Source organism: Pollachius pollachius (genome assembly GCF_949987615.1).
Source record: "Pollachius pollachius genome assembly, chromosome: 10".
Taxonomy (NCBI): Eukaryota; Metazoa; Chordata; class Actinopteri; order Gadiformes; family Gadidae; genus Pollachius; species Pollachius pollachius.
Genome location: NC_136943.1, coordinates 9,513,981 through 9,628,980, shown reverse-complemented (window position 1 = coordinate 9,628,980; position 115,000 = coordinate 9,513,981). Strand labels below are relative to the sequence as shown.

Genomic DNA, 115,000 nt, shown 5'->3' with positions numbered 1-115,000 from the left:
CTCCCTCTGTCCTGCTCTCCCTCTCTCCCTCCACCACCAGTGGATCCCAGGGACCCCTTCGCGCCCCATGTGGCTGATCCTGTCCCCTTAGTGTCACCGGGCTTCGGCCCGCCAACGGTCGGGGCCACTTCTCCCCCTCCAACCCTCCCCCGCTCCCTTCCCTCCTGTCTTCTGAATCTCCCCCTCCTTTCCTTCCCCCCCTTCTGCTCTCCCTCCTATCCTCGCCCTCTTCCTCCCATCCTCTCCTTCTCTCCTCTTCCTTTTCTCCTGTCCCTCCTCTATCCCCTTCCTCTCCCTGTTCCTCTCCCTCCTCTCCCACCCCTCTCTCCTCTCATCTGCTCCTCCTCTCCCCCTCTCCTCTCCCTCCTCTCCCTCTTTGGACTCCTCTCCCCCTCTCCCTCCTTCCTCTTCCTCCTCTCTTCTCCTTCCCCGTCTCCTCCTCTCCCTGTTATCCCCTTTCCTCCCCTCCTCCTCTCCCCAGTTCCCCCTCTCCTCCTCTCCCTCATCTGACTCCTTTGGCTCCTCTCCCTCCTACATTAGTCCACTCAGTCACGCTGCTTAAGACGAAGACACATGCACACACACACACACACACACACACACAAACACACACACACACACACACACACACACACACACACACACACACACACACACACAAAAACACACACATACACACACATACACACACACACACACAGACACACACAGACACATACAGACACACACACATACACACATAATGATAATAATAATAATAATAATAATTTAGTTTTTATAGCGCTTTCCTAAATACACAAATACACACACACACACACACACACACACACACACACACACACACACAAACAAACACATACATAAAAACAAACATTATTTCTTCCATTGAATAAATATAGTAGAAATTGAACTGAAATAAAGTGGTTTGGGTAAAATATTTGAAAGGTTTAGGGTAAATTAGTGCTGAGAATATTCTTTGCATTGTAGCCTAGCAAATATTGTATTTTAAACAATGCATCGATAGTGTAGGAAGGTTCGATTTTAACATACCGGCAAGGGAATATATGAGCATGCACAGTTCAGCAGTTAAAAAATAATTGATCTATCAATTAAACGACTCATTAAGATTACCAGGTTAGGTGTGTTAACAACACACACACAGCGTGAGTACCCAAAAAAAGGCTCTAAGCACGACACCTAATAGTCTCGGGCCCTTCTTCGCTTAATCATATAAACATTTGTCTAACACTCCCGCCACAAAGAGCCTGCTCGCTGGCGATCGCGCAACGCGAGGATTCATTTGAAATTGTAAACAGGTTCTTTTTTTTCCAACGTTCATAGGTGTCACAAACACCTCCGCACATGAATAGGGACATGGCGAGGCCTCGGTAGGTACCACAGAGGCCCCCAGGGGTCAACCTGGGCCCTGTCTCTCTCTCTCTACACTGCATGTACAGTATCAATGCCAGCAGCTGGGGGATTGTTTGTACACAGATTCAGGGGCACTTGATGATAATTGCCTCGCAGCTGTTCCGTTGCAATGGAGTGGTGTGTGTGTGCGTGTGTGTGTGTGTGTGTGTGTGTGTGTGTGTGTGTGTGTGTGTGTGTGTGCGGTGTGTTGGTTTTTGTTTTGTATCCCTCAGAATCTCCTATCTTGTGCACGTGTGTGTGTGTGTATGGATGTGTGTATGTGTGTGTGGGTACGTACATGTGTGTGTGCATGTATGTGTGCATGTACATGTGTGTGTGTGTGTGTGTGTGTGTGTGTGTGTGTGTGTGTGCGGTGTGTTGGTTTTTGTTTTGTATCCCTCAGAAACTCCTATCTTGTGCAAGTGTGTGTGTGTGTATGGATGTGTGTATGTGTGTGTGGGTACGTACATGTGTGTGTGCATGTATGTGTGCATGTACATGTGTGTGTGTGTGTGTGTGTGGTTGTGTCTGTGTGTGTGTGTGTGCGTGTGCGTGCGTGTGCGTGTGCGTGTGTGTGTGTGTGTGTGTGTGTGTGTGTGTGTGTGTGAAGCGTTCCTGATCGCTCCTGAACAGGAATGTGGAAAACAGCCATAATTAAAGTATTCAGTAACCCAATTAATGATTCCGCCCCTACCACCACCACCTCCACCCCCCAGCACCACCCCTCTGCGCCCCCCCCCACACCTTGGCTGCTACCTTACACCTATCACCTATCACCTTTCCCCAGCCAGCAGGTAGCGAGGGCCCCACCCCAGAACCCTGCACCACCACACCCCTCCAGCCGTCGGCCCCTACACCACACCAGGGCGGAGAGCGTTAATCTCATACCTGGGACTGCAGCGGGGAGGGAGAAGGGGGTTGGGGGTGGTGGGGGTGAAAAATGAGACGGGAGTCATATTAGGCACATATTAGGTGTGCGGTAAAAGGTTGTTGACGCAGAACAGATGGAGAATCACCGCTCTGTAGGGGAGCTGTGAACCTGGCCGGCACTCCGAGGTGAACCGACTCAGTCCAGAGCAAGTCGTCATTTTTCATAGGCTGTTATCGACTCGGCGTGCAGAGATGATGGATGGGTGACTATTATACCCGTGAAAAGTTCATATTGCCTCTCCGGGAGGAAGAGGACAATTTTGGTCCATGTTTGTTTAGCAGGTTAATTCCTCCCCAAAAGGTATGCTTTTAGTACCTTTTAGAGTTTATTATATTTGCGGTTCTTTTGTGTTAACATTTTATGTAAATAAAATGATGTTTCTGTTTTTTTTTATGTGGTTGCCGGGCAGTTTATCTCAGCCCCTTGAACAATGACAGGCAACGATGAAGCTGCTCAATTAACTGTATAACACTGTCATCAATTAAGACATAAATTACTAAATTGATTGATGAGGCCAAATGATCCAATTCATTTTATCCACCCAGCGTAAAGAATTGGGAGCAGCAAACTGAAAGATTCAATTGATGAATGGTTGGACCCAGTGCAAAGTTTCTTTAACCTCCGTAATGTTGGCAATTCAACATGATTGGCAATTCACATTCACCCAAAACAATATATACATTTAAACAGTGTTTTTATGTATTAGCATCGTCATTTTTTTTTTACATTTGAAAGGGAGATGCAGGGGGTTTCATCAAAAGCATATTTTTTAACACATGCATATGTTGGTTATTGTTATTTCAGCTGTAATGGAATAATATATCTTAAGAGCCTAATGCTATTCAACCACTTCTATTGACATTGATGATGTTGCTCAGCCCCCTTTGACAATAGCCCGACCAATGTTTAAGAAACGTCCTGCAACCAGCCTGGGCCACCATTTTACTTTTTATTCTCTCCATGTTGTCCATGTGTAGAGGAATAATTGAAGTGATCCTTGACTATAGGATCTATTTATACAGGGCATAATTCCCTCTGTATTCAGGCTTTATCATGGTGTCAGCACAGGCACAATGGCACAATAAGGTCAATATAATGAAACTTCAAAACAATATGGTGTCGTTCGTACAAAAAAAAGCGAGACACTGGCAATTGTTTGCCCCCTCGTATAATAGTTGTTATATTGAGGCGATTGCAAAGGGTTGATAATCATATGTTAAATATATTGTTAACTATATGTTGTTAAACATAAACAGCTTTTTAGTATTGGTTAAGAATGGTGGAATTTATTTTCGTGAAAAATAATAATATATATCTATACAGATGCATAATTTTTTTTAGATTGTCTGGTTACGGGAATTCAGATTTCATAATTTGAAAATACTATATATATATGTATATATATATATAGCATAATGCCTTTTTTTGCAATAATTGTCTTATCTTTTTCTAAATTATAATTTGCATTATTATTTTATATTGGTATTCATAATTGGTAGTTTTAGGCTACAAATTAGGCCTAAATGTAGGCTTAAAGAAACCGATATGTTATGTTATATAGCCTATAAGAACATCTTAAAGGTTAATTTAATACTTTTTTTAAATAGCCCTTCATTGCTCAATGTTTTTAGTCTGCTGTGTTCCACAGAAACACTCATGGGGCTAAAGTGACATCAGTGACAACACTTTTTCCCATTAGCAATTTGACAAACACCCCCTTTATTACCGACCCCATATCATTCTGCCTGACTTTCCCCTAGAGCCTGAATTCAGTTATTGATTGTCTGTTCACTTTCACTTGGAAAAGGTTGATAAAAGGAGGGTTTTCACTTTCTCAATTGGATGTGACAGCTCCCCAACAGGAATAATGGAAACGCGGCCATTCACAGGCAAATCAAGCTAATCCGGCGTGCCTCTCAGCGCTCAATGGAGAAGTCAGAGCCCTCCACGGCCCATTCCATCACCGGGAGCTCACCACAGACCTTCAAAGTTAGTGGAGCTCCTCCAACTGACAATATTGCTCTTTGAAGGCCTCTCTCATTCACCATTAAATGGATAAATAGATTGATAAATGTACACACAAAGTCAAGGGAGAAACAAAATGGAAGCATATAATCAGTTTGTTTTATGTGCAATCCGCTTTTACTTGCCTTATTTACTGGATCCTCTTCTTTCTGTCGCTGTCCACGCTTGACGGAAAGGTATCTTTAAGGAACCTGAACCTGTTCACGATAAGGGGATTTAAAAAGTTATAAAAAGTGTTATATTAGGCCTACCTATTTGAAGTAGTTTATTTTGTATTTGTATCTGTTTTAAATGTATGTGTAATTTTCTGTTTATTAGTCAAATAAAGTGAAATTAAGTATGAACCCTCTACTGAATACAAACCAGGTGGCAATGAAATGGTAGGTGAGCGTGTGTGTGTATTTGGTGTCCCTGTGTGCGAGGGTAAACTGAAATTCAATAATTCGCCCTAAAGGCAGAGTACCTTTGAATAAGGTCATGGGCAACACTCCGTGTTAAAACACAAACCCACACACAAATACACGCACAAACACACACACAGACACAGGCACAGACACAGACACACACACACACACACACACACACACACACACACACACACACACACAACTGAGTGTGGTTACATAGGTAAACTTAGCCGGCTGTGTTTCTAAAAGCTAAGCGAAAGTACAGAAAGTTGTAATACAAAAATGCCTTATTGCACCACACCGACTACAGGGCACTAGTCGGAAGGTGATTCATTGGAAAGATCCATTGAAGACACACTAACTTGTAGGCAGATGACTTTAAATGTTGAGAAAACATTACTAAACACTGTTTAATTGTTGACGCTGACACTTTGTTTTGTAGTTCAAAGAATGGCGCAACTTGCCTTATGTCTGTCGACAATCAGGCGTATAGAAGCGTATAGAAGGTTGACATCAGCACATTAAACAGTGACTGGGAGAGAGTTTAGGGAAAGGGCCATTGAAGTGCCGCAGGTTTACATCCATTCTGCTTTTAGATGGGAGAAAAGAGGGATTAACATCATTTCACTTTACCCAACACATGCAGGCCTCAAAACCATAAAACACAACCCGAAGGCCTCCGCTACCACTCTCAATGTACACTTGTTCTTACTCTCAATTCGCCCTTTCAGCCCCTTCTAAGGAGACAAGGCCCAATCACAATATTGTCAAGGCTCTGTTGGTTTTCTGGTTCAAATCCTTGTTCACGCTGTTTGCTGAGTACTCATCTGCTGTGACAGCCTTCAGACAAACAGAGAGCGCTGAAAGAGGGCTTCCACAACCAGATCTTTCCTGCTGGGCGGAGGCTGAAGCGATCCTTTCTCTCTCCATCAAGTGGAACCCGGGCTATTGAGTCGGCCCCTGGGATCCCTCTATTGAGGCAGGCCATGGGCCAGTGATTCGCCTCTCCGAGGCCTGGGCCACCCTCATTCTCCCAGGACACCTGTACCCCCCTAAGCCCCATCGTGGGAACCTCCTCTCGGGGGCCACCTGAGCTAGCCACCGTGCCAGCGGGGACCACATCTGACGGGGGGGACGGTTGGGGACGGTGGGAGGGGCGGGGGGAGGAAGGGAATGGAGGGTCCGAGCACAAACAGACTTGGGCAGCGGTAGGTGGTGGTAGGGACAGAGTGCCAGAACAATTTCCTGAGAGCTTTTTTTGCGTGCCAGCGTGACTTGTTTGCTTTTCATTTTACGAGAAGCGTCGTGTAATCTCCTTAAAGTTTGTTTATTTATCGAACCTGCATCGGATTTTGTGATTGAGCGGCCATTTGCGATTTGCATATCTACACAAGCGCTCCATACAAAGCGTGCCTGCGCGCCCATGCGCTCACACACGTACACACGCACACACACACACATACACACACAGACAAACACATACACATTCACAAAACTCCCTGACACACACAAACACACCCCATACACAAACAACCGGACACACAGATACACACAGACAAACGCACACATACACATAAGCACACAAACACACACATGCATAAGCACACATACATTCAAGAACACCCCAACACGCAAGAAAAACACATAAATACACCAACACACACATCTCAACACACACACACACACACACACACACACAGAAAGGCACGCATGCATGCAAACACACACATACACACACACACTCACAGACACACATACATACACACACACACACACACACACACACATACACATGCACAAACACCCTAACAAACATAAACACGTAAACAAACACACACACACACACACACACACACACACACACACACACACACACACACACACAAACACACACACTTATTCACTCTAAATCACCATGGCACACTGCAGAAAAATGGCATCAATTAATCAACATTCATGAAGCGTTTATTTAAGCTCCCCTTTGTGCGGAGCAGGGCCTCATCCAGACAGAGACCGGGCTGTTCTGCAGCACTGCAGACTGCAGCACTCCACCCTTTGTGGGGAGTCGGAGAAACCCATCAACTGGTGTTTCAGGCAAATGTCTTCCCCCACCGAGTGCTTCGCCTGACTCTCTCCCTCCCCCTCTCTCCATCTCTCTCACCCTCTTCCTGTTGTGTGCCCTCTCGGCACTCAGGGCAGGAAGCTTCATCCCTTACAGGAGGCCATCAATCCATCTTCTACCACCCCACCCACCCCACCCACCCCACCCGACCCCATCCAAACCAATTCACACACACATACATGTATGAAGACATCTGTCCATATTTGATCAGATATTCCATTTGCTGTAAATGATCCTCTCACCCCTGCCACCCCTTCAACACCCGCTACCTCCTCCTCTCACACACGCACACACACACACACACACACACACACACACGCACACACACACACGCACACACACACACACACACACACACGCAGCCCATCCCCACCAGTAAAGATGGCAGCTTTTTAGATTCCCTGCGTAATTCCTTGCCAATTCTTTGCCTTGCAGAAGAAGCAAGTTAATTGGGCCATGCATTTAGAGCTCTTCTACAATTACACAATTACGACAGGGCTGCATTTCTGCATGTTATGATGTTTGCCCCAATTTGCTGCACTTTTCATACAGTTTAACTCTAGTTTCCTTTTCACATGATGCAAATCTGCCTCATTTGACTTCAAATGAAGCATAATTGCTCATATTGAAATGTACACCTTTCTTCGAGAGGTTTCCTGCCAGTTAGTTCGCATTAAACCTAGCGAGAACAAAAAATTCCCCAATTACATTCGCGAAACACGTGCCATCTGTATCATCTTGTGTTAAAAGCAAAGGAAATTGGCAACGAAATGGATGCTGAGTGCATCGTTTAAAACAAAAAAATCAGTTTTCCCGGTTGAGGCAATGTCAGATAAAACTGTTTTTGTTCTGTTTTCGCTATCCTAACCTTTTCCACGACTAGTGTTGATTTGAAATTCAGTTGTTCGTATGGATATTTATTTATTTTTTAATTTACGAAAACGTTTATTTTGATCGAAATATCATCTTTGTATGAGCGATGATCCCCTCTTATATAAGATCTGTTTTTGGTCGTGTTTCTATCAAGAAACAGCATTCAGCCCAGCCCTCTTCTAATTGCTTCAGGCTGATCCCCTCTACTACATCCAAGACAAAACTGAGTGGTGTGTCTACACCAACAAGTGATCACCATCAAAGTGATTTCCTCTCCTTACTTCCATCTCCTTTATTACACCGTCCTGAAAGTTATAGAAAATAACCCCCCCTCTTCACTTTTCTTGTGTCCGAGAGACTCTCGTACTACTGAATTGGGGGGCCTGAGCGAAACCTCAAACATTGGCCGACAAGACACTGTTTAAATTCATATCCGCCCGGCCTTTCTTCGGTGGCTCACAACACACCGCTGACCCACCGATACACAATTAAAAGTGATGCGGCAGTTAGGCCTACAAGCAACTCTGTTTAACAGTCTGTCTTCCTACCCTCCTAGCCAGTGAATAAATATAATGGTCCAATGAGAGTAAGACACTGAGGTGCACTGAAAAGGGGAGCCGTGGAAGATTTTTAAGCCACAGATAAGTAGTTAAAGACCTTTATAGAGTATAACGCCATTATCCCCGCTGAATAAAAATAGGATTTAGTGTTTTTTCCACTTAATTTAAATCAAAAGAGTCCCCACCTTACATATTGCACTAGTAATGTAATGAAGAGAGACCCACAAAAAGGGCTTTGTGGCTTTGACACCTCCTATAGTGGGACTGTGTTGTCCCATGAGCAAAAGGGAGAGAAAGCTTTTCTCTCTCTCTCGCTGCCTTGCTATCTGCTCACACATTCTAATTGATGCTGTGGCATTCCTCCACTAGATGCATTCAGTGAATAACGAGCGGCCGACTGAATGCCCATGAATTGGTCCCCACCAAGCAAAGCAGTAAAGCTCCCACACCCACCCACACCACCCACCCACCCACACACCCCCCCCATCAGCCATCAGAACGAACTACCAACCACCACCGCCTCCACCACAACCACCGCTGCGACCCTTACCCCCGCAACCCTCCCCAAATCTCCGCTCTAGCTTTACCGCCCATTAAAGCGCCACCATTGTCTAGTGATGCGGTCCACAAAAGCTGTCAATCTTCTCCTGGCTCCTCCAAAGCATGGACTCACACAGACTGGAGTGACAGACACCCCCCCCCCCCCCCCCCCTAAAACTGCACCAACGCGACAACCCCCTCCACCCCTGCTTTACCCCAAGAAATCTTCACCCTAAAAACTTCTCATCTAACTATTTCGACCCCGACACCCACCCTACTTCTCTCTCTCTCTCTCTCTCTCTCTCGTTCTCTCTCTTACTTCTCCTTCTCTTTCTCTCTCTCTCTTACTTTTCGTTCTCGTTCTCTCTCTATCTTTTTGTCTCTAACTTATCCTTCTGATACTCTCTCTCTCTATTTTTCTCTCTATTTCTCTCTTTAACTTTCTCTCTCCCTCTCTCTTTCTCTCTCTCTCTCTCTCTCCCTCTCTCTCTCTCCCTCTCTCTCTCTCTCTCTCTCTCTCTCTCTCTCTCTCTCTCCCTCTCTTCTCTTGCCTCATCGCACAAAGCATCAATCTGTCTTCGGTCCCAGCACCCTTGGCCCTTTGTCCCGTCTGCAGGTGCCTGTGAAAGCACCCACGGCCAACCCAGCCTCTGTATACGCCACGCCTAGTCCAGCCAGAGGAACTGCTGACAAAGAGCCAGTGTGGGAATGAGGGATGTGTGTGGAGAGAGAGAGAGAGAGAGAGAGAGAGAGAGAGAGAGAGAGAGAGAGAGAGAGAGAGAGAGAGAGAGAGAGAGAGAGAGATAGGGGGAGGGAGAGAGGGGGATAGAGAGATAGTGGGACAGAGAGAGGGAGATAGAGAGAGATAAAGGGACAGAGAGAGAGAGAGAGAGAGAGAGAGAGAGAGAGAGAGCAAGGGAGAGAGGGGGGGGGGGGGGGGATGTGTGTGTGTGTAGGGGGGGGGTGGTCCGGGACAGATGGCTGGGGAAGGATCCCAGCTCTGCCATGGTTCCTCCACGGGGACTGTCAGTTTGAATTCGCAGGAACGGATGAGACGCGCAGGGGAGGAATCAAGTGAAGGAATGCCATCTGAACTCTGGGGCTTGGAGGGGCCCTTTGTCACTCTACTGTACCCTTCACTGTGGATAACCACACAGGGGCTAATAGATGATGCTCAGCAGGCACCACATGCAGCTTTCCACTGCAGTTCTTTATAGTTATCAGGCCTGCATAGGCTTGAGGACTTGTTGAAGAAATGTTGCTGATTTGAATTGGAGATTAATTACATGGATAATTGTTTTCTCCATGTCATTTCAAATGTGACAATACAATATCACTGAAACAACAAAAAGGATACAATAAACAATGAATAACAGTTTCAAATAGGAGTGTACTGCAGCAAAAAGCCTCAATAAAGATTTGAAATCCTAAATGCAGCCTACATGCAACCCTTATATGACACACATTATAAGCCTACAATTAGACCAACCGTAATGTATAATTTCTAGCCTTTATTTTCTCAGAACAATTCTTAAAAATAACTTACTAGCTGAATAGTGTAGCCTGACAAACACATTTAAATCTGTACTATTAAGATTTAAAAGTTGTATTAAGGCTTGAATTTAAATTACATGTACTGTGCATGCAAATGCATGTGTTGCTTGTTTTTTATTTTGGAATTAAACATAAATTTCTTTCATATTTGATAATAGCAGTAGTCCATCGTTCCTTAGAATGCTACCTGCGAAGTCAGAAATACCATTGCATAAAGAAGCTTTCAGATGGTTAACAGATCTGCTCATCTCTACACCGTGACCCACATCATATACTGCGTTGGTGAATCCCTCCCCATCCCCCCTCCTGTCCCCGTTTTCACTCCTCTTTTCTATCGCTTGTCTCATCCCTCGTCTCCGGCTCAACAAGTCACTTCGTTGGCATCATTTTGCTGCCACCATGCGGAAATACATGTAATTACATCTTTGTGAATGGATTAATTCGTTTATATAGTTTTTTTATTTATTTACGCAAATTATTTTGGCAAATATACTGATCGTGATGCTGATGACAAACATTGGTCTGGTTACTAAAAGAAAAGCAAAAAAATATGAAAAGTAGGCTACATAATCTACATTGTGGCGAGCAGCACGAGAATATGAACGTTTAAAATAGCTGTGTCTATATACGTGATGTCCAGTTTTAAATGGCTCATTATTGTAGGCCTATTAATCACACTAATTTAAAAAGCACTGCTGTTTAAATAAGGCTATTGATGAACCAGTTTTTACTGATTTTGGGGAATTTACGAGAACACCAATCACACCCGCTGAAATCATCGTCCAAAATACCTTTGGCGTAATTACTTCTTAAAACCACTAGATGGCGTGCCACAACCAGTTTACTTGATTCTCGAAGCAAAGATTTTGGAGATGTTTTTTTCGAGACATCATAAGAATTATTACATTCGTTTATGGATCAAAATAGATCAATATTAAGAATAACACAGACCTATATATTAATATATCAACCATATTCAGAGGATGGATTTGATTAAATGTTTTTGCACCCAAGAACCATGCAAAACAAATGTGTAATCCCTTCATCAATCATCCCTTAATTATTCTTTTGGAAGAGCTATGTTCCCTTACCAAAAGATAATTGAGGGATGATTGAATAGCTTCGTCCTTGGTATAAATGGTTCCTTCCTATAGTTCATGTTAACATGTCGACGGTACATCCGTGCATGGCTTCCTGGTTCAAACGCTCCATTAATGATCATGCAAACAGTAGCCTACATTCTCGCCTATTCAACATCGTACAAACTAAGTATAGGCCTCTCAGTTCTTTGATTAGTCTGACCATCTTTAAGAAATACAATTTCCGAGGTTATTCGTCTTTTACAAATAAATACATATATAGGCCTATTAATGAAATAATAATTTTCATGTCATTTCAAATAAAACACTTTGTATTTTTCCTCGATGCCGTGGTCGTGACATGGTCGATGTTTGTGCTTCTTTGAAATCTCTTAGAGAGGATTATGATTTGCAATTGTTAAACCACATTTCTATGAAAAAACGTGTGGGAACGTAGAGGCCTGACTAGTCCTACAACATCCACAGTCAAGCATTTCTTCGCATAAAATATAGATATTAGAAATATTGAAACATTAGGGCTATTTGTTTTAGGTCTATGGTAATATGTCGATGCACCAAAGGTCGACGAGCACGATACATTGACACCTTCCATAATTGATCGTCAAGAGTTCCAGGGGGAATAAAGTTTCGTGTAGCTGCTGAACCAATACTGTTAAAATGACTACTCCTTCATAAATATCCATGTGAACAATAAGGTCAACGCCTACATTATTTTGTAAACATGCTATTTATATGCGGATCTCCAATATCTTCTTCCACCGTTTTCCTATCAAAACAACGATAGATACAGGGGACGGCGCGCAGACATTACATTAAGACCACAGTACCCATAATACATTGTGAGGGAAAAACTCGCCGCGCCTTCGACGGGTGGAGCCTGTAACCGTGGGACTGAGCTTGAGGGCTGCAGCTTGATAGAGTGAAAATTGTTTGACAGAGAGGACGAGCTACCTGTGCCCATTGATTGCCGACACAAGTTCATTTTCGTCTATTGGTCGCTGTTTCGGGTGACGGCTCAGACGGTTTAGATGCGACCAATGATTCTGACGAGTGACAGCAACAGGGCATTGAACACAATGTCTCGGAATACCTCTTCCTTGAGATAGGGAAGCGGCGAGACTCGTCGCCCGCAACGCGGAAAAATATTCAGCGGGGAGAGAGAATGCGAATGGTCCGAAGAGCTCGAAATCAAACAAAATGGAAACGATGTAGCCTGGATGCGGTGCCTCATATAGCTAGACGTCACGTTAGAGTAGAAACTAGGTAGCCAAGGGAAGCCGCAACTTCACTCATGTGCATGTAAAGTTATCCCACGGGGGGAGCCGTCACATAGCCTGTAGGTGTCTGCCACATAGAAGAGTTCACCAGATCGCAGCGGTCGTCCACGGAAGATAAGAAACGAGGAAAGATGCTCTGCAGAAGACTGAACCGTTGGGTATGTGTTCCCGGGCATTGACACCACACACACACACACACACACACACACACACACACACACACACACACACACACACACACACACACACACACACACACACACACACACACACACACACACACACACACACACACATGTCATAGCTAGCTTCTTTATCATCATATCATCATCCCTCGACCAAATGCGGCAGTGATATTCGAGACATTATGGGGTGTTCCATAGATATATGTAACGTTAGTACATGTCTGAGGGCTCGCTGCTGTGGACGCTAGAGCGTTCGTGGTTTCGTGACGTGCGAGTCCTTGTCGTTGGTTCTTCCGAACTTACGGGTAGCAACTGTCATTTCGTGAAACCTGAGGTTTCCTGTCGTTGGCGAACTTCAAGAGCTAATCCAAAAGCTACCAGACGAGTTGTTCCCTCAAACAAAACGTGAAGTTTTCCAGTGGCTCTGTGTGTAGAACAGAGGTCTGGCTAGCTATGTTGATGACTTGCAAAGTATCAGGTCACTTTGCAATTTAAATTCGGGGAATATTTGAAGACGGAAGAAGATAATGGCGAAAGAGCGTTTGAATGACGCACAGCCCCCCACATCACCCACCTGTACGTCAGGTAGTGTCATGCTCGCCGGCTAAATGATACCAATGTGGTGTTTGCAACTATGTACACATACCTAGACATTTGAAAGACTTTCACATTTGCATCGGCCAAGGGGTGGGTTTTTATTTCATGGAAGATTTGACATATAATGACATTTTTACCGGCAGGATATAATGACATTTTTACCGGCAGGATTTGTGCAGTGTATGAAGTAGTGTCTAGAAACGTCTGCAGGAGCATTATTCATAATTCATCAGTTTCATTGGCCCTCTTTTTATTTAAATGCGGTGACCTTTTTCATCAGTTTTATAGTTCCGATGTAATAGGTGCCTGATCGTGAAGCCGCTGGGAAAGCGGTGGGCCCTCACTCTCAAATGGGAAACTATCTTTACTGGCCTATTTATCTCCCTCCTATGCTCCAATAACCTGTTGTCAATCGTTGGTCTAAGTCTCAGCATTCAACGTGAGCAGTATAGATACCGACAGTGAATAGGGAGAAGGGGCCATGCCATAATAATTATAAAACCTGACCCTCTTCCTTTCCCCTCTTTAAAGGTTGACAGGTCAGCAGATTTTCCTGCCGCTTCCTTTCCTCCTCGCAATTTCTAGTAGGTGTGAGCTGTAAATAATATTTTGTGCGGAGGCGCCAGCCACACTGGCAGTGATGCATGCTGTGCCGTTATCTGGTCCCTGGCTTGCTGCCTTCCAATTCACATCAGCCGTGCTTAGCCAAGGGGAGGTGTGTGTGTGTGTGTGGGTGTGGGGGTGTGGGGGTGTGTGTGTGTGTGTGTGTGTGTGTGTGTGTGTGTGTGTGTGTGTGTGTGTGTGTGTGTGTGTGTGTGTGTGTGTGTGTGTGTGTGTCGGGTGGGGTGTGTACCAATATCAATCTGAGGAGTAGGCTCAGTGAGTGTTATTTGGCTCCCCCCCCCCCCCCCCCCCCCACACACACACACACTATATGATGCACTGTGCTTCTAAGCCCAGAGAGAGCAAGTGTCTTGGGGATAGGGGGTAGCCATTAAAGATGGCAGGGTTGGAATGAGCAAGGTTGGGTCTTTTTCTATTCCACGGTGGGAGAGTGGTAGGGAGAGCGGGAGAAGGGGGGGAGGTGAGGAGCTCCAGAGGTTGTGCTGGCTCTGACACAATTTCAAAATTGCACAAAACAGTTGCCTTTGATCTTCTTCGGAGGCCTTGCAGGCAGGAAACTGGAAGTGTTTACAGTAGGAGCGTGTGTCTTGTAGCATGTTCGGTGCATTTTCCTTCACCATGGTAACCTGTAAGCCTATGGAGTCTAGTCACTGGATAGCTAGACACAGCAACGTTAAAACCACCCCATTTGAGCTCACAGCTTGTACCACATCATTTATCACATATTTCAGGTATTAAAGCGCTGCGGGTGTTTGTAATAAGTGAAATAAAACTTTGTTAATTTACAGATTTGTTTAAAAAGGCGGTGTTCCGTTGATGTGGTGGAGAATATGTGGAATATTTTCAATTTGAATGAAAGGAGTTATGATTATTGGAAACTTTTTTTACTATCAATATATTCAAAAGCTCTTTTTATTAACCAGTAAGAATTTTACATCATAGATATGGCCATAATTCAAAGTTACGCAGGAAAGGCTACATTTTGTGACAAAAAGTAACTCAGCATGATGATCTTTATACAGACCGAAGGTTTCCCACTCTGGTTTCATTTCCTTCTCCATACTGTAACCCTCATAGTTTCCTCCTTCATCTCACAGCCTCAAAATATATGCCGGGGGGATAAAGGAACATGATGTCCATTTCTTGCTCCCAATGTTGTGCGACAAGCGCAACAGAGTTTTTGACGAGTCAGCAGATAGTGTGTAGAGACGCTGACACCCGCTCTGATTTGGTGAGCTACATGGTCAATTTGCTCGTCAACATGTTCTCTTGGGACAGAACCGTGGCGATTATGCCAAAAAAGCTCACATCTCTGACTGGTGCCTCATTTCCGCCCTGTTTTAATGTCATTTATTTATTTTTATTCAAGCCAGAAGACAATGTCACCGCATGGTTGAACTGCTCTCTGTCTCGTCACTTCTCGGCGCCTTTGTCCTTCGCTAGTTGACACACTGCCTCTCTCACCAAGCTGCCCCCCCACTCCGCTAATGGCCAGGGTATCGCCCCAGACACTGTATCCTATCAGGTCCTCACTGTGTGTGTGTGTGTGTGTGTGTGTGTGTGTGTGTTCAACAGAGTGTATTTAGTCTCTGGTGAACCTGTTTCTCTGGTTAGCTGCCTGCATGGCTAAGGGTATAAATGCATAAATGTATGAACCACAGACTCAAACCCCCTATTAACGCTGGCACGATTTGTAAATAACTTGAGTAATGGTGACTGAATATTGGCTGATTTCATATATTAATAGTTAATGACGGCAGCTATTGGTGTTTTTTTGCCATTATAAATAAAGTATACGATTATTCTTTTGCAACTAGTTCCATTAATAATTAATAACTATTGCAGTCCCAAAGTGAACGCTTCTTTTTTTTTTAAAGGGGAGCTAAAATCGTCAGCTGTGCATTTACATATTGTGTTTACAAGGCAGTGGGCCTTGGTGAGTTGGCAGGCTCAGATGTTTTACTTGGAATTGATGTCAAGTCATTTGAATATTTTTTGCTTTCTTCATTGCGCAAAACAGGATTTGTCGCTTGCAAAATGTTAACATCCGTTATTTGTGGACTGGTCCTGCGAAGCACAGTTTGAAGAGATGCATGGACTGAACACGGCCATGCCAGGAGTTCTCGATTTCCTATCAGAGTCCGGCCATGGTTAGAAAGTGTGCACTCATAGTTTCATAAGATGGCACCACATGGCATATATTTATTTAATTTTCGATCCTTCAGTGATGAAAAGCAAACGGGGAATATGTTTTGCTGCCTTCTGACAGGGCAGTGTCTCTCTATTCTGGTGCACTGTTTAAAACTCCCATCATGTCTCGCCCCAGCTTGTGGATGCTTGGCGTGTCTCTGTGTTATGACCCGACACCCCCCCCTGTGGAATTAACCAGCCATCGCCCTCAGCACAGCCCCCGTACAACCCCCTTCCCTGCCACCTGTTAGGAGCAAGAGGGGCTCTTAATCAGGTGAGAATCTTGTTTTCTGCAGAGAGTAACCCAAATGGGATGGAGTGGTGTTGGTGCTGGGGGTGGGCGTTGGGGTAGGGGCTCGGGGTGGTGTGTTTGCTTTCAGATAGCATGTGGGACTTGTAGCTCTCTTTGATTTGTCGTTCCCCGGTTCATCAGGAGAGCAGTGTATTGATCAGAGATTTACAACCATCCGTGCAAGGACTATGCAACAGACGAGAGTGCTACTACCAGTGTGGAGATTGTACATGCGCAAGGGCACCACCAACCCAAATCTGCTTATTGCTGTGTTGGACCATGACATTTATTTTATTTGCGTTATGGATGAAGCATAATTTTTATTTTTATTTTTTATATTGCTTAAATATTTACTGGATATCACAAAATTGAACTACCAAGTTTAATTGCTACTATGCTGCAGACAGAATGGCTGTAGTGTTTTTAGTTTGAGGGTTAACAAAAAGTACAACACAGTTATGATATTAATGGTTTGTTACGCTACGATGTATATGGGGAGGGGGTTAACCTAACAATTGTTAGTGCTTGGCACTTGGTTCCATACAGCCTTACTGTACCGACAGCAATATATTATTCCTTTCTTCTGACAAATGTACTTATTGTAAGTCGCTTTGGATATAAGCAGATATCCTTGGCTTCCACCGAAGCACTTCAATCTGGCGAAGCTGGATTTGGAGAAACCGTCTTCTCCGTCGTCTTCGTGAGAGATTGGGAGCCAGCATCTTTTTATCTTGCATAGATGGGTGCTTGTGTGTTTATACATTTTTTACCTGCCAGTCTTTATACGCACGTTTGGGCTGGATCCAGGCTAATTTTTTGGGGTGTTACATTAGCTGGTTAGCGAGGGCTGGGGGAAGCCCGAAACAGGAAGCAAAAGACAAACAAGCACAATAGAAATCATGGTTAGCACTTCTGTAGACGATGCTTGATGTGTTGTGTGAGTGATCACACAGCCATCGAGCATCAGGCTGGATCTATAGCGTAGGAAATGCTCTAACAGAATGGAGGAAAGGGAAGAACCGTCTTTCAGCAACCTCTCTGCACCTCCTACTCCTCATGGCTCGGTTGACTAACCTGGGTCAGAGATCCACTTTCAGGCTAGCTGCGTGAGGGGACAGTTGGAGCGTGGCTGCTGAGACTGGACCTGAGACCGGGCCACAACTAGAAACCATGCTACACCAACCCTCTCTTCCTCTTGATTTATTTAGTGTATTTTTTAATGCAATTTTTCTATTTCCATCTGAAAGCTATGTTGAATTCTCAGTTTGTAGCGCTAAATATTTCAGCCAGCTTCATTTATTTTGGATTCACTGCGACTCCACAAACGGGGCTCTTCAGCCGGGCGACGTATATCTCAGCCGGGGGGGGGTTGGCGGCACTTAAGGAGCATTCTTTGTCATCCATATATTTATAACGGTCCGACCAGAGGATCTCTCCCTCTCTGTGGCACAGGGCTCTCCCACTCTCCACGTCTCCTCCCCCCGGGTCTCCTCTGAGCACCTTCGCAGTGAGATGTGGGGAGAATGCTGCCGAGGTGTCTGTGTGAACGAGTGTTTGCGAGTGTGAGCGAGTTCAGTCTGTGTGTCTGCGTCAGAGAGGAGAGAGAGACGGACGGAGGGAGGGGAGACGAGAGGGAAACCTCTTCGGCATTCCATACATTTTCAGCGCTCCGTAGTAGTGTGCGTGTGTGTTCGACACACACGTAAAATAAAGAAACCCAAAACGGGGACATTGCCCGCTACAGACCCATCAATTCCACCCACTCCACACACCACCCCCCACACCCACACACTCCAGATCATCAAAGGCATACGGCTTGCACTCTTGAGCTCGCCAGGCAGCATCGCTCATCCAAAAGGAGAAAAATTAGTCCTTTAACTGTGGACACGATTGACTGGAGGGAGAGTCAGGCACGTGGGGAAGAACTGCCCAAACCAAGCATGTCCTCAGCATGCTAGTAAGAGCAAGGGAAAAGGGAAAGAGAGAAAGACCCGCATTGATTTTAGTCATTAGAGCCCGTTCCTCTCCATGCTACTTCTCAGGATAATTAACTGAATTGCAATTACAGCCAGTGTAGCTTGGGTACATTATAAAAGATAATGTCATCAGAAGGGACTGCAGCTCAAATGCAGATTTTCTCCCTAGCTCTTTCCTGCTCAGCACTATCTGGAAGTCTCTTTTTCTCTACTTGCCAGACATGATGCGATGGGATAAAAGCCCTATCTGGTTGTCGGGCTGGAGATTAGTTTTGTCTAAGGCCCATGTGATTCACACAGGCCAGGAGACCCACAGTACCCAGTAGAAGCATCATGATCTTCTGCTCCCCCCCCTCCCCCCCCCCCCCCCTTTGTTTGTGTGTGCATATGTACCAACCCCCAGCCGCAACATCCATAGATGTTTGGTCCTGCTCTTAATCACCTTGAATTATAGATTAAAATGTTCGTCTGGTTCCTCGACACAAATAGAGGAACGCGCAAACACTCACTTTTCACGGTCTTTAAATATAAAGTGTCTGGATTTTCTCTCCAAGACTTAGGAAATAATTAATCCTCGCTGTGTAGTGTGTAGGGTGCCAGCTGGCAGAGCAAGAAGCGCTTCCTTGGGACTTAAGATCAACCTATACGCTGTGTATATATTTATATATATAGTACATTCAACATATGCCAATTGTACATCCTTACCCAAGAAAATTCATCTGTTGGAAATGTACCAACCCCCAGCCGCAACATCCATAGATGTATATATAAATTTATATATAACAAATTGGTATTTTGATAATACACATGGTTTTCCATACGTGCTAGGCAGTGGAGAGAGAAAAAAAGCCACTAACTTTATTGTTGCGACGACATACCCTTGTCAGCATTGTGTGATTTGCTGAGACATTTCCTGTTTTAGTAATGTGATTATTGGCCACAACTCTAGCATCTCTAGTCCTCCATGTGCCTTTTTCTTTAAGTCAATGCCTCAGGCACACATGGCCTGTTTTCAGCTCTACCTCAAATAGTTGTGTAAATCTACTTATGTGTACATATTTGCACCCAATGCAGACTGATTATCACAGAGATATCTATATTTATTCAGGGGAAAAGAACTTGTTGCAACAGGCCACCTGTTATTCCCTCCACATTCGCCAATAATAGAGTAAACTGGTGGGAACGTCGACGGCGTCATCAGCAGCGTCTGTCAGTGGTCTTATTTGAGCAAGCCACATGATTGAAGTGGCAGAACCCTCCCAGTGTGGGGTCCCTCGATGAGGCTTTGTCTTATTTTTTTTAATCCTTGCCTCCCCAGTGTCAAGAGACCCGGTGATATGTAGGCCAGTACCGGCACCGTGGTACAGAGCATTCTGTGTCTCGCACAGCTGCACGGAAGCTTCTGGAAACAATAAGCCTTTGCCTTTGACAACAGCTCCTCGAGATCAGTCCTTGAGGCGCTCCCCAGGGACACTTTATTTGGCGAATGAGTAGGGGGACAGTAGGCGTTTGGGGGTGATCTGAGGATGGAGGTAACACACCTGATGTGGTTTTCATCACGAGAGTTCTAGTTAAACTTGTGACATGGCTTCATATTCATTCTTTCATCTTTTTTTTGACATTGACTATGTATTTGAAACTTTGTGGATTGTGTAACAACAATCTGTTGTGATAGCAGCCATCATTGTTCCTTCTGTGGGAGGCCTTCCGTAAAAGCCGGACACTTTTTGAAGTTTTTTGAGAGTTTGTAGCAACGTTTACTCTTGTTTCATCATAATACAATGCTGGTAGCACACACACACAAGCTATAAGCAGCAGCAATTGTTAACAGCGGCTCAACCCGCATGTAGCAGTAAGTGCCGTATCAAAAGCGTTTGATAATACTTCACAGGCCCCTAAATTATAAGCATAAATAAAGTTCTAAGCACCCATGCATGCATGAGATTTTTGTTGGAATCTTTTATTTAATGCAAATGAAGCCATGCAATTTAGCTTTTGACATTAATAGAATCAACTTCACGGAAACCATATGGCTGATTTATTTTCCTATAGTGCAACTATAGTATATTGGATTATATTGTAAGCTATTTAGTCGCTCTTCTGTGAATTTATTGCTGCATGACATGATAACTAAATATAGAGCTTGTGCAGAATTCTTTCAGAACAAGGTGCAGAACAGAATACTCAAATATCATGATCTAACCACCTGTTACCAGTTTTGTCTGGAAATAACCACTCATAGAAAACACATGTTATAACTTCAACATATTTGTGAAAATCATGAATTAATAACTGTTGGAATCTTTGGAGTTGGCTTGAGTGGATTGACCTAAAGGGTATAATCCTTTTGAACTCAGAATATTTTGAATAATCAGAGACAACCTTGCTTGTTGTGAAATCCTTTTACCCTAATACAATTGAAGGATCTAAAAAAAACTTAAAATAACCATTGCATAACACAGAGGGATGTGTCTACCTCACACCTGTTGAACATCTTGTATGGAGAATGTCAGGGAATATTAAGATACAATGCAAAGTCAGCTGATATCATTTTTGGAAGGACCCTACATGGATTGTAGGGGTTTGGTCTTAATCCCTGTTTCGTTTAGTTTGTACTTACTTAGAATTCCTTAGCTTCAAGCTGCTGCACTGTTGTAAATTCATAGCTAAAAATTGGGCTCGGGCACAAATGAAGTACTACAGTAACGCCTATCTGGGCTAGGTCCAGAGCTAGCATGTTGTTAAGCCAAACTCTCTTTGGTGGTATAGATCCAATGTACACCTCATCTGTTACAATGCAGCAAAGCTGACCTAAACTGTGAAACAACAAGGGAGGGCTAGATGGTGGACTGTGGCAGTGACAAACTACATTGTCTCACAGCCTTGCCTCTTGTGCCCGAGTATTCATCCCTCAGCTGCTCCCGCCTATTCTTCATAGTAATACGATAACAGGTAGGCTGTCATACTATACCAATAGAAAGTCTGTTGTTCAGAGTTTTTTTTTTCCTTTTGCTGATGTCAGCGTTTTTCTGATTTTGGTTTCAGAAGTTGTGATCTTGGCTGTACCTTGGCATTCATTTCTCCTTAATGCCGTAGAACTTACTAGTTGGTATATTTTCTTGTTGAAGATGTTAATGTTCCTTATCTTGGGGCATGTTTGAGTAATGGCTTTCTGGTTCATTTTAGGAACGTTGTATATTTGACTTTTATTACTTTAGATCCTCTTTACGGGGGCCTTGCGCCTTTTAGTTTTTCATGACTGTATACACAGCGGGGAAATGAGCCAGCAGCAGACAAAAAGCAGTCAAACTCCCCAGCTGAAGGTCGACTTGAACAGCGCCTGCTTTATAGCTTAACCCTGGCAGGGACTGTGTGAAGGTTGAGGAAGACCGGCCAGCAGGGGTTCACTGGGTTGCAGGAAGCAGTAAAATAGTTACCTATTGATATAGACATTCATTCACCTGCATGAAAACATTCTCTCTCTCGCTCTCGTTCTCTTGCGCTCTTTCTGAGACACCCCTCCAAACAATGCTGAATGCTACTGTTTTTCCTGCCACTTTAGACAAACGTTGGAGAACAAACATTGTAAAAGTTCAGAGGGTAAATATTGCTGCGCTTTCACATCCTGCCTTTGTGGTCATCAGCAGGTGTTATTTGCTCCACCCTCAGTCCATACCATACCCTCCTCCCACACACACTCTTGCATCTCATGAAGTGTGACTGATAGATAAGTAGATTAGTGTTTTGTTTTTTTTCACACTCGAGTTACAAAAGCCTAAAAGAAAGGACCCTATTCATTTTTTTTAAGCCTTAACTTAAACATATTCTCTTAGGATTGTCGACCCTGGATGTCTGACACATTTGCTGAAAGAGTCGCTTGTTCAACCACTAAATCTATTTGTGTCAGGCGGGATAAGGCTCAACTGTGCCGCTGTAGCCACAAGGCCGTTTGTTTGTGATACATGGTGTAATGCCATGTCATTCTTTGCCCCTTTTCCCCAAGACACTCTTGTCGAAGCCAGTCACCTGTCCCCAATACCAGGCGTCCTATCAGCCCCGACTCATTGATACTTCTGCCACACTTCAGCATCTACCTCCATGCTCCTTGACAGAACATTAAAAAAAAAAAAGTTTTATTTTGCCCAACGAAACAGAGAGTCAACACAATTTTAGTTTTCACACTAAACGTCTACAGGCCATTTTGTACTCGTGTTTTGAGTAAGCTTGTAACTTTCCCAACGGTTTTATTTTTTCCTCCTATGTTCCTCCATTAGCCATGGTCACGCTCACTTTAACTCAATTCTCTTCAAGTGCAGCTGAAAGGATATAGGAACCAGGCTATTTCTATAAGCATTACCGTCCAACACTTCTTCCTCATTGAAGTTGATGGTATTGCCTTCAGATCGGCCTTCGTATCTCTACAGGGGGGAGATAGACGTCATAAAGTACTGCAGATTAAGTGGGTTATCCAAACAGTGGTATTATCTGCAGACGGTTATCAACCACTCAATGTTGACCCAACTCAATCACTAATAGTCTGTGTTTACAGTCAGACTACAGTGTCCTGTGGAGCAGTGGGGATACTGGTGTCTAGTTAACCATGCGTTTTGAGACAAGGTTATCCCCTTGGTCTTGGTGAACAAGGTGTGATTCAAGGAAAAACAAGCTGTTTAGCATTTCGGGAATTCATGGGAGATTCTGCTGATCTATTTGGGTCCTGGTTTTGTTAGATGCTCTGTCTGCGGTGTGAAGTTAATACAATGCAATAATTATTCTAAAGTAGTGGTACTGCTTGATGGTTTTGAGAATGTTTCTCCCCACGTGTATAACTGTTGAACTTTTTTTTTACGTCACACTTAAAACTCAAATCAAAGTGAACAACTGCCATGAGTAATTACTAGTTCCTATATGATTCTGGCCCTGGTGTCTTTAAGTCGGCGTAGACAGAACCTAGATTACTCATCGTGATGGAGTGGGGCATGAAACGACAAAGCGTTGTTTCTTTACTCTGTAGACGAGTGAAGACGACAGGCTGCGACGATGTGTGACCCGCTGGTGGTGGTGAGATGGTGTGACCGGACTGTGTCACTGGACCAAAGTCATCCATCAAGGGTCTGGCAGTGGCTGAATGCGGCTTTATGCACCCTGCCCTGCTGCACAATGCCTTGTACAACCCCAACCCCACACTCCCCTGACTCAGTATGGGGCTCGGTTTACAGTGTGTGCATAATTTCATTTACAGTGTAATTTAATGTAAAGTTTCAGGCTCCGTCATTCCTCTAATGCACCGTTTATTACTGACGGAGCACTTGCGTTCCGGCTCAATTAAACATTGGATGTTTACCTTATTGATCTCCCACCTACGTCCTGTGGCTAATACATTACCTCCTAGCAAATCTAGTGTTAAAGATTACCGGTGGCACCTGGCTCCAGAGCGCTTTTACTTGACCATTTAGCGTCGTTGGCTTTGAGCTGCATCGTCTGACCTTTTGACAATGAGGCAAAGATAATGCAATCAGTTCTTCTTCCGCCTTACACAAGCATTTCTTGTTGCCCGGCCCCCGATGGCGCTGTCTGAATAGATGAATATCGTGATCAAGTTACGGTTCAGAAATGAATTGTGGGCCTGTGGTCTGACCCTTATTATTTGACAGTGAATTCTGCATTTAAATCAATAGACCTTCAAGAGTGCCGTGCTTATCCCTTGGCAACCCTAGACCATGAGCACCTTCAAAAAGTGTTTTTTAATTTTCTCCATATCAGTCAACAACTAACAATATTTGTTGAACTGTGTTAAAGGTAGCAGCTTTTGAAGAGGTTTCGGCTGTATGAACTGGAGCTTTTGGCCGTATGAACTTCTGTGTTTTTATGTACCTAGAGCCTTACTTTTGGCTCATTGCAATAACGTAGCTCGTAGCCAACAGCTGGAGGTGTGTAAATATTAGTTGCAACATTATCACAAGAGAGCTCGCCCTCTCATGAAGAAACTCTTCCAAGTCTCGTTGCTGGTGCCTCATTTGTTTAGGAAATCATTCTTCATTTGCATAGGGAATGCACATGTAAAAGAAATAAAGTCAACGCCCTTTCTGGCATGCTTGTCATTCAAAGAATGTGAGATATATATCTTCCTGATTGCCCAACAGTGCAGAGTTAAACTGGCGCTGGTGATGCTATCTTTATGTGAGGCCTCGTCGGCATACCTGCAGATCTGCATACCTGCCAAAACCAGCAGCAGTTTGACAAAGGGAGTCGGCGACACTGCTGTTGACTTGGGTCTCAACCTGGGGCCTGCTTTGATATGGAAATCCTGCATGTGTTCGTCTCCTTCCATCCTGTTGTATTCCCCCCAGCTTCCCCCCCCCCCCCCCCCCCGATCACCACCACCAGAACCACCCGTGCCTTTGTGCGCTTGCAGGCTGGGTGGCCGTCCAGACGTCTCTGCTGGTTGCGACGGTGGGGGTGGCTGTAGTTGCGTGGGTCGCGGGGTGCCAGATTTGACGCCACACTGAGGTGTGAGCGCTGGTGTTTGCGCAGGACGGCGCGTTATGTAAGATTAACCAACTCTCGGCGTTCCCTCTGGGAATGGATCGGAGAGTGAGAAATGAAGGCGAGGAAGATAATGCTAAAGCCTTGTTTTGGTATTTGTTGGTTAATGAGAAGCGGAGGAAGGCGTGAGCTTCCCGGTTATTCAGTTCCAGCGCCACATTAACCTGAGTCCAACCTGCATGGGTCTGAGTCCAGCTGGCCTTTTTTTTACACCTTCTTTTGGCACTCGTCCAGCTCTGGGCTGTCCGCAGAGTCTTCAAACGGCTTTTTGGGCCTCTACGTGAGACGACTCTGGCCCGTTGAATGAGATGTAACAGATTCTCTTCCCACTACGACTTAATAATTCACAGGCACAGTAATGGCCTGTACAAGCCGTACTTTACGGGAGCATACCGCTGCATTTAGGCACTGTGGCAAAAGGGGGAGGGCAGGGGGGGGGGGGGTCTCACTTGAATGGGAGATGAGACTTCAGAACATTTACAGACCTCAAGAGACACGAGTAGCGTAGTAGAATTCACAAGTCCGTCCCGATTGTGTGTAGGACTGATCATTTAAAAACAAAGTAATGTACGATGTTTATGCCTTTGTTTATGTCTCCATGTTCGAGAGATTGGATGGAGGATTTGGCTGGTTAAGACCCTCAGGTTAATTGTTAAAGTTGTCTATGTAAAGATGTGAAACTGTTCCACTGTTTGTTCAACTCACGGCCCTCTCGCAGTATAGGCGCCTTCCGAAACTTGGCAGTTTACGAACATATCAACTATATCCTAAACAAGTGTTGAGCAGCTCCCATAGCTGTTGTGTTGTGTGGGGGGCGTGGATTAGCGTCTATAACTGGGGGTGGGGGGGCACATAGGTAGCTGTAGGGGGAGAGCATCATAATGAAAGAGGATGTAAATACTGATGTCTCTCTCTTACAGTGAGGTCGGGTGCTGCTTCACGGTCGGAATTCCCTTTTTGAGTGTATACTCTGAACATGTGTGTTTTGTAGCTGAGGCCGATCCGTGGAAGTTGGCCACTCAGGGTCCCCTCCACCGCTTAATAAAAGCCTATACGCCATCTCTGTGTGCTTCCTTTGAGTCCCTGTTTGGGCGCCACTATGACAATGCCTATCACTACTCAGAAATAGTTTGATGCTTCTGCATCAAACCGTTTCGGAAGCACACAGGAAGCCGGCTACAATCACACACGTTCAAAGTATACAAAAAAAGGACGAGATCGATTGTTGCCATGACCGCGAAGCAGGACCATACCTCAATGTAAGAGAGAGAGAGAACAACACCACATTGTATTTATATCCTCTATCGTCATTACGCTCACATCCTACAGCTGCGTCTTCTCCCCCTGTTGAGACAGCCCGCTTCCCCGTCTGAGGCCGACTCCCCACACAGCTGTATCGTGGGTCACCCAACATGAGTATGCCCACACGAACTTCCTTGTCTAGGTAGTTTAGTTTCGGTGTTAACTCGTTATGTGCATGCTCAAGGACTTGGAGGCTGAGGCGAGTAGTTAGTTCGAATTCTGTGGGAAGACTGTGGCTGTGTTTATATGCAGTGTGATGATTCTGAATTCTGAGTGCAGAGCAACTGCTCTTGAAAGCTGCTAGTGCATCTCGTATGAGCAGTGTGGGGTGGATTTTCATGTGCAACATTGCTCATTATAGCGCTCGTGTACAGCGATGCCACCAGCTTAAGGAAAAGCGATCCCCGAGTTGCCATTGGTTGCAACATGGGCATCCCACTCGTTCTTCGAGTCCTTGGCCCCACACGATTTTTTTTTTAATCATCTCATAGTGTTCAAATCCAAGTAGAATGCAGCGGTTTCACCCGCACTGTAATCACATGTATTCACTGTGAGTAACAAAAAAAAAAAGGAACATCCAAACAACTTCATAACAAATAGGATGATCCCAGTGGAAGGCGACGGAGGACCGTTGAACTGTTGCCCGGCCGGTCCGTGGGAGTTGAAGGAGTTTTGCCTCTGAGGAGGAGGACAGGGCGGGACGGAAGGGGGAGACGGTAGCAGCTGGTGGCCCATCAGGGGGGGAGGTTGTCTTGGCTCCTTTCACGGTGCCGGCCCTGTGGCTGTCCGGCCAGAACAACCCTGCTCCTTCTGTGTGCGCCGGCCGCACTCAGGAAGGAAACCCAAAGGGCCACGGAGGGCACTCTGTGCTCTCCGGAAGAGTGTGTGTGTGTGTGTGTGTGTGCAGTGTGCTGTGTGTGTGTGTGTGTGTGAATTCAGCGATTTTAAATTGATATCAGATTGACCCCATGTGAAGGATCCCTGATAAATTCTACTCAGCATTTCCACCAGGGTAGGAGCAGCAGGCGCCTGTTCTCTCTCCCCTTGTTTGGACCATGGTGTCCGTTTCTACCGGGGGATTAGGGACGTGTCGGCTGCTGCCTGGGGACACGACGAGTACAACAGACCGCGTGTCCTCTTAGCTCGTCCCTCTGGCTTCACCCTGCCTGCCTTTTAAGGGTGAGGAATGTCCTGGCTACCTCACTCGGAGGAGAAAACCCCCAACGGGGCCTGTGACATCTCCCCAGGTTGATATTTTAATAGATCTGTTTATTTATTCCCCCACTCCCCCATCTCCAGAGTGATCGGTTAAGTCCTTTTGGGGCGAGGGATTGCAAGCGCTCTCCTCGGGTCTGTGTCGAAACATGTGTCCGTTAACCTGCTCGTCGTTTGTAGACTATCTGATCCACCTCCGAGGTGACGATGGACTGAAGGCTCCACTCTTCTCTTGCTGACCCCCCCCATCAACGCATGCAAACTATTGCGGCTGCTGAACATTTTTTAACTTGAGTGCCACAGCTTTGAAGGCGTATTAATCATCCTCAGCCCAGTGAATATCCTCACAGTTTAGGACACACACATACCCATACACACACATGCACACAAGCTGTGTCCCCTCCTCCATTGACAGACTTCAGGCCTCATTAAGTGGATTTCTTTTTTGTAGAGCCTGCGCAACAGATTTCCCGATCATCAGATTCAGTGAGCCCTGCCATAACAACGGCTCTATTCTTCCTTTGGTTTATCCAGCAGATCCCTGTGTGCCTCAGATGTTGGGTCAAATATTCACTTAGCTTTAAGTTATGCTTGAGGTTTCTGTTATGCATGTGAGGCACATTTTCCCTGTTTCTTCATTATTTTCTGCAGGATCATGATATTCCTCCAGTCTATTATGAGCCCATCTCTAACCTCCGCTGTGGTTTGTAGGAAAAGTGCCGAAAAACGATTTAGGCTAATAATAATCGTACCCGCTCTTTCCTCCTCTTTCCCTCTCTCTGGTCCTTTCCCTGTGTTAATCTCCCCGTCTTTCTCTCTCCCCCTCGATGTCCCTTCTTGTTCCCCCAGCTTGGAGGTGACGAGAGCAGAGTAGACAGCAGGACCATCTATGTTGGCCATCGGCCGTCGACCACTGAGGCCTTCATCCCGCCCAAGTTCTGCGACAATAGGATTGTGTCCTCCAAGGTAAGAACACACACTCTCTCACTCACTTACCCACTCTCTCTCTGTTAGAACTCCTCTTCATCTCTCCTTCTCCCCCCGTCCCATTCCAACACTCTCGTCAAATCCTTTATTTGAACTCCTCTGTGGTTTTGCAGCCAGCCTCACAATCTGCTCAGTGTGTTCCACCTGTTTGCCCCCCCCCCCCCCCCCGCTCACACCGATGGCCATTATTTGTTTTGCGCGTCAGCACTCTGCACATGGCATTAAAACAAGAACCATGAATGCGCAGGCAATTCCATATTTCACCCACTTGCGCTCGTTATTCTCCCTCTCTCTTCCAACCCCCCCCTGCAAAGCCTCGTCATGTCTGCATGGGGGGGAGAGAGGGCGGGCGGGATGGAGGGAGGGAGGGAGGGAGGGAGCGGTGGCTGGGAGGAGCCCTGTGTCTGATCCGGGCTGTGGAAGGTGAAGGTGATGCGGGGCGCGGGCGACGAACGCCAGGCAGACGGGAGGCAGCGGGGGGGAGGGGATTATAGTGGTATAGGGGGAGCCCAGCGAGGCCAGGCCCAATCTATTGGCTCCCTGCAGTGTGTCAGTGTAAACAGCCTTTAATTACCCTGGCCGGAGTGTTTATGCTCCCGCATGCTCTCGCACCTTCCATCATCCTGCTGCCCCGGCTCACGCCAACCACCACTCTCTCTCTGTTGCCTCGCTGCGGCACCGCCGTACACGTGCACCAGCGTACGCCGCTCCCTGCTCCGCCCTCCCGTTCTTGGATAACTCCCCTGCAAGAATAATCTTTATTTGTCGTTGTGTGCACATGCATGCACATGTCATGCACAAGAAAATTAGATCACTGCATTTGACCCATCACTCGCTGCAGCACTAGCAGCATTTGACCCATCACTCGCTGCAGCACAGTGGGCAGCTGCAGTACAGTGCCCAGGGACCAACTCCAGGTCTCCTGCTGGTGCATTGGTCAAGGCCACATCGTGACCATTAGCAAACCTTTTGTTTGTCTATTGGGAGTTGCCTACACTGCAGTGTTCCACTGTTTGTGATGCATGCGTATATCAGAAGTTTGTTATGTCACTTTATTTAGTAATTCAGAGTATCACCATTTCTCAATTATTATTAAGAATGTGAGAAAGTCAAATTGGGGGGGGGGGGGGAGACTCCAAGATTTAAACGTTTTTGTTTCCAACATGATAATGTAATCTTCACTCCATCGGGGGCTCGTTAAATCAGTCAGATAAGTCGCTAATCCGAATCAATGGGCTACCTGCCGTTACCCTACGGTTTGACTGGATTTCTGAGCCAATAGGCAGCCAGCTTTGAAGTTGTCCCCCCCCCCCCACCTCCCCTCCTTCACACAGCCTTCCCTCTAGAGAGGACTAGCCACGTGCAAAGTCGTGGTGCATATTGAACGCCGCTAATCCCTCTCCCCTTGAATTTCCTCTCCTCTAACCTTTCCTACCTTGAAACGAGGTCGGGGAGACACCGATCTGAAATGAGCACTGCGATGAGGCGTGTGCATGTATTTCAAACCACACACACACACACACACACACACACACACACACACACACACACACACACACACACACACACACACACACACACACACACACACACACACACACACACACACACACACACACACACACACACACACACACTGTCTGGTGGAGACGTACTCCTGCTGCATTAATCTTGCACTCTTTAACTCTCCTAACTCTCTCTCTCTCCCGCCGCAGTACACAGTGTGGAACTTCCTGCCAAAGAACCTGTTTGAACAGTTCAGACGGATTGCAAATTTCTACTTCCTTATCATCTTCCTGGTGCAGGTAAGTGTGTGTGTGTGTGTGTGTGTGTGTGTGTGTGTGTGTGTGTGTGTGTGTGTGTGTGTGTGTGTTGTCTGTACGTGTGTCCGTGCATCCACAGGTGCCCGGACCCCCTCACCTGCTCCACAGGTGAGTTTGTGTGAGCATGAATTGATGTAAGTGTGACGATTGCAAATGGGGCATTTGCATGTGGTAGGAGCCTAGTGGCGGAGGCTGTGGCCGGACAGGTGCACGGTGGCACAGTGGACAGGTGTGTTTCATTCCCCAGTTAATTTGTGTTGCAGCCTGCATCCTGCTTGCATTGAGGCCTGTGTAGAAAAAACGACTTTTACTACTATTACTATTTCCACGTAGCTTTGAATTATTTTGTCTGTTTAACTTCCCTCGTCGTCGTTTTTGTTCACCCTCATGTAGTTGTTCAACAAAGGGTTTTCATCCAAGGAGCGTCCCCCTGGAGCAGCCCAGCCCATACAGTATCCTGCCCCTTCATTAATCACATACCAATAGAAAGGTCACCACGCGCTGCATAGCTGTCCATTCTCTATTCTTTAAATATTCCCTTGTCATATAGCTCCTCTGTTCCCCTTGTCTCCAGCGTGTTCTTGAAACAAAAAAAGAAGCGTTTGCGTGTCTCCTCCTTTATGAGCGTGTGAATAATAGATGGGCAACGTTGAAAGAGGGGTGGCAGGTATCTGCGCTAACGGAGCCCGCCAACAGGCATTTGATGGAAGGATCAGTGGAACGCACACAGGTGCACTCTCCTCTCTACTGTTCCCCCGCTATCCCTCTCCTCTCTCTCCCGTCTTTCCTCCTTTCTCCACTGCTCTCTTCTCGCCCTCCATCCCCTCCTCTCCCCATCCTCCCCTGGGAATGCGGCTGGCACTGATGGAGAGGGAGACTGCAAAACAGGTTCCTGTGCCCGCATCCATCCTCGCTTTCCCATTCTCTTCGTGATCTCCCTCTCGCTGTTGTTCGCTCTCTCTGTGGCTTGCTCAATGTCCCTCCCTCTGGCTCTCTCTCTCTCCCTCACCTGCTCCAGCTCTCTCACTCTAGCGCTTTCTAGTTACCTCGCTCTCTTTCTCCCACTCTCGTTAGTGCGCTCTCTCTCTTTCTCTCTCCCCCTCGCTCTTTCTCTCTCCTTCTTACCTAAACAGTCCAGTGTCCAGTATAAACAGGTGCTCCCCTCAGGAGCGGTAGCCGTGCCACCGTTTGCATTCAGACCCAAATGGGTCCCTGCAGAGAGACTGTGGCTTAGCCGTGTACTAAATTAAGCAGTGGTGTAGTGTTACGAGATGTTCAAGTCATTAGGGGCTTGATTAGTGGGGATCTTAGTCTTTTATCCTCCGTATTTGTATTTGACCAAAGCTGTTCATGGAATTTAATTTTGGCTATTGTGTCTGTGTCTGTCTGTTCCACATGAGTTTTCAATGTGGTCTTTGGTAACTGTTTGGGGGGAATAGGGGGTTACATTCAGTGGAACACATACCAGGGAACATCAGTGTGTGTGTGTGTGTGTGTGTGTGTAATGTTTGCCACATGGTTTTCGGTAACTATGCTTGCGGTGGATGGATCCCAATTTCCAGTAGAAGTGGAATACATTGGCACTCATCACATTCAATTCCTTTATCCACACATGACTCAGAAGTGATGGCGTGTGTTTCCCTGGGTTCACACCAAGAGGTTTATACTATGCGGTTAATCCAACACAACACCCACGAATACTGCCTTCTTCAAACACTACCTTCCTTACGCAATAACTGTGCCACCCTGTATGCATGCAGATGTAATGTGTTTGCTCAGTGTGTGTGTGTGTGTGTGTGTGTGTGTGTTTGTGTGTGTGTGTGTGTGTGTGTGACAGTGTTTACCCTGGCTGCCACGTGGTTGGCATTTCTCCACTAATCCAGTGTCCCTAGAGGGGTCTTCTTATCCTAACCACTGCCCCCACCCTCAAGCTACCCCTCCACCATTATATCACAGAGGGTGGGAGAGAGGGGTGGAGAAGGGAGGAAGGGAGGAAGAGAGAGAGGGGGACACGCGCAATAGAGCGCTACACAGTCTGCTTTCACATCACACGGACAGAAATAGATCCATTCTCTTCCCCGTGTGGCTTCTCTGTGACGTTTCTGCCATCCCCCGAACCTTTGCACGCTCCCTTAACCCTCTCAACCTCTTTCACTCTCTCCTCTATACCTCCGTTTTTTATTCTCTCTCTCACTCTCGCTCTGTCTCCAAAATTCTCTTACTCCATGCCCCCTGTTTTTCTCTCTTTACATTTGTCCCCCTCCCTCTAATTTCCTCCCTCACTCCCTCCTGCTCTGGCTCCCTCTCTCTCCATCCCTCTGCAGCGCTGCACCGCTGACGTCAGCAGCCAGGAAGCCCTCTGTACTTCACAGCGCCACAAATAGACACAGGGCTGGTGTATAAAAAGCACCACTCTCCTATTAATAGCCCTGCATGCCTATGCTGGGCCCCGATTGAATGGGAGCGGAGCTCAGGGGTGAGACTAGGAAAGATTAGTCCAAAAAAAGGAGGTGGTTTGATGAGAGAGAGAGGGAGGGAGAGAGAGAGAGAGCACCCTGCCTTACAGGACAGAAGCGAGGATGCTAGAGCAGCCAGTTCTGCGGTTGGACCTGAGGGAACAGCTGTCTGTCGCTCACTCTCTCTGACATGCTTCCCTGCTCCGATGTAGGGCTCCGCTCTGTTGTAGCACACCTCTCGGTTCCTCCTGTGTACCTGCCTGCGCCCGATCATCCTACCCGCTCATCAGTAACACACAGCTGACTCCCGGCTGTCATTTCGGACGTTTTCCTGTTTTGGTGCAGAGGAGGTGAAGATGTGTGGGTGTATAGGCGGGATGTTGGGGGTGTATTGTGGGTAGCGGGTGGGGGGGGGGTTTGATTGAACGTGTGGATGATGTGAGAGGAAGTAGGTGCAGGACCGAAATACAGGATTCCAAATCCAAACAAGTGGGGCAACGTGAAGGTATAGTGCGGGACGTACATTTTACTGCAGTATTTTACAACGATGACGCACCAATCGCCCTTCGGCCGAAAAAAAACCAACTAAAACCCACCATTCACTACAGCTGGTCTTTGCGAAATACTGTGTCACCAAAGTAAAGTATCGGAAAGAATATGACTTTGCAGCAACCGTTTCGAAAACGCCGTTATGTGGGGGAGTTTGGCACCACCATCACCCACCCCGGGGGGCTCCGCCGTTCATTTGCAGATGCAGCTTCAAGTCACTTCCACCTCTCCGCCCCCTTAACTTCATTTTTATTCATTTCAACTTAAATGGCATGGGCATCAATCACTCTCAAAGCATCACTCCTTCTGGAGTAGGCTCTCTGCAGTGCAGCCCCCCCCCCCCCCCTGCAGAGCTTGGCAGTGTGGGCAGTGTATCCCGGGGACAAGCTGTCCTCAATACAGTCGCTCGTTAACACTCGCCCAATTTCTGAACTCGACCAGCAAGTTTTACAGCAGCGCGTGTTTTGTGTGTGTCTGTTTATGTGAGTGTGTATGCTTGTTTGTATCGTTTATGTGAGTGTGTATGCGTGTGTGTGTGTGTGTGTGTGTGTGTGTGTGTGTGTGTGTGTGTCTAAAGCTTCATCCACCTGCTCCCCTTGCAGGGCGCCCTCCTATAGACCCGCCAGCTATGGTATAAGTATATTTTTATTAGTCGACGATATATAGGCTATCACCATCTAGTAGCGGTTAAATATTCCCCAGCTGATGCGTCCCGCGGGCTGCGTTCCCGGTGTAATGGGGCTTTAACAAGTGGGAGGTGGAGGCTCTTAGATTGCCGGGTAACAGGCTGGTTCTCCTAGTGAACCGTCCTGGTGCGTCGGAGCCCCACGTCCCACACAGTCCCACACACTGCTGCAGCAAAGCTATTATTTCTGCTCCTGCCCTGACAGGATTGGTCGGCTGCTACTACTACTACAGATACAATGCAGGCTTTCCTCGCTCCTCCTCCTTGCTGCTGCTCCTCCTCCTCTTCCACACCCTGTTTCTGCATTCCTCCTAATGGTTCGCTGTGCACTAGTCCAGCACTGCCTTCTAATTGATTTATCCCCCAGTTAATTGTAATCACAGCAAAAGCTCGGATAGGCTACTAGATTGCACCGTTTCCTTCGCCGTGTGTGTGTGTGTGTGTGCGTGTGTGTGTGTGTTTACTCCTATAGGCCGAGTTTGTGTAATTGAGTTGTGTGCGTTGTGTGCGCAGGCATTGTTTCTGTAGACGCGATTGTGTCTGAGTGTGTTTCTGTAGAAGTGAGGGTGTGTCTCTGTGATTGAGTTTCTTGAAGACGAGTGTGTGTGCTTCTGTGTGTGTGTGTGTGTAATTGAGTGGTGTGGTGTGTGTGTGTGTGTCTATGGATATGCTGTGTGTGCTGATTCGTGCCGTTTGAGTACAGCGGGAGTGTAGCGACTTTCTCATTCTCAGTCAGAGCACAGGTGAGGGAAAACACCAGGCCGTATCTGAACGTCCCCTGCTCCTGGTGGAGTCGATGTCTATCTGACAGTTAGCTGCACTCGTGGACAGAAAGACAACTAGGTGTGTGTGTGTTCTTCAGTGTGTTAGTGTGTGGTAATGTCGGGACATTATAAAAGACATGCTGCAACATGCATATCACCCTTTACCTTTACAAACACGCACACATGCACAAACACAAGGGCACACGCAAGGGCAGTGTGAAGCCTTCTCGCAGGGTTATCAAAAGATGCGATGCAATACAAGTTATGTTTAGCATCAACACAACTCGCTGATGTAGGCAATAGGCTATGCTTTATGCCACGTCCACACTAATACGTTATATTTTTTAAATGCATAACTTATGCTATTTTTACCCCTAAAGTCCACACTAGTCAGGCATTTTGGAACCCCTCACCTTTTTAGGGGTTTTCGAAGTTCAGAAAATGTATCTTTCCCAGATTCATTTGTTTTCACACAATCAGTCAGCAAACGCATCTCGAAATAACACAAGATCATTGGTACGTTCTTCTTCTGTGCTTGCCAGCCAAAGACCCTGCCCTATTACAATACCCTTATCTGGAAGAAAACAAACCACATCACCAACTACGACCAAGTAGTCGTCGGTCCAAGCAAATAAATATCAGGTCTTATTTTGAACTTCCTTATTTGTAGTTTTTTCTGCCATTAAGTCAGCAACCACAGCCTAGACAATCTCTTTCCTGTTTACATCAGGAGGCACATGCCGAGGGTACCTGAATGATCACGTGATGTGTGAAATATAGTGTAATGTTCTTGTGGATTTAGCCTTCATTTGCCAGAAGGTATCATAATAACTAATGGTGGTAAAGTTGGCTCTCATAAAAATCGACTTGTATAAGCTTGCAATTTATCACACACACACACACGAACACACTCACACTCTGTTGGTATGTGTTTTTTCATTTTTGGGGGAACATTGTTCCCACACTTTGTTCGTTAGTAATGTTACACAAATTAGGGTTGGGCATTTTTCAAACTGGTTATATAATAAGCCAAACACTGAATCGAAGTGGGATTACGATCTTTACCACATAGCACACTCACGGCCAAGACACAGCTCTTGACAAGAAGGATATAACGAGTTGCATCTATACGCCCGTAGAAAGTCTGCTGCTGCACAAACAATGAACAAGGCCATTGAGCAACGCAATTGTTCCTCTTTCTGAATATCCAAGTTTTAACCTCAAAATAATAGATAACATAAGAGTCGGACGTCATGCTGGTATTTCAAAGTGTCCACTATAAATAAATTATTCACTAACAAATGAGGATGGAATAAAGTGGTAGCCTACGCGCAGGGTTATCAAAGATGCGACGCAATACAAGTTATGTTTAGCATCAACACAGCTCGCTGATGTAGGCAATAGGCTACGCTTTATGCCACGTCCACACTTGTATGATTTATTTTTAAAATGCATAACTTATGCACTTATTTTTTTTCCATATTTACCCTAAACATCCACGCTAGTCAGGCATTTTGAACCCCATAAACATTTTTGGGGGTTTTAGGGGTTCTAAAATGGAAGCGTTAACTTTTGAATATGTTGCCGTTTTGTTGGGAAAACTCTTGGAGTGGTGACGCTGACACCCTCGTTCACTCCCCGATTCGATCTTATCAGTCAAGACGTGTTGTTCCCGGATTCACCACATTCCTATCAGAGTTTTTCCTAGCCTTTTGAGAGTGACTCAGATGACTGAAATCGCTCCGAGTACATTAAAGTCAAGGAGTCAGTGATACCTAATTTGACAAATCTTCAATGATGATTTGTGTTCTGCCTACCCATTTATTAAAGAAAATATTCATTTGTGATAGCTCCTCGTGAGTAATTGTTTAAAAACCAAAGATCCTTGAAGATATTTCCTGAGACTGTCAGCAGGTCTGTGAGGTAGGAGGGTTCTATGAAGTTAACTGTGCAACTAGCGGAACATGGGACTTTGAGTTTCGTGTAATGCCCACTGATAATGGTCTGCCTATGTAAAAAAATCTATGATCCAATGTTACAGCCGATTAAACGTTCGTACAACCCGTTTGTTTCCTTCCTTAAACTAAACAGGGCGTTAAATTTGTTTTAATCAGCCAGACAGATTATTACACTGAGTTTGACAATTTCTGACCTTTTGTATTTTGAATATTTGTTCTCGTTTGCATAGGCTACTCTTGCCCTGCCGTGCACCTTCAGTATTTAAAACGATGTACGCTAATGTGTTATTGAACAATAGGAGTGAAAGCGCTATCATTTATTACAGATTGAAAGAATCACATTGATGCACAAGACAAGCAAAGTCACATTTAAAAGTTTCATTGCTGGAGCAGTTTCAAAAGAATAATAATCATGTAGTCAACGTGTTTCTTTTTATTTTGCAATGAAACTATAAAGTCAAAATAACCTAATAAGTAGGCTGATCTAAATGACTGCTGAGGGCTTTTCTCATTAACGTTGCAAGAGAATAGAGGCACACTACTGAGAATCCTTGTATTGTTAATTATGTGTTTATAGCTTCGGTTTCCACATTGCCTAGTTTGTTGGGAAAATTTTGATGTTTGTATGTTGTGTGTTTTTTTTTTTTTACGTCCTTTAAAATTAAAGTAGGTTGTAGTTCAGGCTTTGTGATATTTCACTTGTGTGCAAAAAGGAAAACAGAGCCACTTGTTTTCTCACCACCAGTCGTCTCCGCAGTACCATACCGACTGGTCCATTGATTGTATACAAACTGTTGGGTCCTGTGTGGAAATGACATTACATCAACCGCAGAGTAGACATCAATGTACATCAGCATGCGCATACCCAGTCCACGTGAATGGTCACCTGATATGTGTTCCCAGGCCTGAAATATGTTGTATTATTAGTGTGGATTCAGCCCTTATTTGCCTGAACGTATTGGTAACACAGGAAATCGTACAACGTTCACGGAGAGACAGACCGACAGACAGACAGACCGACAGACAGACAGACAGACAGACAGAGCACTGTTGGTGCATGTTTGAGTTTATTCATGTTTCATATTTTTCAGACCCTTTTCCCTTCCCGGATCACATTTTCAGATGATCCGATACTCAGCCAATCCACCATTGGCACATCCGCCTTGATACAGTTCTAGCAAAACTACATGGAAGGAAGATAAACTCACTCACACACTCGACACGCTCACCTACAGACTACACCCAGTAGTTAAGGGACAGGCCAGCTTGTGGTAGACATAACTATCAAGTGCTCGCTCTGAAATTCCTCCCAGTCACGTTGCGGTCACATGCCCTAGTTATTTGCTGCATGCATAGAACTGCACCAAAGAGAAAGTGGCTCTCGTCTGCATTGGCCACGATTGTATTCTATTGCTCATGGATATTCATAATAAAACATGCAATGTTGTTGTTTTTCTTTCTTTTTCTACCTCTCGATAGGTGATAGTGGACACGCCCACCAGCCCAGTCACCAGTGGCCTGCCTTTATTTTTTGTCATCACCGTCACAGCCATCAAGCAGGTAAGCTCTGCAGGGTCTTCTCGTGTAAACGGGAATCTAAAAGAAGCGTTGACAGACTTCGGATCAAAAAGACCGCTGCACTCTTGCCTCTTGTCCTCACGTGCTCCCTTGCTCTTTTAGAATTCCCCAATTCTTCAACCTCAACCCCCCCCCAGGCTTCCCACCCTCCCTCCATGGCTGCCTTGCCCCGAGGTTATGAGGGTAGTCAGCGAACTCATGGTCTCTCGGGCCGGGCCTAAATGCTTTCCGTCTGTGAATTCTGATTCAGGGAGTAAACCACAGGGATACCAAGTGCATGTAATGAGTCTAGCATGCAAATATAAATTAAATCAAGGGGAGTGTCTCTTCCCCTTGTTATCCTGCAGCGCGACCCCGGCTTTTGATGCATTATTTTAGCACCACCTATTTGTTTTCTTATTTTGCCCCCTGCAGGGCCTTTAAAAGACACAATAGACGTGCAGTGCGCCTACCGTTCAACAATGCATAGGCTACAGCGCTAGCGGGACACTTCCTCTAGCTGGGCTTTAATGTGAGACAGCAGGGGGGTGCCTTTGCTCGGGTCTATTGTAGCTACGCCAAGATCAGCTTAAACTCTGATTGAATTAAACCTCACGGACGTGGTCCTCCACGCCCCACTTGTCAGCTGTTTTTAACCCCGCCCTCTCGTGTTTTCTCCCCGTGTTGCATCGCAACTGGTGCGGCGGTTTCATCTCGTCACCCCAAGAGGTGGCACCCTGTGTCACCAGTGTAACCCGGGGTTACACAGCCCCTCTCATCGCCCCCCCCCCCCCCCCCCCCCCCCAACCGGCGTATGAATGCAGCCTTTTGTCGTTCTAGTTGGGTCATAATTGTCCTCCCACCCTCCTCCACAGCTGCTAACACCGTACCATGGCCCGCTGCCAGAACTAATCGGCTAAGATTCACGGACAATCTACTGATTGTTTTCCACACAATTACTAGTGCCGTGTCCGCACGTAAGAATGTGCGGTCTGAGGCCCTGCTATTGTACTTTATGTGTGTCAACTGTCAACATTCGTTTTTATTAGATTACCGTGCACATTTTTTGTGCCTGCAGCAATATTGCAGAAGTAGTCCGACCAATGTATTTATGTTTTATGGGCTTTGAAAGAGAGGGGGACAGACACCGCCAGGTTTGATTGGCACCCGATCCTACAAGGTGCATTGACTACTACACTGTATACATATCATTCAATGTTCTTAAGCCTACGGCGGTTGCGATGTCTTCACCCTCAGGGTTATGAGGACTGGTTGCGGCACAAGGCAGACAATGAGGTGAACAAGTACCCGGTGACGGTGCTGGAAAATGGCCGCAGAATGGGCACGGAGAGCGAGAAAATCAAGGTACGCCTCGGCATCTTGACATATGGATTTGGAATAAGTGGTCCCAATAAACAAATATAAATATATGTCCTGTTAGAGATGCATAGAAACCAATGCACAGCCACCATTGAATGTTGTACGTCCTGGCACTTGTACATTGCACTTATTCAAGGTACTTAATTGTGTAGCATTTACAGTAGCTGCTATCGTTGCTTTACACGGGGAATGGGTTAGCCTAGCGATTGTAATACTTGCACTTGGTTCTATGAACATCTTTACTGTACCGACAGCGATATATTGTTTAACTTCTTATGACAAATGTACTTATTGTAACAAATGCACTTATTGTAAGTCGCTTTGGATAAAACCGTCTGCTAAATGTAAATGTTGTGTGATGTTCAAATGATTCGAAAGTGCACAGCTTTCACACTCGAACTGTGAGTGTGAAAGTTCTCTGGGTTCTCTTTTGACAGTTGCTATTTGTCTTCACAATGGGATGTTTGCAAATCTCCTCTTTGTTCTTTTGAATGATCTTTGCATGTTAATGTAATGCCAGGGTGGAGACATAGCCGAAACATCTTCAAGGCCCTCGCGTGTCAACCCAATTGTGTTGATTCATTCTGGTCCACTCGACCTAGGCATAATCACAAACAGACCCAGATAAAGTGTTTCTGCAAAGTGCCATTTTGCGTACGAACGCTGCTGAGCGACTAATATACACAAGCGTACCTGTGACTTACTGGCTGACGTTGGAGCAGGTGGGAGACGTGGTGGAGGTGAATGAGGACGAGACCTTTCCCTGTGACCTGATCCTGCTGCAGTCTACCAGGGACGACGACACCTGCTTCGTCACCACAGCTAGCCTCGATGGAGAGTCCAACCACAAGGTAGCGCTTTAAAGGACTGGGTTCATAAACAAACCAACAGCAAACATCCACCACCACCGAGGAAGAATCTGGTTTTTTTTTGTTTACTGGGGATCTTGTGGGTGTGTGCGCTCGACAGTAAACAAAACCAACTTGTTTGAGTAACACGTCCAACTCTTCCTTTTTGCTCGTAGAACTCTGGGCTGCACTCCAAAGTTTGTGTCTGTGTGTGTGTGTGTGTGTGTGTGTGTGTGTGTGTGTGTGTTTTCACACTGATGTGTGACTCACAGTTTTGGGCTTTTTACTGTTCTCCAAGAACGATAAACTGGCGATGCAGAAGACCACCTGACCTCAGACTCTCTCTCTCTCTCCCCCCTCCCTTCATCTCTCTCTTTCTTTGCCCCTCTCTCGTTGTCTCTCTCTCTGTCTCTCCATGTCCCTCTCTGTCTCTCTCTGTCTCTCCTTGTCTCTCTCTCTCTCTCCAGACACATTACACAGTGCCAGACACGGAGAAGGATCTGGACTCTCTCAGTGCCACCATCGAGTGTGAGCAGCCCCAGCCTGACCTCTACAAGTAGGCACTCGTCGCTCCCACCACAGGGGATACACACTGACGGCGTTGTGCGATGCCTATGCTCCGTAGGGCCGCAGTGCTCCGATCCACCAGCCAATTTTCAATTTGCTAATGGATAACAGTGTCAACACCATGATTTTAAAATATAACAAAATATAAACTGTTTTTTTTTTTCTAAATTGTGAGGCCACTGAAAAGTGTTCCAGGTTTATGTTTGGGATAATGCATGCCTGGGAGGTTTAATAGCCCGCTAAGAGGACGCTCAATAGGTCAGGGTGACCTGTCCAACTCCTTAAGCGATTCTTCATTTAAAGGTGACATAGGTTCTCGGTCAGCGAAGGCTTGCAGCTCCTCCTATGGGTGGGACAGGGGAACCACAGCGCCATTTAGCAAGACATCACACTGGGGTTTTAGGCGTGATAAGGAAGTCCCGGTGCCAGATGCTGACTATTCAGAGTCAATAAAAACAACAGGCCCACTGGCAGCAGACCGCTGGCCAACCCCCAGTAATTAGGGTAGCTTCCTTGCCCCGTGTCTCCCCTCCAGTGAATTCTCTGTGATGGGCAGACGGAGGCCCTGAGAGGCCCTTCATTTAGACACTACGATGCGATGATGAGCTCTCGCTGGTTTAAAACAGCGATGAAGATGCCAACACTCAGTCACAGCCACGTGCAAGAGGACTTAATTGGCAGGGAGATATCCGCTAATGTATCAGCTGGTGTTTCTGGTTAAACGGTGTTGCTGGGGCCTGGCTGCATGTGGATATTTTTGCAATGTTCCTATCAATTCCTATTTGCTTCTTAAGGTCACGTGTGTAAAATTCACTGTGTGTGAATGACCACTTATAGTTATATAATAATAATAAATAATTGTTCTAAATAAAAAGTGTACACTTTGTTTTTGTTCCAGGTTTGTTGGCCGTATGCACATATACAAAACTGATCGGGAGCCTGAAATAAGGTGAGCCGTTTTTTCCTATGCTGACCTGTGACTGGTTTAAGAAAAGAAGATCCGGGGGCAATTCAATTGGCTCAAGGAACTTCTTTTAATTATTGGCTTTCCCATCAAATCATTATTTTATGGGTCCATAACTCTGAATAAAAACATTCCATTTAAAGCATACTGGCACAGTATTATCGACCCCATCCCAAGTTTCTTTAGAAGGCATTCATCATTACCTGCTTCTTGAGGGCCAAAACAAAAATGTCCTTGTGTCCTTCACAATAACGTCAAGACTGAAAAAAAGAAAACACCCCCACAAGACTGCATTCAACTCTTGGGCAACTGGGCGTCTCTATATGCCAAGTGGTTTCCCATGCCAATAGGCCTGCCAGTAATCCGGTTGAAGCAAAGGCGGCATTGGGGTGGGTCCATATCTTGTAGCGTATGGATTTGCTGACATTATTTGTTTGATGGTGTGATTGTCCAGGTCTCTGGGTCCAGAAAACCTTCTCTTGAAAGGGGCCACTCTGAAGAACACCCAGAGGATCTGTGGTGAGTCATGGCGTTCGCCTAAGTGACTTTAAGTAATGAGTAATGCTTTCGGGGGTTTGTTGTTTCTTTCTTTCTTTTATTTTTTGTATGAACCGATATTTCAAAAAGTGAAGTCCTTGAATCCCCAACTCCCCCGTAATATCTTTCTCCCTACCCATTCTAGGAGTGGCTGTTTACACTGGCATGGAGACAAAAATGGCCCTCAACTACCAAGGCAAATCACAAAAGCGCTCTGCGGTAGAAAAGTATGTTCAGACCGGAGTCCGTACCAAAGACATGATAAAGGAAAGGCTTGTATCCGTTCAGGCGATGACTTGTGTTATGGCTTTAACCTAGGTCCATCAATGCCTTCCTGCTGGTGTACCTGTGCATCCTGGTGAGCAAGGCCCTGGTATGCACCACGCTCAAGTACGTGTGGCAGAGTAAGCCGGGCCAGGACGAGCCCTGGTACAACCAGAAAACCCAGAGAGAGAAGGAGACAAACCTGGTGAGTCAACGCCGTGCCCCTCTCCTCTCCCTCTCCTAGTGGTGGCATAACAGGAAAGGGATGTTCAGAGAAGGTCAGGAGCCCAGGCTCTCTGAGGAATCTGGTTGAAAGCATTCTAACTGGGGGCTGGGCGATTTTTATTGGTTGTAACGCTGTAAATGACAGGAAATCATTTTTACAATGGCTTTTTGAAAACACTCCCCAACTATAAAATGAAGAATAACTAAGAAAGAGTAAACAGATAAAATCGAATGGAGAAATTAGTAAAAACGTTTGTAAGAGGACAATTACCGAACATATGCGCTTTTGGACGAAAAACGTTCAAATATTATCCCTTTCTCTACAGCGGTATATAGATTGAAGCAGCACCTTAACACACATGTACAAAGTTAATACAAGTTATATAGTGATATACAGATTAAAGGGCCACTTTAATTAGAGCAAAATTCTCCAAAAATACAATTGAAAGGTTCTAGAGTTATTTAACGGTATGAAAATTAAAGTGGAACTCTTGGTTAAATGTAAAAGTGACCTCACTCCTTTTTTGTTTTGATCCTCAGTACCTGAAGATGTTCACAGACTTCCTGTCCTTCATGGTGCTCTTCAACTTCATCATCCCCGTCTCCATGTACGTCACCGTGGAGATGCAGAAGTTCCTGGGCTCGTTCTTCATCACCTGGGACCGGGACTTCTACGACCCGGAGATCCAGGAGGGGGCGCTGGTCAACACCTCTGACCTCAACGAGGAGCTGGGCCAGGTCAGGGGAGAGGGCGCCCGTCAACCGTTTCCTACCATTTGTCGTGTGGTGTAAACAACGTTGTGTCGTCTGATTGATAGCAGATGATTTATTATCCAGGAGGCTGATATATTTTTCTTTTTCATCCTGGTAATATCCCGTAATACTTGTCGGTGGACAGTTGTCACTCGACCGTTGTGGGTTAGACAATGTCACTCGCTTGTAAATAGAGATAGCTGTTAGATGTGTTGTTCCTGTTTGAGGACCTTGGTCTAAAATAATGCAACAACAATCTCTCAGGTCGCAGCCCCTTCTTAAATAAACACATTGGGTTGGTGCCTTTCCGTGAGTGTTTTTCCCTGCATCAAAACAGCGTAGACGTCGATTGGCAACACTCGTTTGCAAGGCCGCTACATTTAAGCAAAGATTACTCTTTTGATGAAACGTCCACAATTCAATCTCTTGTTGTTGAGGCTTCTTCATTCCGCGAGTGTTTTTTCTGTGTGCTATTAGTCTGCTGTTATCATTTCCTCTTTTATTACTGGGATCATGCCGTGAACATGTCGTTGTCCCTTCTCGCCTGCAGGTGGAGTACGTGTTCACGGACAAGACCGGCACGCTCACCCAGAACAACATGGAGTTCATCGAGTGCTGCATCGACGGCTTCCAGTACAAATACAGAGACGCGGTGTCGGAGCTGGACGGGTTCAGCGCTACCGACGGACCCGTGAGCAAGCTGCAAGAGAAGGCTGGCAAGGTATGAGGTGGTGACCCTCCAGATGGTGGGAAAGTATTTGCACACTCACAGTCACACTCTCACACACTCACACTGACACTCACCCTAACACACACACACAGACTGATCGGCGTCGCTTTGCCTTGCAACACGATCCCTTTTAATTCAGGTGAACCTTCTTCTTAAACCAATTTATTTTGTGTAATTCTGTTACGTAATTGCCTTTCGTTGAAATGTTGTTGAATGTGCAAACGTGTCTTTTGGTAAGTGTGCTATTATTTTGTACACTTACACCTAGCGCTGTGCGTAGGCTGGCAAGGTGTGGTGTTGTTGGGTCCCTCCATCTGGTGTGAAACTATTTATGTACACACACACACACGTACACATGCATAAAGACACGTACATACAAATACACACACATGGGTGTTATAGAGACCCACTGCTGGGGAAGGCCTCCCTTGCTTTATTCTCTGCTCTTCGAATACATGCACTGACTGTGTGTGTGTATATCTATATGTCTGTATATATGGATTGTGCCACTTTATTCTCTTGTTTGTTCTCTCTCTCTCTTTCTCTCGCTGTCTCTCTGTCGGGAATGCCATTAATATCTGCTGGTATTACTGATAAGGTTTTACAAGCTGTTAAACATTAATGGATTGCTCTGATAAGACCTTGCTTGAGATAAACGCCCCAACACGTTTATCTCCACACTAGCTACCGTGCATGGCCATGATCACCTCTTGTTTGACCCTTCCTTCTCACACTTTCGCTTTTCTTCATGGGTCAAGTCCATTCAAACGTATATAAGTGTATTTCCCTTACTCACAAATAGTCTCAATGAACCTCATTGGCCCGCTAATATTATATCCCTTAACACTCGCTAATCCTTGAGTCTATAATGTCTGTATCAAGGATACATACATACATTTAACAATTTGGTACATTTTGTATTATTTTATTTACTTTAAGGAAAGAGCCCTTTTCTTCCGGAGGTGATGTAGGATTCCAAAGGGCCGTTTAATGCCGGGGTGTGTATCTGTAGTGACCTGTTGTCTTCCTGTTGACCCACCAGGAGCGCGAGGAGCTGTTCCTGCGCGCGCTGTGTCTGTGCCACACGGTGCAGGTAAAGGAGCCCACAGGCCGGGGTCAGGACCACACGGACAGCATGGCGGCCGTGGACGGCATGGAGGGGTGCCCCCCCCACGAGCAGACGGGCTTCATCGCCTCCTCCCCCGACGAGGTGGCGCTGGTCAAGGGGGCCATGAGGTGAGGGGGGAGACGGTGCCCGGGCAGGTCGAGATTGAATCTGGATAGCTGCCAGGTTATAGTCTGGTTATCCTGCTATCTTAGCTGTTTAGCCAGGCGAAAAGTCAGCAAATATTATTTTTTTCATAAAAATATAAGTCACAGTTTTAACTCGACACGCAAACCACAAAGCACATAACACACACACACACACACACACACACACACACACACACACACACACACACACACACACACACACACACACACACACACACACACACACACACACACACACACACACACACACTTTGGTGGGTTTACCCAATGGTGCTACAGATTTGTGTGAAGCTCAGGTGCGTGTTCATTTGTGCTCGCTCTGATCTTCACATTTAAAGATGAATACTAAAACCTGTTTGTGCCGATGAGCTTGTTGAAATCACTCAGCACCCACAAAAAACACTCCCCCACTTTGTTTTGGATTCTCTCATTTTTCACAGTTTTTATTCTCAGTCACACAAAAAAGTATATGTGTGACACATGCTTGCCCATTACCTCCTCCAGGTCAGGTTTCTGTGTGAACTTTATCAAAATGCATACTGAAAATAGGACTATAAGACATCAGAAGAATACCTCAAATCCAGGTACCATAAAACATGCAGAAACCTATTCCTTCTTGGATTAAGGCTGAACTGTGCTGTGGATCAGCCAGTGGAGGATACTTTGTCTCTGCCAAGTGTATCAAGTTGCAATTTAAATGGTGTTTCCTGTTTGGGCGAGTCACTTATTCCTGGTGCTTTGTCTCCACCTACAGGTATGGCTTCACATTTCTTGGCATGGAGAGCAAGAAGATGAAAATCATGAACAGAAGCAACGCCATTGAAACGTGAGTCAGTGTCTATCAGAATCAACCCACAATGTGTATGTTATTGTTAACATGCATCGTTTATTCTTTTTAAATGTTGGACTTGTGGAATATCTTTTGCCCGTAGGTATGACCTGCTTCACGTGTTGAATTTTGATCCAGTGCGACGGAGAATGAGTGTGATAGTCAGATCCAAATCAGGTCAGTCTGAATTTTTGTCTGTCTTTGTGTGTCTGTCTGTTTCTGTCTTTGTGTCTGTGTCTGTATTTGACTCTGTGTGTGTGTGTGTGTGTGTGTGTGTGTGTGTGTGTGTGTGTGTGTGTGTGTGTGTGTGTGCGTGTGTGTGTCCCTCAGGTGATACGCTGCTGTTTTGTAAGGGGGCCGACTCGTCCATCTTCCCACGCGTCAGGCAGGAGGAGGTGGAGAAGATCCGTGTGCATGTGGAGCGCAACGCTACGGTGGGTGACCAACACACTCTAAGTTCTGGGTGACGTTATGTGGTCATGCATTGAGTCTGTTGTTATACACTGGAGGGAAGGGCTTAACCACGTTGGAAAGGGGCGGGGTCTGTTTATAAGGGGGTGGAGCCCTGGGGAGGTTTAGCCTCTATCTTCAGCCCCCTTTTTTGCCAGATCCCCTAGTGAGCGAGCGGTGTTGCTGTAAATAAACCTTAGTTTGGTTTTGGTATATTTTATTATAGATTCAGCATTTCTCGTCTGGAAATAAATAAATATCATTGTTGGTCCTTGTTTGTTAATCGATCACAAAATGATTTGTCATTACGGGGGGGCATAGGTGTGGTTTGAATTCAACTGCCACAACGTTTCTCCCGGGTGACCTTGGACGCAAAGCGATTAATTATTCAACGTGTATGCGTTTTGATTCACGAGAACCTGTGCGTTGAACCCGTGCAGCTGGCCCGTTCCAGAGGTGGTGTGTGTTAACGCAGTGTGTCCCTGCTCCCCGACCTGCCCGGGCCACAGGAGGGCTACCGTACCCTGTGCGTGGCCTACAAGAAGCTGAGCTCGGAGGAGTACGCCCGGGCCGACGCAGACCTGCAGGCGGCCCGGCTGGCCCTGCAGGACCGGGAGGAGAGGCTCATCGACGTGTACAACCAGGTGGAGGCGGGGATGACGCTGATAGGGGCCACGGCCGTGGAGGACAGGTGGGTGGCGGTGGTGGAGGAGGAGAGTGCGGGGATGGGAGCAACCCCTCCATGAGTTTGATGTTATGATGGTGTTGACTCACCACAGCAAGGGCTCTCTCACTTGCTCTCGCCCTCTCTCTCTCTCTCTCGACTCAAAGGGTTTTATTGACTTGGGAAACCTTTATTTTACGTTCCCAACGCATGTCAAAGGTAAAACGAGGTTTTGAACAGTTCTACTTCAATTTTGAACAGTTCTACTTCAAGTTTGAATAGTGAGTGGTTTTCTTTCTCTCTTGTTCCCGCTCAATCCCTCGCTCTAACTCCCTCTCTTACTCTAACTATCTCTCTCTCACTCTAACTCACCCCAACCCTTTCTCACTCATGCTCTCCCCGTCACCTCACCCACTCTCTCTCTGTCTCTATCTCCCCCAACCACTCATTGTTTCCTCTCTCCCTCTCTCTTTGTCTCCCCTCTCCCCCCCGCCCCTAGGCTCCAGGAGGAGGCGGCAGAGACCATGGAGGCGCTGCAGGGCGCGGGCATCAAGGTGTGGGTGCTGACGGGCGACAAGATGGAGACGGCCAAGTCCACGTGCTACGCCTGCCGCCTGTTCCAGCGGGGCACGGAGCTGCTGGAACTCACGGTGCGCACGCTGGAGGACGGCGTGCGCAAGCGGGAGGAGCGGCTGCACGACCTGCTGCTGGAGTACCACAAGAAGGCCGTGCAGGACGTCCCGCCCACCAAGCCCGGCGGCAGCAGGTACGACCCTCGCTGACCGGTCCATAGCGTCTGCGGAACATTCTGACTTGTTCATTTGTTAAACCCACTGACTGTACGCCCCTTACTGTGTTGAATGTGTTTTGGTTTTTTTTGCTCTGTGACGCCCATATGTGCAGTGTCCTTTAGTCTGAGAAATTCAATGATTATTATGTTATTAACGACAAGTGGCCTCGTTCTCCCGAAACCTTGGTGGTAGCACCGCAACGAGTAGTGAGCACAAACAAAAACCCATTCCCTCAAAATGCAGGAACTCATGGGGCCCATCTAGTATGGGAAAGGCATGCAACATAGAACCGGATGGAGTAGGTCGAATGGCAGGTATTTATTATCAGGAAGCTGCCCCTGATTGACATTTAAAAGCCCACGGGTCGAACCCTTGTCGTGAGACAGCCGCCCTCCGCTGTGTGAAACTAAACCGAAGGGGCTTTTACACTCGAGACACAATAGAAAAACAACCTGAAAGCATTTTCTCATGCCGCAGTCGATGGCTTGGTTCTCCTTTCTAATAGAAGGTCACAATACAGGGATGATGGATATAATGCCTGAGGAGGAAGGATAGGCTCGTGTAGGGCGTTTGATCCCATCTGAAAGGTAGTTGGTCTAATCCCTTATGTATTCAGTACCTGTAGCCTTGAGCGAAAAAGCTCAACCCCTACGACCCCTGATTGACCCGCGTCTGAAATCACTGCAGTACCCTTTAGATAAAAGGGTCTGCTAAATAATAGAAAATAGCAGCCTAACTCTGTCTTAATTGAGGATATGGACTTCAAATGTTTTGTTTATTGAACAGAGGAGAGAAGCTCAAGTGGTTGTAAATCAGCAACAGACTTGCAACCGCATTGCACTAAGGAGGTCTAAAATAGCTATTTACTCCCCCTGCTGGCTCAATGGGGGTGGTTACAGTCAGGCAGTCAGGATGGAAACACATGCTGCCTATATTTTCAACATTTATTTAATTGCACATTTAACCTTTTTAAAAGGTATTTTGCACTGTCATACCTACATTTTGTTGGTTAAATGTAAATTTGTCGGTTAACTTGTAAATACATTTAATATAATTTAAATTGCATTCTATTATTTTTTATTATGATCACTCTTGTGTTATGTTGTATGTGCACGTTTATTTGCGCTGCTGTAAAACCTTAATTTACCCTCGGGGTTGATTGAAGTACACATCTATTTTTGGTTTGCTTTTCTCACAATGAACAAAAATGTATTTGATGTTTCTGTTTGAAGTGTTTGTGTATTTTAGGATCAAGTCCATTGTCCTCTCCTGTGTGTGTGTGTGTGTCTTTGAAGGGGTTGGTCTAAGCCAAGCCTGGACTTCGGCTTCATTATAGACGGCGCCTCGCTCTCCATGGTGTTCAACTCCTCAGAGTCCAGCTCTAGCCACTACAAGAACCTCTTCCTGCAGATCTGTCAGAACTGCACCACAGTGCTCTGCTGTCGAATGGCTCCTCTGCAGAAGGCACAGGTCAGTTGTCACCGTTGATGGAAGCATAGGACGGCAGGTTGGAATCTAACCTGCGCGTGTTTTACATATTTAGCACACTAGCGAGCTAAACCCAAAGATAGCCATACTTTGGTTTTCTCCCATTCTGCGGTGAAGATGATGGAAAAGTCTAAACTGAAGTCCCTCCCTCTCTTCCTCAATTCAGTTCAAAGGATTTTGCGCATACATGTTGCATACATTATCAAAGCATGTCAAAAATTCATAATACTTCAAAAAGAAAATAGGATATTTGCAATTGAAAATGAAATCCGATGTCACTTTGTGCAACCTGTTGTGTGTGCAGATCGTGAAGATGGTGAAGTGCTCTAAAGGAAGCCCCATCACGCTGTCCATCGGGGACGGGGCCAACGACGTCAGCATGATCCTAGAAGCTCACGTTGGCATCGGTGAGACACGTTTCAGGAATAGGGGTGTACACATTTCGGTCTCTCACCATTCTACTAAATTTTGAATCTTGGAGTCACCATTCAATTCAAAATTCATTCCTGATTCACAGTCGACTCTCATTTCAGTTCGTTGGGGTTTTAATTTCAGGGTCTACTCCGGTCCGTGTGTATAGCATTATGTTGTTTTTTGGTTGAAATTCAACGGATTGAAATAATGTTACACGCAAAGGCAACCCTAAGAAAGAAAAGACACAGTACACATTTATTTTTGGAAGTTATGACTCAGCTCAGAAGCCTAATGATAATAATCGTGATTATTACGTGTATCGAATACTTCCCCTGCCCCTATTCAACTCCAGTCAGCCGCTGCTCTGCTCATACCGAGGGTCTTTTCCTTCATGGGTTGTGTGCCCCCTGCTCCAGGCATCAAGGGTAAGGAGGGCCGTCAGGCGGTGAGGAACAGCGACTACGCCATCCCCAAACTGAAGCACCTGAAGAAGCTGCTGCTCGGACACGGCCACCTCTACTACGTCCGCATCGCCCACCTGGTGCAGTACTTCTTCTACAAGGTAGGCTGAGGCAGGGAGGGCTCCCGCTGGCCTTTATCTATTATTCATTAATGACTTGGCACTTGGTCTGCTTTTATGTGGGGTCTTAGTAAACGTATCAGGGTGTTTTATTGTTAGTGGATATTGGTTTGTTTCTTATGCTTTTTATGTGAGCCCTGGTAAAGACACTTTTTTAATCACACTCTTGAGATATAATACCGTAAGCTAAAGTTTACGATCAGTTTTTGGTGCTTCGGAAATGTAGCCACAATTATATTTTAGCTCTGTGAGCACACAGCCAATATGGATTGAATTCGATCATTATGTTTCATGGAATACGACCATAATGTTCCTTGTATTTGTCCAGGCCATTCATCCAAGATAATCTTTGCCTTCTCTCCTTGCAGAACCTTTGCTTCATCTTACCTCAGTTCTTGTACCAGTTTTTCTGTGGCTATTCGCAACAAGTAAGTATGTCCTGAAACTTAGTCCAACTGAACAATGTTAACCAGTGTGTGTCTCTACGGTCCTCTGAACATGAGCGCCCCGTAACCCTAACCGGTGACCCCTTCCTGAGGCCTACTCTCCCCCTAAGTGACCCCATCTCTGTTCCCCAGAGACTGCAATAAGACATTTTGTGTGGGTGTGTGCGCACATCTGTGTATATATACATGCAAAATGTAGTCTTGCTTCCAAAGCCGTGTGTGTGTGTGTGTGTGTGTGTGTGTGTGTGTGTGTGTGTGTACATCTGTGTATATATTTTACACGTGTGTGTATGTGTGTGTGTGCGTTATACCCTATATACAATATTACACATATTGTATAAATAGAAAATGTGGTTGTTCTGCGTGAAATGTTTGTGACTTTAACCCTTGGTTGCCCTACTCCCTGACCCTCACCACCACTCCTGCTCCTGCTCCTCCTCCTGCTCCTGCCGCTGCTCCCGTCCTCCCCAGCCCCTATACGATGCCGCCTATCTCACGATGTACAACATCTGCTTCACCTCCATGCCCATCCTGGCCTACAGCCTCTTGGAGCAGCACATCTGTGTGGAGGTCCTGCTGGACAACGCCACGCTCTACAGGCGAGTTCTGGCATTGCAACCTCAATGGCCCGGCAATTGCAATTCTCCCTTGTATTCATTTGAAGATGACTACGATTCTCAGCACACTAAGATGCATGTTTAATGATGAGTAATAGTAGTGATGTATAAAAAGCACCAAAACTTTGCTTTGAATGTATTGAATTTGTTTCAAAATTCATGTTTTCCACACGATAATCAGTACTTTAACTGATATAGCTTAGCATCTAACTCAATCATATTTGAAAGGCAGAAGCTCAAGTGGTAGCGAAGGTTGTATAGCATCACAAATTATATTCAAAGGTAATCAATGTAGATAATCTCTGCACAGAGATCTCTAAAAAAACAATGTTTAAGGATAAATAGTCGCTTGGAACGGCGGTCCGCACCTTAGGTGTAACAACAGCGGGATGTAACCGTAACACTTGATCTCTTTTTTTTAGGAGCATCGCGAAGAACGCCATGTTACGCTGGGTCCCCTTCTTCTACTGGACTCTGCTGGGGGTCTTCCACGGCCTGCTCTTCTTCTTCGGTGTTCGCTTCCTGTTCAGTAACCCTGCGTTACAGGCTAACGGCCAGGTACGTCCCTTGATGGTCGCTATAGTAACTGTAACAGACAGTGTTCTACCACCTATTGCTGTCCTTTGCAAACACATTGTCTCGCTGAACTCTAGGTGTTTGGAAACTGGTCCTACGGAACGATAGTCTTCACTGTGCTCGTCTTCACCGTCACGTTCAAGGTAAATAAGAGATTCACTTTTTTTCCCCCCGAAACACTGTGTCTTAGTTTTAATTTTAGAAGGGTATTTATTACGAGAGGCTAAGTAGGCTAAGTATTACGAGAATCGAGCTACGCCTTAGAAAGTATACATGGCTATTTTGGCAGTTTGCTGTCCCACAATGCATCAGTGTCGCGTTTCTCTTCATCACCTGTCATAGGAAATGGGGTAAAGGGGTGCTAAGCTGTCAGCCACAAACACGGTCCTTAAAAATGTTTCACGGAGAGGGTTGAACTAGAGGGAGGGAGGTGTTTTGGATGGATGAACCTGTGTAATTAATCAGAGCTGCTTCCCACCCCCCCCTTACCATAGCTGGCTCTGGACACGAGGCACTGGACCTGGATCAATCACTTTGTCATCTGGGGCTCCCTGGTCTTCTATGTTATCTTCAGCTTCTTCTGGGGAGGGATCATCTGGTAAGAGCCATTTAATTAACCCCCCCATCACCACACCCACTCAGTCCCTCTCCCTTCTCCACCCAGCTTGAAGTCCCCCATGGACACTTGGGTAGAAATATTACTCAAACAAAACAAAAACTCATACAAGATGGAGAGTGGTTCAAAGCAAAGCAGTTACATTTAACAAAAGATTGGATCAACTTTCTTAATCCCTAAACGTCTTACTTTAGGTTTAACGTGTGTGTGTGTGTGTCTCTTCTGCAGGCCCTTCCTGAAGCAGCAGAGGCTGTACTATGTGTTCGCCCACATGCTGAGCTCGGCGTCGGCCTGGCTGGTCATCGTTCTGCTCATCCTGCTCAGCCTGCTGCCAGACATTCTGCTGGTGGTGCTGCGTAAGCCCCGTGGGCCTCACGCACGGCAGGTAGGGCCCGCGCGCACACAAACACACACACACACACACACACACACACACACACACACACACACACACACACACACACACGAACACGAACACGAACACGAACACACACACACACACACACACACGAACATGCTTCACACACATGACCACGCAGCACAACACATGGCCACGCAACAAACTACCACGCAACACACACAACACATGACCACGCAGCACAACACATGACCACGCATCACACACATGACCACGCAACACACACATGACCACACAACACACACATGACCACGCACAAATGAACACACCCAGGTCTGAAATGAGCCATTAGGGCAGCCTCACAAGGCTTTGAGTCCCATTGATTTTGAATGGTCTGTCTGACCTCTAATTGTGCTTACTTTGATCAGTTACTTTATTTTAATGGACTGCTGAAGTTAACGGTCAGTGCCATCTTCTTGATAGAGTCCATAGGCCTACATTGGCATCTGATCTGAACTGTTACACAGTACGGGAAAGAAACAGTATAACGGATGTGTCCAATACTATATCTTGGTCCTGGTCTTGTATTGTATATTGTAAGCCTTACTCCTCCTCCTCCTCCTCCAAAGGGAGTATCCTACTACTCTGTGAGTAGTAGGATAATTACTTTACTTAATTACCTTGTCCCATTTTGTATCCATGGTGATCTATGAAAGAAATTGACCTGACATTTTGCTGATAGCCGAGAGTTTTCACGTACAGCGACAAAGACAAGTCCTGTTGTGATTCTTACGTCCTACTGGTGCAAATCTTAAAACACTCTAATTCCAGTCTCCCACTAAACCTCTAAGATGCTATCTAGCTGTAACTCTGGTTTCAACTGGAACACTTTAATCCTACTTCTATGATCTTTTAGTTTTGCTCTGCTTACTTTTGGCCTTGGTGCTCATCTCCTTACACTTTTCCCTCATTCCTTCATTCCCTCCTCGTTATCTTCCCTAATTCCTTCCTACCTTCCTTCCCTTCGTCCTTCCTTTCTTGTCCCCCCTCTGTCTTTGTTTCTCCCACTTCTTCATTTGTTCCCTTCTTTTTGGTCTCTCTTCCCTCCTTCTCCTTTCTACCTTCCATTTACCCTTCCTCCTTCCTTTCTTCCTCCCTCTTTCCTTTCTCCCTTCCTTCCTTCTTTGTTCCACACCTTCCTACCTTACGTCGTCCCCCCTTCAATTTTTCCCTTCCTTCCTTCCGTCCGTCCTTCCTTCCTTCCTTCCTTCCTTCCTTCTTTCCTTCCCTCCTTCCTCAGGTCAAGCACCGCCTTCCTTCCTCGGGGACGTCCACGATCTTCATGCTGTCGCAGACGGCCAGCACTCACAGCTTCTCCTGGAGTGACTGAGGTCTCTCCCTCTCCCTCTATCTGTTTCTTGCTTCACTGCCCTCCTCCAAACACTGACCACTACTACTACAGTTGCTCGTGTCTTGTTTGTTTTGCTACTCCTCTTGCTTGTTTTCTCCCTGACTGCTTCTGCCCGCCCTATGGGAATGTGCACTATCGTCTCCATCTCCTAAACTCCACATAGAGATAACAAGGCGTCCATTCAAGGTGTTGATATCCTTGGCTCATGGCCATATTACAACAGAGGCGAAATCAAGGGGTCTGTTTTATATTGTTGTTGTTGTTGTGTGTTAAATGCTATGTATTTGCGGTAAGTTTATGGTCCCCCCCCTTTCTAATCAGCCAATGTGGGCCAGCCTATCAGCGGTGTGGGAGTGGGGGGTGGGGAGGTATGCTCAATTGCTCATGACCCCATTGCCCTCCCTCCAGTGGCACCAGCGTCGATGTGTACTAGCGTGTGCTCCGTGCAGTCTGTGCTGCTCTGAAGACGCGCTGCCGCTGCATGTGCACCCCACAGGTGAATGTAGCACCCGCAGGACCACCCGGCCGCACCTGCATGAGCCTCCAGTCCAAAGACCCCCTCCCAATCTTGTGTGTGTGTGTGTGTGTGTGTGTGTGTGTGTGTGTCACGCCTTATGTGGCTGCTTATGATGATGAAGGTATTTGCTATGAAGACACAAAGGGTCATGTTTACGTCGTCCAGTCCCACTATCGCACCGCCGCTGGCACAGAGAGAATGTGTGTGTTTGTGTGTGTGTGTGTGCGAGCTTGAAGGCATAAGCCGTGTGGTCGCCGGCAGCAGTGATGTCATCGGTGTCTCTTGCCTCACCCTTCCAGAGACAGGCGGGTGTATCAGGCGCGGGGGGGGCCAAGTCTTCGGCCCGGCCGCTGCTCATGAGAACCTTTTCAGACGAGTCCAATACAGTGGTGTGAACAGGTACCGGCCCCGCCTCCAGGCCACACTAAGCTTATCAAAGACTCCCTCCCTCCCCTTCGCCTCCCTCTCCTCTCGTCTTCCTCCCCCGCCGTTGGCTCCGGGGGCTTGGGTAGTTACTCTAGAAGTCCTGCGGGGTACGGCGCCTCCTGTGGCAGACAGGCAGGCCCCTGTGCCGTCGTCGTCCCCCCCTCCCCGTGGTGTCTGAACAAACCCACTGGGGTCCGGCTGAAGAGATGCATTTCATTTTAATGTGGTTCGTTAATGGCACACTACAACCCTTTTTCAAACTCCACATCAATGTTAAATAACTACAGACTTAACTTCTGAACAGAACGATGGGCGCTCCTTCAGTCGAACTTCCCAATGTACCTCCCACTCCCACTCAGTGTCGTTTACATATGGTTTGGTGAAGGGTATTTAGTTTATTGTTTCCCCCGACAATCTCATTCAAACACCTATAGTGCTGGAGACTCGTGTCCAATCAGGTTAAATGTGTCAATTTTTTTTATTGTTTTTGCTCTGCTTGCTTCCTGGTGTGAGAGCGGATTCGATTGGTCCACCTGTTGTGTTGGCCAAGTTCGCTCTAAACATGGTGGCTGTGCTTCAGGTGTCGTTGCTGTCTGTCGTGTGCATGTTGTACTGCTTGTGTATTGAAACACCTTTTGTTTCTCCGGTAAATGTGCATTTGTGATGTTCCAGCTTAACCCGCTGCATGCCTGTGATGCTATGTTGAATGCTGCCACGTGACCGAGACCGCTGCTTTGCTTCAACCCATCTCTTGCGTCAAATGTTGTGGGTTTCAGGAGGGGAGGCACACAAAAGGGAAATGGTTATTTCAACCATAGTATTTAAAACTGTTGTCCTGCTTTTCTGTCCACCCTGTAGCTTTCAGAGAACTGCCATCCACAGACATTCAGGTAACAACGTCTGGCCCTTTTCGGGTTGTGGGGATAGATAAACCGAATTACACCTGGATGGATATCTCAGTGGTCTGGGGGAACATCAGGGATCGATCCTTGATTGGTGCTGGGGTCTGTGGTGTTGGAATGATGCATGTTCTGTGATTTCCTAAAAATGGGTGAAGGCCGCAAATCAGCGTGGTTTTGCAATCAGGGGTGATCTGATCTGGGTGTTTTATCGATACGTTGCAGATCCTGTAGGTTAAGCCCTCTCTCTGCCTGTTTGTTTCACCCCCTCCCTAGATTGCAGCTGTTACACCACTATCCTACAAACATCTCAAGGAAGGAGAGTAGCGGGGGCCCATGAAGTAGTAGAAAAACAAGAACAGCACCAACAACAGGAACCTTTCAGGACCTCATTCCAGTCAGGACCCTAGTCCGTCCGCCATCTTGCCTGATGTAAAAGAGTCATGTTAATGGTTAACAGAGGGACTGAAGACAAGAGTCAAGTAAAAGAGAAGCTAACCCCAGGAGGGAGGGGGGAGGTCAGAGATGTCTACTGGGGGGTGGGGTTGGACACGCCGGTGCTGCGTCTCTCCCTGCTCTACCTCCCTCCCGTCTCCCCCCTCAGCATGTCCTGCAAAGCCGCAATAGCCCCCTGCCCCCCCCCCCCCAAACCGTCCCCTCCCTCTTGTTTCCTTTGGTTCTGGGCGAAATGGACGGACGACCGACTCGGATGACGGGCATGTATTTCTTGAGTTTCTTTTTTTAATTTTATTTTTATTTCTTACATTTTTCCTAGACTTTGTGCGTCTTCTCAGAAGATCTGCGTCCCTAGCAACGGTTCCCTCTGCAGCAACAGAACCTCACTAGAACCACTCGCGTTCTAACCTGTGTTGCTCCAGTCACCATCAGCAAGGACGTCCCTTCTTTTGGTTTGCACCGTGTTCCATGACATAAGAGTGCCACTTTCGCGAGTTGCTTTGCTTTTTTTCCTTCCACTTTTAACGGTTAATGCACTATCCACTCTATTTACATGTATATTTTTGTTCCATTCCAAAGGCTCCAGCATTGGTTGATTTCTGCAGGTGAAACATTGTTCCCGTACTGTAAGACAGACGGTTCAGGATAGAGGCAGGGAAAACGATAAACCAGACCTGTCTTCTAAACCGAGATTTAAACCGTGTCACAGGGTTCTGCATTGGATCTGCCACGGTTCCTGACTTCGCTAACGGTTTGGTGCTTTGAGCTTGACCTAAATCTTCCAATCTCAGCGAAAAATTAATTGAAGAGGTCCCAGTTTTAGACGAGATGATTTCGTATATCTGCTGCACTGTAAATACCTTAGAGATTTATGATAGTTTAAGCTCAAAGCCAAAAATAAACACGTGTGACGCGAAAGGCATGTGTATAATGCCCTCTATTCTAGCTAGCAGGAGTGATGTTGTACGATGGTTGTGTGTTACAGAGGTGCGTATATAGAGAGTATATTTGAGTGTAATGAGCTGCATATGCTGTGTTGTATGCAGTGGCGGACAAGATAACTTGAACCTCGTAGAAATAGTATGGTCGCCAAAATCTGCACTATGGGGGCCCGTGGAGTTTCCCGCCAAAACTAGCTGCCGAGGGTCATGTGACTTGCCTGAGTACACTGAATCAAACTAGATAGATAGATGCCAACATGTGCGCGTACACAATGTCCAAACACAAACACACACACACACACACGAACACACGCAGACACTCCCACACACACACTCCCAGACTCGATACATGAATAAATACACTCATGCACTAAAAAGCCTAAATGAGGTGTATATTCATACGGTCCATTAGCTGTATAGTTTTGCCACTGTTTGTCTCGGGAAGGGTTAGCAGTAGTTTGGAGATGGGTCGCCAAGCTTTCTCATCCGCTCTGCACCAGGTCATTGTACTGAAATGAATGCCACTGGGAGGCATTTACCTCCTCCACACTCCTTACACACCCACACACTCACTATGCTACCAGTCAGCTTCAGCCATATCTATGTACAGGTCAGAGCGAGCCAGGGGCAGTGAGTGGAGACCGTCTCTACCTTCTCCTTCCCTTCCCTGCGTCCAAACCAGCCACCTTTTAGCGCTTCTTACATTCCATACCATGCCATGGTTTGAATCACTTTAAGATATACTGTTATGTCGATTATATTATATGCTTTGTTCTATTTAGTTTTCTTTTTCAAACAAATCTATCTATTTGTCATATTTATTTAAGCTTGATTTTACTCACAAATTCGTATATATTTTTTATTACGTGAATCTATTTCGGTTTGTCGCATATTTTTACTGTGGAGAAGAATTGACGTTGTGCCAGTTGAGTGTGTCGACACCAGACGGTTGTGGAACGAGTCCCATTCGATGTCCTTCTCTCTCTCTATCTGTGGGTATGTTTTATTCTGTAGTCCAGAGCCCCCCCCCCCCCCCCCCATACACGGTTCTCCCAACCGCCCAAAACGTGTGTCGCCGATTATTACTATTCATTTTTCAAATCCCCGTTTTTTTTTGTCAGTAAACACTGACATGGAAGACCACTGCTCTCTCGTGGACCGTTGACAGCGTGCCCTGCTCTCGTTCGACCTTTGACCCACCTGTGTGTTGGTTCTGAGACACGGCAGCGAGGTGGCGATGGCATGAGCCCGACACCGGTGCCGGTGCCACTGGTTCTCCGTGGATGCACCACCGTGACTTTATATCTTGACTTGTTTTGTACACAGGAAGCTCCCGTACCAGCCAGGCCGGTACGATCAAGTACGAGAACGGGAACCGGCCTCTGATGCTTTTTAACGCATTGTCATTTGTGTTCTTAAATGGGGTTAAAAAAAAGAAAGGTTGTTCAGAACCTTGTTTCTATTGAATGTTTTTTAGTGTTTCTCCGGGGAGCTCACTAATGGCTAACAGGAGAGCTAATGTACGTGGAGTTATGTCCAGAGAGGTTACATTACCCTCTACTCTGGCGTACCATACCCCCCAGACCTTACTGTCGCTGGGGCCGGGGGCTCAACTGAGAGGGGGGGGGGGGGGGGGGGGGGGGGGGGGGCGGGGCGGGCGGGGCGGGCTGCCTGCTTGGATGACAAACAAACCTTTAAACCAGATACCAGAGATGATATTTTCAATGCTTCAAAGAAACAAAATCCTGGATTCTAATGTATTTGCTTGACTAAATGAAAAAAATAAAAAAAACGAGATACTTTTAATGCAAACTTTTTTCAGCCCCCTTTTTTATAATAAAAATCGATACCTCCAAATAAAAAAACGACAACAAAGAAAGCACGCGAGGCTGGGTCAGTTCAGAGAATGTGGGTGGATGTGCCAAAAAGGCAGGGAGGGGGGGGGGAGGGTGTACTGGTCAAGTTTCTACCCTTCCACCCCTCACATCGGGGGAACCCCTTCCCTCTTCTGGCCTGTTGGGTCCTCAGCCTCCACACTCAACCTTCAAGCTGAATGTACCTCTTTATGACCAGTATGTTCAATACCAGATTTTCTGTAATAAAGCAGAATGTTTTGAAAATAATGTTTCTATGTTTTTTTATTGTGTGTCTGTGTCTTTGTGTGTGTGTGTATGTGTGTGGTCGGGTGCACGTGTGGGTACTTTAATGTGTCGTGCATGCTGCCCTTGTCACCCCGACCAGATGTTTTGCAGTAATGAGATGGCAGAAAGGCTCAGAAGGATCACCAGCTCTATGTTCAGTTCACTGCTGCCTTACTGGCTGGCGTCTTAAGAGCACCCACCACACCCACTAAGTCCCTCCATAGTAAGTCTGCCTGGCGACGTTATCAGAATATACATGTTGTGTATTTCAGTCTACTGTAGTCCCTTTGTCAATGACTTCTGATCCATTCAAAAGCGGTCGTGGGCCGACCTGTGGGCGAGTGCAGATATGCAGCTATCAGAAATCCTCACTCTACCAATATTTACACAATGGCACCCTTTCATTTTACTATCTGTTTCAATGGGGTTGTTTGTGTGGCAACGGCCCGAGGATTAAGTTGTTGGTTGAGAGTGATCAAGAGAACAATAGGCGGTTAGTTCTAGATACTGAACACATGCTTTCAGATATTCCTCGGCACATTTCTGTTTATAAATGTATTGTATATCTCTGTTTTGGGAAGTTTCCAGAAAGTTGGCAACGGGAGGAGTGTTTGGTGGAAACGTATAGCCCTGTGCGGGTTTGTTTTGGGTCACCCAGTGGTCGGGGAACCGGAGCAGAGTTTGTAGTGTGAGCTAAAGGTTCCGAGTAGGGGAGGGGTTTGGCGGCGGTTCAGATCCAGAGATACTGGTGAGCCCAGCACAGTGCAGAGCTGACGCACCAAAAGCTCAGAGAGAGAGAGAGAGAGAAAAGTGAGAGGGGAGGGGCGAGGGAGAGAGGCAGAGAGGCAGCAGTGGACAGATGGAGCCGTGTTTGTTTTCAAGTGGCCGGCCGCTGCTGCTCAGTAAGTATACAGCCTCTGCGGCTCACAACGGGACCCCTGTCAACGGACCCTCTTCCACCGCCTCTTTCTCGCTGCTCGCCGTCGTATCCTGTAGGAGACAGACTGAAGACTCCCTGGGCTCTGCTTCTATGAGAAGGACAGCTCTTGCTCTGGACTATTATTAGACACCTGCAAATCGTAGGTGGACTCTATGCAGCGGGCGGGAGACTTCAATATAAGTAAAAAAAAAAAAAAGCCCCGTCGGGTCTCGGTACTGGCAGAGGCTGTCCGGATCGATATGATCTGCGGTTCTGCTACTTGAGGCCTGCGGGTCTTGTCTGGAGGATGTGAGACTCTAGACAAGGTATAACACCCCTCTCCCCCCCCACCCCACCCCAACTAGAGAGATTATTAGAGCCAACGTAGGCTGGTCCAGGGGTGGAGGGCGTGCAGAAGAGCAGTACAGGTGGTGAGGGGAATGGGCCCGGCGTGGATGCAGGAGAAGAGCGACCGGCAGCCAGAGGAGAGGCCAGGAGAGATGGAGAGCTACCGCAGCCTGCTGCAGGCCGGCTCCCAGCTTCAGGACACTCTGCAGCGTGAGTACGCAGGATCTGTGTGTCCTCACATCACACCGTGGAGCTGAGCTATAGGCCTGCTGCTGCTTGTGCTGTGTATACACCCGAAGCCACTACACACACACACACACACACACACACACACACACACACACACACACACACACACACACACACACACACACACACACACACACATCAAAGATTGAACGAGTAATGTGTGGTATGAATTGATGCAGTGCAGTATGGTTGAGTTTCACTCGATGTTTACAGCCTTGTAATGTATACCATACTATTGTACTTTTGTGTTGGACTGGATTGTCGTGCCTCGAGTTGGTTCATACCAACTCGAGTTCATCCTCGAGTTTGTACATACACAGTACATGCAATTTATCTGCTTTTTTGGTTGTTGTCCATTTGGCTGCAGCTTAGCTTTAGGATCAGGCCCCGTAGCCGTTAGGTCAGCTGTTTTAAACATCACAGATGAAGGGATGGTTCTCCATAGTCATCATATGGAGATATATAGAATGCTTGATTTGGTGCAGGTACATTTTACACAATTTAAGATTTATGTATTTTAAATATATGAGAATCAGGAAACGCAGGAAACGAAAAAGGGTTGAGAAGAGCTAATGATCAGAATAATGATCACATTGATTTTTCCATCCTGACCCATGCAGTCTTTTGAATGACGTGTACAAGAGAAAGCGCAGGCTTCTCCATTTATTTTAGAATTTACTGATATTAAGGCATAAATGCTGAGCAGTAACAAATGACTCATCCCTCCATCCAGGAGTTTTCCACAGAGACTGGTGTTATGTAATTGAAGAGGGGATATTGTAATTTCTCTGAAAGGCACTGTTACGGTTGTGAATCAGATTGTTTCGTACTATTAGATTTCCATTTTGGTACTTGGGCCAACGATTCGATTAAAAATCAATCCTCCATTCAAAAAGAATTCGAATCTCCAGCCAGTACATAGGGATCCTTGTACTTCGGAATCTACCCCAGGCCTTTGTGAGCTAAGAAGGGCGGTTTGGGAAATGATTGCATTAGCACAGAGTAAAGTGTGGAAAATAAAAAAGTTGATTTTATAATTTACAAAGTTATATCAAATCGATTTCTCAAAGTTGTGATTCGACTCGGAGCAACAGAAGATAATGATGGCGATTCTTACCTGAATCGATTCTTCCCACAACCCTGCAACCTTTACCTTGTGTTCCCTGAAATAGTGCCAGAGTTTATAAGAGTAACAGGAACGTTTGGGAAAAGGCCAAGGACCATCTATTAATAACCGTTAGAAGTGTGTTCACCGTAGTGATGTGTATGAAATAAAAGCCATCGCAAAAGTCCCCCCCACAGTTGGGGATAGCTCTGTATGTACCAATGCTAACACGCCACCAAGTACATCTAAAAGCAACCCTTGCTTCACACCATGAATGATATCAAATAACTATATAGTTCTTCAATCTTTGCACGTACAGCCTCAGCGGTGATGCCTTGATATTGTGCTTAGCCATTCATTAACAAACCTCTGGCTAAAAACCGACTATTTTCATATGCATAGGAGCTTACCGTTCCAGTCACCTGAATCGTGACTTAGTGGAGAATGTTAAACGTTTACACTTGGTATGCACTGAGGATAATCCCTGATCCTAACTCTAACCTATAATGTATGAACAATATATATAAGTATAAATATTTTGAATTGCATGTGAGTGACCACCCCAGAGAATATAGCTGCTACTCCGCCCGGCACACGTATTCTTATAACCCAACATTACAATGCACACAACGCAAATATAAACAACAAAATGTATGCAGCAATACGAAACACTACAATAAAAATTGCCATAAACCAAAGCTTAGTACTTTCATTGTACTTTTATAGTTTATAATGCTTTGACATGATTAATAAGTATGGAAGAGAGCTTCTCCAAATATTTTCAGAATGATCCAAACAATTGTATGATTATTGTTTAACCACAGTTTGTTCATATTAAACTCCAAGGGCCATATTAAAATTCACATTCCTAAAACCCAAGCCAACAGTTCTCCATGAGCCCCTGGATAATGGAATGTGATTTCCTCCAACACACTCAACAGTCCTGCTTACTAATCCCTTTAGCCCTGCTAGACATGTTTACTCCAAAATATGCCCTGACCTCAACGCGGCGCATTAGCTTGGGCATTTGTGTACCATGAATGAACACAAGTCTGGTGGCGTGTTTGAAGGAAGGGATTTTCTACTCTGCCAGTGATTTCATGCTTGTGCCTGAGGATGATGATGATGATGATGATGATGTCTCAACATAGGGGAATGAAGAGTATAAATGGCATGAGCCTGAGTTTGAGTGGGTAGCCTGAGATGGTATGAACACTTTATATGAATAATGTTTTTAACTTCTGTTCTCCCTGTATATATATATATATATATATATATCAAAATGACACCTCACACGTGTGGCTCTGTCAGATGTTGATTGATGAGCATAGATGTACTTTACTTAACAGACTTCATGTTATACTGAATATCTATGGTGGACATAAAAGCAGACAAAAAAAAATTAAGTTAATGCTGAAACTTTTATCCAATGTGACTTACAGTGAGTCCAGATGCAGGTCATTAGGTAATATAGGGATCTAAGGTAGGGCTCAGGAAAAGGATAGTCTAGTAGATAGGGTGTTTGATTTCTAGCCAAAAGGTTATATGTGAAATATCCAACGTGCTGTAGGCATCCTTAGAAATGTATCTAAAGAAAGTGTTGTGTTTGATAAATAGTAAAATAGTGCTTTTATTATACTGCAGATTATACTGCAGACATTTGGGGATCGAACCCAGGATTTATGCGTCTAGGAGTGAAACACCCTAGCCCCCTAATATCTGAATAGTTTCAATAGTGTTGGTGTATTGTAAAACTCAGCCCCTTAGTGTCCACATGTTAATCCCCAGCAGAGTTCATCTATCTAACATGGGCATCTAGCCTGTGTCTTTTTATCATGTGGTCCCAAATCTGATGTCCCCTCCTGCCTGGCTCAATTTTTCTTTTTTTTTTTCATATTGCACGTGAAGCCGTAAAACCTGTAAATCTACAGGCCTGCAGCATACAGGGACATAATGTTTCAACAGCCTTCTCGCTTTGTGCTTGAGGCATGCAGTCCAAGGTTATCTTGCTCTCGAAGGCAAGATCAGCAGTTGTGATTTAGAATTGTATTTACCTAAAGTCTTGTGTTTTATTCTTCAAAAAGAATAAAACACAATTGAAATGCACTGTCAGAGTCAGTGTCTATTTCTCTGTTATAAAACAAACTTTACTCTATATATTTTACTATGTAACACACATTTGTGTGTTACATTTGTAACAGTGACTGTGAGAAAATAATTTAAACCTAAATTGAATTTCCCTTCAGCTAAGACCCCCTGTCTGACATGGCCCATCCCTTCATCATACCAGTCTCTGTATCAGACACATGAAACATTGAACAGGGAGGAGTGGGATTCATTACCTGTTACCTGGAAACCGACACTGCCCCCCCCCACCTCTCTCCCGCCCTTTTTACACTCTATTTCTCTCTTTCAGTTGTGCTACATATTTAATGTATTGTCTATAATGGATGAGCACGCGGTTAGTTGTGTGGGAATCAGCTTCCCTTCCGATGCATTAACCCTCTGACAGGGACCACTATGGTGAGATGCTAAGCGATCATGATGATGAAGATGATACCCCACTTCTATTGCATCTATTTACATTAACATGCCTTTAAAAATGTTTTGATACATCACTATGGCAATCTGCCTCCTTGAATCAAGGGGCTACCTAAGCATGTATGAGGAACTATCTTCTGAAAAGTCAACTAAGGTCAAGCAACATGATTAAAACATGCTACTGTACAGTAACTGTGCTACTAGTGTAATGAATGCTTCCACTGTAATGTATGCTACTAATTTAATGAATACACATATCACCGCTGGCTCTTGTTTGATTATCTTTACAGTCTATTTGTTACTCATGGCCTGCCATTGTGTTGAAGAATCTAGCTTTTCATTGATCTCTCTGAAAATATAACTAATGAAGACAATCAAACAGATGGAAGCTGTTTTATTGAGGGCTAATTATTTGCTTTATTCATATGAATGCAGTATAGGCCTACCTAAAGTCTAAGTAGCCCAGCATAGGTCTTACTTTATTAAACGGGGGAAAACGTTCACGGTTGCAGGATTCGAATTGTATAATTAATACTTATTTATGCAAATGTACATCCTTAAAACGTGCATCTACTTGCAGAGGTAACTGTTCCTGTGCAACTGACGGAGGTGGTCGGCTACATCGAGAAACAGGTTGCATACTTGTCAGGTGAGGCTTTGTCCAAGTGCCAACACTCAAAAACATCACAGAACCTACATACATAACATTGTGACTACGCAATGATTGCATATTCTGAACCACACCTTTTGTCTTAAAGTGACCTCATGTGTCTTGTGTCGACAGGGGGTCGTGGGGAAGACTCCAGCGTCATTATAACCCTCCCAGAATGCTCTGCGTTTAGCGACATCCCAGAGGAGTCTCTGGCCAAAGTCCTGACCTACCTCACTCTCATACCTCGGTGTGTTCCTCTTCCATCTGGATTCGCTTTTGAAGCTATTCGTCTCCCTCTCCCTCTCCCCGCAATGCAGTGCATCCGTGCATTTTGTATTCTGGGCACGGTTGGCCTTTGGCTAAACTCTGGAACTCTTTTTCTTTCTCTTCTAACTGAATGCGGTGATAGGCCTACTGGTTATTATTACTAATGGGGAATATACACTTGTTATGATTGGTAGAAACAAGCATTCAAAAATAGCCATTCCGTCACATAATGCGAAAGTGCATAGGCTTACAATGTCTACTGACCCTTGTCTTTGTTTCCAGAACAAGGCAGCCAGGAGTAAAGTTTATCATCATTTTAGACCGAAGACTGGACACTTGGGGATCAATCAAAACGGCTCTTGGCAGAATAGCGGTGAGCAATATCCCGTCAGCTGAATTAATTTCAAGTCATTTCATTACCATGTCTATTTTACAATGGCCATAATGCGCCTAGAACACGGCTGATATAATAATAATAATAAAACGGCAGTGCTGCTTCTCTCGTCTCGTCCTCCATAGTGCTACTCAGATGATGAGTAAGCAAAGTTTTGCCACGGCGTTTCTTTTTTCCCCGCTCCCTGAGATGACGTCACATTTGGCGTGACGATGCGGCGGGAGAAACATTGCGAGGAGGAGGAGGAGAGAAGAAGCAGAAGAAGATGGTAGGGAGGGAGAGGACGCAGTCAGTGCTGCTGCCACCCCCGCGCTAATGTGGTAGCAGCAGCAGCGGCAGCCTCAGCATCACTGCTGCAGCCGTCGCCAGGAAACCGGAGGGGTAGCCTGGCATCGCCCGCCTACACGGGGACGCGGTGCTGTAACTTTTAACCACAGAGAGAATGGCTTCACATACGATAACCGAGAGGTTTCAGCCGCACAGGATGCCCAGGATACGGAGGAGTCCGGTAAAAAACGAAAATCGTTGTTTACTTTAACTTTAAGTGCATTTAGGGAAGAGTTACGACTAAGTTTGGGCGGGCTGAGAGAAATGCGGCATTGGCATTGGCACGCGCGCCGTCTGCAGCTGGGCAGTGAGCGCGGCACTGCGGTGCGCTGTAGGATTCTGCTCAGTCATGCTATGGCTCTCCATAGGAACACATGGCTGATGCTTAATTTAGTGCGAAAAGTTGATCGGCTGATGCATGTTCATTGTGACAGGAGTCTTTAACATTGTATCTGTTTGATGGAAGTAGGGGTGAATCAATGTCATGTGTGCCGAATAGACACACATGAGGCGACTCTAGGTATATATCTTTTTTTTTTATTACATTGTGTTGTTCGCCCAATATAGGCTTCGTATGATCATGTGTTTCAGTGTGTTGTGCTGCTGTTGCTTTAGAGCTTTATGCTAAATACTGCAGACCTGGCGCCTATAGCATTGCCACGACTGTACTATGATGCCGGTCTATGAATGCAACTTTAAATTGTTCTGATAATGTACATCATTTATTGTTCTAAACCACACTAAAAAACACATCGCATATGCTAATGATATACTTATCCATGACATGTAGCCTATGCATCAGTTGGATTTCACTGCAGACATCAACATAGGACATAACTTGTGTGCATTGCATAATTCACATTTTTCTACCTTGTCATGGTGTGTCCCCAAATGCCCTATAGATGCAGTGCTGCCTGGTCTATACTATCTGATTCCCCTACTGAGACACAGAGCGAGCTGTAGTCCCTTAGCCAGTGTAGAGGTGAAAGCTGACAGTTGAGACTGTCAACACACTCTTGTCAATGATTCAATGACCTCCCTCTTACTGCACTGTCACAGATTCTGAGCGATCAGCAATCTGGTATCGATGCATTTCAGATAGCCAAAGTCATTATAAGGCATAAAACAAAACATAACTTAATTTAGTCCTTTTTAAGTGCATATTTGATTTTGTTTGTGTTGATGCATGTATGTCGTACCTATACGTCAATTCTTATGGCTCTATCTATTGCTAAATTCTTCCTCTCTCCTATCCTGCTAATATCTGTCCAAACTACGTTCATGCTCTTTAGCAAAAATAATGACATAGGGGTCATACTACGGCTGCACAGCAATCCATTATCAATTTATTAACATCATTTTAGTAGGATGGTATCTTCACAAGTTAATATATCTTATTGTGGTATTTTAATTTGACATTATTACTTCACATTATCATTTACCTTATACAGGAGTGCAATGACCTTCGAAATCCTTCAAATGGGATTCCAAGATCCAATGCATATTTATTGATACACGATTGATATACAATTTAAATGCCCTACAGGGGGTTCTCACTGAATTAATCATTTTCAATTTAGTCATTTAAATGTACAGATGCATGCCATTAACCAACACATATAGGAGTGAAGCCTGTTGCTCAAGGGGGCTAACAGATGTGGTCGGGATGTGAACCCGGAACCTTTCGGCGTCCTAACCACTAGATGATGCTCCATCTTCCCCCAGGCTTCCTTCCCCGGGAACCTCCACCTGGTGCTGGTGCTGCGGCCCACCAGCTTCTTCCAGCGCACCGTCACCGACCTGGGCTTCCGCTTCAGCCAGGAGGATTTCATGCTGAAGATGCCAGTAAGGCAGCACACCCTCAGATACCAAACATGTCCCACCCCACCTCCAGGTATATTCTCCTCTCACGGGACTACCCAGCACAATGGCATTCAGAGCGTTTCTTGCTTCTGTAGATGTGAACGTATGTATTCTGTGTATTAAAGGTCAAAGGCTCTGTGGACGTTCAGAAACGTTTTCAGATGTAGTGGGACTCGTGTTCGTTACATGTGTGTAACTAGTCAACTGAATTATTTTGTTGAATCATTAGGCAATTATGTGACATAAAAATACTAATAATATTACTAAAGTAATTGTATTCTATTATGATCAGGAGCTAACATGGTTAAAGCCGGTTTTCATGTGATGGTGTCTTTAACAATGCTGATGTTTAGAAATCACGTGTCAAGAATGTGTTAGGACGCGTTCAATTAGACAATTAACACAGTAGTTTTGCAAATTCAGTGACTTTAACAGTTGTTGTTGGAGGTCAAGCAAAGAACTCTAGCTCCTGACCACTCATTCTGGTACTAAAGGTGTGAGGGTTAAATTACAACAACAAACATTACATTTTGTGGGTACAACATTGCTCAGTGAAAGAGGGGGCTCACGGTTGGTTTTCCCTGCCCCCTGTAGGTAGTGATGCTGAGCTCGGTCACAGACTTGCTACGCTACATCGATGAGAATCAACTGACCTCTGAGTTTGGTGGCACGTTAGACTATTGCCATAGCGATTGGATCGTCCTACGAACGGTACGATAGACATTACAATTGTTCTGTAATTCCCCGAAAAAAAAAGATTCCCCGAATTGCTGCAAATTGTAAATCTCAAGGATTATTTGGCTACATTATAGTCTTTAACTATGTTCTCCTGCAGAGATCAGATTTATTTAACTTCTGATGTTAAATATCACATGTAAAGGTTGCTGTGTATTTGATGGATACAAACTTTTAGTTTTGTTCCCTTCAAGATTGTTGTTCACGGTCTTCACATGCCCCCCTGTCTCTGTTGCCATGGTGATATGGTCAGCATCCCTGTATTTTTTTCTTTATTTTGTATGCGTGCTCTCTGCTGCCCCCGCAGGCGATAGAAAGCTTTGCAGTGACAGTGAAGGACATCGCCCAGATGTTGCAGTCCTTCGGAACCGATCTGGCCGAGACGGAGCTCACGGATGAGGGAGGGGCGATTGAATGCCTCCTGAAGGCTCACACTGACAAGTACAGGAACCTCAAGGTACTGATCTATATCTATTGTCTTCACTTCAGAGGGTGGGATTGCGTGTCGCATGAACAGACGTTACATGTTCTGCCATCCTTATGGCCAGTCTAGGGGAGTGGGCCAGCCACGAGACATTCCATTCCATCTCAGCTTTGAAATCCTTTAAATGCACACTTAAAGTAATGGTTTAACTACTAAATAACACAAAGACAGCTCAACACTAAATATTAAGAAACACAGGGCATTGCTGAGATGGAGGTGGCAACATGTGTGTGTGTCCAGTCCACTGATGATCTTTAAAACTAGGTGCCACCAAGAAGCCAATTAGCAGGGACCGCCCCACACATCCAACCAACCAAACAAACAAAAACACCTAATTAACTTAATCAAACAACAAAAAACATAAAAACCATGTCACACCAAGGCACATGAACAGAGGGAATGACACTAACCGAAAAATACGATCACGATCATAGCACATTGTTTACTGACAATGTTACCCAAAGCAAGTTAGAATAAATTAAAAATAAATTGTATTTTCTTTGTTATACGTGTCATTAAGGAGTAGGTAGGGGCAGGGGTTAGGATCTTGTTGAAGGATGGCTAGAGGCAGCATGCTAACCTAGGTGGTTTAACCTTGCTGGGTTGAAATCTAATAAGTAGGCTTTTGTTTTGTTTTGTACACGTACGCGTTATGTAAGACGTAATCTGGACGATACCAAAACTAGCAGAACATTCCAAGATATGACTCGATAGTCATGCTTGAAACAGCATAATGAGGCCTGTGTGAACATTCTCTATCCATTAGTCTTTTGAAGACATCCAGGAAGCATCCAATCTTATTAATCATTCAGCTATTCATTGAGCTGAGCTCCTATGACCAAACCTAAGTGGAGCCCTGACTATGAACTGTATCACAGACTCCCAACATACACACGTTCCCATGTGAACCATGTGAACCACCATCTATTGCTACAGGAGCCTAGGAGAAGCTTAGCCTTCTTCAGCTAGTAGCATGTACAGTGTATATCCTTAGTACATGAAGGCCCTCTGGGAGAGACCTAGAGAGATACATACAGGCTTTTGGCACATTCTGTGGACTTTGTCTACTGGAATTTTGAATGTAGCTACTCTGACCCCTTATCATTACATTATTTTGATTTGAATAGTGTCGGATGTACACAAGGTAGTGGTTAGGGTGTTTGGCTTTCGGCAAAAGGTAATTTGGTGCGATCTCTGATGTCCGCAGCCAACGACTATCAAAATCAGTACAAGAGTTCTGTTTACACCAAATGCCTAGAAGTTGTGGAATTCTTAACTCTGTTAACATACATTTATATTGACATGTCCTACAATATTCGCCTGCACTGATGTTTTTGATTGTGTTGTATTTTAACATTGTGGAGTGTGTGTGGTTAAACCAGCCATTCACCACGCACACTCCACAATGGTACTGTATTGCATTTTAATAATGTATTCTGTTTTGAGAAATGACACAATGAAACCAAAGGGACATTTCCACCATTGTGGGCATTAAAGTCAATTCTGTACCCACTGTTATAATCCCCTCGTGTTTGGCAGGAGGCCATCAGGTCAGTGTCCAAGGAAGGCCGCCACCTTCTGTCCATTCTGGAGAGCTCTGGGAACGAGGAGGACTGCCACTGGGACGTGAGACTGGACTGGGACACAGTGCAGAGGCAAGAGAACACCCCACAGACCTTTGGTTGGCTTATGTTCAAGCCACATTTATAACCATAGTTACACCATGATTATAGTGTTGGCTGTGTTGCTGGATGTTGTTAGAATCTGCTCTACTTTAAGCCATGGTATTATAATGCAGCACACATAACACACCCACTTATCATTGTTATATTTCCATGTATTCCTCAATAATTCAGTGTGGTTAATGCATTATTAATAGTAACTACAGTCGAGATACTCAACACATACTGAAGGCTGATCTGAGGGCTGTGCTGTGTGTGTGGGTGTGTGTGTGTGTGTGTGTGTGTGTGTGTGTTGTGGTTCAGGCTCCTCTCCCAGCTCCGGGACATGGAGTCCGCCTTCGATGGCTTCTTTGAAAAGCACCACCTCAAGCTGCTGCAGTGCATCCAGCTGCTCAGATATGAGAAGAGCTTTCAAGAGGTATGACTGAAGCGTCAAGCATTGTGTATGTGTGTGTGTGTGTGTGTGTGTGTGTGTGTGTGTGTGCGTGTGTACACTTTGATGCACTTATTAATAGAATATATGAAATCATAGTATAATCAAATAAAAGAAAAAGCCTTGTTTTTCGGATTGCTGTAGCTAATCTGTTCTCTATTCAGTTGTAGTTTTAATTTTACTCGTTCATAAAGCCATAAATCCATATGCTTGCAACTAAAAAAATATCTATAAACGTTAAAGCGATCGGCAATAGGCTCTCGCCTTATGATTTACAATTGTGTGTGTGTCTTTACCTGGTGTGTGTGTCAGATGGAGAAGAGTCTGCAGGGCCTGACGTCTCAGGAGAAGGAGCTGTCTTCATCAGCGGAGACGCTGGCTCAGGCAGAACAGGCTCTGAAAGAGCTGGAGAGTCTGGATTCACAGGCCCAGGTCAGTCCTCTCCCCGCCCCCCCCCCCCCTCTTAGAGTGGGGGGGAGTCCACAGGCCCCAGTGGACGCCAGCTGGTTCAATGTCTTCCTTGAATGTCTTTCACGTCTTGTCATCTTAATGGTAGCGTAGGGACAATAGCAGCGTTTAAGAGGATCAGTGGCATAATGTCATATACACCATTTTTGTGCTCCTTTTTGCTGAAGCGCTCCTTTCGTTTTTGTCCCCTTCTGACTCTAACTACCTTAGGCAGTTGAATGTAGTGATATTTCAATCTATTGCTGCACAACTCACAAACCATTGCGTCATTTTCGGTATCAAAAATCGTGCAGGAAAATCATACCAGAAAAAAGGAAATTGTGTCAATTTGTGTCTGTGCGTGTGTGTTTGCTCACATGTGTGTTGGTGGACAACAGCTCTCGATTGATGCTGTAGGTTCACTACATTACACAGTGCCATCAAAGGCAGGGATTGAGCCAACATAATCACACTGGGGCACGCTTGTGCGTGTGCGTGCGCGTGTCCCCCAGGAGGTGATGGGCGGCGCCCAGATCGTCATCCTGCACGGCCACCAGCTGGCGGCCAGCCACCACTACGCCCTGGCGCTCATCGTGCAGCGCTGCAACGAGCTGCGGCACCACTGTGACACGCTAAGCTCCGCCCTCAAGGCCAAGCAGACACGCCTCCTCTGCACGCACCAGCTGCTGCTGAGCTTCGGCCAGGTACGACCCCTCGTTAGGACACAGACCTGTGGAATTAGACGTCTATGGACTGTACTGTGAAGGTATGGGTGTACACGGGCACAATTTAGGACAGGGGCGTCTGACACGCATGGACACGGAATGTATGCACGCGGACGTTAGAAGAGACGCCTCTTTCTGATGGCGTGCACACACGCACACACACACACACACACTAAAAATGTCACCCCTGACAAAGAATATTCATATACTATATACACACACACACACACACACACACCTTCATAAACAAACACACAGACACACATCCTCATACTCTCACACACAGACACTCACACACACACACACACCCTCATACTCTCACACACAGATACACACACACACACCCTCATACTCTCTCACACACACACACACACACACACACACACACACACACACACCCTCTTAAGGAACACCATTCTTAAGGAACAGACATAAACACGGGAGTAACAGATCCGACATACATGCTATACACACACAAACACAGAAGCAGACGTAAACACAGTTTATAGTAACCGACTATCCATAAATACTCGCACACACACTCTGTCTCCGCCCCTGTGCCCAGGCCCAGACGTGGTGTGACGACGGGGCCTACCTGCTGGCCAACCAGCTGGTGGAGCGCTTCCAGTCCAAGGAAGGGGCGCTGGCCGCTCTGAGGGACATCGAGAGGTTCCTGGAGGGGGCCCCGTCCATGCTGAGCTCGGGGCCCGAGGCCCTGCTGGCGGAGTACGAGGCGGTCCTCACGCCACAGCTGCAGGTCCTCTCATACCAAACACACACAAAGCAGCGTTATATTCATGTGGTCCTCAGCGACAGGCTCGGTGGTTATTGAAATAACTGACTATGAATAACTGATATTTATTTAGATTTTAGATTTTTTTCTATTCTTTGTTTCTGTTCCTATTGTACTGTTCCTATTGGTCTTCTAATTCACTAAGACACTTCATTTGTTATTCGTAAAAAGTGCTTAATAAATAAAGTGCGATTATTATTAGAATTGTTAATAATGAGTAACACTTATTTACTAATCATAAGACATTATTCACATCACATAAAATCATACAGAATTTCATGCTATGAACAATACCACAATACCAATACCATTAAAAAGTAATTTTTCCTAAGTTTTCCAAAGAGTTCCAGCCCTGTATCCCATTGGACGACACCCATTACACCTCCCTCCCCCCCCCCCCCCCCCATTCAGAGTCAGATGCTGAAGACGTTTGAGAAGCACGGGACGGTGCAGCTCATGATCCAGAACCGCCAGGCCTGTCTGAGGAAGCTGGCAGATAAACACGTGCGGCCGGTGCAGCTGGTGGTGCCCCGGCCTGACAACAACGCGCCCCGCTGCAAGTCCCCCCTGTTCTCCCCCAAGCACGGCATGTACTCACACACACAGGCAGAAACGCACGCACGCACGCACGCACGCACGCACACACACACACATGATGCTGAAACACAATCACAGGCAAGCACACACGCTCAAGGCCACACGCATACACACAACAATTTCTGTAAATACTACATGTAACTTACTACTAATGTAAATTTGGAAGAAAATACTCACTCAACAATTTAATATACTTACACACACACACACACCTACCTAAAAAATACAATAAATTAGGGAGTCCTAGTTTGCGCTAACCCTCTACTAGGCCTGTTACTAGACCTTTACAAGCCCTACTAGCCCTGTTACTGCAGTAGTTCTACTACTATCACTACTACTAGCCCGACTAGCCCTATAACCAGTCCTATAACTAGTCCTGTACTACCCAGGGCATCCCTGCTTTCCTTCTGCACAGCTTTGGCAACATGGGCTGGCAGCAGAGCCCCCCTCCCTGCCTCCTGAGCTCCATCCCCGAGGCCTCCCGCTGCCCTCCTCGGGGGCCACATGAACACACCACAGGATGTCCGTCCCTTTGCCCCAAAGTGTTCCTGTTCTGATGCCGTTCCTGGGATCAGACCCCCGTACCTCGTATGAAAGGCGTGGCGTGGAACAAGGGTAGCTGGTTCTAATCAGCCCTTTGGGAACCAACACCCCCCCCCCCCCGTTAGCCTGATGCTAGCCCTGCTTGCTGCCGCACTACATGGTTGATATACATTAAAGGAGCTTTCATCCTACCTCCGGGTCCCAGGAGGGCACAGCCCCAGTGGATCCTCACTGAACTCTGGGCGCTTCCTGTGGGGGATCTGGGCAGTGGGCGGTGCATCTGCCGCTGTGCGGCGTCTTCACACGTGTCCATCGCTTTGTGTTTGTTTGCCCGAGACCGGGCCCATTAAAATAATTAAGAGTAGGATAAAGAAAGAAGAGCCATGCACTTTTTGCATCCGTGGTGATGAAGGCTTTGTTCTGTTGTGATGTGACCCCCTGGTAGTGAGATTAATAATAACGATGATATGATGGTTGATAATTAACTATCCATAGGCTGTCCGAGCACACCAGGGAAAGGGAGGGGGGTGTGTGTATACTGTACACAAAGGCTTTTGCATGTACAAAGACACACACACACACGCGCAGGCAAACACACGCACGTACACGCACGCGCAAATACATGCACACGAACACACAAATACACGCATGGACACAAAAATACAGACAAACACACTCATGCACACAAATACACAGACGGACACACAATGATAAACACACACACAAAAGCACACACTGCAATGCAGACATTACGGGGCACGTACATATGTGACACACACACACTTATGCATACAAATGCGATTCAAAGGTTGGGATGAAGGAGAGGCTGTCATGTCAGCTGTTCAACGTGTTGAAGACAAGATAAAAAAGCACACCAAGAGTACTACAATTCTCTGAACTGCGACCATTTCAGCCTCTCAACCTTACATCTGACCACATCGCCTTGAGAAATGAGTCTGTTTGATCAACTGTGAACAATGCTGCAGCAGGGCTAAAATACAACAACCAAATAAACAGAACTCTATTTTTTTTATAAAGGTGATGGCTTGAAGTTCACTTTTGACCTGTCTCTGCCCGGAAAGAAAACATCACGGAAAACCTCCAGCAGTAGAAAGGTGGGTCAGAAAAAGTAATAATACCGTATTTCCCGCGCTATAACGCTCACCGGATTATAAGGCGCACCTTCAATGAATGACCTATTTTAGAACTTTTTTCATAAATAGGGCGCACCGGATTATAAGGCTCATAGCATAGAAGATACTGCAGTCAAACGTTAGACTGGGGATGCGTTATGCATCCACTAGATGGAGCTGTGCTAATTGTACAGCTCGTCACGCGCAACGCAACTGTGAGGACGAGTTGCTGCATTTAGCAGATATAAAACTGGAACCTTTATGACAAAAAAGTAAAACACAATTACGCAGTTCCAAATCTTAGATTTTTTAAATATCTTGCAAACGTGAATGATACAAAGTAGAGCATCGCACCCTCGAATCTTGTAGTGTGGCCAGTCTTCCGCCCGATTTCCTGGCTCTGTGATCGTATAGTGTGACCTTCCGTGAGTAAGCGCAGTAAAATGCTGTGTGCACTGACTACAATAGCCGTAATGCTGCAAGCGGTGTGGCTTTATCGTAGTCGTAGTGAAACATTTCATTATTATTATTAAATTGTTTTTATTGGTTTTTCATACCGAAACATTTCGACAGAGCGCCGTTTACAACCAGTATGGATCAACCAATTAACCAATTGATCCATATACAAGGCGCTCCGGATTATAAAGCGCACTCGTCGTTTTTTGAGAAAATGTCCGGCTTTTAAGTGCGCCTTATAGTGCGGAAAATACGGTAATTAAAACTGAAACTGAATTTTTTTCAATGGCTTTCTATGAGACACATTGGCTTTTAGACACATTTTACTAATGGCACCAAACCCCACATGGAGAATGATGTGGTTTGTGTTCCCCGCGGCTGCTCCAGATTGAGGTGATGCACGACTACCAGGAGAACCGGAGCTGTGTGTCCTACACTCTGGACGGAGAGGAAAGCCCCCATCTGCTGAAGCGGTGAGCTCCCATCTGTCCACCATGCTCCATGTTGTTGTTTACCTCTCTGTTTCACCATGCTAATGATGCCCTCTGGTGTGTGTGTGTGTGTGTGTGTGTGTGTGTGTGTGTGTGTGTGTGTGTGTGTCTGTGTCTGTGTCTGTGTCTGTGTTTTTGGTGACGGGCTGTGCATGCTTGTGTGTGAATCTGTATGTGTGCGCATGCCTGTGTGTTTCTGTGCATGCATTGCATGCATTGCATTGCTGTCTCTGTATACATTCGTGTGTGTGTGTGTGTGTGTGCGCGTGCATGGGTCCTCCACAGCCATGTGCTGAGGGAACTGATTGAGACGGAGAGGGTCTATGTGGAGGAACTCCTATCAGTCCTACTGGTGAGACCTCCTTTTTATTTCCCACTTTACACTTGAGTGCATGCAATTCATCTCAATAATGTTCACCATGGGACTACATCTAAGGCCCATGCCTCATAGGAACACACCCCTCCCCCGACACCCCTCAGACTCCCTACTGTGCTATCTTGATTAAAATGTATTGATTATAGCTGTGAAGGCTGTCTTTTCCGCTGTCATCATAATAGGCGTATTTAGAAGTTCCTAATGCATATTTCAGGGTTACCGGGCAGAAATGGACAATCCCTCCCTGTGGGATCTCTTGCCCCCAATCCTGCGCAGCAAGAGAGACATCCTGTTTGGCAACATGCCAGAGATATACAATTTCCACAGCAGGTGATGTTTAATTGCGTGTTAAATTATAGGCGTTCAATGTAAAGGAAGTGCATGTTGTGGATGTTGCTGAATGGATTTTTTTCCACAGATTCCTCAATATTTCGTATTCATATTAACTGTCTGCCAGCACTTTCCTAACCTATTGAACAAATCATTATTTTGTGTGTGAATTATACATACATATGGTTTTGTATGTTGCTACCATGAACATAAGCTAATCTCAAAATACAATGAAAAATAGGCAATAATAGAGAAACATATGCATGGAATAATGGATATTTTTTGTTTAATTATTACAGATAAATGCTTTAAAAACATACGCCTCCTGGATAAACCATGAACACAACCTTTAATATAAATACATAACTACACAGTGGTGTAATCAATACAGAGAATAATGGTGCAAAATCGTTTGACACAAACAATTGTCAAAACCAAAACGTATTGAGCAATAGATTCAAGGAGGAATGGAAAATTTAAAAAAAAACTTAGAATAGATTATCCTGATCTTCATTTTAGTTCCTTGTTTGTTTCATTCTGTAGCGCCGCATTACCACACTGTTACTGGCCTGACCCGAACCCACGGACTGTCTTACTAATTACTAGGTAGCAGTTAGCTGTGACTGCTCCATACCCAAGCCCCCCACTCAGCCTGCTGCTTCTAGATCCGTCTCGGGGACATCTCGTGGCTAATGAAACAGTCACTCCTGGTTAAAACAAAGGCTTCTCCAATCCTGTCAACCTTTATTTTTCCCTGTAATTTTAATTCTCAGCGTGGGGGGGCTTGATTAGTGTTGATCTTTGTACTGAATCCGCCTCGCTGGTCTCCTGCTGTGTTAAATGGCTCAGTTTGATGGCTGAGGCTGGGAAATAATTACACTTTAGCATCCGGTGGGGTGTGTGGTGTGTCAGTTGTAATATTGAATGTTAAATTAAACTGGTGAGCGAGGCTGCCGTTATGCACTTATAGTGTTGTACAATGCCTTTGTTTGATTTTTAGCGTGTTCGGAGCTGCTGTGTCACGCGGTAATGAAAGAGGCTTTGATTTGTTACCTCAATTAAAAACTGTGTTTGAAGCACGGACGTCCATTGGTTTTGGTCATGTGACTTTAGTGTTGAGTCTTCATGGTCACAGCTGTGGATGGTTGTACACATAATAAGGCAAAGTTTGCCGTCTTTTGAATGGTCTATTCGCCTGATAATGTTCAACTGTTTCTATACACCAGGCCCATGCAAACCCCAAAAATTACAAGCAGGGTCATAACATAATGAAGTATAACAACATAACACGTTCTTGTGTTGTCGTGGTTGTTAAACCCATGGTGTATTTGACTTCATGAACACAAGGTTGACCACCTCATGAGTAGCAAGGTTGACAACTCTAAATACAACATTTGCGACCATGTCGAAACCTTACATGTGTGATGTTGTAGTGTAGACCCCTCCAGTGGGGGTTGTATATTCACTGTGGGTTGTGGATCCTCACAGGGTGTTCCTTCAGGACCTGGAGGGCTGCATAGACACCCCTGAGAGGGTAGGAGCCTGCTTCCTGGAGCAGGTACCCCCCTTTGTTTCTGAGTGCTGTCTCATTTCCCTTGTTTTGACATACTTAGGATTTTGACATTTTGGACGTGTTACTTACTCCTGTGTGAAGGCCACCCCTCTGTGTAATGGGATTTGGGTTTTCTTCCCCCAGAAAGAAAACTTCCAGATGTATGAGTGTTTCTGTCAGAATAAGCTGCGTTCTGAGGCGCTGTGGCGGCAGTTCTCAGACTGTGCCTTCTTCCAGGTACGTTCCTAGTCCTGCTTTTACCTTCTTATTCACACGCAACACATTTGGGATAGTCCATCACATCATTTAAGATAAATGTTACCTGTTTTGTACTGTCAATTTTGTTTCTGAAATATATTCCCAAAATATATTTGAATAATAATCTATGCATAATTATATGATAATAAAAATACAATATATATGCATGATAATATGTGTTAATAATTTTTTGTTGAAAGCAAATCATACTTGACTAATTGTCTCTGTATTTTACACATACTAGTTAAAACAATAAGTTTAACGATTACATGTGTGGTTTACTTGTATGCAACCTTTATTCTCACACTGGGATTGTTGGGCTGTGAGTGTGTTTATTTTGGCATGGCTCTTTAATGCAGGAGTGTCAAAAGAAACTGGAGCACAAACTTGGCTTGGACTCGTATCTGCTGAAGCCCGTCCAACGCATTACCAAATACCAGCTGCTACTAAAGGTGGGATCACACGCACGCACGCATGCACGCACTCACGCACGCACACACACACAAACACACAGTTCACTCACAGTTCACTCACGCACACAAGAGTACTTAATAGGACAGTGTACATGCTGTAATAATTGTAATCATTGCCTTGTTAATGTTTTAAAGAGTTTTTTTCACAAAGAATCCTCCCATCATCCTCCCAAGCATACTGTATCCATGTAAATATTTTTTCTTTAATTGTTATGTGTACGTGTATGTGTGTGTGTGTGTGTGTGTTCAGGAGTTATTAAAGTGCAGTACAGGCAGTGAGGATACGTCTGAACTGCAGGGTGCGCTAGCAGCCATGCTGGAGCTGCTCAAGTCAGTGAACGACTCCATGCACCAGATAGCCATCACAGGCTACGAGGTAGGCTCTCATTCTCTCCATCTATCTTTCTTCCTCTTGAAGGTCCCCGATTCTTCCACCAGGTGTGATGCTGATTAGCCATCGCAAGTCATTGTCAAGTGTTGGCACCGCCGGCCGTGAATTAATGTGTATAAGAACGGGTGAATGGGAGGCAATAATTGAAATGCTCTTTAAGTCGCCACAGGCCGAAAAGCACTATAAAATGTCCTCCATTTACCATGTCTCTCTTCATCTCTGCATTCCTCTATCTCCCTTCTTTTCTCTCTCTCTTTCTCTCTCTCTCTCTCTCTCTCTCTCTCTCTCTCTCTCTCTCTCTCCTCGCCCACCCAGGGGGAGCTGTGTGACCTGGGACGCGTGCTGATGCAGGGCTCCTTCAGCGTGTGGATCAGCCACAAGAAGGGGCCCACGCGCATGAAGGAGCTGGCTCGCTTCAAGCCCATGCAGCGGCACCTCTTCCTGTACGAGAGGGCCCTGCTGTTCTGCAAGCGCCGCGAGGAGCACGGCGAGGGCTGCGACAAGACGCCCTCCTACAGCTTCAAGCACTGCCTCAAGGTCCGTGGCTTCTGATTTATCAATGGGTTATTATGTATTCATGTTGGGGAGGCATGTAGCTAAGGAGGTAGAGCGGGTTGGCTGGAAACCGCAAGGTTGATAGTTCGATCCCAGGCTCCTCCTGGTGTGAGTGACGAGGTGTCCCTGAGCAAGGCATCTCACCCTAACTGCTCCTGACGAGCTGGCTGTCGCCGTGCATGGCCGACGCCGCCGTCGGTGTGTGAATGTGTGCATGTTTTGATGGATTGATTTTTTTTTCTTGTCGGGGACAAAAAGAGCTGTACTAAAGATGTAACAACAACCACTGATATGCATCTCGGGTTTCTAGTCAAAGCTTGTTTGCTGTCCCTGGTTAGGCCTTTCTACGTAGGCATAAAGCAATGGTCTGGGTCATCTTCAGGTTCATGTAAGGATAGTCTACCTAGAGGCATCCATCGTCAACGATGATGCAACCTTTGCCTCTGATAAAAGTAGTTAGTAAGACCCTTACAACCGGATATCTATGAACAGACCCCTAGGGTGTGTGTCCCTCTGGTACAGCAGCAGACCTATAATGGAGGAGGAGATGGGAGCACAGGGGAAGACATGTGTCTTCTGACACACACACACACACACACACACACACACACACACACACACACACACACACACACACACACACACACACACACACACACACACACACACACACACACACGTTGGCAGGTGTTTTGTCTAATGATGAAAGAGTGATGTTGGTTGTGCCGCATGTTACGTCTTGCATCGAAATTGTTTCTTTGTGTGTGTGTGTGTGTGTGTGTGTGTGTGTGTGTGTGTGTGTGTGTGTTTGCGTGTGTGTACGCACATGCGAGTATGTGTTCCTTTCCCGGTTCTTGTTTGTGTGTGTGCCTTTTTTTCCCCTTCATAAAAGTTTTTATTTTGTTTGTGCGTGCGTGTATTATTGTGTGTGCGTGTGTGTCTTATTGCGTCCGCGGGTGTGTGCATGGGCTATATCTCGGCAGATGTCTGCGGTGGGGATAACGGAGAACGTCAAAGGAGACGTGAAGAAGTTTGAGATCTGGTACAGCGGCAGGGAGGAGGTGTACGTTATTCAGGTGAGCATTACGTACACCTCCACGCCCTCAACGCCATCCGTTTACTGCGGTCTTCACAATCCGGTACCCTTTAAGTGGTACATGTTGTAACTCTGCTTAGTTCACGTCCTGTTGCAACACATTAGGTCCTGCGATGAGTGGGACATTTCTAATCTCTAATTCGGCCACAGCTTCCTGTTTAAGTGTATACTGTCGTTTTTTTGTTTTATGTGGCTCTGTCCCCTGTTATTTCATATCAGAGATTAGAAACAGAGCCATAAAGGAAGGACTGTGCCATGGTTCTCTGAGCAGAGTCGTTCCTTTGTTTTAATACCTCCGTCCTCTCCCCAGGCCCCCACCGTGGAGGTGAAGATGACCTGGCTGAACGAGCTGAGGAGAATCCTCACCAGCCAACAGAAGCTGCTCAAAGGTCCGACACCTCACTTGTACTCCCAGTATTAAATAACACAAAATAAACAGCCAAACTTTGAAGGGACTTTTACCCCCCCTTTTCCGGTGTCTAGATGAAGCGTATCAACACAGCCAGCTGGTAGAGCACGTTCCTCTCTCCCCGCTCCACCACGAGAGGTGAGTGTCTGCTCTGTGTCTCCCAGCACAGAGCCCGTACCCCCCCCCCCCCCTGTATCCCAGCCAACCTGTTCACCACGACACATACCCACCCATGTATTCATAACATACATGTATGTGTACAGACACAGAGAAACACGATGCAGTAGGGAACAGGGCCGTCACCTGCGTTAGCTGAAGATCCTGTGTTAATGGAAGACACTCCCGCTCTCAGCAGCTTACAGTGCAGCTTCTTTGTTAGTCGTAAACGTTTCTTTCCGACGCCCTTTGTTAGCCTGTTCAGCCTGTAAGCGGCCGAGTGTGGGAGCTTCCTCTATTAATATGTGCACCATCCAACTCCGGCGCGCCGCCACTCAGATAAAGATGTGCGAGTCTCTCCCATTCTATAGATCCACAGCCCCAGTGTATGCCAGGTTATCACAGGCTCCTGGGTAGAAGGGCTGTGTGTTTGTGTGTTCAGCGCCGCGTAGGGGACAGCGAGAGGCAGGGTGAGGCAGTGTTGCCCTTCTCGTCCCTCCACTAGCGTCTGGTTCCCTGTCCCTCCCTCCCTCCCACCCACCCGACCCCCACCACCCGTACCCCCACCAAACCCTTCCCCGCCCGTACCCCCACCAAACCGTACCCCCTCCACCACATCCTCCCCCACCTGTCCCTCACCCGCTGCAGGGGCGTGCGGCCCTCCCGAGTGGTCCCCGGGCCCCGGGGCTGCCTGCCGGGGCTGGACTTTGTGTCGCTGTCGGCCGACGTCTTTCTGTGCCTGCGTTCCCGGAGCCCCCGCCCCCGGAGCCCCAGGCCCCGCCCCCGGCAGTGGCCACAACCCTGCCACCAGCCCCAGCGCCACTGACCCGCCCCGATGCTCAGTGGTAATCTCAGCCTCCTGGCCTCGGCATGGCCCCCCCCCCTGGTGCTGCTGTGTTTGCATACTGACCGCCATCTGCACCACCACAACCCTGCCCCCCCCCACAACCCGACCGTCCCCCCATTTTGGATCATTGGGATCACTGACCCTCACCTGTCAGTCACTCCATCCCTCCCTCCCTCCCTCCCTCCCTCCCTCCCTCCCTCCCTCCCTCCATGGGTCTGCGACAGGAGGAAATACTAGCTCCTCCTCTTTAGCCCGAACATGGCATCTTCAACCACATGCATCGTGCATTCATCTCTGCATCTGAGATCTGCTACGTTGCATGTCGTGCAAACGGATCTTCTGACAGAAAGGAAATTCAGTTCATTTCTGTATTCTATTTTTGGGATTATTGGATATACTCATATCGGGTCTCACTGAGCAGAATGGGGTTTCAGAAGACACTCTGCCCTGCTTGACATTCTGTGATGCAGCTGGCAATCTCTAAATGTAGCTCTGGACCGTCGGAGCCCGTGATCTGGCCTGGTCGCTGACCAGTGCTGATCTGATGTGTGAGCACTGTGTCAGCCGGCCAGGGCTCTGTGAGTCCCACTGCTCACCCATTATATAGAGAACCATGCACGTGGCTGCCTTCTGCTCTGCCCGGCTGGCTGACTGTTGCCTGGCCCCGGGCTGCCGTTAGCCGCTATGAGAAACTCATGAACAAGTCGTTCAAGTGGATGAACACAGATCTGGGACCAGCTTTGTTTATTGCCACCCACACTAACCTTTCTAGTGTGGGTGGGTATAGGGCTAAATGAAAGCTGATCCAAGACTGTGTGGCGTAGGAGGACCGTTTCCATCCAGGGAAAGTATGTGCGGACTGGGTTGATTCGCCCCGTGTTAAGTGAACCTAACGTGTGATTCTCGCAGCAAACAGCAGAGGGCATCAGTGAGCTCAGAGGACACCGAGTCGGGGCGGAGCAGTCCTGACCCACAGCCCCACTCCCCTCAACCGCAGCATAACCGCCGGAGTGAGTGCAGTAACTCGCACACATACACACACACACACACACACACACACACACACACATTCATAACATATTTTCACATTCACTCAATTTAATGTCTGTATTACAATGTCCTCATTTCATTCAAATAAATTGCAAAACTGTATATGATTTTGCCTTGGACCAGTAGACTTATACATGTGTGTGTGTGTGTGTGTGTCAGGTTGGCCTGGCGCGCCCCACTCAGTAGACATCTGTGAGGGTCTGGAGGAATGGTCTGGGGGCCGGGACCACGCCCACCCGTCGGACACAGACGATGAGGTCATCGCCCTGGTGAGGTCATCGCCTGGCTGGGAGAGGCAGATCCATGTGCTTTATTTAACATTTAATACAGGTTATTTAACATTTAACAGGGTGCTGGGGTGGCCGTGGGGATAGGCGTACCACGTCTGTTCAATACATTCAGTCTTCTTACTCTCCCAGTCTCCTGGCAGATACAGGGCTTTGGACGACTGTCTGAGGAGCGGAGCCGACAACGTGTCCATCAAGTCTGGCGACGTCATTCACCTGCAGCATGTTGACAGCCAAGGCCTGTGGTGGGTCTTACAGCATGTTAGATGTGTGTAGAAAAAACACAACAAGGAGTTGTGACCTTCATGTCCTCTTTGACCTTGACTAGTTTTTGGTTACCGCTCATTTGTTCAGAGACTCTGCTGACATGTCGAATGTCTCTATTGGTTTTAAAATAGAGCTAACTTCCCGTAAAACCCTTTTTTTTTTCAGGCAAAAATACATTTTGCCTGTCCTCAATGCATAATTTATCCCCTCCCCTTTTATGGTAGGAAGACTGTCGTTCTGCTCATTTTGGCTCCTCCCCCTCCAGGCTGGTTAAGAACCTGAGCCGACGTCAGGAGGGCGTGGTCCCTTCGTCCAGCCTCCAGCTGATTCTGGGCCACAGCAATAGAGGTCACTCCTCCAGACCAAGAGGTAAGGATATGTCCTTGCCCCCTTAGTTTCTTTAACCTGGAACTTTACATTAAAGAGGGCAGCTATACTTCTTGCAGAAAGAAGTTTAACGCGTTTGAAAGAACAAAATGCGGGGAATGCAGGGAAACACCTACCTCGCAAAACTTATTTTTATCTGGACTTTTCCCAAAGAGTTTGTAACTTGTAAAAGTGTCAGAAGAAGACAGCAATGTGGACATGCGAGGGATAAAACGATGAATATCAAGATGGCCTTGATATGTTAAGATGTATTTCTGAAATCTGAATTCTGATTTCCCATCTTCAAGGAGACCCCACTGGTCTTAACTAACAGAACATTCAGTTACCAAACCAAAACGGCGTTGAGTGTTAAACAAGTTCATCTGCAAAGAAATTGTTTGGTACAAAAATAACGGCTTCTTTTGAAGTATGCTGCCCGCTGTAGTCGTTGACTTCATATATTCCAGCGATGGTTTGTAATGTAAATGTGTATACTCCTCTGCAGACCCAGGGAATCGGAAGGTCAGGAAGCTCAGCTCTCCATAAAAGCAGAAAAGAAAAGCACAGAATAAACCTGCGGTGATATTGATCTTATGGACACATGCCAGACAGACTGAACCACAGATGTCTGGTAAATCAATATTAACTAACTTTTCTCCTCCCAACTTTGGCTGATGACTGTACCCAAATCCCTTCCATCATTAAAGAGAATACCCAAGGACTCTGTATGGATTGAAAAAAAACCTTCAAGTGGATACATTTTTTTAATAATCCTCTTTCCTTTGAGGACCCTTGTGAATGGTGAATGTTCGCCATATTTTGGACAGAAAGAGAAAAACCGGGGCGTCAGCACAAATGCAACAGGACATTAATCCCCTTTTGAAGAATAAGCCCCGTTCTCTGGATGCTCCCATTTTCCGTCTGGAAAAACACTTTGAGACGGTTTAGATTAACGGACACTGTAGACCCCTGGGGCCACTGTGGCCGAACTGGGACCCCCTTTCTTCGTTAGGACTGGACAACAATCCAATCAGAAATCACTTCCAACAAATAAATGAATTTGTGTGTCAGTGCTTGTGTTGAGCATGTCACGGCGTCTATCATGTGGATACAAACAGGCTTTGTGTCAAAGAGTTTCTTTTAAAAAAAGAAAGTAATTTTTAACATGAACTTTTGTTTTTTAATAACATGTCATTTTCCTAAATATCTTTGATTTCTTACATTTTTCATTTTTTTTTCTCTCAAGGCACTTTCTTCCACGCTCCTTAAGAGTCAGAATGCCAAACTGTGCCGTGCCATAATGCCTCTTTTTAAATCACCGCTTGTGTGAAGTCTCTGTCTCTCTCTCTTTCTCTCTCTTTCTCTCTCCTTTCTGCTCTCTCTTCTCTCTGTCTCTCTGTCTCTATCTCACTCTCTCTCTCTCTTTCTCTTGCTCCTCCTGCTCCTGTTTCAACTTGACCTTACACATATTCAACAAGGCACTTTAAACAAAGGTACGAAACAAAAGGAGCGCTTGTGTGCGTGAGTGTGTGTTGAATGATGACCCTGTTCCCCGCTCGGCTTCAGGAAGCACAGAGCTGTGTATCCCTCCCCAGCGCCCTTCTCGTTGATGCTGTCATTTCTGTCATGTCCCCTGCCTGGGATGTATAATGTTTCATTAATGGAAGACAGGTGAGACGCACTGGTGGCACTTGATGTGCCGTTGGTGACAGTCTCAGACGAATCTTAGGAGGAGGATGATGAAGACGGATGGGAAAGCTATTCCTCGGCGCGGTGGAGTGTGTGTTTAAGCGTGTGCACACGTGTTATGTTAGAGGGGGGCGGATCCCAGCACAGGGAAACACACACACTGTCATCCTCCCCTGGATTGCATGTGGTCCCTGTTGGCTTCTCCTGCCTGTCAGTCCCGACTACAGAGGGGAGAGAGAGGTAGAATTTGAGCGGAGAGAGCGAGCGAAAGAGGGCGGGGTAGTGGTGAGTATAACGCTGTCAGTGTGTAAGCTCTCTATGGATTGTTTACTCTTCCCCCATTACAGCACATTTAAACCTGGATGCCCATTAAACAACGGGATCGCACCGCAAATACCAAATGCACCACACTGAGTCTTGCGCTTAATTAAATATTGATTGCAGACTTGTATGAATTTACCACATCAAATTGGGCCCCCAGTTGGGGGGGCCGCCTTTGATATGCAGCGTTTGATGTGGAAATGAGCCAGGAAGCCGGCGATGGGGGACACATTGTGCCACACCCTGTGTTGTTTCATTATATATTTCGCTGTCACTGTGTTTCTGCACAGTGTGGGGCATCCACGTAGTGTCTCAATGCAACCCCGTCTCTCTCAGTAAGGTAATGAAGGCAAGAGGCTCAACCGTCTCCCCCCCCCCCACCTCCCACATCCCGACCTTTTTCATTTCTTGTTTGGTGCAGAGGGGGGGCTGAGGGAGTCCTCAAAGGACGGGTTTTTTGTCAGAATTAATATCAATCCAAAAATGCTGCAGACTTTGCACTTATTTCCGCATATTGGAAACTGAATATTTGCTTGAATTATTGTGTGTGTGTGGGTGTGTGCTCCATGACAAGCCTAGTGTTTGCTTGTTGCTGCTGAACCTTTCTGTTTAAACCGCATGGCAGCTGTAGAACAGAGCTGTATTGTCAATTCATTCAGTCCTCCTTGACTGGTGATCTTATGATTAGCTCCCATATTGTACAAACGTTTAACTATTTATTGACATCGCTATGGTTTGTTTTCATGATGTAAAAACATGCCACCCTGAACAGAAAGGAAAGTATTTATTAAAAAAGCTGTGCCGTTTTAATTTTCATGGCTGGTTTCGACAATCCAAACCTTATTTATCTTGAACGAAACATCTTTAATGGTCTCATGTACTATTATCTGGATTGGCTGCAGTGTGACATGTGGTCACATGATCTCGTCATACCGCCCATGGTCTGCACAGATAGGCTCTTATCTAAGAAGAAACAGACCTGCAAAAATAGTTTGATAGCAAAAAAGATGAATGGAATACGAATGTCATATTTTAATATCTAGATATTTCAGGCCAAATTTCCAATATAAATTTGAATGTTTATTTTTTGTGTTCTGATTTATCGAACTGAGGTTTAGTGGAATTGGCTGATAATGTAGTCTTGTTCAAAGTGTTAAAGGCCCCTATTTTACCCCCAGGTCTGAGGCAGATTAGATTAAAAGTTATCTCCTAGTCTGCACTCTAACACCCAGATATGATGGATAGATCGAGCTACAAGCCTACAGTGGACTGAACAAACAGGTAGGCTATCTGTACATCTGGGTGGACCTCTCACGTGTGATGTCACTAGACTTTAGATTGTGAAATGGCTTGAAGTGGCTAATCAAGATCACACCTGGAGGTAAAACGGGACCATTATTATTTCTCTCCTTTACAGATGACATGTCGTAAAGCATTATGCGGCCAGCAGATGGCAGTATTGCTACAACATGACAATATGAACGCTGTTGAACTACTGAAGATACATTTTGTATGAAACCTATTATACATCCAGGATGACTAAAATAATCAACACATACTGGATAGACAGAATGGGAAAATGTGTGGTAAATTTGACACTTTTAAATGGCACTTTTTGTGAATTCAACTTGCAATTTCTATAGGGTGTTTCTAACCCGGTCATGCATTTCTACAGTATCTTCTAAAATCAATCACCAATTACATCAACAAAATGGATAGTAAGCAAACCCTTTATTAACGATTGACAACTGCTGTGTATGTCTCCCAAAATAAAAATAAAAAGTAACAACTTTTGAATGTTTAAACTAATTGCCCAACTGCATTAAGCGAGAGATGTTTCTATGGGTTTCCTCTGCAGTCTTATCGCCTCCTACCTAACTCACCCAGGGGGGTGGCTTCGGTCAGGGGTCCGGCTCGTCCGTTTCGTCCGGCCCCAGGTCCAGCATGCGGGTGCGGGACTTCATGACCCTGCGTATCCAGCGGTAATAGTGGGACACGCGCGTGTACACGCCGTACTTCCCCTTCTTGGCGCACTCCTCGCCCCAGCTCACGATGCCCGTCAGGAACCAGGTGTCGTAGTAGCGGTTGGTGTGGGGGCCGCCGCTGTCGCCCTGGCAGGAGTCCTTGGCCTCGTCCTCGTAGCCGGCGCAGAACATGTAGCGCGTGATCCTGGACGAGCTGCTGTCCTTGCACTCGGCCCGCTCGGTGAAGGGCAGCTCCACCTTCTTCAGGGTGGAGGACGTGGCCCCCTGGAAGCGCAGCCGGCCCCAGCCGCTGACTGTGCCGGGGGAGCCCTCCTTCACCAGGGCCTCCGTGAAGGCCTTGGGCCCCAGGCAGATGGGGACCACCATGGGGGAGAAGCGGATGGAGCTCTGCAGGCGCAGCAGGGCGATGTCGTGGTTGTACAGGCTGACGGTGGCGTTGTAGCGGGGGTGGAAGTACTCATCCCGCACCTCCAGGTCCTGCTCACTGGCCTCCTGGATGTAAATGTTGTGCTCCCCTGTACGGGGGGAATGAGGCCCGGTTGATCCAGTTATGTATATTTACACTGTTATTCACATTATTACATTATGTCATATTTTGTTATAGTACTTAGTTATGTAGCATGTTATCATAGCTATCGAATACGGGGAATGGGTAAACCTAGCGAGTGTTGGTGCCTTGCAATTGGTCCTATGAATGTCCTCATTGTACCAACAGCGACATATTGTTTCACTTTCTTATGACAAATGTACTTATTTTAAGTCGCGTTGGATAAAAGCATCTGCTAAATGCCGTAAATGTAAATGACACTGTCTACAACACGTTGGTCCATGGTTCTCTCCCAGCAGTACCTGCCCTGACAAAGAAGTCCTGGCCTCCCTCCACCAGGCAGTGGGCGGCGGTGAGGACCCACACCTCGCTGAGGATGGAGCCCCCGCAATACAGCAGACCGCTGGGACGGTTGATCAACCCCACCTGGGCAAAGGAGCGGGAGGAATAGGTCATAAGTCAAAGGTAAAACATGGTAAAGGCTCTCTGCAGGAACGTGTTGCTCATACAAAGTGACTTTGTATAGTTTTCATGTTTTGGTAGTCTTACATTGCGTAACATTCTACAATATAGCACACACGACTTATTTATCCAAATTGATTCATCCAGGTGTTTGGTTTTCCAGACATTCCCATTAACAAGCAACGCAGGGTTGGGTTATCTTACGAAGGGACAGACGGTAGACGGTGGGGATCAGGGTTGGACTATCCTGAGCCACAGTGGAGTCCCTTCCCCCTCCTACCTGCCACGGGATCTCCCCGGGGCTGACGTCCAGCCCGCCGACGATGCGCTTGTTGTCCTCGTGCTCCTCCACGTCCACCCAGAACGCCCCAGGCCCCCTCCTCGAGCGGGTCAGCAGGGGGCCGCTCTCGGCCCAGGGGGGCTCCACGGACGAGGACGGCGCTGCAGAGGTTGTGACGGGGGGAGTACTGCTGCCTGTGGTGTTGGTGGTGGTGTTGGTTGTAGTATGGCTCTGCGTCAGGGTGGCGTTCAGCTGCGAGAGAGACCGCCTCGACATGTCGCTGATCACCGTCAACACGTCCCGGCCGCAGGGGAAGTCGCCTGGGAAGCGGGGATTTTTTTTTTTTTTCAGATACATGTCGTTCAGGCGCTGGTGTCGGTCGCTGGTGTTGGGCACCTTGCTCAAGGGTGTCGGCAATTAGACTGCGGACGTTCGGGTTCTAAGACAGGCCCTTTTGGCCGGGAGTCAAACACCATCACCGCTAGACTATCCTGCTGCCCCCTAAAGACATGCGATAGGAAAATCAACGGGCGTCCTTTGGTGGTGGATTGAGTCCGCTAGATGTGATACCTTCTGGTAAACAGTCCAGTCCGTCCTCAGAGAGCTTGAATCCATCGGCGCAGGAGCATCTGGTGCCAGCGTCTCCCACTGACTCACAGAAGTGCCAGCAGTCGCCGTTGTTTACATCACACCTTTTGCGTGTGGCTGAGAACCAAACAGACAAGCAAACCCTTTTGGTTATAGTCCAATAGTGACATACGCCCACCCCAAACAAGTGGTGTTCTATTTTATTATCAGTCCAACAGGTCAAGATAAGGCAGGGTAGGTCAGTTATATTCTAAAATAATTATTTATATATATATATATATATATATATATATATATATATATATATATATATATATATATATATATAGACTTATATATATATATATATAAGTCCCTTTTTGGTTTGGTGAACTGTATGGAGGGAATAAGGTGGTTGAACTTGACCGATGAGTCATGTTAAAGTCCCCACATCCAACAGATCAACATCATTGTAGGCCTGTTGGGTGAATGACTCATCTCTAGCTTTGACGCAATCGGTCATCAAAGTATGTCTGGGCCATCCTTTCAATCGGGTCACATGTATCTCACCGATCTCACAACGGCTGCCGGTGAAGTCAAGGGGGCAGGTACAGGTGAAGGAGCCGAGGAGGTCTTTACACACACCCTGGTTCTGACACGGTTCCGGGCTGCACTGGTCACCGTCTGAGGTACACGCACGCACACACACACACACACAGCCGACACATTGCGTCAATACAATTTATTAACTTAATAACAAATATTCCAGAAACTGTATAGTAAAACACTCATTGTGTCATTGTTTAGCTGGTAAATGATTAAACACATTTCCTACCTATATACCCAGTCCAAAACTCCATCTGAAACATAGAAGAGTAAAGAGTAAACACTGCATCGTCAAATCATTACATTTGTATTGCCCTTCATCAAAGGCCAGCGAGAGAGGGATCCACCCAGCAAGGAATGGTTAGGAGCAACATGGATAACACATAATGGTAGCACAAGACAACTGGGAAGCAAAAATTATGTCAAATAATTTTCTCGTAGATAGTAGATGAGTAAGGAATAATATTATCTTTGGGTTAAGTTGGGTAATCAAAGTCTTAAAAGCTATACACCTTAACCAATGACCCACATCATTTTACAGGTCCCATGGCATGCTACTCTATGAATGCTTTTATATAGCTTTTAGTTGGCCCCTAATACAGTACTTAGATGTTCAAGAAATTCAGCCTTGGTGCAGAATTACAGCCACTACGAGCCAGTCCCACAATGAGCTTTCCACAAACGTGTGGAGGGTGGGGGTGTGGCCCTGAGCAGCTTGCGGCCACGGTACCATGCGCTCGTGTTTACAATGTATGTCTCGCAATGGCGAGGCTCACACAGCTTTTGGCCGTGTTCTGTAAATATTGTAAAACCCTCCGGGTGCTCCGGCGGGAGTCCTGGAGCTCTATATCTAAATAATATATTATACATAGATATCTATATCTATATCCTATAATATATATTATCACAGCCAAAAGCTGTGTGCGCTTCCAGACGATATTATGAATCTCAAACGACTGCGTCGGGTTCTCCGACGTCTCTGGTTCTTCCACGTCTACATCAATCTGAAGTAGACTGAAGCGCGACATGGAGGAGAAAGGGATTGTTGCCCTGCGATTGTCTCCCGCGGGAGCCCCGCTGCCCGCTGCTGCGGCACCACTGCTTCGGCAGCGGGCAGCAACGAGGCGGTGGTGCCTCGGCTGCGGGCCGCGACGGCGGTGCCCCGCGGCGGTGGTGGTGCTCTAAGGGGGTGGTGGTGCTCTGCGGCGGTGGTGCCCTGCGGCGGTGGTTCCGGCGGGAGACAATCGCGGGCAACAATCCCTTTCTCCTCCGTGTTGCGGTTCATGTACTTCAGGGAGTCAAAGCCAAAGTTCCTTTCCCCGCAATTCCTTCTCAACTACGAGTCTCGTTGTGGAAATACCAGAAAACCCGACGTGTTCCAAATAACAAAGAAGTGTACAACACTTGCGTTACATTGTGTGTATTCACACACACACACACGCACGCACGCACGCACGCACGCACGCACACACGGTGCTCGTATGGTTGTAGCTCATTGGGCAAAGGGAGGTAACATGTCCCCGTATGACGAAATACGGGGGAAAATTCCGAATCAGCGTGACTGAGCTTTGTTTTTTCAAAGGCAGAGCAGGATAGCTAGTGCTCGTTTTACACCTAACGCCATTTCTAGCAACTGGGGGGCCATCGGCAGGCTCGGGGAACTCGTATTAATGTTAGAAAACATTAATATGACACTCCAAAAGTGTAATTGTCATGCCATGATACCTTTAACGAACACGTAACTCACACGAAGAACGTACCGTCTTCTGGTCGTCCTCAAACACCTCCCTGGCCTCCTCCAGGTCACATCGCTCCTCCACACACTCCCTCTCCAGGTCTCCTTGCATGAACTCCTCGAATATCCCCGAGTTGTGGCGTCGCTGCCTCCGAAGTACACTGTCGGCGGCCCTGCCCGACAGGAACACCAGGCCTGGGCCCGGAGCCTGGGGAGTCGGGGCTGGTTCAAGTCGTATTGGGCATACAGATTTATAAACCATATCATGTCATACAGTCATTGGCTATAGTCATCTTATTGTTATATCATATTCTGTATAATTCCATCCGACAGCATTTTTTTCTACACTTAAATAAGCGATGTAGGCTAATACAACTTTTCTATAGAAATTAGATATTTATATTAAATATGATCATTTTTGTTAGCTCTTTGTAGCCTACATGGGAGGCGGGGGTATTTTATGTATTTGTATTTAAATGTGAGTTAATATTATTTTTTTCTCGAGCAAAAAAGCATTAGGCCTACTCGAGTTATGTCCATCCACTGAACTACAACCGTCGAAGCAGTCAAGTAAACGATCAAAATAACACAGCAGGCACTACATTATTGATGGTGTGGAAGAGGGTCTATATATAATGATTCATTTTGACAAGAAAAAGCATTTCACATGTTAAGTATCTATTAGCCCACGACCACCCTAGTTAGGGGGACAACATTAAAAATACATATACCTGCAGATGCGATGTCATTTAACAGCAACAAACTGCATAGCAGCGAAAGAAGTATTCCAACCGGAGCCATGCTGTGGTCTGCCAAGGCGATCACATTCACACATCGAGATCCGGCACCAAATTACAATATTGGAGACGCACTCCAAATGCAACCCTTTTTAAGTATGCGATAGGGAATGAACCAGGCTGTTTCCCGAGTTTACAAGCTACAGGTTGGCCTCACCAAACCATTTGTGCACTTAGGTCAACAAACAGAATATTGAGCAAAGGCCAAAAGTGCAGGATAATACGGGCACTGCCGCAAGTTCACCACCAGAGGACGCTCGTACACTTCACAGCGATATACAGACGCTACACATTTAATTATGGAAGTACACGTTCATACTTAATAAGGCCTACTGTTAACGTATACCATTATAGATTAGATATAGATTCGATGTTATATTTAATTATTTTTAATTGAATGGGCTTTTAGGGTTGAGTTGGCTCAGCTTGCAATCGACAATGCATCATAATGAACCATGCTACCAACTCCCATTTGATCAGATTGAAACGTCCTGCATTTAATCCTGGGTTGTTTCCATCTCACTTTTCCTCAGTGGGTTGTTGAGGCGCTCATCGACATGGAATAATTCAATATCCAAACTAATGCAGTGGTCAAGGCTGAAGCGATGTTCGCGCTTGCTCTTCCGGGCCTTTTAAAAGGCAACCGTCCATGGTTCAATTCCGGTGTCTCTTGTGTGGTTTGGCCTAACAAAGAACCTGAGCCTCTTTCCGCCCCCGTGGGAGTCCCGGGGCTGCTCAAGTGGAGGTAAACATTGATCGGAGACATTTAATATTTCGTTAAATCATTACATGGCTAAATAATTCACGCTTGAGTAATTAACACTGCCTACTCACTATCGGATAGTTTCAATCATGTCCCTCTGGCGAGACTATAAATATAACAAAGAAATCAAACCAAATCATTTGCTCAATAATGATAAACAGCCCTAACCAAGGGTTAAAGATTAAACCAGTTGTTTCTCTTACAGCTTTACCTGTTATTTCTTCAAGGCCCAGGTATAACCTAATCTTTAGTAGCCTATGCCTTTTTTTTCCTATTTGAACCCGCGCATACAAAAACACGTCTCAGTAGTTTGAATTATTTGATAATATTTCCAATGGGCTGTGTAGATAGAGCAAAACATTATAATTACTCACATTTTAGAATACCCAATTCACTCCCTGTCTATCCCTCTCTCATACCTCTCTGTCTTCCATTCATGTTGGCTAATTGATGGATACCATAACCTTAGTAGGAAATATACCATTTGTAGCTTGCCTCTGTATGCTAATTGATGCTGGTGTGTAATAGTGCAAACAAACAATAGAAGGAAAACAGCAGTCCTGTAATAGTACAAAGAAGGCAAACAGATGACCGATGGTAGTTCATCTTTTTATTGTCTGTTACATCAAAGCCAGCCAGTACCAGGAATAAAACATCAGCCGAATGACTCTTTTGTTTGGTTTTAGAATTTTTGAATATTGAGCTAATATTGAGCGATCTCACAACGGCTGCCGGTGAAGTCAAGGGGGCAGGTACAGGTGAAGGAGCCGAGGAGGTCTTTACACACACCCTGGTTCTGACACGGTTCCGGGCTGCACTGGTCACCGTCTGAGGTACACGCACGCACGCACACACACACACACACAGCCGACACATTGCGTCAATACAATTTATTAACTTAATAACAAATATTCCAGAAACTGTATAGTAAAACACTCATTGTGTCATTGTTTAGCTGGTAAATGATTAAACACATTTCCTACCTATATACCCAGTCCAAAACTCCATCTGAAACATAGAAGAGTAAAGAGTAAACACTGCATCGTCAAATCATTACATTTGTATTGCCCTTCATCAAAGGCCAGCGAGAGAGGGATCCACCCAGCAAGGAATGGTTAGGAGCAACATGGATAACACATAATGGTAGCACAAGACAACTGGGAAGCAAAAATTATGTCAAATAATTTTCTCGTAGATAGTAGATGAGTAAGGAATAATATTATCTTTGGGTTAAGTTGGGTAATCAAAGTCTTAAAAGCTATACACCTTAACCAATGACCCACATCATTTTACAGGTCCCATGGCATGCTACTCTATGAATGCTTTTATATAGCTTTTAGTTGGCCCCTAATACAGTACTTGTAGATGTTCAAGAAATTCAGCCTTGGTGCAGAATTACAGCCACTACGAGCCAGTCCCACAATGAGCTTTCCACAAACGTGTGGAGGGTGGGGGTGTGGCCCTGAGCAGCTTGCGGCCACGGTACCATGCGCTCGTGTTTACAGTGTATGTCTCGCAATGGCGAGGCTCACACAGCTTTTGGCCGTGTTCTGTAAATATTGTAAAACCCTCCGGGTGCTCCGGCGGGAGTCCTGGAGCTCTATATCTAAATAATATATTATACATAGATATCTATATCTATATCCTATAATATATATTATCACAGCCAAAAGCTGTGTGCGCTTCCAGACGATATTATGAATCTCAAACGACTGCGTCGGGTTCTCCGACGTCTCTGGTTCTTCCACGTCTACATCAATCTGAAGTAGACTGAAGCGCGACATGGAGGAGAAAGGGATTGTTGCCCTGCGATTGTCTCCCGCGGGAGCCCCGCTGCCCGCTGCTGCGGCACCACTGCTTCGGCAGCGGGCAGCAACGAGGCGGTGGTGCCTCGGCTGCGGGCCGCGACGGCGGTGCCCCGCGGCGGTGGTGGTGCTCTAAGGGGGTGGTGGTGCTCTGCGGCGGTGGTGCCCTGCGGCGGTGGTTCCGGCGGGAGACAATCGCGGGCAACAATCCCTTTCTCCTCCGTGTTGCGGTTCATGTACTTCAGGGAGTCAAAGCCAAAGTTCCTTTCCCCCCAATTCCTTCTCAACTACGAGTCTCGTTGTGGAAATACCAGAAAGCCCGACGTGTTCCAAATAACAAAGAAGTGTACAACACTTGCGTTACATTGTGTGTATTCACACACACACACACACACGCACGCACGCACGCACGCACGCACGCACGCACGCACGCACGCACGCACACACGGTGCTCGTATGGTTGTAGCTCATTGGGCAAAGGGAGGTAACATGTCCCCGTATGACGAAATACGGGGGAAAATTCCGAATCAGCGTGACTGAGCTTTGTTTTTTCAAAGGCAGAGCAGGATAGCTAGTGCTCGTTTTACACCTAACGCCATTTCTAGCAACTGGGGGGCCATCGGCAGGCTAGGGGAACTTGTATTAATGTTAGAAAACATTAATATGACACTCCAAAAGTGTAATTGTCATGCCATGATACCTTTAACGAACACGTAACTCACACGAAGAACGTACCGTCTTCTGGTTGTCCTCAAACACCTCCCTGGCCTCCTCCAGGTCACATCGCTCCTCCACACACTCCCTCTCCAGGTCTCCTTGCATGAACTCCTCGAATATCCCCGAGTTGTGGCGTCGCTGCCTCCGAAGTACACTGTCGGCGGCCCTGCCCGACAGGAACACCAGGCCTGGGCCCGGAGCCTGGGGAGTCGGGGCTGGTTCAAGTCGTATTGGGCATACAGATTTATAAACCATATCATGTCATAGAGTCATTGGCTATAGTCATCTTATTGTTATATCATATTCTGTATAATTCCATCCGACAGCATTTTTTTCTACACTTAAATAAGCGATGTAGGCTAATACAACTTTTCTATAGAAATTAGATATTTATATTAAATATGATCATTTTTGTTAGCTCTTTGTAGCCTACATGGGAGGCGGGGGTATTTTATGTATTTGTATTTAAATGTGAGTTAATATTATTTTTTTCTCGAGCAAAAAAGCATTAGGCCTACTCGAGTTATGTCCATCCACTGAACTACAACCGTCGAAGCAGTCAAGTAAACGATCAAAATAACACAGCAGGCACTACATTATTGATGGTGTGGAAGAGGGTCTATATATAATGATTCATTTTGACAAGAAAAAGCATTTCACATGTTAAGTATCTATTAGCCCACGACCACCCTAGTTAGGGGGACAACATTAAAAATACATATACCTGCAGATGCGATGTCATTTAACAGCAACAAACTGCATAGCAGCGAAAGAAGTATTCCAACCGGAGCCATGCTGTGGTCTGCCAAGGCGATCACATTCACACATCGAGATCCGGCACCAAATTACAATATTGGAGACGCACTCCAAATGCAACCCTTTTTAAGTATGCGATAGGGAATGAACCAGGCTGTTTCCCGAGTTTACAAGCTACAGGTTGGCCTCACCAAACCATTTGTGTACTTAGGTCAACAAACAGAATATTGAGCAAAGGCCAAAAGTGCAGGATAATACGGGCACTGCCGCAAGTTCACCACCAGAGGACGCTCGTACACTTCACAGCGATATACAGACGCTACACATTTAATTATGGAAGTACACGTTCATACTTAATAAGGCCTACTGTTAACGTATACCATTATAGATTAGATATAGATTCGATGTTAAATTTAATTATTTTTAATTGAATGGGCTTTTAGGGTTGAGTTGGCTCAGCTTGCAATCGACAATGCATCATAATGAACCATGCTACCAACTCCCATTTGATCAGATTGAAACGTCCTGCATTTAATCCTGGGTTGTTTCCATCTCACTTTTCCTCAGTGGGTTGTTGAGGCGCTCATCGACATGGAATAATTCAATATCCAAACTAATGCAGTGGTCAAGGCTGAAGCGATGTTCGCGCTTGCTCTTCCGGGCCTTTTAAAAGGCAACCGTCCATGGTTCAATTCCGGTGTCTCTTGTGTGGTTTGGCCTAACAAAGAACCTGAGCCTCTTTCCGCCCCCGTGGGAGTCCCGGGGCTGCTCAAGTGGAGGTAAACATTGATCGGAGACATTTAATATTTCGTTAAATCATTACATGGCTAAATAATTCACGCTTGAGTAATTAACACTGCCTACTCACTATCGGATAGTTTCAATCATGTCCCTCTGGCGAGACTATAAATATAACAAAGAAATCAAACCAAATCATTTGCTCAATAATGATAAACAGCCCTAACCAAGGGTTAAAGATTAAACCAGTTGTTTCTCTTACAGCTTTACCTGTTATTTCTTCAAGGCCCAGGTATAACCTAATCTTTAGTAGCCTATGCCTTTTTTTTCCTATTTGAACCCGCGCATACAAAAACACGTCTCAGTAGTTTGAATTATTTGATAATATTTCCAATGGGCTGTGTAGATAGAGCAAAACATTATAATTACTCACATTTTAGAATACCCAATTCACTCCCTGTCTATCCCTCTCTCATACCTCTCTGTCTTCCATTCATGTTGGCTAATTGATGGATACCATAACCTTAGTAGGAAATATACCATTTGTAGCTTGCCTCTGTATGCTAATTGATGCTGGTGTGTAATAGTGCAAACAAAGAATAGAAGGAAAACAGCAGTCCTGTAATAGTACAAAGAAGGCAAACAGATGACCGATGGTAGTTCATCTTTTTTTTGTCTGTTACATCAAAGCCAGCCAGTACCAGGAATAAAACATCAGCCGAATGACTCTTTTGTTTGGTTTTGGAATTTTTGAATATTGAGCTATTTTTTAGTTTCCCAGTTCTAGTTTCTTCTTAGTAAGGCATTGGTCTCTCAACTCAGCCAGATTATGTGTGGAAAACATCAAATCCTACATTATACCATTGTGGAGTGTGTGTGGATGATGGCTTGTTTCAGCAGCCTCAGACGACCTGAGTCAGATGGATTGGGCGCTGGGGCTGGGTGAAGCTGCACACCTGTTGTGCATTGAGCAATCAATGTGTACTAGTGAACGCCATCTCCCCAAACACTCAGGGAAAGAGCACCTGCATGGCAACATGGAGCACCAGCTCATGTATCAATGTCTGCAAACCTTACAATAAACCAGATCCCAACATCCCCACCCTGAGTCCTTGTCTGGAGGAGCCCGGTAAAGGTCAACTATAAGGAGTGTGGACCTTGATACACTAGCCCCCAATGTGGGGCCCAAAACCACGACCCTGAGATTCAGATCTTAATCTCTGGGTTGTGATCACAGCATGTGACTAGAGTCTAATGCTTTACCGACTGAGCTAACCGGGCTACCTCATTGCAAATGTCGACCGGTTTAGATGCTACATGGTCGCCGACGGGGAACCAGATAATGAGTGTTCCTTTAATGGAGAGTTCAAGGCCAAGGACGCAGTGCGGTGGTGTGTTGGAAACCGGTTTCTTGTAAGCTTTCCAGACAGACGATGGTGCTGCACATAACCACAGAATATCCCCAGAACCAATTTCTGAGAACAATTCATAATCAAATTAGGTATTGAATAACAAAGCATAATTATTAAGTATAATGACCTTGCATTGTGATGTTGGCCAGAGGCTCAGTCATGCTATCTCTGGCTACTTCCTTATTGGTTGTCCAATGGCTTTTTAATTAACCTAATAAATTCTCACTTATGCTGTTGTTTTGCACTCTGTTAAGCACTTTGTAACACATTGTTTAGTACATTTGCTGTATGACTAAAGATATTACTTATTTACTTACTAACTGACTTGTAATGCATTTCGTGAAGAGTAAAACTGAACACTAAAATGGGAGACCAGATCCCACCGTGAGAGGTGATGAGGTTGAGTTGATGGACGATCACTCACCACTAAGTGTGCACCTCTTACCCGTTCAGGGAGAACTTTCAGGGAGAAGTAATTAATTCAAATGTAAGTATACTCAAAACTGCCACAGACAGTACACCTGATCATTTTTTATTTGTATATTTTTCATAGTGCATTGGTTAGAGACTGTATATGACTACTAAACAAAATAATTCAATTTTCAACGTAAAACGTGTAAAATGTTTTCTTATGATCTTCAATCATGACTTTTTGAGAATAAGGTTTACTTGCTCCGTATCATTCGATACCACCCGTGTTCTCCATCTGGAATGAATAATGAACAATCTTACTTCTAATATAATATTAATCCCGTGCATCGACCCGTCAACCCCTATGGTTGATCGATGTTATTCTCCTCCTCATATTTTTGGCCTCGGCTGTCGACACTAAACTGACGCTAAATCAGCATATTTATCGAAGCTCTCTTGAGGTGCTTAAATCTATAGCTTGGGTGGGGCTCTAACAGTAAAGTCTGTAACCTCCATCAACGTGAGGCATGTTCTACCATGAAGACATACCATATTTATCTCTGTAGCAACACATGTGACAAGTATATCACGCAGCATATATGTACCCTGACATGGGTGGTAAAAAAAAACACACAATCTGCGGTTACGAGTGACCAAATCGATTAAGTGGCGTGCGAAAGCCACAGAAGAAAATTAAACTGAAATTAAACTGTAGAACTATCTGGATGACCCTATTCCGACCGTTGAGGACAAAGGCCAGGCTATTTGAGCTCTGGTGGGCTTGGAGATGAATGGGCAGGTGCAACGCCCGTAACAGAACTGGGGTAGGAGTGTATTGTTAGTTCGCCACAAACAGACACACATGCACAGACACACGCACACACGCACAGAATTCTGCGGTGCCATGTGTGACAACATGATAAATAATTCAGATCCACATTTTCCTTGAATCCTTTTAACAATGGACTCATTGAACACATTGCACTTGCTCCCGAAAACTTTAATTTCATATTCTATCAAATAGATAATATCTTTGGCAAATGCGGTGATACAAGACTCTGGTGTAACCCCTGCGGAGATCGTCCAGAGGGCACGCAGACGGCCCCCTGACTGGTAGTTTATTTTGGCCCGCACTGTCCCTCCAAACAAAAGCAGCAGGGTTCTCTTATCAGCCTCTAGCAGAGCTTCAAGCAGGCTGCCTCCTATACAGTCCAGAGGCGAAGGACTGAACCATCCGGAACAATATCGCAGCATAAATCACCCTCTGCGGCTATGTATGTCTGTCCCAGAAAATTATTTTAAGCCGGCCGAGTCCTCGTAGGGCCCCATCTCAGAGCGGCTACAAACTTCACCTTGGGTGATTCTCAGTTCAGTCTTCCAGTTTCGATTTGCAAAAAAGGTGGTTGGTCCACTCCGTGTCCCACGGAGACCGGGTTGTCCTGATATAGACTACGGCTTGGCATCTAAAGGTGTATGAGGTGCTAATGGTCATGAGATGTGGAATTATTGATTTGATTGAACTGATGGCTCATGCTATTGAAAGTGTGACAGCTGGGATCGATGCAATGGAAATGTAAGAGTTGATGTAAGTTTAGTCTAGCATATCAAAGTGAAAGTCCCTCATCAGTTGCTGTAGTTACGCCTGAGACAAATGTCAACAATAGTGATATAGCACTTTGGTGTTGCGGTTAATTGTGGAAAACTCTGTACAGGCCACCACATCGATTCCAAAAGACGAGTTATAATGCCATTGTTTACATTCGCGGCAGGCACTCAATAGCTGAATAGCTGTCTCGCATAGTCGGTACAAGGATGTGATCTTGATAAATGGTATTCGTAATAGATGTTTTATCGATGGTTTGATGACCCAGAACGCTATTGTCTTTAAAGGTTTAATATAAGTAATTAAAGATTTAAAATGAATAATGGATTGGTGGGAATTTGCAATCAATCATAAGATTAATTTATTCGAGACTGTGCAGAGATGAAAAACATTAAAAGTTCTCAATTTTAATGACCGGGTTAGATAACAAAGTGAAAGTAAATGACAACAGGGGCACCAAGTCTATGCCTCCGTCGACAAATGGCAGGGCGCTGTTGTGCGTTTATTTTCGGTAGGTTGTGAAGACTTCATGGGGGTTGGTGGTAGGCAGGTTATAACCCCTCACCTCCAAACAGTGAAGATACTGGAAAATAAATGTAGTTCCCTCACAGGTGGGCAAGAAGTACACACACACAAACACACACACACACACACACACACACACACACACACACACACACACACACACACACACACACACACACACACACACACACATACATTGCCCTGTCTGTGTCCGCCCACATCACAATATAAGTGGTTGACACAAACACATATATACAGGATCTACAACTATCTAAAAGCTGTTTTAATCCCACAGCTACACCATACGTGCTGGCAGATGAATGGATCATTTTCTAAAAAGCAAACAAATCCAACAATCCATAAAGATAACAAATCCTAAGCTTTCTAGAGGGACGACCGTGTGGTGGCTGGGATTGAGCAGGTGTTACAGTATGTGATATAGCGTGAATGTGTTCTCGCTCTCTCTTTTTTTCTCTCTCTCTCTCTCCCTCTCCCTCCCCCCCCCTCTCTCTCTCTGATTAATACAAATGAATTTAGCATTGCATAGTCAAACACACTTGCTAGCCTATAATGTGTGTTTGTGTGTGTGCCCATATGTGTTCTATGTGGATTTTGTCTTGTTGGTGTTTTTCTTGTTTCTCATTAGGTTACTGACACCAGCTCGTCCATTGATCAGGTTCCATGTAACCTCTGTGATTTACGGCCCACTCCTATCGATCTCTGGTCCCCCTTGCTCTCTGTTGACGCTTAGAGGCCTCTCTATAGCATACTAAAATAAAAGTTATTCCCAGCCTCGGATATAATCTGGTAACCAAATCTATAAAAAAAAGTGTAGCCTAGTTTGACCCTTTGGAAGGAAAAAGGTAAACACTGCCTTGTTCGGTGATTAATTAATGATGTCTGGATGGTTGTTCTATTTATCGTACTGCGTATCGGTGTTTAACTTCTTGGCTGGCATTTTCTGTAACTATAAACTATGTGCGAGCGCGGAGTGAGTGTGTGTTGGCCAGGGAGAGAAGGGGAGAGAGCGCGGCATGTATTTCCAAGAGTGTAAATTATATCGAAAAGTTTGTGTGTTGTAACTTGGAGGAGGTTCTCCACACTGTGCGCCTCAGACGTCTCCTTTAACCCCAACACTTGATCATGCGAAGAAAGGTCCAGTTTCCTCTAAAAATAGAAACATATAGATCTCGTAACCCTCAACCGAGGGTCTTCTAAACCTTCGCCACCACTTAACTTCATGTGAAGAGCGAAAACATGTGCCAGAGAAAATAAACACCTTTTCAACGTAGGTTGTGGATTTCGGAGCGACAGAGATAGTGTTTGAGGCTCACTCAGAGGCTACATTTAGTCCTGTGAAGATTTGTTTTTCCTATCATCATCATCATCGCAAAAAAGGTAGGGAGGCTAAATATATTTACAACTTTCGTAGCCTACTATATAAACAGCGCTAAAGTGGGTGGGGGCGTGATTACGCCGGGGGGGGGGGGGGGGGGGGGGGGGGGGCTTTCAGAATACAAGTAGTTGTTGGACCACTTGTCCACACTTAACAGTTAACAGTTATCAGAAAACGACTTGGTCGACTAGCCCACACAGGTAAGTGGATCCAGCGCGTTCTAGATTACACCATTCATCATTGGACTTATGTTTTCAATGTAATCAGTGGTCTTATTTTTGTTTTATATCTGTTTATCACGTGGCCACGTGACAGACTGTAGACTATAGAATATTGCCAAATGCACTGATTGACAGGATAACTTGGCTGTTTCTCATTTGGTCTTCTCGTTGTACGTTTATCCAACGTTGACAACTAATTAAACCGTCAGTTTTTCCATAAGATCCTATAATGCACGTTGTTTTGACATAACCGGACGCATAGCTTGATATATTACACGTTTGAAAATCTGTCTATCTAAACAGCGAGTGTTTGACCTAATTGCATTTCAGAAATGTTTATGAGCAATTAACTCGATTACCCGATGGTTTCTCTTGGAAAGAGTGTTATTAAAAACGAAAACAGCTCTCCAATAGCGGCTGCTCTGCGCTGCAACGATGCACAACAGCGCTCATTTTCCCTCTCCTGTTGATTCGGGTTGTATCGCAGCGCAGCGCTGGCCCCCTAGAAATAAGCAGCAGGTACAGACTAGGACACATTGAATTGCTTCGAAGCGGATGCTTTTCTATTTTTCTTCTGTATCCCCCCATAGAAAGGGGACAGTGTAGTCTAGTCTTATCGGTTTTTTTTTAATCCGTTCCATTTTATTGTTGCGTCGATTCGAACCTCCGGAAGAACGTGCGCTCAATTTCGACGCTGTTTTGTTCCGCTCTTTGTCACAGCAGAACAGGTCGTGATTATCCTTGCATGCCACATAACGGATCAGCATTGACGGAGGGAGCGTTTTTATGTTATCAATGTGCATTGATGTAGCAGAAAACGTGGAGGAGATAAGGTACGTCGAGCGTGTTTTCCATACGTTAGTATGAGATGTAAAGAGCCACAACGTGTAGACCACTCTGATTGCTTTGTTTTGTTTGAAAGCCTTTGTGGAATCGGTAGCCTAATTGCCCCGTTGCCACGTTTAGAGAGTGCTATTCAATTATATATGGCATAGGCTATTGCTCGTAATTCTCTTTCTGCGTTGACCTTTTGATTATATTTCCAGTGTTTTTTCTGTTCTAATTATAACCTTCTCTCCACAGAGCCCTTATCTCGGCACCTGGCACATTTGATAAGAATTTAATTGAGGACAGTGAGCGATTAAAAGGATTGCGAACCTTGTCTCACGCGGGAATTTACACCATCACTGGGATCTATGAGTGGAAAGGTGGCGAAGCCTAAAGAAGAAAAGGATGCTTCCAAGGGTAAGAGAAGACCCTTTCCGTGTCCAGATTGTTGCCCCCTTAACACACTGTTTTAAAGCGACCGCGCGCCCAATCACTCCCTGCATGCGCATCCTTTGAGGATTCCAAGAAGCATCCAGTAGACTCCCCGCCGATTGAGAGCCATGCACTCGAACACATGCGCTGTGGGGACATATTAAGATATTTTACCGTACGAACTGCAATATCTGGGTGGTTTAGTCGGGTGTTTGGGGGAATTATGTATTTCTTTTGTGTTTTTCCGTGTTTTAAGTGCACTTTTAACCAGGAAGGGGAAACCACTTAATTAAACAAAGAACCCCAGTGGCAATCATTGGCTATTGAACGGTGTAGCACGTCTCGTCTATATATAGGCCTACATTTGATTTATTTGGAGCAGCCGTTTGCCACTTTAACATCTAGGTGACAGATACACAAACGATACATTTTTTGTCCTTCTGAATCACAACGTCCCTGTCCTCTTGTCGTTCAACCAGGGAATCACTGCCGTTGAATTCATATCTGTGCGTGGTGCCGTGACGTCACGTAGCCGTGACGTAGCCGTGTTGCCTCCACTTTTCGCGAGCGTAGTTTGGTCTCGTGACTCTGTGCGTGAAATCAGCCTTCTGCACGAGAGGCACAGTGCCTATCTATTGCCATGGAGACGCCGCGGAGACGGTTGCCAGATCCACCTCATGGAGGGACTGGCTGAAGCTTTTCACTTAGGGATGCGGCACACGATATGTTACGCACGGGCAGGTTGCTGTGTGTAGACCCGTCGAATCACATTAAATAGCATTTAGGATACGACCTCATACCAGCACGTTGTGTTGTTGCTATTGAAGAGGGACTGATGAAGCGTCTTTTTTATCCTCTGGTATCGTGGTTTGTTTCGGAACCAGGTCTAACTAGGAAGAGTGGTAATGTTTCAACACGTGGTTTATTCAGAGATAGGCGAAATGCCGTTCCACAGGTGCATCTGCAGTCTGTATGAGCATGGGCGGAATGGTAGAGAAGGAAGGAGCTTTGTCACATTGACATCTCTCCATTCCACTCTTTCAAAGCACATTGCGGTGAGCTGAACCATCTCTTACCTGGCTGGTTGATGATGCCCTTTTCATTAAATAAATTCCATTATAATTACATTTTACTGAGGTAAAGTATTGTGGATGGAATTTAGAAATCATATTTCGTTTGATTCATTGAATGGTTCATCACCATGAAAAATCTCTTTGAAGACTGACCCCATGTGTACATGGTAATTCTACAGAATTATATTTGTACAGCCTTAAGAGACAGTATCAAAGGACTTAATACGCCCATGTTGTATGACTCCAGCCCTTGGAAGGGTATGGAAATATACTCCCCACATACAGGCTAAAACCTTGAGAAGGAACACAGCAGTGGGTTTCCTCCTGCCAGGGAGGGTTAGGTACTGAAATGGAAAGACATAACACAAAACAAAGCAGTAACAAACGATACTTTAAGACTCATTACCAATCTATGAAGCATGTGTTCACTCAAACATTTGACCTACTTACTTTCTATTGCACCCTGTTCAGACTTGCTGTTAAAATGTGTTAGGCTAAAAATATAGGTGTTGGTTCTTCCAGTAGCTAGCTTTGCCCACAGGCAAATTCAGATCTCTTATGGTTATTAAATGAGTCGAATATGAAGTGACTTGAATGTGCCAATGTAGCGCACATATTTCTGCTCTTGTTGATGTGTTTTGTTGAGTCAAACCAAACCAAAGATGCATATCAAAACCAGCCTATACAGTATACCTTCACGATAAAAACGAAAGCCCAGGTGTCATACACCAGGAGACCACAAAATACGCAAACGCACAAACATATGTTTGAAAGTTATTTATTCAATGAACGCTGTGGCTGCAGGTTCATGAGCACATAACATTGTAGTGTGCATCACGGTGGTATTGAAACCAAGAAAAAAGCCCACTGAAGCTGGGCTCGGAGGTGTGACACCTCAGTGACACCCAGGGGAAACACATAGGACTACTATAGAAAACCAACAGAACGGTAACCTATTTACACTTTGAACACACCTTGTGGAAGTTTAAAACAAAGGAAGATATTTATTTCAATGAAAATAAAGAAATTACAAGAAAAATGAAAGAATTGGCTCGGCTACACCCACACAGGTCTCATTATAGTAAACGATCCCACATAGAGATACTAATATAGCAGAATTGCTATTTTGTTTCGGTCCTACTCTTGGAATGCTATGTAATGAGATTTTGGGGCTGAAAAGGATCAAATCAAAGTTTTAGCTCCAAACCTTTTTTTCCGCCCTTTTTCTTTAAACCATGCTTTGTTCAATTTGAGGAGGAATAGTGAATACACTCCCCTGAAGATAAAGGTGGAGATGCATAAAGTCAGGTTGTATGAGTGTAATTTCTAGTAGTAAGTTAGTAGGTATAGGATTGTCTGACCTTTTTCGCATTCTTAATCCAGAGCATGTGAGAATACTATTGAATATATTTCCAAGCATGTTCAATAGATCCTGATCCAAGTACCTCTGCAAATTCGGGATTCGGTCATTCTGCTGTATGTGGTTTGGCTGTGGGAAGGGCCATCATGTCCTTTGTGAAGAACCTTGGACCTGGATCATGGGCAGTGAAACCAACACACTCTTTTAACCCAGGCCACCACCTGTTCCTGGTGACTAAAACCAGAGTCTAGCCGGGTCGCAGCCAGAACCGTTTGGCTTCTCCACGCTCTCTCCCTCTGTCTTTCTGTCTTTTTTTCAGTCTCTTTCACTCGCGGTCTCTCTCTCACCCAATTGCTTTCTGTCTCTATCTCCCTCTCTCTCTCTCCCCCTCGCTCTCTTTCTCCCCCTTGCTCTCTCTCTCACGCATTCACTCTCTCTCTTTCACATTCCAGCACTCTCTTGCTCTTTCTCTGGATCATTCTCTCTTGCACTCTCTCACACACACACACACACACACACACACACACACACACACTCTTTCTCTCTTTCTCACTCTCTCTCTCTCGCACGTTCGCTGTTAATATTCTGGAACCTCCTAGAACCTCTCAATGGCCTTTTACCCAGACATCCAGCAGACCCTCCCCCCCCCAACCTCCTACTGTACATTCTGTGCAGCCTGCTCAACCCTCTCTTTTTTTATGCTCCGAATCCCCAGGACACTGGATCTGCTCTACTAGGGACATGTTACTCTGAAGCAGTTCACTCATTTTGTATCTCACGGAGGTTAGGATGACACATTCAAGTGCGGTGTAAATGTTGCCATGTTGGGTATTGACTAATATTTAGCGTTCCTCAAGGTTCTCTACATGCTGTGTAGGGTCCTGTGTGTGGTATATTTGCACATAATATATAGGCTGCATCTGCCACAAGCCTCACGGGCTTGAAAAAAAGGGTTATTTAAGAGGACGTTTCTCCGCATTTGAGAATATTGTATTTCAAGTTTTGTGATTGGCAGGTTTCTCTGAGCCAATTGGTCTGAAATGAGCACAGAGCAATTTTATACAGGGGCAGGCGCAGTCACATCAAAACAAATATTCTCACAGCTTATTGTACTTACTTATAGCTGACGGCTGGCAAGTACACTAAAATGAAAACTCTTAAAATCTTAACCAGAGCATTTTGACAGATGCAAGATGTATAACCGATTGGCATCTATTGGAACGGACTTGGCAGAAATGTCAAGACGAGGGAGACAAGATGAAGAGCAAGACGTCAAACATGATGTGATGGACTTTTTGCTTAACATCAACGCTTGTTCTTTGTGTTGCCAATTGCCTTATTATATTGCCTTAATATAAGCTATCCTATAATAAATATCATCCCCGTGGCAAACAGCTGGCTCTGGTTCATCATGCGTGGTCGTTGATTGGCTCCATATGAGATCATGATCGTATAGTGGCTATTGCTCATGGCTATGAATCATGGATGAGCCGGAACATTGCAGACATTATCTAATAAAACTGAGACCAGGGCTGACCTGAATATATAACTTCAAGCTTTGAATATTCGTCAGGTTTTTCTGAACGAATATTCCAATATTTGGAGTGATAATCAATATCTTTTGCGTCTTTCCCTGCCTGGATCGGAGACGGTGCTGACCAGTGTTGCCAGTGTTTTTAATACACTGATCGTTTTTTACATTTAATTTCTACAATGTTACATAATAATGGCTACCATAGTACGAGAGTAGCCTACTTCCAATCATCACAAAGCAAATAGTTGGTCTGAACTTTTCTCAAAGATTGCGCGGCAGGACTAGTTATATTAATCCAAAGGGAAAACCTACTGCCCTTCTTGTGGGGAAATTCAATTCATGTTATTCAATTACCAACCCGTTATTATGGCTTCTGGTTTATTTGGTCCTAGTTTTTCCTAAGACATTGAAATAGATGCAAGATTATGGTCATTATTTACCTCTTATTTCTATGGATGCATGTGAGCAGTGGGGACACATCGATTAAGGGATGTCTTGCGTCAAACGAAAGGTAGCCCTGGGTAACCTAACCTTCCATCTGCGGTTTGCAAATATGCATGGGCATGTGCTTAGAAAAATCGAAGCATTCAAATGCTGATCTAATGTTTGAATACCTACCTATAGAGCGAATAATCACACATTCGGACCCACCACCTGAGACCAATTTGAGACTCCCCAGTTTGAGAAGTACAGCAGCAACCTTTGACTTTGGTTTCCGTCTCAGTAGAAATCAGGTCCTAAAAATGTATTATTTCTCGTCTCCTATTCTTCAGTCTAGTAGGCAATGACCCATATGAGAAGATCTCACAGCAGTACAAGAGGACATGCACACACCCATGTGATGTGGAGCGAGAGAGGGCAAGTCGCTGCCCAAAAGAGAGAAATTGACGGGGAGAGGGAGACGCCTTGGTTTCAGCACATCAGTTAGCGTTAGCGTTGGCTTCGGCTGTGTCCTTGTGAGGAAGAGTGGTTTGGACAAAGTGACGTGTCAAAGTATGACATTCTCGCCCCCCTAGGCTCACAGTATCCCCCTAGAGTCTCCTAACTTTCAACTTGATGGAGCTGCGTTAACTAAACGCAAACCCCATTAGTTATATTTTACAATTAAAGGTCACAAAGTACATAAATTGTACGACTCATTTCCAGAATTGTGTTTGACTGAAATATCTACCACCGGGGGGTAACGTCCTGAATTTTGCCAAGTGATTCATGTTTTACGGCTTTTACCGCTCCAATGTAATCTCAGTGGATTTGTAATTGGCACTCAATGGAAGCAGCATAACTTTTTGGTTCAATTGGGTGTTGAATGCCGGCCAGTTAATGTATATCTGCCTTGCAAAAGCACCACTGAAAGGAGCGGAGGAGATACATCTTGCATATTTTGTTGGCAGATTAATGCAGGCTGAGGCCAGCCCAGACCACTGCAAGCTCAATCAATAGATTCCCAGAGAGGAGTTTGCAAGGCACTTCATTAATCACGGCCGAGGTAGCACTTGGCCGGCGTTGCGTTGGAGATCTTGTTGTAATCTCATTGGCAGAACAAGATGCTGCCCACACCAGTGTCATTCAAACGTTTGGATCCGGAGGGTTTTGCTCTGCTGAAAGGCTGCTCGAGACGAAGAGAGTTGTGTGAGTTGTGTTGGTCAAGCAGGTTTCTCTTACAGTAATTGACATTAGTGCGGTAAAGAGTTACATAGACATCGTTGTTTAGTGTTTCGTTAACTCAATATCAGGAGTTCTTTCACTTTTTTTATTCTGTTCCCGAAAGCAAACATTCACATTAATTCATAATATTTAAGCTTTATTACTGTATAGGGGCTATTGTATTGTGTGGGAGAATATGCAAAGCCTAGAAGGAGCTCTTGGTGTGAGGAGGGTCTTCCTGTCTGTCAAGGAGGGTTATTTTGGCCTGTTAGGGTGCTGCTGACGCAGACCCACTCTGCCTGGAGTAAGGCTGGCTTGTGTCGCATGTGAAACCTGCCACTCCCTCGTGGGCTCTGCTTGTGGATCGCGGTGAAGTGTTTGCCAAGGTTGAGGGCTTGTCTGTTCCACTCGCTACTCAATGGGAACACGCACGCCTCCGTGATTTTTAAGCATTGATTCCCAGCTTAATCTGTTTGCGCTGTTGTCGCCGATTTGAACAAAACGTCATCCTGATGGTTTATGTTTGCTTTGAACGGTTTATTTATTCATCCGCTTTTTGAGTTTACCATGATATTATAGATGAATAGCATAATATGATAAAACATAACTTTGACACCTACAAAATTCAAACTATTTTCTCTGAGTGGCGTACAAAAATAAGAAATAAAACAAATGAATACTAAGAGGTCCTACCGACACAACACTTAATAAATTGCTCTAACTTGTCACCCATTACACATTATTTGGTGGATCCTGTTTCACAGAATATGGCCCATTCTCTGCCTGTTCCTCTGGTGGCTCTGGGGGTTAGAGTTTGGCTAGCAGAGACTCTAAATACCTGACTGCATTAGTAAGCCAGCTGCTGGTAATCCACTGCGCTGCTGCATGTTTTTTTTAGGTAAAAGGCTTTATTAATGGCTGTCTCTCCCTGTTCCGGATAATCATGCCTGCCTCCGATTGTCATTTTCAAGACCCAATGCCCGCGACAATGTGTCAGCTTTTGTTGCTGATCTGTCTTCTATATTCTTTCATCTTTCCTTTGCTATTTCTTCCTCTTTCCCCTGCGTTCATTTGTGCTGTTTCAAGGCTGAGATCCATTTTTAATTATTTTTTTTAATTAATTAATTGAATTAGTGATTACTTTTTGCCATTCAAATAATGGTAACCTTCACAATTCTGTCAACCAGGTGTTGGATTATCCCAGTTGTGTTTTTTGTATTGCAGCAGGTTTATGTATTTATTTATTTTTTACAAAAATACACTCAGCGCATTTGTGGTTAATCCCATCCAAAGACAGGATTTGACATTTTTTAAAAGGAAAGGTTTTAGTGCACGTACGTGTTTAGTGTGGCTTTTGTCACAATAGGTTTAAAGGTCACATTAAGCCATAATGGTCAACCCTGCCATTTAGGAAATCCTGATCCTAAATACCAGGTCTACGTTGGCTACTTCAATTTCAGTTCAGCACTCTTAATAGGAGATGTCAAGTTGGGACATGATCCTGTTATCAACCAATCGATTATCTGCACAGCAGGACATCTGTGGAGAAATGTCAGGATAGTGTGGCATAGGCCTTATGTAGCTAGTGACCATCTTGCTAGCTAGTGGGGTAAACCCAGCTGGCATTTGGACCAAAAATTAGCCAAGATGGCCGCAATTGATTTTCTCCATGCACAGCTCCTATGAGTAGTATTTTTCCATCATCCTGGGAAACTTTATACAATGATCTCCCCATATTTTACCCTTGCCAGGTGTCAACAGCCCTTGACATTGCAATGCTAATTGGTGAAAATGGCATGGCTGTGCTCTTGGTGTATTGGAGACTGGGTAAGGGGAATTTTAGCTGTTCAACTTAGCATTTTGCACCACTGAAACACTGACTTATCCTTCACAGCAACCGTGTGCTTGACACTGTGTGTATTTGTGTCCTGTTCAACATATTCTATATATGCTATTGCTATAATGGATGATGGCTTGAAGTAAACACTTTCCAGTTTAAGCTTTACTTCCTGCTCCTTACTTACTCGACTTGAGTTTGGTTTACTCTGACAAACAGTGGAGTTTGCTGTCGAAAAACTGTTTCATGACCATGTTGAGATCATCATGTGGTTTTTGTGTGGAATAAGGGGTTTCCATGCTTATCTTATCCTTCAGTGTATTATAATTGTTGAACACCATGGTCTATTAAGATCGTAATAGAAAACGATTTATGACACCATTAATTTGATGAATTGGGGGAGAGCCCAGGAAGAGAATCACTGTTGATGAATGCCTAAAGCGTCTCTGCTCTGGCCCTGCAGAGGATTAGCTGTTCCTCCGGTGATGAACTAATTTAAGTTGGTAAAAATGATGGTTGGGCTTTAGGGGAGATATGAGGGAGAGGTGATGAGGCCGGGTTAACAAACAGGAGCCCACAGCCCGGAGAGAAGCCTTGGAGGGGAGATAGCTGTTGTGTGCCCAGCGAGAGAGTGAACAATTGCTTCTGGTTTAAGTAGAGAAAAGATTATCCTTTTTGCCAGCAATGCTGG

General features: G+C 45.5%; 4 protein-coding genes across 5 annotated transcripts in view; 3 read left to right on the top strand and 1 right to left on the bottom strand.

Annotated features, from left to right (window-relative positions):
- The first annotated feature begins 12,448 nt into the window (after positions 1-12,448).
- Positions 12,449-60,154, top strand: atp11c (ATPase phospholipid transporting 11C (ATP11C blood group)). Of its 2 annotated transcripts, XM_079744221.1 has the most exons (31): positions 12,449-12,957; positions 28,576-28,692; positions 30,429-30,518; positions 38,428-38,508; positions 39,763-39,870; positions 40,608-40,736; positions 41,201-41,289; positions 42,199-42,249; positions 42,719-42,783; positions 42,947-43,028; positions 43,120-43,270; positions 43,831-44,028; positions 44,594-44,764; positions 45,816-46,009; positions 46,803-46,874; positions 46,981-47,054; positions 47,208-47,311; positions 47,837-48,018; positions 48,491-48,757; positions 50,078-50,252; positions 50,575-50,677; positions 51,101-51,246; positions 51,633-51,692; positions 52,182-52,309; positions 52,750-52,885; positions 52,981-53,046; positions 53,398-53,501; positions 53,748-53,904; positions 56,105-56,204; positions 57,090-57,121; positions 57,407-60,154. In XM_079744221.1, exons 1-29 carry the CDS (start codon positions 12,931-12,933, stop codon positions 56,198-56,200), a joined length of 3,423 nt encoding a protein of 1,140 aa, XP_079600347.1. In that variant the 5' UTR covers positions 12,449-12,930; the 3' UTR covers positions 56,201-56,204; positions 57,090-57,121; positions 57,407-60,154. The 2 variants fall into 2 exon arrangements, with proteins under 2 accessions (XP_079600347.1, XP_079600348.1); XM_079744222.1 differs by lacking the exons at positions 56,105-56,204; positions 57,090-57,121.
- A 1,933-nt stretch (positions 60,155-62,087) lies between these two features.
- Positions 62,088-89,000, top strand: mcf2a (MCF.2 cell line derived transforming sequence a; the record flags this gene model as incomplete). The annotated part of the gene is made up of 30 exons (XM_079745024.1): positions 62,088-62,145; positions 66,411-66,479; positions 66,615-66,729; positions 67,032-67,122; positions 69,196-69,315; positions 69,928-70,044; positions 70,376-70,525; positions 72,092-72,207; positions 72,538-72,652; positions 72,980-73,099; positions 73,627-73,818; positions 74,405-74,596; positions 75,044-75,222; positions 76,812-76,887; positions 77,749-77,834; positions 78,138-78,204; positions 78,443-78,558; positions 80,047-80,116; positions 80,255-80,347; positions 80,728-80,820; positions 81,092-81,217; positions 81,548-81,769; positions 82,771-82,863; positions 83,194-83,272; positions 83,367-83,430; positions 85,205-85,305; positions 85,505-85,614; positions 85,765-85,877; positions 86,165-86,268; positions 86,771-89,000. The coding sequence occupies 30 exons, from the start codon at positions 62,088-62,090 to the stop codon at positions 86,809-86,811; spliced, it is 3,288 nt and encodes a 1,095-aa protein (XP_079601150.1). The 3' UTR covers positions 86,812-89,000.
- A 1,176-nt stretch (positions 89,001-90,176) lies between these two features.
- Positions 90,177-99,333, bottom strand: f9a (coagulation factor IXa; the record flags this gene model as incomplete). The annotated part of the gene is made up of 11 exons (XM_079744899.1): positions 90,177-90,775; positions 91,110-91,233; positions 91,550-91,869; positions 92,120-92,254; positions 92,687-92,800; positions 92,952-92,976; positions 94,483-94,679; positions 95,189-95,285; positions 97,870-97,989; positions 98,558-98,740; positions 99,325-99,333. The coding sequence occupies 11 exons, from the start codon at positions 99,331-99,333 to the stop codon at positions 90,177-90,179; spliced, it is 1,923 nt and encodes a 640-aa protein (XP_079601025.1).
- A 7,464-nt stretch (positions 99,334-106,797) lies between these two features.
- Positions 106,798-115,000, top strand: part of fgf13a (fibroblast growth factor 13a) — a gene marked incomplete at both ends in the record, with an annotated part of 81,315 nt that continues 73,112 nt past the window's right edge. Inside the window, one exon of the mRNA XM_079744263.1 lies at positions 106,798-106,846. Within this exon, the coding sequence (XP_079600389.1) occupies positions 106,798-106,846 (49 nt within the window). The remainder of the gene's footprint in view (positions 106,847-115,000) is intronic.

Coding starts and splice junctions, on each gene's coding strand:
- atp11c (XM_079744221.1), top strand. CDS start 12,931: ATGCTCTGCAGAAGACTGAACCGTTGG. Junction 39,871..40,607: donor CGGAGAGCGAGAAAATCAAG/GTACGCCTCGGC, acceptor ACGTTGGAGCAG/GTGGGAGACGTGGTGGAGGT. Junction 40,737..41,200: donor ATGGAGAGTCCAACCACAAG/GTAGCGCTTTAA, acceptor CTCTCTCTCCAG/ACACATTACACAGTGCCAGA.